At 41.1% G+C, this 141319-nt stretch overlaps 2 protein-coding genes across 2 annotated transcripts; one reads left to right on the top strand and one right to left on the bottom strand.

Moving 5' to 3' along the window:
- The first annotated feature begins 34858 nt into the window (after positions 1–34858).
- On the top strand, positions 34859–41199 carry IL12A (interleukin 12A). Its single transcript, XM_037841802.1, has 7 exons — positions 34859–35158; positions 35797–35942; positions 38539–38652; positions 38873–38914; positions 38996–39037; positions 39128–39271; positions 40854–41199. Exons 1-7 carry the CDS (start codon positions 35143–35145, stop codon positions 41007–41009), a joined length of 660 nt encoding a protein of 219 aa, XP_037697730.1. The 5' UTR covers positions 34859–35142; the 3' UTR covers positions 41010–41199.
- A 5627-nt stretch (positions 41200–46826) lies between these two features.
- LOC119538652 (NACHT, LRR and PYD domains-containing protein 1b allele 3-like) lies at positions 46827–88629 on the bottom strand. The gene is made up of 16 exons (XM_037841791.1): positions 88386–88629; positions 75972–76003; positions 73396–73440; positions 66419–66460; positions 65986–66015; positions 62966–63010; positions 62299–62345; positions 62140–62189; positions 61638–61855; positions 61274–61524; positions 58822–58956; positions 55954–56092; positions 52820–52873; positions 52470–52550; positions 49878–50150; positions 46827–48255 (listed from the first exon to the last, which is right to left on the bottom strand). The coding sequence occupies exons 1-16, from the start codon at positions 88415–88417 to the stop codon at positions 48236–48238; spliced, it is 1494 nt and encodes a 497-aa protein (XP_037697719.1). The 5' UTR covers positions 88418–88629; the 3' UTR covers positions 46827–48235.
- Between the last annotated feature and the right edge of the window lie 52690 nt (positions 88630–141319).

Genomic DNA, 141319 nt, shown 5'->3' with positions numbered 1-141319 from the left:
AAGTTGCCATTATCTCAGGCACAGATGACCGTGAAGCCTGCATCAGTTGTCTCCATTTACTGAAGGCACGGTCCCCAGGATTATCTTTAGAATTCACACTCCAAATGCTTTAGCAAGGAGAGAATTTTACTGATTAGTAATGAGATGAAACAGCTTCACTCAAGTCATTGCAGTCACAGAAGAGGGGCCTTGCCTTGTCAGTAGACAGAGAAAGTGAGTTTAAAAAAATGCAGATGGCACGCCCGGAGGACTTTCACTTCTTCCTCACTGAAGCAGCTCTCCTTGTCACCATCTGTGCTCTGATGGGCAATGGTGAAAGAGCCAGAAGTCCTGGGATCCTCTTACCTTTCTCTATGGATGTGGGAAACTGAGTCTTCCATGTTGCCTAAGGCATATCTAGGGTGGTGGCTTAGAGCCATGCGGGCCCGCCCTGTAAAGATATGTGTCTTGTGACTATGACGACAACGTTTACCATTGTCCTAAACCTAGATTGTCCCTTCTGATATGCAACAGGATGTTAACATGTTAACATAGGTGTTAACAGGATGTTAACATAGGTGACCCTCCGGCCACAGTTACTTTGAGGCCAGACCTGTATTCCTCTCTCTTAATCCCTCAAGGCCTTGCTCAGGTGGCTTCTAGACTTTGAAGCATCTAGTAATGTTGGTCATTAATTCAGAAATATCTACTGAGGACCTGCCATGGGCAAGACACTGTGCTGGGCCCTGGGGGTGAAAAGATAAATGAGATAAACGATCTGCTCTCCAGGGCACCTGCCTGCCTGATGGAGTCAGAGGCATGAGGATGAGCAACATGGTAACTTTTACTATCGCAGGGCTTTTGTATTATAGGACTCCATGCAGTGCACATGAGGATCTGCAACCATAAGCCACCACCTGATGACTATCTTGGAGCTGACCCCTGCCTGGGAGACTTGTGTCTTAATAAAAGAATGGAGAGGCAGAAAGGCTTTCAAGACTAAAAGGATTTAATCTCTGGGCAGAAACTCCTTACCACCAAGACACATTTGGAGGCAAGGATTATTCTTGTATTTTTCAATCCTCCAAATCTACCCCCCTTAGAAAGTGCCTCCAGGACCCATGATTGCCACTCAAATGCCCCAACTCTTATCCCAAGTGACTTATCTAAAGAATTGCCCAACAGAAAAAGGTTTCTCCATGAGGAGAGGAACGTTCTTCTACAATTCAGAAAAGTAAGATATTCACCACAACTTTACACTCGGGACACTACTTCTCCCTTAAAATATTGAAGACCCTTTTCAGAGGAAGAAAATGTTGGGAGTCTCTTGCTAGTGCATCATCATTTTTACTGGTAAAGAGATGGTGAGTTGGTTTCCCAGCCATGGAGGGGGACTGTCATGGGTCTGCCCAAAAGCATCAGCTAAAATTAGGTGTTATGTCAGCTGGGAAGATCTCCCTCTTTTGTGGAAAGCTATTATGGGAGATAAAAGGATCTAGTTCTTACCTTTTTACAACCAATTTCTGGATAAGAGTGACTTCACTGGATGATCTCAACCACAAGGAAAAGGGGAAGCTCCCTACACATTTTGGGCAGCCTGGAAAGAGCCCCAGCCATGAGCTCTTCCCTGCCACTGCCTCTGGCCACAGCCAAAGCTAGGACCAGAACTTCCTGGGGTCCCACCCCTGCTGGGAACACACACTGATTTTAAAACCAAACTCTTAAGTGAAAGACACTGGAGTTGGGTCTCTTGGTCAAGAGAATATCCATAGAGTAAATGCTGTGTGAAAGGTTCCAAGCTCAAATCTTAGGAGATATAAAGGGACACAGTTCCCCACGTGCCCCCAAAGAGTTAACAACCCACCTGCAAATTCACACACACAGAGCAGAGATGCGTAACTGAAATATTAAGTGCTATAAAAGGGAGGAAAAGGACAAAGAAGAGGAGGACAGCAATTCTGTGGGCCAGGTAGTCAAAGAAATCTTCGCAGAGAACATAAGATTTGTGTTGGGTCCATAGAGCACAGACCAAGCTAAGCCAAGGCTGTCACAGGACCAACAATTACAACTTAAAGTACATTCTGAGGTATCTTAGTCAGGAATTTGAACTGAGCATATAATAGGTATAGTTGACTCACAATATTAATTTTTATTGACCTATGAGTTGACCTTAACCAGGGAAGATTTATTTTTATAAAGTGACTGAATCCATTCAAATGTAAACAAACCAACATATTTTTTCTAATATGATTGATGCAAATTAAACTCAAATTCATTCATTCAGAAAACACTTAGGAGCCAGTCAATGCTCTAGGCACTAGAGATACAATGGAGGATAAGACAGAAGATTCCTGCCTTTTGGAGCTTACAGTTTGATAGGGAAGGATGGATGACACAATAGATTAAATAAACAAGGAAATATGAGGAAGTGATAAAATGAAAAGAAAACCAAGTTAAGTGCTAGAATTGCCAATTTAGATTGGGTGGTCAGGGAAGAATATTCTGGGACAGGTGACATTTAGTAAGAAATGTGAATGACAAGGAGCTGGAAAGGCATTCCAAGCCATGGGAACGAGTGCAAGGGGCCCGAGGTAGATACAGGGTTACTCTTTTCAAGGAAGAGAAAGAAGACACAGGTGGGCTGGAAATTGGTGCCCAAGTGGGAGAGTGGTACAAAATTAGTACAAAAAAGTTCAGGAAGGGCCATGTCATGGAAGGCCTTACAGGCCAGGGTAAGGAGCTGGGCTTCTATTCTAAGCATGATGAGGTTGAAGCTGCTGTGTGGGAAATGTGCTGTCAGGAGTCAGAGGGGGGCAGATAGACAAATCAGAGACCATTGCGGCAGGCTGGTGAGAGATGGCAATGCCTTGTTCCAGGCACCCAAGCCATATGAACCAAATAGCTGATTTTCCAATATCTGTCATGGGAAAGCATTGCCAACTGTTCTTAATTTTCATGTAGTTGGGGGAAAAATTGTCCCAAATAAGGATCAATCAAACCATTTAGGATGATCTTTTCCAATAGACCATGGCAGAGTTTACTTACAGTCTCAGACAAAGGGACAGAATAGACATCTCCTGTAAGATCCCCTTGAATCTTTAATAGCTTGAGGATTTGACAAGATGATTGGGTTGAACTAGTTGGAGTGAGTCTTGGACAGCTGTTCTTGGAAGGGGGTTTGGCTGTCCTGAGGAAGAGCAGTGGACACCCCTGCATGTCATCTTCCTAAACCGACAATTGTCTGTTCCTCTGATGTTTAATCAGTCCCATTAAAAACTAAGTTTTGTCCTCAAAGGCTTCCATTGAGAGTAAGTTTGGAGTCAGGAGATGGGATCTGAGTATAGTTCTCCTCTAGTTCCCTCTGAGCTCTTCAGCAAATTACAAACCAGTCTAAAACTGTCCTTCTTGGCTGACTGGTGGGGGAAGTGGTTGGATTTCATCCATTACTATGTGCACGGATTGTTATATAATGTTCTGCAAGGTGCACAGAAATTTTAAAAGGCACGTTATTATTGTTATTATTATTATTATTATTATTAGCCAGATGCAAACTGTGTTTTCAAAACTGGATCTTCTTGGTTAGTCATCTCCATTTTGTAAATTAGTTCAAATCAATAGATCGAACTTCATTTTGTGCTATCAGAGGGCTGCAGACTAGACAAGCAAGTCCTGAGTAGGGCTAGCTATAAAAGAATAAGAGGGTCAAGGTTGTGTTCTTAATGCCCATTTTATATGCATGACTTGAGCTGAGTCCCTCATGCATAATTCATACAGTCATTTACAGACTTTTACGTGACTCCTCCTCTAAGAGTTAACTAACAAAGAGGACAGACATCATTAGCCATGGCAACCACTATATTACGCAAATCTTTCTATCTCTGAGCCAACAGAGGAGGGTGGGGAGTTGATTAAATTAAAAGATAGAGGAGAAAGGAGGTGCATATTTCCTAATATATTTAACTGAAAAGAAACTTGAAGGGTAAATATGTGTTTGTACGTTACCTCTGGGTGTGAGAGCACATGCTTACTCCTGTGGGCAACCATTTACTCAGAATGAATGGAATTTTCCTTTTTGTTGCATTCATATCATTTCCTTTGCTTCCAGGGAAGAGCATCATCAGAGGGTGAACAAAGTCTTGGACTTGGGGTCAGGTGACACCAGGTTCTTGTTCCTTTTCTTCATTTTAGTAACCAAGTCACTCAACTTCCATGAATCTCAGTTTCTTTGTACGTATAATGTAAGTAAAAATACTTATCTCCGTTTACCTTGGTAGAGTGTGGGAGGGAACACATGCCTATGGATCCCAGGAGGCAGGGTAATGGTTGAGAATGTTCCAGAATTGGTGAAGGGTACTAAGTCACAGATTCAAGAATTACTATAATTCTCAAGAAATATACTATAATTCTCAAGAAATATAAACTTAAAATGTTAAGTGTATTATATCGAGAGTACAGATTTTTATCTTAAAAGCATCCAGAGAAAAAGACAGATAAACTTAAAGATGCATCAGTTAAAATGACAGACCATTGCTCCAAACAGCAATAATGGAAACCAGAAGACAATGGAATGATATCACCAAGGCACTGAAAGATTACCCAACAAATATATCCCACAAGAAATAAGGTGAAATAAAGACATTTTCAGACTAACAAAAACTGAGACACATTGCTGCCATCAGAACCACATGTAAGGAAATTCTAAAAGGAACACTTTCCACGGTAGGAGGATGATTGCAAATGGAAGGTCCGAACACCAAGAAGGAAAGAAAGGCAAAGAAAGTAGAAAATATGTGTGTAAAGCTAAATGAACACTGATGGTACAAGCCAACAACAATAATGTCTTGGGGCTTTAAAAAGATAAAGGATTAAAATACCTGTTAACAATTGCATATAGGTCAGGAGTATAGTAAATGGAATTAAAGTATTCTACGTTTTTTACTGTCTTTGAGGAGGGTGACACCACACTTTGATATATTAACAAGCAGGCTTGTCATAGCTAAAGTAATGTATAATTTCCAAAGTAGTAGAGGGGAAAAGTGGAATGAGAAAAATATTCAATAATCAAAAGGAAAAGGAAGGAAGTAATTGCCCTAGAAGTTAGATAGTGGTTAATTCTAGGGGTAAAAGAAGGGGGTATGAAAAGGAGGGGACAGACAGAATGCTTCTGGAGGGCTGGCAACGATCTATTTCTTCAACAGGTTGGTGGTTACATGGCTATTGGCTTTATTTGTTATACTGTACATTTAAGTTTTGCTGTACTTTTTTACATGTTATATTGCATAATACAAAATAAAAGAAAAAAGTAATTTCTCTATACTTGCAACCTACTTACAAAATGTTTACTCAATCTCCTTGTCCTAATGGAGCTCTGACTCTCCCTCACATCTCCCCTTTTCCTTTCAGTGACCTGTTGCTGCTTCAAGAGCTTAACTCTTATTCTCCACTGAAGTCCATGCCATCTATTTGTCACCCACTATCCTTGATGTCATCTATATCCCCTACAGCCCCACGCATTTGTTGAAGACGTTGGCACCTGACTCACAGCTTTCTCTCTGCCCCATCTCCCACCATCGCCACGAGTGATTCCAACACATATGGCCAAAACAGCTGACAACCTGGCCTTAACTTTTTTATTCCCCCCACCTTCACTTCAACACTCTTCACTCTGATTCGACAACCCATTCCCACAGCTATATCCTGAAATCCTTTTAAAAATATTTTCTTATTTTTAAAGCACACACACACAAAACAATACAGACCCACTACAGGAGAATCAATATAAATACTGATTTTTTTAAAGAAAGAGAAAAAAGAAAATTAATTGCACCCATGATCTCACCCTCTAGAAATAACAGAACATGGGTGTTCACGTCTCTCATCAGGGCTCCGGGGGCCTGAGTGCAAAGAGTAAGCCTGCCCCTCATAGCATGGGTGTGCCTCTCAACTAAATCGTGTGCTAGTCCGCAACACATGAGCATACTGACTTCTCGCCTGTAATAGATGAGTCAGCAGCCCACAGTGAGTTTTACCAGGGACGGCTTCACAGAGCATGGGTGGGCTCCAGAAGGCCGAGCTCTGCTCCCAACACTGACAAAAACCATCACTTTGATCTTAGCAAGTTGCCGCCTCTCTCAGGGCCGTACTCCATCCTCTGGAGGATGACAGGGCTGGACTTGATTCTCTCTAAGGTCCCTTCCAACATGGAGCATCCATGTCCCTAAGACTGCCACAAAAGCAAAATGTTAGAGAACATCCAGCCTCAAAAAACATCTCCTACTGGCACAGTCTCCACATCTGGGCTGTTTGTGCCATCAGAGCAAAACGCCCACTGTGACAAATGCTTTTATCATCCAGAAGATGTGCAGCGTAAATTCATGGTTCTGGCCATATTATTGTGCATTTTTAATTAGCAGCTATTATAGCAAACAGTATTTCCCTGTTTCCACTTTCTGTGCTCCCAGGACACCTTCATTTCCATTTCCAAAGGCTACAGAAACGCCTTGCTTCACTGCGATGTCAGTGTTTATTAACCCCAGGGCAGTGGCGGCGTGCATCTGAACTGAGAGAGATTAAATAACGGAGACAGACGTAAAAGCGTTATATATGTTGATGTCCTTACATATCACTTATGGACAATCCAGGCCTGTTTAATGCTTTCCAATCCCATTTTGAGGGTTCATCCAGAAGCATGCTGGGACATTTTTCTCACATCATTTTTGCTGATTCCTCGGCAAGCAAACAATCTCTTTTAAGAGTGGCAGGTCAGTGGTGGCTGTAACAGGAGAATTCAGACTGCAAATTCCCTGCGTTTGGCACAATGGGGGGGGGGGGCTGTGCTCTTATACATTGGTTCAAATGGCTCCCAGCCTCTAGGCCTGACTGCAGTGTCATCAGTGTCTTGCCCTTATGAGTCTCTCCTACTCACTCATTTTTCTTATTCATGGATTGCTTGAATGACTGGCAAAGTTCAGGACCGTGACGGAACTCTCTGTAACAAGCATGCAATGCAGACACATTCCTTGGTCTCAGGGAGCTTGCAACCAAAACCATACATCACCATAAGGGGAAGACCTGGAGACAGAATACGAAAATCCCCCAAAATATGAAAGCAGCCTTTACATAGCAATCTAGTCCCAGGGTCAAGTGCATCTATGCATAAAGGGAGATACAGAGTTCTGAAAAACGCGAGGTTGTGGGGCTTCAGCAATATGTGTACCTGCAATCAGAGAACACTTTATCCACATCAACATCCACCCTGAAATATTTAATATAGAAATCTGTTCCAAAACTGCCTAGTCAACAGTCTTCTGATTACAGGAATTCTTAGGACTTCAAATATTCACTGCAGGGGTTAGACATGGTTGAACACGGGGTGGGGGGAGGGCATGCTGCTGGCTACCCTCTCTGCTCCCCAGGGCATTAAGTGCCTCGTAGTCGCTAGTGTGGTGTCTTGGTTTCCTGGGGCTGCCACCACAAAGCTCCATAAACGGGGTGACTTAAAACAACAGAAACATATTGTCTCACAGTTCTGGAGGCCGGAAGTACAAAATCACGGTGTGGGCAGCACCATGGTCCCTTGAAACCTGTCGGGGAGAGATCTTGCTTGCCTCTTCCTGCTGGGGCTTTGCTGGCAGCCCGGGGCATTCCCGACGTACAGCCGCAGCACTTCAATTTCTGCTCCATCGTCACGCCGTGTTCTCCCCATCGTCTGTCTCTTCTCTTCTTACAGGGACACCAGTCATACTGAATTACTCCCTCATGACCTCATCTTAATTTCACTAATTCTATCTGCAACGACCCTTGTTCTACATACGTCCTCATTCTGAGGTACTGGGGGTTAGGACGTCAATGTAACCTGTTTTTTGTTGTTGTTGTTGTTGTTGTTTTTGGGCGGGGTGAGGTACAATTCAACTTCAACATAAGGTTTAAAGATAAAAAGTCACAAACATAATTAAGCTATAGTGAACTTCTAAGGGTGGTTATAATGCAGGCTAACAGGAAAATATTTTTAAACTTTTTATTCCAAAATAATTTCATACTTAAAAGTTGCAAGAATAATATATAAAAAAACATACACCCTTTATTCTGATTCACAATTGCTTTTCATTCTTTGTTCTTTCTCAGTCTCTCCCTCTCTGTCTCTCTCCCTGCATGTATATATTTTTCCCCTGAATACCTTGAGAGTAGGTTACATACTTCATGCACTTTAACTTTTAAATATCCTGTGTTTATTTCCTAAGAACAAACACATTCTCTTACATGCCCATAGAACTGTTATTGAATTCAGTAAATTTAACATTGATATAATACCTTAATTTCATCTATGGTCTATATTACAATTTTGTCCATTGTCCTTGATTGTAATTTTTTTCTAGGACAGGATCCAGGACAGGATCATATATTGCATTTAGTTGTCATGTTTCTTTAGTCCTCTTTGATTGCCTTAAAGTAGACAATTTTGACCAAAGCAGCTGGCACCACATGGCACAGACCTTAGAATCCCTCACTTTCTCTTCTTTGACATCTTATTCTTCCTCTTTTAACTCTTTCTCTTGTCATGTTTCTTTTTTCTCTTCAGTCACTTCTCTACCCTCACCCCCAGCAGTCAGTTTCCCTCTCCCTCCCCGTGGATTTAGCTCTCCATATATACTTCTGTTTTAGTTTCCTAGCTGTGAAAACAAACACATGCAATGGGTTGGCTTAAACAACGGGAATTTATTGGCTTCCAGTTTTGAAGCTTGGAGAAGTCCAGAGCCAAGACGTCATCAAAGCAAGAAGACTTGCTCCCAGAAGACTGTGGCTTTCTGGGGCTGGCTGCCCGCGGCGATCCCTGGTCCTCGGCTTTTCCCTCACACGGCAATGCAAACAAGGCAGCCTCTCCTGGCTTCTCCCTTCTCTTCCGGGTTCCACTTGCTTCCAGCTTCCGGCTGCTCCCTCCCACTTTCTCTCTCTCTGTGGCCTCCCCTGTAAGGTCTTCAGTACTAGGATTACAGATGGGCCAAACCTGAACTGAAATACCTCATCAAAAGGCCCTATTTAGAAGTGTTCACACCCACAGGAATGGATGAAGTTTAAGAACATGTTTTTTTTTTTTTGAGTACATAGCTCCAAGCCACCACAACTTCCCTTCAAATTTTCAATTTTCTCCCTCACTCTCTTTTGCCCTCCTTTTTTTTTTTTTTTTTTTTTGGCCACTTTTCTCCAAATTTTTCTTCCTTAACACACTAGCTGTGAAATTACAGGATATTTCTGGCTGAGCTTAGCCCCAGAGTAAGCAATTAGCAGATCCTATTATTACCAGAGACTGGGCAGGGACTCACCAAGCAGGCAGGTGCATGTAGTTCTGCGATGACACCTGAGGACTCTATACTCCCAACAGCCATAACCATCAACACCCCCACACACACACTTATCAGGGCAAAGGGCAGAATGAGCCTCTCTTCTTCCATACTCACACCCCAAGCTGCATGATTTCTTACCCTTCAAGGTTCTTTTTGACCTATGGTGGTACAGTAAAAACATAACTGTCATAGAGTAGAAAACAGAGTTTCAGATCCCAGTGCAATAGCTGTATGCTGTTGGATAAATTATTTCACTCCAGACTGCTCATCCTGTAAAAGAAGAATAACACTATCAACCTCATCAAGTTTTTATGGAGATCAAATGAGACAGAGCAAGTAAAAGTGACTGACTAATCTATAAAGTACTATGCTAAGCATAAAGATAATTATCGTTATTCAACTTACAGAGACAGGATTACCGAGTTTTCATCTCTATGTCTCTCAGTGCCTAGTACAAAGCCTAATACATAGTAGGCTCTCAGTAAAATTTTGTTGAATGAAAATATTTGAGTGTTTGTGCATGTGTGCATGCATGTGCATGTGTGTGTACACATGTGTGTGCATGTGAGTGTGTGTGCACGTGTGTGTGTGCATGTGAGCATGTATGTGGTGAGGAGGGACAAGGGAGGAAGAGAATAATAATACACTGATTGGTCCAAAGCCCTGATGCACCATAAAGATGGACTTTGGCCCCATAACCACCCTAACATTTGTTCCCCTTATTGAATAAAGGTATAAGACTTCTGTTCTTACTCTAAAAAGCAAACAAGTGGAATTATTTTATCTCTTTAACAAAAAAGGAAGTTAATTTGTTTTTTACTTTTGTACATCATTTAGCTTATTCTTTTTATCACAGGATCATCTCTAAAACAACAGCAGCAGCAGTGCAGCAAGAAAAGCCTCACCGCCCTTGTTTTCCAATAGTTAAAACCAATGTCCAGAATGCTTAGTAATCAGGGAATTAATGACAACATGGAAAGGAGTGGTAACTTGCAGGGTGGGGGGGACTAAACAGTTGCAATTTTAAAGCTTTGACTTTAAGGATTTCATTTAAATGCTCAAAAAGGAATTGTACTTGGCTTAACTCCAGAAAAACAATCTGTAACAATTTATTGATAATTTATGTTTATGTGGCGAATTGCTGGCAAAAAAAGGAATAATGTCAGCTTCTTGGTCTAGAAACAGAAAATTTAATACGTCCAACCAATCAACCCAGAGGGATGAGATGTGAACTGGTCAGTGAAGAGTCACCTGAGATTTTAAGAAGAGTAAGTCTTGGACAATGGCCCCCACTCTTGGGTTTCACTTAATTTTTCTTCTTCTTTTTTTTTTAAATTTTGTTCTTAATAGAAGTTATATACTCCCATAATTTAAAGAGCCAAAGAATTATTTCGGGTTTGTTAAGTAAAACAGTGAACTGATCTTTGCTGGCTAGCATTAGGGGATCTTCATTTAACATCTCCCGGATGCCTTCTGTCCCTGGGTTTCCTTCCTCTTTTCTCACTCAGTTTATATGGCACACACCCTCCAGTAGCCTTCCTAAAAAGAATGAGGAGATGAACTTATGAGATCTTGAAAATGTTGTTATTCTACCCTCATTCGGTTGATAGTTTCATGGGTATAAAATTATATACTGGATATCATTTCACTTCAGATGTTTTTGAAGATGTCTCCATTTTCCTTTAGCTTCCATTTGTTATTGAAAAATCCAGAGCTATTCCCATTCATGATCCTTCTTTACATAGGTTGTTTTCTGTTCTCTCTAGAAACTTGCAGGATGCTATCTTTGTCCCCTGTGTTATGAAATTTCATGAGGATATGCATAGGTGAATCTATTTTCATCTATGTTTGATGGCCATTCAGTGAGTTCTTTTCGTTTCTTTCAACTCTCAGAAATTTTGTTTCATTTAAGATTTCTTCACTTCCATTTTTTCGGTTCCACATTATAAATCTTTTTTAAAAATTACCAATCTAATGAGCAAACAAGGTAAATTACAAAAGGTTCAGCTTTCATTTCTTTGGTTATATGACATTGAGTATCTTTTCATGCATTTGCTATTTTCAGTTCCTACATTGTCTGTATCCTTTCCCACTCTTTTCTAGTACTGCTGTACATAAACTGACATTGAGGAAAACCTAGCCTGTTTTTAAATAAAGGAGTCCCCATCCATTATAAAAGTAAAATGAGCAGAAAAGGGCTCCCGTAGTCCTACCACCCAATGACAACCAGAATAGATATTTTGGTGTTTCCTTTCATCCTCCTTTTTTTCCTCCCTATGTTATGCTTTTGGATGGTGGTGTTAATCCAAGAGTTGTGGTCATCCTAGTTGTACATTTATGTGTCCTACAATTCTCTCTTTATTTTTAAACCTCTAAAGAAGTACCTTTGAATGTGTGAATCACTCGATTCTTTTTAAAGTTTTTTATCAAAGAGTTCTTGCCTACAAAATCCTAAATTTCAGCCCACATAACACATGCTCTAAAATCAATGCAGGGAAAGGGCTACACTCCTGGAAACATGTAATTGGAAACTTTAAAAATAGTTCTGTGAGGGAAGGAAGTGAGTTTAAGTTAAGAGCTGTGAATCTAGAAGATTCCAAGCTCAGGAATTTCCCACTGTGGTAACAGCTTTCTGATTTCCCTTTCCCTGTCTCTCTTTCTCTCAGGAGCTCCCTGTTCTCACATAAGACTTATGTCTTTGCCTCATCTTCCTGTCCTCACAGCTCATTCCAGAACGTGATGGTCCAGATGCCCTCACCACCTGACCTCCTTCCCCCAGGTATCTGTGTGGCTCACTCCCTCACCTCCTTTACATCTTTGCTGCCTGCTGTCCTCACTCCAGTCCACACCTTCAATCCCCTATACCTGTGCTATAACAGTCTCTTTTGTTCCTAAGCACACATATGTATTGTTTTTTATTATTTATTCTTTGTCCCCGCCCCAAGCCCCACAAGTTTAGCGATCTCAGCTCTGTTCACTGATATATCCCAAGGATGACTGGGGTGGTGCCTGGCACTGTCAATACCTTTTTGTTGAACGAATGAATGAATGGTTGTTCAAACAAGCATCCGGATGCCTTCACCACCCCGACTTTCTCCCCAATGTATTGTGTCAATCTCCAACCTTGAATTTGCTCAACACATTCTCTTAGCATCTGTGGATGCCGCAACTGCTTTCAGGTTGGTGAGAGTTCGGAGAAAATCACAGACATCTGCCAGGTGGAGCCACCACAAAATCACATTTCTGAACCTCACATGAGCTTTCAGTCATGCTTGCAAATCCTTTCATTTATCTCTTGCTGGGTCCCCAAAAATTCTACATCAGCATGTTCTAAAACACCTTTCATTTTGCATTTGCATGAAGTCTTATTTATGGCCCTTCCATGGTCAGTGTTCAGACTCCAGAAATGGTTTTCATTTTTGCAGTAGATTCTTTCCAACTCTTATTTTGTCCCTATTCTTGTTGTCATCTCTTTTCCTCACTTACTTCCAATTAGATGATCTTGCTGAAATCTTAAGTGTACTGATAGGTTGCCTTAAATCTTTTTTTATTTTTTATTTTTTGACAGAGAGCTATATTTCTTTTTTAATAATCTTAGGGAATTTTAAAAAGCTTTTGGTAAACTTTTGAAACTGTTTCATTTCAACGGCTACATAATATTCCAGGATACAATAATGTACTTAACTTTGCACTACTGGACATATATTTTTTCCATTTATGTATTACTATAAAAATCTTGGGACATAAATATTTATTTTGCATGTCTGCAAATTCGTTAGGGTAGATTCCTGGATTTACTGGGGTCAACGTACAAGCATTTTAAAAGTCTTGATAAATTTTGCAAAATCTCTTTCCAGAAAATTGTGCTGATTTATGTTCCTACTAACAGTCTCAGTACCATTTCATTATACTTTCATCATGACTGGGTATTCTCATTTGATAATTTTTCCGACTCGACAGATAAAGAATGGTGTTTCATTTGAACAGTATTTCTTTGATCATTATTATGAAAGACATTTTTCACATATTTATTAACTATTTATAACTTCCTTTTTGTGAATTGCCTATTTATGCCCTTTGTCCTTTCATCTTTCAAGGTATTCTTTTTCTGAAGCATTTTGTCTGTGTTCTGCATAAATTTAGTGTGGTAATTATTTATAACATTTACTGGAAATAATTTTCCAGTTTGATAATTATCTTTTTGTTCTCTTTTTACTTTTTATATGAACACAGTATTTTAAAATCTTTTTAGATCTATGCATCTTCATCATTTGCTTCATCATATCATTTGCTGATAATCATAGAGAGTCTTCTCTGATCCAAAAATGTGATAGTTTTTTGAGTTTTTGTTTTTAATAGTTTAACACTCATAAAAATTATTCTTCATACATCAACATATATTGTGATATAAAATTTCCCCCAACTAGCCAACCAATTGCTCCAGGCTGGGGGTTATAGCTGGGCCAACAAATAACACTCCTTTCCCCTGATGAGTTAGAAACCAAGTAAGAGATAAATACAACATGTGAGCAGTTGTTGCCTTCTTTATTTCTTTTAAAGCTGATTAGAACATGTCACTTTAGCTACGGAACCAAAATAGTCTGCCCCTACACCTCACCCCTGGATTAAGCTGCTTTTCCCACCCAATCCCAAGCCGTGCTGGAAGCCCTACGGTCAGGGACAGGAAGGACGTCACGAAGTGACCACAGAGCAGAGGACAAACTGCACCCAACCTCTCTGCAGACAGATCCGAAAGAGAGAGGAGGTGCTCGCCACATGAACTCTGTTTCTTCTAAACTCATCCTCCTAAACCATCCTCACCCTGGGGAGGAGAGGGTGGAGGCTCGGGAGAGAAGCTGGAAGTATGGCTCTGGTTGAAGACCCTGTACATAGCAATAAACACTCAGGAAAAAAGCTTCTCTTCATCCACTTCTCCAACCCCACCCCATCCCCACCAATATCTAGCACCATTATTGAAGAATCCCTCCCCTCCTTCCTGTTTTATGATGCTTCCTTATCAACATCATATTATACGTGCCACGGGCTATTTTTGGTCTATCTATTCTGTTCCACTAATCTATTCTAATAGAAGAAACAAATCAATAGCATTATTGTTATTTTCTGTTGTGTTTTACTTTCTGGAAAAGCTAGTCCCGCAACCCCACCCATTTTTTCCCCTCAAAATCTATTAGTTATTATGGCCTGTTTGTCCTCCAGATGCACTTTAGAATGATTTTGTCATATTCCAAAAATAACCTTATTGGGATTTTGATTGGAGTTATATTATAACTGTAAATTAATTTGGTAGGAATTGACATCTTGATAATTATCAGTTCCTCCATCCAGGAACATGGGATGGCTCTATTTATTGAAGACTTCTTTTATGTATGGTAGCACATAAAAATTCATAAAAATCTTTCATATTTCTTGTTAAGATATTCTTAGGTATTTCGTCTCTTTTGCTGCTATTGGGAAGGTAATTTGTTCTTCCATTATGTTTCCTCACTGATGATAGATAGTACACAGAAAATCCAGTAATTTACAGATATTTATCCACTGTGTGTGTGTGTGTCATTCACATACTGTCATTATTTTCACTTTTTTATCAATGCGAATACTTTCTTACATGATTCCTTAGATTTTCTAGACTGAGCTTTCCAAGGAGTGTGCTGCGATATACAGGTCTGCTGTGAGCAGGCATTCCCGATGCTCTGAAAGATACCGGCCGCCTCAGCTGTCAAGGAAGGTCTTGTGCACCCAGTTGCAGCTGGTCACCTGCAGTCGTGAGGTTCCTTGGAGGCCCACTGAGTGTGCCCTCAGCTGAGTAGTTCTCACTGTGTGGTCACCATCAGCAATGAGCACAATTCACCATTAGCAACGTGTACAATTATCCACATCCAGCACTCCCAGCTCCATGGAAACACTTTAGCCAATGGCCACAGAGACACTCACAGCTAGGACAGCTCCTTCAAGCCCTGCTGCAGAGTACATCTCTATGCATTTCTGTCATGCAGCCTACAGAGCTGCTGGAGGATTCTGGGTTCCAGTGATCCATGGTGCCTAGCTCACAGCCCAAGGGCAATTGGTTAGTGCTCCAGAAAGATATGTCACCAAGTGGCAGTTTGGTTCTGACACTTATCAGATGCTGCCACTTATTTGTGGCTAATGAATTATGTGCTGGTTTGAAAATATTATGTCCCCCACAAAAGCCATGTTCTTTAATGCAATCATGTGGGGGCAGACTTATTAGTCTTTTGAATAGGGTGGTAACTTTTGATCGAGTGTTTCCATGGAGATGTGACTCACTCAACGGTCGATGAGACCTTTAGATTAGATCATTTCCATGGAGGTGTGGCCTTCCCCATTCTGGGTGGGTCTTAATTATATCACTGGAGTCTTTTAAAGAGAGCTCCCACAGAGAGCAGAAAATACAAAATGCTGCCAGAGAAGCTGAGAGATACATTTCGAAGGAAAGCTAAGAGCCGACATAGACACTTGGAGATGCTTGGAGATACAGATAGAAAGACATTTGGAGATGCTAAGCTAAGAAACAAAGCACAGAGTTTGCCCCAGAAAAGCTAAGAGAGGACCTCCCAGACCCTTACAGGGAAACGCCCTGGGAGAACAAGCAAGAATGCATGGGAGCTGAGAGAGAAAAGCTAAGAGAGACAGCAGCCCAGAGACATTCTGGAGAAAGCCATTTTGAAACCAGAACCTGGGAGCAAAGGACCAGCAGATGCCAGCTACATGCCTTCCCAGCTGACAAAGGTGTTCCAGATGCCATTGGCCTTTCTTCAGTGAAGGTATCCTCTTGTTGGTGTCTTAATTTGGACATTTTCATAGCCTTTCAATGTAAATTTGTAACCTAATAAACCCCTTTTATAAAAGCCAACCCATTTCTGGTATTTTGCATAACAGCAGCATTAGCAAACTGGAACAGATTTTTCTTTGGTGACATTCAAGCTACCTGCTGGGTGACTGCTCCAAAAATACATGCTGTTTCTTCACATTAGAGCTTCATCTCTATTTTGAAATACATGATATGAAACAGTTTTACTGTTTGCAAAAACCTATTTGCATTATCACAACAAATTTCAATATTACATTTGTCTATGAAAGAAAGCTAGGGCTAATAGATTTTCTTGTCAACTATTGCAAATTCTAAAGATTAAAAAAAGGTATTTTAAATTGCCAACTTATATGAACAAAGTTTCTCATTCACGTTGACTAGCAAAAGATGATCATTAAAGAAACTGATATCGAGAAATGCCCAATTACTCTTCCAGACATATAATCTTATATTAAAGTTATGTCCAGTAAGCTGAACTTTCTAGTTAAACAAATTGAGAATATTTAAATTGAAAATTCTATACAAATTGAGTATTTAAATCTTACCTAATACTTTACATTTTATTTTTATTATCACAATTATATAATACAAAAACATCATGAATTTTTCCACCCACCAAAGTAAACTGCCTCCAAATCCCCCATGATTTACTCCAATATGCCTTATAAATATCACTTTCTTTACATGCCATAATGTGAAAAATGTTGGTAATAATTGTTCTAGAACAGCAATCATATTATCGGCAAACCAGCATAATCTTGCGTCCTTTTTTATAATAGACTTTTTATTTCTGCTTTAAGCCACTGTATTAGCAAGAACTGTTCCCACTCTGCCCCCACCACCCCCCCCCCCACCAAAAAAAAATCCCTGTGCATTTGATCCAATCCCTCCTGCACTCTTCAGGGTCATGTGCCCTCAGCCATCCCATTTCCATTTCTCTCCTGCATCAATCTCTTCCTCTCCACTGGCTCTTACCCTTCAACTTAGAAAAACAGGATCACATTCCCCATGTAATGGAAAAGGGTGTTCCATCAGCTCTGTATTCTCAAGCAAGTACTACTTTAACCTTCCTTTCACCACAATCTTTGTCAAAAAACATTTACACTGGCTTCCTGCCCTTCCTCTGCTCTCATTTACCCCTCAGTTCAAAAGAGTCTGGCTCCTGTTCTGATCACACTACCAAAATGATCTCAGATGATCACCTCTGCCTTGGCAAATCCTGTGCTTTCTGTCCTCGTCAACCTTTGACACCTTTACTTATTACCCTCCTTCTCTTTTTTTATTTATTGAGAACTTGCTGTGATTTAGAAATTGTGCTGAGAGCTTTAGTTAGATTATCTCATTCAATCCTCATGACAGCCTTACTTTCAGTAGTTGCTTTCCAGAAGCTCAGAATTTTCCAAACCATCAATATCTTGTATCTTTGTGCCCAGGAGCCCAGTTCTTAGCCTATCCCTTTCCTCTCACATTTTACTGTAAGTTGCAGGGGGAAGCCAGGCTGCACTTTCCACATTTAGCTTGGAAATTTGCTCCACAAAATATCCAAGCTCATCACTTTAAAGTTCTGCCTTCCATCTGACATCAGAACTCAATTTTGCCAAGTCTGCCACCACTTTAAAACAAGTATTGCCTTTCTTCCAGTTTCCAATTACACATTCATCATTTCTGTCTAAGGCCTCATTGGAAGTACATTTAGCATCCATATTTCTGTCAACAGTCTCTTCAAAGCAATTTAAGCTTTTTCTATCAAATAGCTTAAAATTTTTCAAACCTCTACCCATTAACCAAAACCAATGCCATTTCCACATTTTTGGTATTTGCAATAGCAGCACACCACTTCTGTTTAAGTTTCCTAAGCCACTTAATGCAGATACCATGAAATGTGATGACTCAAACAATGGGAATTTATTAGCTTACAGTTTGAGGCCATGAAAATGTCCAACTCAAGCATCACCAAGGCAATGCTTTCTTCCTGAAGACCAGCTGCTGGTGATCCTTGGCTCCTCTTCCACATGGCAAAGCACATAGTGAGGTCTGCTGGTCTCTTCCTTCTCTTGCAGGTTTCCATGATTTCAGCTTCTTGCTTCCATGGTATTCTCTCTCTCTCTCACCATGCCATTTATAAAGGACTCCAGAAAGAGGATTAAGATCCATCCTGAATGATGTGGGGCACACCTTAACTGAATAGCCTTGCCAAAAGGTCCTACTTACAATGGCACATTGGGGGGATTATTGACCAAGAATTCCCCTGAAATAAATAGGTTGAGTGCTGAGACAGTACACATTTCATTAGTTCCACTTGTGAGAACTTTGATTACTTAAGTAATATTTTATGTTTTCAAACTTTACTTATTGGTAATAACATCATATTTTATATTTTAAAGCAAAACAGTAGACTCTCAGCATTCTTTGATTTAACCTCATGGTTTCTAATATCTATAATAACTTGAGAAGTGCATGCATGATATGACACAATATTAAATATTACTGCATTTCATGGAGGAAATTATATCCTAGAACAATATGCATTCAACAGGTTCACAAAGGTTTAGGAATGTTAACAATCTTCCTAATCACCTCTCAGTATTATAGTTTTTTTCCTCTCTTCAGCAGGAGGCTTGCCTGGTTCAACAGATTTGTTCATATCAAGAAACCAGTGAGATTTCCTTCTATCAACTGTAGAGTTTACAGTGCCTGAAGGACCAAGCAAAGAGAGCATTTCCTTTCCAAGCCCTTCCCTTAGTCTTCATTGATAATAAAGAGAATCAAGTGTCCATTACTGACCCCTCTTCCTTGCAAATCATTCCTTGCTTAAGAGACAGGGAAAATATTGCTACAGATTTGCAGTATGGAAAGAAGACTATCAATCAACCGATCCCAAATGAACTACAGGAAAGGCCCTTCACAGTGGCTCCCCAGAGGAGACGCTCCAGTGAATTCTTTGCTCTATCCAAGGACTTGGCATAGGCTCATGTGCACAGTAGGTGTTGACAAATATTTGCTGAATATGAATAAATAAATTGGTTCTGTGGATAATGCAAGGAAGCACAAGAAATATTTCCTTCCCTCAAAAGTTTATTAATCAAAAATACACAATACATAAATAAAAAGGAACCACTTTTCTAAGAAGCAAGTAGAGCTAGTAAGTACAGTGATTCTTATGGAATGGAGGTCTCAAGTTTTGGCAAAAAGGTAGAGCATGAGATGGGCCTTAAGGAAATGGAGGGGCAGAGAGGAAGGAGTTCCAGAGAAAGAGAAAAACAGGCATTAATATGTAAGGTATGTTCACATGCACTGCAGATGAAATGGCAGGGAAAGAAGGGAGTAGTTGAGGATGAGGTTGGAAAGAGAAGCTGGGACTGTATGTGGAAGACCTGAGAGGACCGGCGGAGAGCCTGGATTCTCCTAGATTTTTCAGGTGCCACTGTAGCCTGCTCCATTGGAGGAGAGAGGCAGGAGCGGGCAGGAAGTTCAATTAGGAGGTGACTGCTAGTCCTGCAGGACCACATAAGGATCCAATTTAGGGCAGTGGAATGGACAATGGAAAAAAGGAAGCAAGAAGCACTGTGAACCAACCCTGTGGGGACCATGAGATAAATCTGCAATACCTTTGCTGGAGTCACAGGAAGCAAGATCAGATAAGAGTGGTGAACTAGAATAAATTTGAAAGTAGAAAAAAAAACTTTTTTATCTATAAAATGTATTAGTTTTGCTTAAAAGTTTTGGAAGGATACAAGCTCGTTTACTTTAAAAAAGTATGCAGGAACAAGTAAAAATTACCCCCAAATCCCACTTCTGCATACCAAAATTACTGTTATTATCTGGTGAATGCCTTCCCACACATTCCTGTATGCAGAGACACATATATAATGTGACAGAATTTTGTAAAAAAAAGATGCAATCATTCACATATGCTATTCCAGAAACACTTTTCTTCACCACCTAATATATTAACATTTTTCCATGTTGATATGGAGCCATTTGTCTGCAACATGATGTTCTATTAAAGGATATTTAAGTTCTCTTTCTGTTACTATAAACAACTCTGTGATTAACCATATCATGCACATTATTTCTCACTTGGATAATTATCTTCTTAGTGTAAGTTCTAAGACATCAAAGGTATGCATTGTTCTATATTTTGACACATATTCCCAAATTGGCCTCCAGAGAAGTACATTCATTCACTTCCTCAATAATTATTTCTTGAATACCTACTATATGCCAAGAACTGTTTTTAGATGCTGGGAATGCAATGATGAGCAAAATGGGCAAAGTCCCTGCCTTCATAGAGTGTACATTCTAGTGTAGGGAAACAGACAAGGCACAAACCCAATATATTTGTGCTAAGAAAACAAAATAAAACCAATAAAGGCTGGAAAGTTGGTGGTGGGGAGGTGGTATTTTAGACAGCAGTCGGGAGAGGACTCTGAGGAGGAGACGTGATCAGAGATCTGAAAGAACTGAAGGAGCGAGACAAGACCACCTAGAGAAACAGTGGTACAAAGAGAAGGAGCAGGAGGTGCAAAAACTCTGATTTGAGAACATGCCTGGCAGGTCTGAAGAACAGTCAGGAAGCCAGGGTCTCTGGAGAAAAGAGAACAAGAAAGGGAGCAGCAGGAAATACAGCTGGAGAGGTGGCCAGATCAGACCAGAGAAGGCACATTAGGGGCAGGCTGTGCAGCCATTGCAAAGGTGTTTGGATTTACTATGACATTGGTCAAAACTCTGGAACTCCATTCTGAGAAAATTAAAAAGAGAAGGAGAAAGATGGAGCCAGACTTGGATTTGTTGTGTTTTTGTTGTTGTTGTTCTGTTTTGTTTTGTTTTTTGTTTTGGGTTGTTCATAGGCTTTGTTTTTGTTTTATTATATTTCTCATTCTTCTACTCATTAGCCACTGCTAATGGACGTCTGCGTTCCTCCCCGCCTTTTCCCATTATTCTTGAGATCTGGCAAGAATGGATCACAGCTAATGCTACTTACCACCGTGCATGTGATTTAAGCTTTCCTTGCACCAGTCTTAATAGATATACCTACTAATCCCAATCAGATTTGAAAGCTCCTCTTGCCAGCTTCTTAACTAAATTGAGAGATTCTCTGTTCTCTTATTCGGAGACCCTGTCTTGTCATCTTAATAAAAACTCAGGCAACAAGGTGAGTTCACTGTGTCTCATTTATATAAGTTTTCACCAAGGCATCTAACACAGAATCTTAAATATGGAATGAAGTCTGCAAATATCTGTTGGCTAAACAGAAGAATGTATTCATAAATCTTCTCTAAAGGTGCTTTGCTTCGTAGGTGCTCTCTTGTATTAATTCGATTAGCATCAATTTCAGAGGACATTTTCTCACCTTGTTTTCCAATTCATAAATGCAATTACAGCTCCCCAAGCCCTGCATTTAGATGTCTTCTTACCAAGGCCCAGGGAATCAAAATGGGCCAAATGAAAGCACTCTCAAACATCAACACTCACAGAATTTAGGGTACAGGTCTCTGCCCCCAAGATATCTGTCTGACATGGTGATGTAAGTCTAAGTAGAGGTAAAAAAATAAAGAAAAAATATTAACCCCAGGATAAAAGATGATTTGCTAACAGTGGAAATTGCCATGTTGGTTACTTTACTGTTCTCAGTTTAAACAAACTTAGTAACATTTTCTTCTGATTATAATAGAAATGCATACAGATTATAGAAAATTTTGAAAATACAGAAAAGCATAAAGCAGAAAATAATAATTACCCATAATACCATTATCCTGAGATAGCTACTGTTGACATTTTGCTATGCATAGTTTTAAACATAATTAGGATTACACTGTATATGTGGTTTAAAGCCTTATTTTTCACTTAAAAACAAAATCTGAGTATGTTTCCATACTATTGTTTTTTGAAAATATGATTCTTATAGATGTACAATATTCCAACAATGCCTTTGCCACAATTTATGTTTTGTGCCTACTGTGGATAATTAGTAGTGTTTAACCTACGTTATAAATTCTTATATTAATTTTGCAGTGGACATCATCATATAATCATTGCCCAAATGGAGATAGTCATGGTATCTAGCTCACAATGCTGTTACAAGGACTAAATTAAATGATAATGTAAAATTGCCTAGCACAGTCTCTGGCACATACATGTGTTCAATAAATGTCAGCAACTGTTACCAGTAACCAGTAATACCACTCTTCCCCAAATCATTCCTGGCCAGAATAATAATTGGGTGCAAAATCCCCTAAACATAGTTGGAAAAGTACCAAGTTTCCCTAAGACTGTTTAATAGCTGAAGTCACTGAACTATTGGATCCACAAAGAAGCCTTAGTACTCTAAAAATACTTTTTGGTTACCACATGGAAGTAAAGAGGATCTTCTGAAAGGTATTATCTGCCCCCTTGACATTATTTTAACAATAGCACATTTTTCTTCATTATTCCAAGAGAAACCGATTCCTTTAAGGGGAAATGGCTCCAGTTTGGAAAATACTTTTTTCCAGAAAGAGAGGAAATCAACATAAACAGCCTTGTAATGCATCATCATAAACAGGCCTTACAGGCACAAATATGCTTCATTAAGGTCCTCCACCCCCGAAAGGGATATATTTTATGAACCTTTAAATTAGGGAAAAAAAAAAAAGTCAATTAATTTGAAAGGCTTACTGGAACTAGAATTTGGTGAATTTTTGCTTGTCTTCCCAGAATTTTTTGTTGATATGATCCCAAGATAAACAAAATCACTTGTAGAAAGCTGTTTGTCAGATGCATACCCTGAAACTACTCCATAAAATTGTTTTAGTTCTATTTAAATACAAAATAAATCATTTTCAATTGCTAAATCTTTTTACAGAGCTACATATTTATTGGGTGTGGGAAAATTAGCATTCAGCTGCCCTGTATCCATTGTCTAAAATGATATTACTACCAGTAGGATAAATATACAGAACTTGTTCTAAACTCTTTGGAGTTCCTTGACATTGGGTAAATCTATGTCATTATTTAAAATAGAAACACTAGGGCATTTCAGGTTGTAAACCAACAGAGAAAATTAAATTATAGAATATCAGAAAAAGTCCTGGATCCCACTGTCACCTGGAGTTTCTTCTCTGGGAATCTACTAAATAAAAAGATTTGATCTGACACCAAAAGAAGCATTTAGGAACTGAAAACAAATTCAATTCTTTCCTTCCTGAAGAACAAATATGCCCAGTGTCTTTCTGTCCTAATTTCCTTCCCTTTACTCTGAGATCAATGTTATCTGGTGGCAAATTTCCCACACCGTGGGTCACCAAATAAACAGAGCTACCTGACAGCAAGCTGTTAGTTTCAGGATGTCTCCCTGTCCAACCGTTTTGGCTAAGAAAGATGGGTCACTACTCCTATGAGATGAGTTAGGGAATGAGTCTAACTTAGATTTCCCCAAAACCTGAAAAAGAAAAAGGCATCCTACACTAGGGATCACAGCTCAAGCAGAGCATGAGCTAGATTTTACTTCAATCTGACTTCTTGGCCTGAATGACTGTATTAAGCAGCCCTGAATTTCATTTTCACAAATGCCATATATGTTGTTGAACACCTGCAGGAACACCAGAAAAGCAGCAGAGATAAGTGGTCAAGTGTAACTTCAGGCCCCAGCTCTGATCTAGAAACCAACACATTTTTATTGTGAGTCTGCATGTGCCCAGCTCTGTTCACAGCCTGCAGGGGCTATAAATGGAGAAGAAGGATTCTGAGTTCCTAGAGGACATCACGATACAAAGGTCTTTTTGCATATGTCTCACTGTTGATTATAGCTTTGGGAAATTGGAGAGGAGAAAGATTGCCATATTGCCTTCTCAACAATAAGAACTTGTTTGAAGGTCTATCTTTCCGTTAAGAAAGTGGCTTCAAGAGTCAGATTACTGGAAGTATATTATTGACAAAGACAGTATGTTATTGAAAAAATAAGATACAATGAAGGTTTTGTTTGTATTGTTTTGTTTGCAATCAGTTTTAAAAATCATTCTGAGTTGAAGCCTCAACTTTGAAACTTTGACCAGGCTCTGCGTTTAAAACAGCTGTTTGGTTTCTAATTCCAGCTATGACAGACAAGCTTGTAGCAGGAAATCCTCCCATGAAAACAACTAGGAGAGCCAAATAAAATACTGTCATCCCCCCCCACACAAAAAAATGTCTGAAGACATGAAAGAGCTACAAGGCAAACAAAGCTTGAAGGGTCAAGATCTCTGAAAGAAGGAAAACTCAACTGAGGTAAGTCTGACAAGCTACAATACCACCGAGGCACTTGCTGATTTTCATAAATATAATGGATATAGGTGGAGAGATTGAGAAGTTGAGCAGAAAGTAGCTGCTAAAAAGGAGAAACAGCACAGCTTTTGGCAGAATCACTGGAGAGACAAAAATTGGAATTCCAGGCCACCAAGGCAACCAGGACTTGAGAAGCCAAGATTCTGGAGGGAAAGAAAGTGCAGAGAAGTGATTCAAATAGAATGAGCTGAGTGTTTTGCCTCTATGTATTTGCCAGTTAGTAAGCAGGGCAGGCCAAGAATTAGAGAGGCAGAACAAAAAGCAGCTGCTAAGAAATGGAGAAACTAAACCAAACTAATGACAGTCTCACAGTGCTGGGTAAATAAAAAATTGAAGCTTGAGTCCACCAAATTAGAGAGCCCTGTTGTTGTTTTTTTTATTTTGAAATAAATTCAAAGTTATATGAACAGTTGCAAAAATAATACTAGCCCCATACACAGAATTCCATCATACCCTGACCCCCCCTCCCCCGATAGCTCAATCCACCAATTTTAACATGCTGTCACATCGCTATTTCTTTCCCTCCCTCCCTCCCTATCTATCATCCATCATCTATTGCTCTGTCTTCTGAACATATGAGAGTTAGCTGCACACATCCTTGAACATACACTATAATTCACATATATACTTCCCATGAACAAGAACATTCTTTCATGCAATTCCATTAAGCACAGCTAAGAAGTACAAGAGATTCAACAATGATACAAAGCTTACATTCTATATTTCCTTTTCCTTATGTCTCAACTGTGTCCCTTTGAGCCACCTGTCCTCCATCCTCCAATCCCATCCAAGTTCATCCTTAGCCTTCAATTGTCATCTAGTTAGACTGTCTTTTTTTTTTTTTTCCAGTTGTGGAAACATATATACAGCCTAAATCTTCCCATTCCACCCCCTCCCTAGCCTTCCATTAGTGGGATTAATCACATTTAGAATGTTGTAATGCTCTTTCCCACCATCCATTACTAGAAATTTCCCTTCACCTCAAACAGCAACCCTACACTCATTTCTTAACTCCCCATTGCCCCTTCCCCCATTTCTCTTAACCCAAACTCTACTTTTCATCTCTATGGTTATAGTCTCTGATAATTTCTTTGTGCTTACTGTGGGGCTTAAAATTAACCTCTTAAATCCATGTCAATCTTGTTTTTCTTTGATACCACCTTCACTTCAATAGGAGACATAAACTATGTTCCTCTGCTCCTTCATTCCCCCACCTTTATATAGTTGTCTAAAATTACATATTTTACATTAAGTTCAAAACCACTGATTTGTCCTTAGAGTGTGTGTATTTTATATCATGTAGGAAGTAAATAGTGGAGTTACAGTTCAAAAATTATTGCCTTCTATTTGTATTCCATTGTGGTTGGAGAATGTGCTTTGAGTATATTCAATTTTTTTTTTTTTAATTTCTTGAGGCTTGTTTTATGTCCCAGCTAATGGTCCCTTCTGGAGAAAGATCTGTGATCACTAGAGAAAAATGAGTGTCCCGGTGATTTGGGATGTAAGGTACTATATATGTCTGTTAAAATTGTCTATATCTCTTTCTCCTTTCTTTGTCTCTCTGTTGGTAGGGCTCCCTTTAGAATCTGAAGTAGGGCAGGTCTTTTATTGGCAAAGTCTCTCAGCATTTGTTTGTCTGTGAAAAATTTAAGCTCTCCCTCAAATTTGAAGGAGAGTTTTGCTGGCTAAAGTATTCTTGGCTGGAAATTTTTCTCTCTCAGAATTTTAAATATGTCATGCCACTGCCTCCTCGCCTCTAGTGACTGAGCAGTCACTACTTAGTCTTATGTTGTTTCCTTTGTATGTGGTGAATTGTTTTTCTCTTGCTGCTTTCAGAACTTGCTCCTTCTCTTCAGTATTTGAGAGTCTGATCAGAATATGTCTTGGGGTGGGTTTATTTGGATTTATTCTATTTGGAGTTCGCTGGGCATTTATGCTTTGTGTATTTATATTGTGTAGGTTGGGGAAGTTTTCCCCAACAATTTATTTGAATACTCTTTCTAGACCTTTACCCTTCTCTTCCCCTTCTGGGGCACCAATGAGTCTTAAATTTGGACGTTTTATTTTATCTATCATATCCCTGAGATCCATTTCGATTTTTTCAATTTTTTTCTCCATTCTTTCTTTTGTTCTTTCATTTTCTGTTCTGTGGACTTCTAGGACACTGAGATGTTGTTCAGCTTCCTCTAGTCTTGTATTGTGAATATCCAGAGTCTTTTTAATTTGGCCAACAGTTTCTTTTATTTCCATAAGATCTTCTATTTTTTTATTTACTCTTGCAGTGTCTTCTTTATGCTCTTCTAGGGTCTTCTTTATGTCACTTTTATCCTGGGCCATGGTCTTCTTGATGTCCTTTAAATCCTTTGCCATGTTTTCGTTCCTCGATTGTAGTTCTTTGATTAATTTTGCAAGGTACTGTGTTTCTTCCGATATCTTGATTTCTGAGTTTGGAGTTGGATTTCCATATCGTCTGGTTTTATCATATGCATTAAGATTTTTTGTTGTTTTTGGCCGCTTGGCATTTGTTTTGCTTGATAGGGTTCTTTCAAGTTGTAACAAAAAAAAGGATATCGATCTAATTTTTCAGAAACACAGTTTGGTGACATACACTTTCTCTAACTAACCAGCAGATGGTGTCTGTGAGTCACCTATATCCCTCAAGTCAGCTCTCAACCTTGTTCCTGCGATGTGTGGGGAAATGATTCTTGTGGGTTCAGTTGGAGAACTCAGTTTGGGTGTGTTGCTGGAGCCATCCACCCTGAATGTGGGGCATGTCTACAGGTGGCCAGGGAGGAAGAGCAGTTTTAATGTTCAAATCCCCCAGGTTCCAGGAGATTCAAGGCCACCGCAAGAGTCTAAGCCTTCATTTCAGTTCAGCCCCAGACCCTCTCTCTTGCTGATCCACAAACCACCAGACTTAGTGTAGCGTCCCTGGGTTCTCCGAGCAGGTCCCCTTCCCAGCCACGATCTTCCAGGAGCTCAGCTGAGGGAATGCCGTGCTACATCACCAGCGCACTCCTTCCCTCAAAGGAAGCCCTGGGCCACCGGGCCATGCTGCAGCATGCTCCCAGCTCATTTCAGAATGCAGAATGTCTGAGGCTGTCTTTACTGCAACACCTTGCGGGCTGAGAACAGCTGAGGTTTTCTCCACAGAGAGAGAGAGAGGGACAGAAAAACTCCCAGGTTCACCTGTCCGCCAAAGATAACACCCAATCCTCTAGGCTCCCTATCCTGAGACAGATATGTCCCCCGACTCTCCCAACGTCAGTTGTCACCAAAAGCCTCTGTCTGCTTGTTGAGGATTCACTGTCTGTATTGAGCAGTTAATATTAAAACCTCACTTGGAGCTGGGCTGAGAGAGTGCACAGCGTGGCTTCCGTGAGGGAGGGGCTCTCGGCTCTAGGCTCTCGGCTCTCAGCGTGGGTCCGCAGTTTTACTTACAGATTTTATGCTGTGATCTCGGGCATTCCTCCCAATTCAGGTTGGTGGATGATGAGTGGACAGTCATGTTTGTCTCCCCGCTGTTATTCCAGGTTATTTACTGGTTTTTTGGTCATTTATGAATTGTTCCAGAGGGGGACTAAGTCTTCCACTCCGCTCCATGCCACCATCTTCCCAGAATCCCGAGAGCCCTGTTTTTAAACCTTACACCTCCTGTTTTCAGTTGGAACTCATTGTACTATACCATAGGAATAAAGGCAAATCATTTACCTTTTATAAGGATTGAAACCCAGCCTCCAATTCCTGAGTGATTAAGGCATTCTGCTTGTATTCTGACTGGTTGCAGAAGCTAATATCATTGAGCACGTCTACAAATTTTCATATGCAATGTATAGCATTCAGTAAAAAAAATTACCAGGCAAATGAAGAGATAGGGTCATGAGAAAAAATGCATAATAGAAACAAACCAACAGGTGATCCAGATGTTCAAGAAAACAGATGATAAGATGGAGTATTTCACCAGAGAACATGAATCTATGTTTGTTTGTTTTAAAAAGTTAAGTGGAAATTCTAAAACTGTGAATACAATATCTGAAATTAAAAATTCAGTAAATAAATTCAACATCAGTTTAGACAAAGGTGAAGAAAGCATTAATGACCTGGAAGATTGGTTGATAGAAAATATCTAGACTGAAGCATCAGGACCAAGAAAAAAAAGATAACACAGAAAAAAAAAACATAAAAAGATATGTAGGACAAGGTGAAAATGTCTAATATATATAATTATAGTCTCAGAAGAATAGGAGTGAGATTGAGCGAAATTTGAAGAAATAATGGCTCAGAATTTTCCAAAACTGATTAAAAACAGCATGCTATAGATAAAAGAAGTGCTATAAACATCAAGCAGTATGGATATAAAGAAAAGCACACCTAGGAATGTCATAATCAAACTGCTGGTGAAAAAATAGACAAAGAAAATCCTAAAAGCAGCCAGACTATCTTCTCAAAAAATAAAACAAACTACCTTCAGAGAAGCAGCAATAAGACTGATGACTAACTTCTTAACAGAAACAAAAGAAACAAGAAAAAACTGGAATGACATCCTCAAAGTGCTGAAACAAATAACTTCCAAGTAAAAATATATTTCAAAAATTAAGGTGAAATAAAGACATTTTCAGATGAACAAAACCTGAGAGAATTTGTTGTCAGCAGTTCTATCTAAAATAACAATCTAAAAGGTGTTCTTCAGACAGAAGGAAAATTACCCTCAATGGAAGAGCATGTAAATCTGAAAGGAATGCAAAAGACTGGACATTAAACACAAATAAATCATAATTGCATAATACAATAGAATGGCTGTTTGGGGGACTCTAAAAAGCTAGTGCCAGCCAGCCTGCTTTTTGTGTCTCATATGTTGAGAAATTTTCATTTTTTCTTAAACAAAAAAATTTTAAAAAAAGGATGACTTTGTCTAGGAATATTCTGTTTTCTTCCACATCAAGGGGGCCCAAATAACATCAGAATACTTATCCCAACCTGTCCTATCACCCAAGAATAGGACATGTGATGGGCTTTTGAGGGACTGTTTAAAGCTCCATCAGTCACTGTTTAGAGTTCAATGTCACAAAAGGGAACCAGCAGCTTACTGAGGACAATGCTGCTTGTGTTGTAAGACTCTATCCACTGCCTTACTGTGTATACATTATCCCAATAAATATTCCCCCAAACCCTACCAGGTAGGTATTTTTTATCCCTATATTACAGAAGTTCAGGGAAGTTAAGGAAATTGCCCAAGATTGCAGTTAGATAGTGATGGAAGCTGGAATTTAACCCAAGATTGCAAAGCCCATGATCTTTCCATTGTACCATGCCATGAGCCAGAAATGTTCTAACCAATGAAATTATGTTAGTACGCATATTAAAGTTCAAAGGGCAGACTTAAATTTAAATGTGCAAGGCAAACATGCAGAATGAGCTACAAAACAGAGTGTGAAGATGTATGGATGGAAGGATGGCTGGCTGGCTGGCTGGATGGATGGATGGATGGATGGATGGAGTGAGTGAATAAGTCAGACAAAAAAAATCCTGCCTTGGCAGTGGAGAGCTAATCCACTTACAGATTTGATATTTGTATAGTAAATGCAGCTAGAATGCTGCAACCTAAAGAAATTCTCTGTTCAAAAGCCATCAGAATGGCCTAAGCAGCTGACATAGCAGTTCACATCACCTGCTTAATATGCAAATAAAACAAACCAAACATAAATGAAACTGCAATATATTTGCATATTAAATAACTCAAACAGTACAAAATTTCAATAAAAAACAGCTTTTCCTCTCACTTCAAAATCCAATGTCCTTCTCCATAGACACAAGTTATTAGTTTTCAAAGCTCATATAACTATAGATCTGTATCTCTACTACATACCTATATCTATGTATTTATATGTGTGGATATATATGAATATACTTCTTTCCCTACACAAATAGAAGCACATTATACACTGGTGTGAACCTTGATTTTTCACATAACTATATATCATGAAGACAGTCTTCATGATATATATACTTATATATATACTTATATAAGTATAAGGTGTACTTATATACCTCAATCTTTTAAATAGTTGCATGCAGTTCACTGAAAAAGAGGACTCATATTTTACTTAAAGTTCCCTATTAATGGGCATTTAGAGTATTTCAAGCCTTTTACTATTAAAAATTATACTTTTAATGAAAATACGTTTTCGTGCATATGTATAAGTAGTTTTATAAGATAAATTCCTAGAAGTGGGATTGCTGAGCAAAAGGATATGTGCATTTTAAATTTTTATAATTAAATTAAATATATGCCAACTAACCCTCCAAACAGATAGCACTAAATTATACTCCCACCAACGGAACATGGCAACCTGTTTCCACATACCCTAACATATTCTAAAACCAACAAATTTTTAGCTTTGCATGTTATAGTTTTTAAAAATCATATCTAGCAGTTTTAATTTATATTTGTTTAAAAATGAATGCAGTTGACAATTTTTCATCTGTTTATAAGCAATATGCATATCTCTTTCTTTGAACTGTCTGTTCATATCCATACTCCGTGAAGTGCATCCCTCACATTTTCCCTACCCAGTCCCCCAGTAGTGGGCAACTAGATTGCCTCCAATTCCCACCAATACAAGCAATGCCTTAATGCACATCATCTCTTTGGAATATACACCTAGGGTAGAATGGCTGGATCATGGGGTGGGCATATAGGTAATCTGACCAATTAATGCCAGATTGCTCTCCTAGATAACTGTGCTAGTCCACTTGCATTGCATGAGAGGTCCTGGAGTCCTATGTTTCCCCCAACACTTGGCAGCATCCAATGTCCTAATTTTTGCCAATCTAATAGGCATAAAATAACATCTCCTTTTTTCCATTGGCACTTTTCTAATTATAATAAATCTGAGTTTCTCATAATGCTTGTTAGCCTTTGGATTTTCTTTCTGTAGACTGCTTATTCATACACATTGCCCAATTTCATTGGGGTTTCTGTTTTTTTCTTTGCTGGTTCCCTGATTTCCTTGTATACCCTCCTATTGGTATTAGACATTGCAAAATATCTTCTCCCAACCTGTCAATCTCTGTTAACTTCGTCCATCATTAACAGGAATTCATACAACAGGAATCCTTAATATTTATATAAAATTTATCAATATTTTGTCTTATGACCTGATGTTTTAAGAAGTCCTTCCACTCCTGAGTGAGAAAATAGTCTCCTAGATTTTCTTATACCACTTACAATAGTTTTACTTTTCACATTTAGTCTTTAACCCACTTTCAGGTAGATTCACTTCTATATGTTGTTTTAGGTAAGAGTCCATCTTTATTTTTCACCATATAGTGATCATATTCTATTAAATAATCCATGCTTTCCTCATTGATCTGGATGCCATCTTTATCTTATACTAAGTACCCATATATAAGTCTATCTCTTCCTTCTCTATTTGTTTCAATGGTCCATTTGTCTGTTCTTTTACCAATACCACTATTTTTCTTATAATTCTTTGAACTATGTCCTTATATATGATTGGGCCAGTCCCCCTCGTTATTGTTCCTCTACAAGTTTAACTTAGCTATTCATAGACTTTTATTCTTCCATATACACTTTAGAGTAGGTTTATCATTAAGTTCCTGAAAAAATTTATTTGTAATTTTTATTGTGACTGCACTGAATACATGAATTTATAAGAAACTTGAGCTCTCTATAATAATAAGACCTTCCATCCAAGGGCACAGAATGTGTTTCCATATAATAAGTCATCTTCTATGTTCTTAATTAGAGTTCAATATTTTTCTCCAAATACTATTGCATAGTTATGCAAACTCATGTAATAAACACAACCCTGTGATGTAGGTACTTTCATTATCATTGTTTTTCAGATGAAGAACCTGAAGCCCAGACTGATAAGAAATTTGCTCAAGAACACACAGCAAGTAAGCAGCAGAGCCAGGGGTTTAGAGTCTACACTTTTAATGTTGTATTCTACCTATAGTCAGTTACGTTATAGTTTGGCTGCTACTGTGAATGGTTCTTTATTTTTATTATATTTTCTAATTGGTTGTAGCAGATGTAGGGTAATGTGACTGATTTTTGTAAGTTGATAATTTGTATATGGTAAAATTGCTGGATCATCCTATTAATTCTAATAGTTGATCTGTTGATTCTGTTGCATTTGTGGGTAAAAACTCTAAATAATGACAGTTTTACATTTCCTTTCCAATTTTTAAATCTCTCATATCCTTTTCTTTCCTTACAGCATTGGCTAAGACCCCCAGTACTATCATAGACGATGTGGTAGAGATCATGGGCAGAGGAAGACTCTTAGAGAAAAATAATGTTATCTCAGAAGAAGGTTTTCATTTTATCTGGGCTACAACATGTGCCACACTTTGGGGGACTTTTTCACAAAAGTATAGGTTGAAAACTGTCTGGTGGCCAAGAATCCATTCTGAGCAGAGGCCCTGAGATCATCTATGCAGCAGCAATTACTTTTCTATGGGAGATGGCCCTTCCAAGGGAGAAACAGCTCAGTTATGATAAATTGACTTCATTGTGATTTTAAGTACATTTAACTCCATCCCAAACCCCTGTGGCAACAACACAGCTCTGCACCTCTCATGTGCTTCATACGCTCTATAGACACGATTTTTTTGGACAATGGATTGATTCATCTCCAAGGGGGAATTCACAGACAGCAACATTGGAGGGGCCTTAGAGATCAACCACTCTCTCATTTTACATACATCTAAAGTCTCTATGGTAGGTGCTTATCACTCAGGAGCAGATGATCCTCTGGGACAAGGGGACCGAGGGTGATGCCAACAACCAAGGAAGGCCTGAATCAGCCCACTGGCTAACAAGGCTTCTTTCTCATTGGCCTGGCCAGCTTATCTCCAGCAGAGGGTGGCCCCGCTGAGTGTTCATGGATGGCATCTCATGCCGTACCGTGACTTCATCCCTCCATATTTTAATGGGAATCCAAAGGAGAAAAGAAGGAAGTACACACTCTTCTCTCCTGTATCCCAAAGTCTTCCATGTCCAAGATGCATGCATCTGCCCAGAGCTGGGCCCTGGCAGCTCTAGTTGGGAGGCCCTGGCGCCTGAGTGCAGTGAGGCCCATTGCAAGCTCCAAGTTGGTGACCCAGTACACCCCTCCCCCTACACACACAGGGTGATTAACACTTGTGGTAGAAATGAGTGAACCAAAAAGTCCCCACAGGAATCTCAAACCCAGCACATCCAAAATGGAACTTCTCAATGCCTCCTCCAAACTCACTCCACTCTTACAGTAACCCCTGCTCCATTCAGCCATTCTCAGTGCCTTCTTCTCCCTTACACGTGAGGCATCACCAAGTCAGGTTCCCTCTCTGCCCTGAGAACCCCTTCTGCCCACCCTTGGCTCTCCATCCTGAATGGGGCCTTAGTCAGGCCCTCTCAACTGCTGACACCTGAGATCCATCCCCCATGCTGCTGCAGGAGGAATCCTCCCATCATGCAAACCATGTCTCCCGGAATAAAAACCCACTGGGATCCCCACCGCCCTCAGAAGGGGCATGCAAACCTTAGTGTGGCAACACATCACAGCACAGCTCCATCATCCTCTCTAACCCACATCTTGCCAGCCTCCCACACTCCCACCTCCCTCTACCCTTACTGACTTCTGACCCCTCTGCCTGCCCCCTGGCTAGAGCTTGCATGGGATTCCACCTCAAGTGATCTAATGCAGACTCATCCTTCAACACTGAGGTCAGGGGCCTCCTGCTCCTGAGAGCTGTTTCTGACTCTTTGTCCCCATTGCTCCTGCTGAGGTACCTCTCTCTGGGATCATCCTAAGACCCTGTGCGCCATCCCTCTAAGTCTTAACTCTTCTCTCCTGGACACTGTAAGAAACTGGATTATATAGTTATTGCACAACCAGCCTGGTTTCATGTCTTTCCATGTTTAAGTTAAGACTCATGAACAAAACACATCAAGTCAAGAGTTAGTACGGAAGTGCCACAAAGGGTCCTGGTTTTGTTCACTGCCAGGTGCCCCCCCACGTGGCACAATGTCTGCCCGGCACACAGTGGGCCATGTGGATGGGTGGATGGATGGATGGATGGATGGATGGATGGCTTGCCTTCCCCCATCCAGAACTAGGCGGGAGGTTCCGATCAGATCCGAGTGCATCCAGGAGCTATGGGATGAAAAGTTGGTGGCACTCGTGCGCTCCCTTGGGAGGGGGCGCTGTACTGCGATGGGGCAGGCGCCAGGCTGCTGGGGATGTGCAGCCGAGGCTAAGGACTGGGATTTGCGGGCGAGGCGGAGCAGGTGGCGGGGGGGGGGGGGGGTCGGGTCAGCCAGGGGACCCTGCTCCGGGTTGCGCGAATTTCGCTTTCGCTTTGGGCAGGGCCGGAGGCGGCGGGGCCGTCCCGAAAAGACTGCGGCCGGGCACCGGGGAGTTAATCCGAAAGCGCCGCAAGCCCCGCGGGCCGGACTCCGCGTGTCACCGAGAAGCTGATGTAGGGAGATTCAGAAAGAAAGAAAGCAATAGACAGAGTCCTGGGAAAGTCCTGCCGCGGCCTTTAGGCAATTATAAAAATGTGACCCCCTCGGTCCGCCTTCCAGCCACCACCCTCACCTGCTGTGTCCACCCGTCGGCGCTCAGCTGCTGCCCAGCTCCTGCGCGGCGTCCGCTCAGCATGTGCCCGATGCGCAGTGAGTACCCAACCCGCGCCCGAGACTCTGGCCCTGCAGTGGGGAGGGGCGGCAGCCCGGGAAGAGCAGGCAGAAACTTGGGACCGGCTAAGGAGAGACAGGAAGACAATCTGTAATCTCGTCCAGGGCAAAGAAAGGCGGAAAGAACTAGTATTGTGCCCGTAACGTATGCTAACTAGGACATTGTTTCCTTTCATCTTGAAATAGTCCCACAAGCCAAGTGTCATTATCCCCACTTCACAGATGAGAAACTGAGGCACAGCGCGGTAGGTGCCTTTCCCAGGGTCCTTCAGTTTCAGCTCTAAAAGGGCAGAACTCTAAAGACTCCAAAGAGAGGCCTTGTCACCCCGCCGTTTCCAAGACACTGGGTCGTGAGCCTGGGTGAGTCACTTCACCACCTGGCCTCAGTTTCCGATTCATGAAATGGGGGCTTCCTCTGAGTGAACTCTGAGGGGCCCTAGAGTAAAGCCCTGCCTTCCAAAAACTTGGTTTATCTCTCAGGTGTTGGAGGAAGATTGGTGGTAAATGGATCAGGATTGGTGCAGAGAACACATGGATGAGTGAAGAAAGCCAGATGGGTGGAAGGTGAAGGCAGGGCAAACCTGGGGAAAAGCTCAGCCTGTCCTTCCTTCTTCCAGGCCTCCTCCTTGTGGTCACCCTTGTCCTCCTGGACCGCCTCAGCTTGGCCAGGAATCTCCCTACAGCCATACCAGGCCCTGGAATGTTCCGGTGCCTTGACCACTCCCAAAACCTCCTGAAAGCCATCAGTGACATGCTTCAAAAGGTGAGCTTTTCAGTGTCCTTGTTCCCACATTGCAACCTGTCTATGGAAGGGGTTTCTGGGAGCCTCTGGTCACCTATAGGAAATGCAGGAGTTAATCAGCAGCTGTCAAGAGAGGGAGAGGGAACTTTACAAATGGCCCAACTATTAGCTGAAGAGTCTCAATGAAATTGTGTCTCCAGAGAAAGCAAGTGTGGTAATAAATTATAATGGCATTCATTTTGGCTGTGTCTACACAGAGGGAAGTAGATATTTACAGTGTTCCCTGTAGCCCGCCAACAAAGATGAAATTGTGTCAGGTCCACACTGCTTCTCTGACACCACTTGTCAATCCAGGAAACAGTTATTAGATGCATACTCTCTGCTCCCAGGGCTACAAAAATGAATAAAACTTGCCCTGCACATGGCTCACCAGCTTCCAGTCTGATGATGCAGGACGTTGTCAGAGCAGCTATATTTCAGGGAGGCCTGTTAACTTTACATGTCCAGTCTTCTAGGGGAAGAGTTATCTAATTTTATTTATAGTCTCACTCATTTTTTTAATCTCATGTTTTAATGAAAAAAAAATTTTTTTCATTTTTAACCTTGTTCTAATAGCTATTGCTTTTGCTGCAAAGACCAAAGTCTGATGTTCTAAACAGATGATCTTTTGCCTTTCTGGTGTACAGTAAATCTTTCTTGAGTATTTTCTAGCTTGTTGCTTTATGAATATCTTGAGGTCAGCTTAATGCCCAAGACTTCCTTAAAAAACTCTTTTTTTCCCTTCTAATCTTTCGTAATGTGCTCTCAATTGCTCCCCACCGTTCAATCAGTCTTAATTATGAAGGCAGTCACCAAGTGAAAAGGGCAGAGATAGGTGTTTTGATTCCTGAAGAAAAGTTCAATATGGATAAAATTTAGGGGCACCAATAAAGATAGATGCTTTATGTGAAAAAAGCTGACTCTTTTACTCCTAGATGCAGTATTGAAGGTCAAAAGATTACAGAATTCAGTTTTATACTTTTTGTACTATTCCTTTGTCAAATTTGCCAGAACAACTCAAGTGGCTGCTGCAGAGAACCTAGGTGGCCAATGTGCAGTTCGCAGGCCACATCTTTTCCACAGATTTATAGAATTTGGCCCATGTGTTGTTGTTGTTTTTTAAATTTCCAGCTTCTCTTGAAAAAATATCTGAAGAATTGCAACTCTGAGTCCACACTTTCAAATCTAACTCTTTACAACCTACCCAGAATAGTGGTTTCCCAATTCTGCTTAAACATTTCCAGGGACAATGCTTTGGTTTCCTTTTGCTGCTGTAACAAATTAACACAAACGCAGAGGCTTAGAACAGTGTATATTTATTATCTTATAGTTCTGGAGGTCAGAAATCTGAAATGGTTTTCACTGGGCTAAAATCAGGTGTCGACAGGGCTGTGTTCCCACTGGAGGCTCTAGGGGAGACATCATTTTCTTACCTTTTCCACCTTATAGAGGCTGCCCTCATTCCTTGGCTCACAACCTCCTTCCATCTTCAAAGCCAGTAATGGACAATTGACTCTTTCTTGTGCTGCATCAGTCTGACACTGACTCACCTGCCTGCCTCTTCCACTTTTAAGTATCCTGTGATTACACTGGGTCCACCCAGATAATCCAGGATAATCTCCCCATTCAAGATCAGCTGACTAGCAACCTTCATTCCTCCTGCAACCTTAATTCCCCCTCGCCATGTGATATAACATATTCACATATTCTAGGGATTAGGACATGGACTTCTTTGCGGGACCATTATTCTGCATACCGACGACAGGGATCTTACTCTTTGTTCCCAAACACTCCCTGCACTTTCAGGCCTTGAGTCACAGCTCCTACAATTCTTTCTGCCTGAAATTGCCCCTCCTTCTCCACCTGCCGACAGCACTTTCCAACTGCTGACGTCTTCTAGTCAGTTGGGGATTTGCCTGTCTCCATTGCTAAGCTTCAAATTCCGAATTCCAAGAAAGCATAATACAGTCCTCTTTATCACACCCTTTAGTGCCTAAGGCAGTGCCTGGGACACATCAGGCTCGTCGAATGGAAAAACAATCCCAATCTTCCATCAGCAAGTTGTTGACTTCTTAAGATAAATTTCATAATTATATTCAATATTGCTTTCCAGTATGCTGGTAAGAAGACATCTCTGTCCGTGTGTGTGTGTGTTTGCAAATTAGATTTCCACTTGTCTTTAGGGTTGGCATGTTTGTTGTACCCATCAAGCTCACTGTGACCTTAACAGTTCCTCCTTTAGAAGTTATACTTGAAAAGGATATTCATAAAACACAGTCTCTTTGACAAAAGAGAAAAAACAACTGTTTTCACCAGAAGCAAGTGTCACAGTGTGGTGTAGATGCTGATTAGCATGGCCTGTTGAAATGATTTATAGTGTTTACATAATGGAAAAACCTGTCATCCAGAGAAACATGTCCTAAGCAAAGGGAGAGGAGAGAGGGAGAAAGAATATGTGACCTATTTCCTCTTGTCTTATGAAGAGCCAGAATTTCCTACTGGTCCCCTGGGGTGCCAGCCTCACAGAAGCCAGGTTCCCCCTTAATTTTACAAAGTTTTTCCTTCTGTTTTTTTACAGGTCACACAAACCTTAGAATTTTACTCTTGCACTTCTGAAGAGATTGATCATGAAGACATCACAAAAAATACAACCAGCACACTGAAGGCCTGTTTACCACTGGAATTAACCACGGTATAAAAAAATGCAATACAGCTAAGAGCTGTGTATCACACCTCACCTCCTTGCAAGACTTTGCATGGTTCTGGAGTTCATCATCTTGGGACTTTAACAAGTCCCACTTCAGAAGTTAGATGTGAAAAAGATTTATGAAAACAGATATGTTTGAAAAGAAAAATCAGAAAAGCTCATATTATGAAGGAATATAATCAATGTCTGATTTTTCTTTCTCTAGAATGAAAGTTGCCTGGCTTCCAGAGAGACATCTTTCATAACTGTAAGTCAGAAAATTTTATAATATGGATTTCGGCCCATATTATGAATTTATGTCATTGATGTCTAATATATTTCCTTCTAGAATGGGAGTTGCCTAGCCTCCAGGAAGACCTCTTTTATGATGGTAAGCCAATAATTCTTTCCTCAAATGTGATGGGGCAAAAGTTTTTAGCCCATTTCAGTGGTTCCATCCCTGTTTCATCATGTCTCCCAGACCCTGTGCCTTAGTAGTATCTATGAGGACCTGAAGATGTACCAGGTGGAGTTCAAGACCATGAATGCAACGCTCCTGATGGACCCTAAGAGGCAGATCTTTCTGGATCAAAACATGCTGGCAGCTATTGACAACCTAATGCAGGTGCGGTCTCCACCCTATCTATGAGATTGCCCTCTTAATACCGAAGAAAGCAGGCCAGGGTCCCTGATGAAGAGGTTGAAAATCAGCCCTTCCAGGATTGGGAGAAGTCTGATATTTGCCTTTGAAAACCCATGCATTTGCATCATTTGTGGGAGACAGCCTGGAGAGTGCCCTCTTCAGGGAGAACAAACATGAGCAGACCACATTAAGAAAAGCAGCCTCCCATTTGTTGGCCACCCGGTATGCACTGGGCTCTCTTCAAGTGCTTTGCATACATTTTCTTATTCTGGCCCCACAACAACCATATAGGGTCTGTACTATTATGCCTTCACCTTAAAAAGGAGGAAACCAAATCTTAGAGAGTTAAAGCACTTGTCTAAAGTCACACAACTTTTAAATGGCAGAGCCAGGATATGAACCCCCATTAAAGGGATTCCACTACACTGATCTCACTCACCCTTAAAGGCTCCAGAATGTACATCCCAGGGGCCAGCATCTTTATCTGCAAATCTTCCTAGAGAAAACAGATAGGGCTGGTGCCTGGTTTTGATCTATTTTGAATCAAAGTGTGAATCAAATGAAGTAATGATCTATCATCTGGAAACATCTACAATGTTACTTGTAGACAAGAACTTGCTTTGAAATTTTCTGAATCACCGTAGCACATGATACTAAAATAAAACATAGAAATATTCACATGAGAGCAGGTGAGTGCCTTGGTGAATAGAGCATAGAATAAAAACACGGTGACAGAACTCATTGCCTGAAAAGGGATTGATTGATTGATTGACTTCCAAATTACTTTTTTGGAAGACAGTGAACTTCATGCAAGTATCAAAGACTGTTGCTACCCTCCTGAGAGGCTGTAGTTGATATTTCATTTTTAAAAACCCTCTCAGGACCAAGAGTGGGGTAATTTGGGCTCTGGAATCTATTCTACCAGTAACTAGATAACTGTGCCCAAACTCATTAACCCCCGAGCCTCAATTTCTTCCTCTGTAAAATGGGATGCCTTTCTTTTAGGTCTGAGTGTGTGTGTGTGTGTGTGTGAAACAAGTGACAGTATTGATCATTGTGCAAGTATAAAGTCTTATGTCATCAAATCAAAGGCTAAAATTGGGAAATCCACTGTTGGGTATATTTATCTTCTGACACAAATGGAATGTCTTTAGTAAACAGGTCCACAACTGATACAGAGTTCTGATCAATAGCAATCAATCACCTCCCCATTCTAAAAAGAACTTGGCTTCTTAATATAGCATATATAAAAATTAATTAGATATTGCAGCAGATGTCCTCCTAACAAAATTGATCCTAAAACAAGACGACTCCCACTGATGATTTTCTAAATAGCTTTAAGGGTCTTTCAGAGCTCACTGAAGATATCTGTGCTTGGATAATGACTATTTCTTCTCTCAGGGTTGCCTGGCCATCTGGCTGGGAGTAAGAGTGGGTTGGGTTTAGGAAATGTAATAAGGGGAGTGTGTTGCAGGCTCTGAGACATGTATTGGCATCACTCATTTTTACGGATGTTTTAATTTTGGAATATCATCTATATCATGCTCAATATATATTCTCTTAGGCCCTGAATTTCAGCAGTGAGACCGTGTCACCAAAACCCTCCCTTGAAGAGCCGGATTTTTATAAAACTAAAATGAAGCTCTGCATACTTCTTCATGCTTTCAGAATTCGTGCAGTGACTATCAACAGAATGATGAGCTATCTGAATTCTTCCTAAAGAGCTAAGGAAATGCTTTAATAGAAAAAAGCAGGAATTTATAAGCTATTTCCATACCAAAGTGTTTGTAGAAACAAATTATCAAGCATAATTTATTTTAAAGTATTTATTTATATAATTTTGTGTTCATGAAAGCATGTGGACTAACTTATATTTATTTATGTTATATTTATTGAAATATTTATTATCAAGTGACTTTGAAAAATATCTTATAAATGTTCTAAAAATAAAATGATATTGAATAAAAATAATTCTTGTATTTTTGTAATGTAATTGGAATTCTTTAAGTGAAACTATACATTGGGGGAAAACTAAACTTTGATGAAATATGAACTAAATTACCTTAGAAAGGATACCACAGTGTTTTCGTGTTTCCTTTACTCTCATTAATGGGAGCTTAGTAAGCCTAAATATGCTTTAATATTGTGGCAATCAAGTGAGTTATGCTTTTTGAAAGTACACTTGATTTTTGTTCAACATCTGGATCTAAAAGTAAAATACATAAAAATGTTTTCCTTAGTAATCACAGCCCCATTACACACTGTACTTTAGAAAAATACATAATAATATTCTTCAACTGTGAAGAATACCATTAAAAGACCTCCTAGTTAAATTCTTCTAATGTTTCTTCAGGCTCTCAAGAGGGATGTTCCAGTTTGCTAATGCTGCCAGGATGCAAAACACCAGAAATGGACTGACTTTTATAAAAGGGGGGTTATTTGGTTACACAGTTACAGTCTTAAGGCCATAAAGTGTCCAGGGTAACACATCAACAATCGGGTACCTTCACTGGAGGATGGTCAATGGCTCCAGAAAACCTCTGTTAGCTGGGAAGTCACATGGCTGGCGTCTGCTCGAGTTCTGGTTTCAAAATGGCTTTCTTTCAGGATGTTCCTTCCTAGGCTGCACCTTCTCTTCAAAATGTCACTCTTAGTTGCTCTTGGGGTGTTTGTCCTTTCTTAGTTTCTCCAGAGCAAAAGTCTGCATTCAAAAGCTGCGGTCGGGGTTACTGCTTCTAGGGGGAGTGGCGGCCGGTAGCCGAGCCCTCAGCTCTCGGGGCTGCTTAAAGGGTACCGGCGGCGGGGGCTCTTTCCCGGAGGCGAGGGCGAGGCGGAGGACGTGGCCAGGGTCCTCGGCGAGAGGCGTGCAAGGTATGGAGGGCGGCGATAAGGACAAAAACACTCTTCATCCAGTAGGAGTATGCGCCAAAGAGATTTATTCAGGGGTGATTACAGGTTATATAGGCTGGTAAGAGGGGCAGGGCTGGAAAGGAGGTGAAGTAGCCTAAAATGGCAATACTGAAGGGAGAGGGGCTAGGATTGGTTCTGAGAGGACGCAGGAGCCGTTGCAGCGGGCGGGGGTTGTTCTGGCCACGGTGCATGCGCGCTGGCGGTGGCAGGAGTGGCCTTGGCACAAGGGAGTATGTGGGTAAGATAAGGAAGTGGGGAAAGGGCAGTTGGGAGAAAGGCGGTTTCCTCCGGCAAGCCTCCCCTGCCAGTGGCATTTTGGGTGAGGAAAAGGGAGCTGCCTTGACCTCGCTCCTCAGGCTCGGGGGGGCTGCAGAGGGCACTCACGCCCGTACCTACTACCCTCCCCAGGGGGTGATCAGGTCCCCTGGCCCAGGCCTGGTAAGTCGAGGCACAAGCTCAGTCCCCGCAAAAAGCCATCTCCAAAATGTCTCTGTAAGTTGCAGCAACTCTCGCAGCTCCTGTGCATTCTTCAAAGTGTCCCTCTTGGCTGTAGCAAGCTCACTCCTCCTGTCTGAGCTCATATAGTGCTCTAGCAAACTAATCAAGGCCCATGCTGAATGGGCGGGGCCACACCTCCATGGAAATTATCCAGAGTTATCACCCGTAGTTGGGTGGGGTGCTTCTCCATGGAAACAACCTAATCCAAATGTTCCAACTTAAACACCAATACGTCTGCCCCCACAAGACTGCACCAAAGAACATGGCTTTTTGTGGGGGACACAATACATACAAACCGGCACAAGGGAGTTGTTTCTAAATTACAACCAGAAAAACTCAAATTATACACAACTTAAAATTATGTAACTTTTGCCTGAACCACATGGTTAACTGCCTCGCTTTGGCTTTACAGATGGGCTCTTAATGACCTAAATATTAAGTTCAATTATTTTTTACTCTCTAAACCATGTGAATTTTAAAAGAGTTACCTGATAGAATACCAAATAATTTTAGTACTTGGATCATCATAGTCTTCCTTGTTAAGAAAAAGCTATAAAAACCAAAATATTTGGAGTAACCCCCTTTCTTCATGTCAATCCTCCCCATCAAATCCCAATCTTTATCCCTGTGAAATGTGAGATTATGTTTCCGAGGGCGAATATGCACGACCAGCCCAGGTCCACTTTAGTGGCTTCTCCACCAGCCTGAGTGATTTGCAAGTGGTTGACAGGAGTTTCTTGCATTTCAAATCTCAGGTTCCAGGTTTCAGCAGCTTTGATTGTGGGAGGAAGCTAACGGCTGGATGGAGCAGAGGCTGCAGAGAGGCTGCCCCTCCTTACACGGGGTGACAGCTACAGGTTACTCGGAAAAAAGAGGCAGGCAGTTTGTGTGCTGCATGGACTGGGCTTATACAGAGAAGCACTGGTGTTCCTTTGGTCCTAGAAATTACCATGATATGCTCCGAAAACATGACTGGCCCGAGAAACATCTTCATGACTATTTCGTTCTTTATTCCATGGCCGGCTTTCTACTTCTTTTACCTTTTAAGCCTGAGTCTACAATTTATAAGTGGTGTAACATGACCAAGTTGTTTAACCTCGTCCTACCTGTTTCCTCTTCAAAGAAATGGAGATAATATTAGAATCTTCCTCAAAGGATCAGAGCGTGGGTCACATGAAACCACTCCTGCAAAGCATAAGTGCAGCATCTTGTACAATATTGTGCAATGTGCACAATAAGTGTTAATGATTTTTTAAAATTATTATTTCTCTTTTATTCTTTACTGGACCTATTTGGTTAAACCCTTTATGCTACCATTTCCTTATCTGTGAAATTCAGAAAACTGTGGTGCATACTTCACAGTGCCATTGTGAGGATTAAATGACACAGTACAGAGCTGGCACCTAGACAGTGCTCAACATTAATTTTTAAAAGTTCTTAGATTGTTTGTTTAAAGACCTTAACACCTGCCCAATCCCTCCAGAGCACTCAGCATAAGGGGGGTGTTCAGCAGAGAAGACCCCTGGGTGCAAGATAAAAAGAGCAAAAAAGAGAGTCCCTGCCTTCAAAGAACAAAGGGTGGGGAGCAAAGTAACTTAGTAGGACCAAGCACCCCCCCCCCATTGTAGCCTATTCATTTGATTAACAAACCACTTCGTTAAAAAGGAAATAAACTATCAAAGTCTTTCTCACACCAAAGAATGACTTAATCAGAGAATTAACTTCAGAAACATTTAGCTGACAGCTGCCCCACCCAGAGGCCAGAGCTTTGGGGAAAGGGCAGACAAGCAAAGATGTTTACTGGATAACTCAAGAGATGCAAAAGGGTCTTAGACACCCTAAGGAAGAAAGAAAACAAAGGGAAAAAAGGGAAGACAACCAGCCCCGTTCTGGCCCAGACAGTTGGCCTTGTTTGAAGACTAAACATTTGGTTCCAGCTAGCAATGATTTTGACTTCCGATTATAAGACAAAATGCATTATAATATTTTAAGTAAGAAAAAATTCAGTCACATTTTTCAAAACTTAATTTGTGTCCCTGAAAGATTTTATAATAAAAAATTTTAATTTAACTAGATATTTATCAACTTTTGGGCTGAAAGTTATTTGGTAAGTTCAAGTATAAAATTTTCAGTTAAATATATGTATCTTTGAGTATGATATTAAAAATATATACTATTGAAGACAATATATTCATGTAATTTTTTAGAAGTAATAATAGTTAATGCTTCTGTGTGCTTACTAAATGCCAGCGCTGATCAATATCTTTACCACAACTCATATAATCCTCCCAAAAACCCTATGAAAAGGGACTATGTCCTCTTTTTGTGGACAGAAGAACCATGCTCCCACCTTAAGTGGCAGATACCATGATTTGAACCCAGGCAGCCTGGTTCCAGTCCGTGTCCACACCCACTGCACTCTTTTGCCTCTAGAATTACGGTCACCCTGTCAAAGGAAGACTTTCACCATAACCCTGCAAACATTGTCACAATTATTTATGTCTCCTATCTCCCTCACTACTTAAGTGTAGGGAGTGTCATATTATTATATATTTGTTCCCAGCTCCTGCCATTCAAAATAATGGTAAAAAGAGAAAGGGGAATCTTCAGGGGCTTCCATATGTTTCTTGTATCTTTCTTTTCTAATCTAGGAATAAACAAGAAAGCCTTGCATTTTTAAAAGGAAAAATATTTCCATTTAGAAGAAAAAGTTAAAAATGTTTAAATGTACCTGTTTGGTTCAAAATAGTATACATGCTTGTAATGGGGGAGGGGGCGGAATCCAGAATTCACAAGCTTATGATTTAATTAAAATAAAATAAATACTATGGTTTGGGATTACATGGTTTTTGTCCTTCCGAACAACATCCCCCACCAAAAAAAACCACCACACTGGTGAACAAGAGAGCGGTTTACTTCTCTGTTATTTAGATAGCTTAGAAACAAACTCCTGGATAAGAGGTTCAAGAGCATTCCTGTTATCTGCTGGTTTTCACGTTGACAATAGCTCCCGGCTCCCTGCTGGAGCTCTCCCCTCAACGTTCTCCCCTCCAAGCAGCTCCACTTCTTAATGCTTTACCAACGCCAGCTCCAGGCAAGATTTCTTTTGACAAACGGCTTCCATGGCTATGGGCAAGTTCAAAACCCACTGATCTAGTTCAAGCCCCTCTTGTTAAGATTTTATAAGTAACAAAATCATCTTTTAGATTTCCAAACTTGCTTGAAAATAAAGGTTTTAAAAATATAGAGCATACCCCTGTCTAAAAATGAAACTCATGCCGGAGGTTGCAGCAAACATCAAGAATGGGCTTCTGCAGAACAAAGATGGCTGACTGCCTCAAGGCTTCCTAACTGTCCATTTATGTTATGATTGGGACATCTTTTAAGCCTGAGTCTACACTGGGTGGCACTGGAGGCCCCAGAACAGAAGCAGGACGAACCACAGAGCTCCTGTCTGGAATCCAGCCCCAGGGTCTCTAGCGTCAGCAGCTACAGAACCAACAGAAGTTCTGAAGCCATGGGGTATGGGCCAGTTCTGCAAACTCCTGTCATTAGGAACACAATCCCAGGAGTAAATCCCCAGTAACCCGGCTGGGATCAGGCCCTTGAGCAAGCAGTGCGCTGCTTCACCCCAAGAAGAATTTCCAGGCTAAGCTAACTGCTGAAAACCACCACCACCATAAGAACACATTTAACAATCAGCAAACACAGTGGCCTCCTGAGAGAATGGAGTGAAAACCTGCTTCCACCGAAAAAAGCAGGGGAGGAAGCTTTTACCCTAAAGCGGTACAACAAAATAACAGAGAGTCCCTAGATATTCAGAAAAATCCCCGTTAGAGAGATGCACAGTTAAGCAACTAATATGAATCTGTCTGGTTTTAAATAAAAACACATCCTCCCATCACTATAGGGGCGGAAACAAAATCATTCCTGTAGTGAAAGGGTTAGGGCTTCTCCTGAACCTGTGCACAACTGGGTGAGCAAGTCTACACTGACCTGATCTCAGTCCAAGAATCCGAGAGCTGGGATCAAAACCAACTAATGCCCAAAACAGTCAAGATAAAAATAATCAAGGACAACAGTGCTTTAAATACATACATGTAAATAATAATACAAAGAAAACATAAGCTCTGTACAGATGCAGATTTATTTTTCTTTCCTTCATCCATAGTTTGAAAAAGGTTGAAATCAGCTTATATATACAGTACTTCTGAAATTACACTTTTCTTTTGATAACAACTTAACAAAACAAAATAATAAAAATTAAAAATTCGAGTTAAGTATTTTATGTTTCTGGATGTTAAAATTGCATGTGTTTCTTAAAATATTGTACAGTTTTTAAAAAAATCTCATAAAGTCACACTGATCTGGATTCCACAGGATCCCTGACAATTCAAATATGTTCTTTCCTATAAAGTGAATTTGTTCTTCACAGGCAAAACAACACTTAAAATGTGTTTCTCTGATTAATTCATTGAGATTTATTTTATTCCCCAGCCAATGTCTCCAGAAGACTAATGGTAATGTATGATTTCTTCAAATAAGTTAACAAAACATTAATCACCACATGCATGATTCTGGGATAGTGACAATATCTATACATATAAAAAATGTTTCACCAATTAACAAGAGCCAATGTGGCCCAGTTTTCCCTGGGGCAAGTCTTCTTCAAGAAGAGATGACAGTTTTCCCTTGGTCCTGCTAAAGCTATTTCTGAGGAGCATTTCTCCCACAGAAAGTAAATGATCCCAGAGTGAAAGTCAAGAAATACAGTGTTTGACCTGGTGATTTCAGAAGGTTGTTGAAATCTGAAAGGACTCTCTAAAGATCCAACTAATCTTATCTCCCTGTGAGATAAGGAGATCCCTTTGAAAGTGCATACCACCATACATTCCTTTCTAATCATCCTAGGACCTGATAATATGATCTGGTAACAGTTTAACAGACTGTTAACCAGACAGGTTAGTAATCTAAGATATAGAAATCATATCCCACACAAAAAGATACACTGTACCAGGGGCATGTGTGCCTGTCTGTGCGGGAGCTAAAAGAACTCAAACCTCTTTTCATTATTAATGCCAATATGAAAGAAGCAGAACTAGATTGGAACAAATTTAAATACACCATGCCTTAACTGCTAAAATGTTTCAAACACTTGATACGAATTTCATAGTTCACAGACTCCCAAAGGAAAATCCCCATAGTTCTCACCTGACTGAGTTGACAACGTCATTTTAAGCACCCGTTGTGAGTGTACTTGTTTTGGTGGGGGAACAGGAAGGGATGGTGTGAGCAGGAGATGCACACAGAAAAATCTCTATATTATAGAGTGTTTCTCCTCTGAAAGTTTTGCAACTATTTTACATTCCTCTTGTCCCTGAATAATGTGAATTGTGGAAGGGCTGACTATAAAAGAAGCTGTTTCCCCTGTCTGGTGAAGTTCAAGGTCTAATCAAGTCTTTAACCAATTACTAGTTGAAACGGCCTTTTGCAGATGAAAGTTCCTGAGGCTTCCTTTTTCAGTTCATCTTCCAAACCTCACGTTTCCTGTAAAAAACCTAACAAAAGAGAAAAATTCAGGACTTCATTATTGAAAAAAAATGAGGTAGTGGGGTTGATTTTAAAGAAAATCACTTGTCCATCCATTTCAAAAAACTTTTGGAATTGACAGGTTTTTCCTGAGCTGAAGATAAGCCACTATAACTTAAAAGTTGTGGTTAACAAGATGCTAAAACATTCTGATAAAAATACAAAATGCAGCCAATTAACTAGACATTTTGGCTAAATCATTACAAGGGCATAAAACAATAATGGTGGATTTTGGGTTTTTATTTTCATTTTTATTTTTTTCCCCTTCAGTGAAGGGATTGTACTAAAAAACTTTCATGATCCTTTTCAATGCTTAGAAATGTCACAAACTCATTTATGGCTCTAATGTTTCAGCAAGTCTCCAGTGAAGTCAGGAGCAGGGAAAAACACAAAACAATTACCAGTTACAAAGGGCTGGTGAGATAGCTGGGTTTCCAGAATCTCCCTTTGTTGGATGAGGCTGTTTATTTGGATATCAGAGAAAAATGGCCATTGTTGTGAACAGGCAGAAATGCCTATATGCAAATAAGCAGATTTCCACATGCGAGCCTCAGTAATTTGCATAATTTCAACATATCCAAGAATAAGAATGAAAAACTTGTTATTGCAACTATTTGCTGGAGGCTTCTGCATCCCAGGACGACAGGGTAACAGACGTCAGAAGTCCTCCCCCAAAGTGGGGCTGGGGGAGTTCCAAAAACTTGCCTACCATGTGTGAAAAACCTCCAGAGAGATGACCTCACGAATTACCTTCCATCGGGCCTTCTGAAGTGTTTTCCACATTTATGTCCTTTACAAAATAAAAAGCCTAAAGAGAATTCCAAATAAAAACCTCTTTCTGACTTCTTGAGGCACTGAGAAGCGACACTACATTCGTTAGCCATGGAAAGGATATAAAATAAAGTTTTGAATTGGTTTGAACTCAGGCATAACATTGTGCCAAGACAAGCCGCACAGGCGCACACAGACACACACACACGCGTGCGCACATGCTTGCACACACATTCACACACACACACACACACAAAGCGCTTAGAAACAGCTGAAGGAACTGTGTGGCTTTCTGGACGGAGACCAGAAATGACCTTTCAGCCCTCCCTGGTCCCTTTCTTCCCTGCTTTAGACTCACTGGTGCCACCCAGTGGCCTCCCTGAGCACTGCTTCAACAACACAGAAGGCCGTGAAGTCTCCCAGTTTCATCTCAAGCACCATGCTGACTTTAATCTGTCCCTTACTGGGTGTGCCTCATTATCTGCTAGAGCTTTATATGCATATCTCCCTCATTCTCACAACAAACCCAGGACATAAGGGTTTTTGCATCCATTTGACAGATGAGAAAAGAGAGGCTTAAAATTTGGTTAAGAATTTGCCTATAGTCACTAAACTAGCCAGCTCTTTAGCTGGGATTTGAACTCGTTTTGACTCCACTGCACAAAACATCTTTACTTTTGTTAGGGAAATTCACATGGTTACTGCCGCCTTGGCATAAATTCTCTGAACCCAAGCTTCTAACCAACAAAGCAACACATTCTATAGTAGAGATCTGCTGTTCCCAGGGTCCAAGTAAACGACCAGTTAAGTTCCTGCTCACCTTCCAGCACACCTTGAATTTCAATGGAAACAACGTTTTTCAAGCAGTTATATAAATTCTGGGCTGTGGCATTACAATGCTCCTTTTCTTGCCACTTCTTCAGCATCTTAAACTTATAGATTGTAACATCATCTTTCTTCTCCCGGATATCATCAATATCGCTAATCTCCAACTCCAGGTTGGCAATAGCAATTTGTATCCACTCCTCCCCCAACTTCCCAGCCAGGGTGATCAACTGAGCATCTGTTAACAGCGTTCTACTCTTCGCTCCATCTAAAAGCAAATGAGGAATTTAGTAATTCAACACTTCCACCATTTTAAGCAATTTACAATGAGAATATACTCTCCTTATTAAAAAAATAATAGTGCACCGTGACTTGAAGACTTTAACTGCTTTAAAAACACATTTAAATGCCCCGAATCCCTGCTTTCCAAGCTATTTTAAGGACTAAAGGGAACTATTTCATATAAAATAACATTCTGGGGTATTATGTTCATGACAGTTCAGGGAAATGAGACTATTTTACACAAATCAGGTTGGAATAAAATAAAATACGCACCAGAAATAATGTGTCTAACAAAAGAAAAACACACACTCTTTCCCTTGCCCACCTCCGTGTCTTTATCTAAATGTTAGCACCACACACATGAACACTACCTTACAGCCATTAAGCGGGGCAACAAAAGATCTGAATTCTAGTCTTCATTATGTCATTTTTCAGAATTTGGGGGAAAAGCACATTCCGCACAAAAGTCATGAAATGGTTTTTGCAATATTTGTTCTCTTAGAAACAAGTGTCACAAACTTGGAAGGGCATATATTTGCCAATGCAAACCACAGGCTCCATGAAAAATATTAGCCCTCTCATAAAGCTACTTTTTCTGCCTTCATGGTTTTTAACATGTGATATAGTGCAGTGCAGCTCACTAGTTACAAAGTTTCTGTGAAGGATCCTCCAGGCATTGCAAATATGGAGGCGGCACTGGAAGGGAGTGAGAAGTAACAGAGAACCTCCTTGCGCCTTCACCTAGACCCCCAATACTTATGCTCACATGTAGCCAATAATTTATTAATGTAAATCTAACACCTGTTCTTGGCCCCTTCCCCACGTCACAGGGTCTTTTCTCTGTCAACCGTCTAGCTCGAAGAATGGGCTAAAAAAGATGGGAGACGCCCTCTAGTGGTCTCCTAATACATGGTAGCTTGCTCCTGGCTCCCAAGCTTGTACTGGAAGGAAAATTGCATGGAGAATCCATTAAAACTGCAGGTTCTCAGGACCATCCCCAAACCTACTGTATCAGATTCTGAACCTAAATTTTTAACATGATTTCAAAGTGATTCTGTTAAGGTTGAAACCAGACCATACTTTAAGATCCACTACAGTGATATCCTGAGCCTGTTTTTATACTACTAGAACAGTGACTTGATAACTCAAAGAATGTTGTGAAAATACCAAACAAAAGTTAATCTTTATTAATCTGTTTATTTCAGTACCATGCTGTCTAAATAACAATGCCTTAATCTTTCTAAGTAGTATTAGAGTGAGAATTAATTCTATTTTCTAGCTGCTTGTTATGGGAGCTAATTTCAAATAGCCTAATAACTGTATGAAATAAGAAAAACTTTTCCTATATATTAATCTAATATAGAATTACGTCTGAATTTAGTTAATTTAAAAAATAATTTTAGAACCTCATTTTTTTGATGTCCATAAACAATTAACATTTCTATAATGACATATGTTAAATCACACACATCTCTTCCTCCCAACTTCCTGTTCTAGAAAGCAGAGAACATCTCATTTCACTTTAAAAAGAAAGAAGTTATCTGCTTTTAGATTCACACTCCCTTACAACAATGCTAAAAGAAAAGTTGTTTTGATGAAAGAGTTAATTTGGGGAATTACATAAGGCCCCTAGAGCCTATAGATCTTGTCTCATACAATCTGTAAGTGGGGTTTTTAAACTTAGGTTTGTGAATTCTAAATGGACTTGAATTTTGAGCTATACAGCCCATCTTGCAGCTCCTTGGAGTACTGTTGCTAAATGTTTTAAATCTCTATTGTATTTTCACAGCTATTGGCTCAAACGATATCAAACCTAGGTCTTCTGCCATTTAACGTGAAAGATATTTAAGTCGCAACTCATCACCTGTACTTGAGTTAGAGGTTTTCCACCTGGGACACAGCTGATAACTGCAGCCAATGAATGCTTACACAGGCACTCACACTCGTTACTCATTGAATGAACACCCATTGTCTTCTTATAAGGCTCCATGCTCAGTGCTATGGGAGATGTAAAGATGGACAGGCCATCCTCCAACCTTAGGGCTTGTAAGGGGGCCTTCCCATTCTGCTTAGGCTGAGTGAAGGGAAGCAGTGGGAGGTCAAGCTAAAAAGTAGCCCAGGGCAGAGCGAGGAGGGGCCCTTCCTCCAGGCCTAAGGGGTGGGGACACAGGGAGAAGGGTCTGAACCGTGGCAGGCAGGGAGGACACACACAACCAGGCTGCGGCTCCGGAAAGAGCACCCCTGCAATGTGTGGGTGGAAGACCAGGGGAAATAATTTATAGCCACAAGTGACATTCATACAAACCTGAGGCATCAACCTGCTTCATTCTTTTGTCATAGACCCCCTCGTCAGCTAAGCTGCTACTCATTTTTCGTCGTCTGTTACCTATAAAAAAAAAAAAATCAACAAATTTGCCTATCCTTATGTTTCTTATTTTCTACCCGCCTTTAGTCTGGAAAGAAGAAAAAAGTCAACATTCAGGTAGAAACACATTGGAAAATGATTCAAAGGTTGTTTAGATGATTAAGAAATTTACGGAATACTTAAAAGATCTTCGATATAATACATTTGTGCAGCAAAATAAAAGCGCTAGTCGATGGAAAGAATGGAAGAGTGGGTTAAAGATCGTTTAATGTCCAATTGCTGGCACTTACCACTTATGCTGGTTTTTGGAATCTTCTGATTCTGATCATGCTGAACCCAGTCACCTGTAAAAGTACAATAAACATCAATTGGAAAAAGTGGTATGAAATTTGAATTAAAGAAATTCAATTTGTAAAAATGTGTGAGGCTCCAGGGTCTTGGGAATCTGTCTCTAAACTTCAAACCTGAGTTTGGGGTTTTAACTTGATGTGTACATAAGTGCACTGGGCTTGCATTTTGGGGATAATTGACAAGTGCTCCTTCCAACATGTCTTCTAGGGCAAGTGTTTCCCAAACTTCTATTCTTTGAATACCACCAGTTGAAGTGTTATTTACTGAATATTTCCTTAAATCGATAATATTACTACTGTAAATGCAACACCAGTATCATTTGACATAAGAAGGGAGCCATAAAAATAAACATTTGCTTATTATAAATAAACATACTCATATTTATAAATATCAACAATGTATTTATCTATATGAACCCCACCTAAAATAATCTTGTCCATAATCATTCTATACTTTGGAAAATACTATACTTGGGGGTTTCTTTCCTGACACTTCATTGCAATTCAATACCCCTTCCCTGTGGGGAATTCAGCCTCAGCTCTAACAGGTGTCTGCAGCTCATGCAGGGCTTGTATAGGCTCCTTTAATGAAGATGCCTTAATAGTAATGAATAATCTCAATTAACCATTGGCTTAAGCCTGAAAACAATAATGGAGACCAGAAATATCTCACAATGAATAGAGTATTATTAAAGAAGTTTTTTTAAAAAACTTAAACATAACAAGAGGCCTTATAAAATAGTATTTAAAACTATCAAGAGAATTATCCTTAGTCTAGGATATGTGTTATTCAGGTTGCTACATGTTAAATACTTCCATCACTGTAGCATTTACATGAATTAAAAGGTAACATCTTTCAGATTCATTTATTTGAGCAAATCAATGAATAGCAAGGAAAAACAAAGCAATCACTAATACAGAAAGTTCCAACTAGGATTCTTCATGTGTAGGCAATTTTATCTTGGATAAAGGCCTATTTTGAACTGGCTTTAAGGGTCTATTATTGAGAATAAGAAGTAATCACTTGTACAGAAGGAGATCAACCTTAAACTAGAAGAACTGAGAGTTCCAAAACTATTAGATCAGTTCTCATTTCTACAGTATAAAGATATGACAGGAAATATACTTGATTGAACATAGAACTGAATCTTGGAAAGAAAGACATAAATATATGGCTGTCTCACACAGCGCTCATTCCCTCCATCATCAGTATTTACCGAACTTATTTGTCCATGGACAACCCAACTGGAACAGATTCAAATATTGTTCAGATAACTATGAGATTTACAAAATAATTAAGAGATTCTTGATTTTACTACATTTGTGCAGCAAAATAAAAATTCTAGGACACAATTAGCAAAATAATAAAATTAAAATAGAAAAAAGGCAAAGAAGAGAATAAATAAAATTCAATCAATTCAACAGATAGAAAAGAAGGGGGAAAAAAGAGCAAAAAAAAAAAAAGAACATGGTAAATAGAAACACAAAATATGGCTGAAATAAATCTAAATATGATATAAAATAAATATAAATAAATATTATTAACAAATCTGTATAATAATATATATAATATATGTATAATAAAAAAATTCTAGAGGACAGAAGGAATAGAAGAGTGGGTAAAATCTGTTTAATGTTTAACTATCAGCACTTACCACTTGTACTAGTTTAGAATGATATTATAGGCAACAATGGATTATGTGTGATATCAGGTAAGAGCTAAAGGATCATAATCCAAAATGCAAGTGATGCAAAAACAATTTCCACTATGAACCTCTGGCACTGGGAGGAGGGAGGTGGTACCATCTGCAGGTGAGGGCCCTGCAGCACCAAGCAGGTTGAGGGACCAGCCCTTGGTCCCACAAGGAGACAGCTGATTCCAGGGCTGTAACAAGACCCCAGGAGACCTTACCCTCAACCCACTGTTGCTGCATCCCTTTTGATTTCAAAATGTGTTCTCTATACTCATGTCTGTTGTTCTAACAACTTCCTTCAACTAGAATCTAGAGGTCAAGCTCAGATGGGCCTTAGGAGGCCGGAGCAGCCATCTGGTATCCCCACCATTCTCCCCCATCCCAGAGGAGGTCCTTATGAGCTCCAGCCTCCTCCAGCTTCTCCCAGAGCTGGGGAGGATGTTAAAAGGTATAGTTGCCAGGGGGCTTCCCAGCACCAAAATACTAACTAAGGGAAATGCAGTCACACACCAAAGCTTTAATCATACAGAGCAGGTGCTATCAGTTGAAATCCAAGCAGGTAGGGACAGACAAATTAGAGATGTAATTAGCCAAAATGCAGAACTACTCCCAAGCCATGAGAGAGACCTTGTCAGAAGAACACTAATCCACCATTGTGGGTTGAATTGTGTCCCCCAAAGAGCTACGTTGGCAGTTCTAACCCCCAGGACCTCAGAATGTGGCCTTGTTGGGAAGTAGGATAATTGCAGATGAAGTTAGTTAAGATGAGGTCAAACTGGATTGGGGTGGGACCTAATCCAATGTGACTGGTGCCCTGATAAGAAGAGGGAAATCTGGAGACACACAGACACAGGGGAGAATGCCACATTACGACTGAGTCAGAGACTGGTTGGCAAACCCACAAAAGCTAGGGAGAGGCAAGTAAGGATTATCCCCTGAAGATTTCAGAGTGATCATGGCCTTTCCAACAACTTGATTAAGGACTTGTGGCCTCCAGAACTATGAGACAATACATTTCTGTTGCTCTAAGCCACATGGTTGTTATGGCAGCCCTAGGAACTGATACATTCTCACTGAAATATCTAAGATCACAAACTCTCAGCAGTTGAAAAAGTAACAAATGCCGTTCTGCTGGTGGCTGAGCCCGCCCACTGTCTGAAGCCACCCCACACTCACGGCATGACCTCCAGGGAGCTGGGCTGGGGGACCTAGAGAGCCAGAGCCAGCATTTCTGTTCTAGCAGCTGGGACTTTTTATTTTTCCTAATCAAATCTTTAATAAATGTTACAGTGATAAATCAGACAATCACGATATATATTTCCTTTCCCACTCCTCTCCCTCCCCAAATCAGAGTTTTTATTCAAGATACAAAACACTTACATTCTCTCAGTTTTGCTTTCCATACAATTTCCTCGGAATCCATTTCAACTAAAAGTAATTTAAACTCCACTGGTTGCTCCAAATACACTTCAATGTAACTTTTCAACTTTAAGAGTGAACCATCAACGAATTCAATTTCCTTTAAAAGAAGGGATTTTTTAAAATTACAAAGTTGCATTAGTTGACAACATAAAATGTCAAGATAAAGCACAATGACAATTAAAAGAGATTAATGCTTCCTTGAAGGCTAACTGAAATTTTGACCGTAGAAATCCCACACTTTAATCACACTTTCTTTTTCTTTTGCTTCTAAACCTCCTTATCCAGCCTGTTTTTCTACTTCATTAAGGCTTCCAGTCTCTTGACTATTTTTCTAAAGCCTGATTTTTCAGCTCTTTCCTGATATCAATGTATCACATTCCCAAACTGGAACACATGTTCACCCATCAGTCACCATTTCCTAAATACTTTTAAATTTCCTCACCATCTTTTGCTTACATCATGCCCAACCTGTAATTGATCCAACATTTATAGAACTATTCTTAGTAGTTTAGCTGCATTCCCTCATTGAGTACCACCTTCTCCAACAAATCCTTTATCACCATTTTCTGGATTATGAATCTCAAAGAAGCTTATTAACTTGCCCAAGTCAACATCTAAGAAGAGATGGAACTGGGATTTGAATCCATCCTACTGCCCCCTACCTTCTACCTCCTTTTTTCCTTTCTAGACTAGCTACCAACTCTGAGAGAAAAAAATACATTTAAAAAAAAAAAAAATCACTTAACTGTACTGGGCATCATTGTTATAAACTGATGGTCTTAACCAGTCCCTGCTGGCTCTCCTTCCCTTTCTGTTCCAAATCTCCACCACTATCCTCACAACCTTCAGAGGACCACCAAAGCCTATAAAGTCAACTCAACACCCTGCCTCAGTCTCACTCTTTCCAAAGCCTACACGTTCCCACCCCCCCACCCCTGAACTACCCCAGTGCTGAGCCCCAGCTGCACAGTCCCTTTGCCACATCTATGCATTTGAGCTTCCCTCCTTGCTCAGTGAGTTCCTTCACCCTTCAAGCCCAAAGCAAATGTCACCCACTAGTGAAGCCTTCCCGGAAACCCACTGTACTTTGTGTCTGTGTACTGTTTCTCCCACTAATGTGGAATCTTTCAAGGAAAAAGTGTGACCTACTAATATTTGAATTCTTAGCTTATTCCCAGGGCTGACTTGTAATCGGCACTTTCAATAAAAGCCTGTTAAATCATTAATGATATAAAACTAACAAGAATCCAATATTTGCAGTTTTACAACTTTCAAAGCACCCCAAAACCATTTCTGTATTTGATCCTTAAGCAATTCTGCGAAACTATTCCCTTTTCTTAAGTCAGAAATATGGTTAAGAGATTTGCCTGAAAGCACACAACCAGGGGCAGAACTGGGGCTATTTAAAATCCTCCAGTCATCTTTGTAAGAAAGGACTCCTGGGGAGAGACCATTGCAATCCCCTTCCTGGGTAGATTCACCCATTCAACACCTACTATTCCTTCTCCTCATGGTTCTTAATGTAGGCAGCACATTACAATCACCTTGGGAGCTTTTGACAACCCCAATGCCCAGGACATCCCCAGGCCAATTAAGTCAGTATCTCTGGAGGAAAGACCCAGGCTACGGTATTTTTTAAAGCTTCCCAGGTCATTCCACTGTGCAGCAAATGCTGAGAATCACTGCTGGAAGCAAACCCATTAATTTTGATGCCACCTTCCAAGCCAGGCTGCAGTTTGCCTCTTCTGTTTCTCTCAATGTAGGAACTGCCAGGGCTTGACCACCTTGGTAGGACTGAGAATCAACCTCTCAGATCCCAATGGCTGTTTCTTTCATACAAAGAGAACATTCCCTTTGCCACATTTAAGCATTTGAGATTCCCTCTTCGAGGAGAGTGTGCCCATGGCAGCAGGAGCCCAGGGAAGATGGGACTCCGGGGTCAGACTAACTTAGATCAGGTATGTGAACTGGGCAAATCACACACCTTTGTACATTAGTTTCTTTAGCCCATTGCTGTGAGCCTCAAATGACAAAATGACACTGGGTGTGAAGAGACTCTTTGGAACAGGAAAGACCTGTCTACATTCTAAGATTAGAGAAGACAACCTGACTGCTTCTACAGGGGACTCGGCAACAATGCAACATAGACCATCACAATTAGTTCTTGCTTGCTTCACATTTTAATTTAATGGAATCAAAACACACTTTCAACTTTTCAAAAATGAGAAAAAAATAACTAAGCAAAAAGAGTTGTACAAAAGGAATTTCCACAGAGAATTCTAGATAAGCCATGACACACACCAGAGTGCATGTTAAAAGTACGTTTCAAAAATAACTTAGTCATTGAAAGAAATTAAAATCACTTAAAAATGTCATGGAGTATACACTGAATAAGAATAAACCTAAAGACAATTTGTTGCCATAAACTATCTTTCAAATGCCTTTCTGGTAAGAAAAGCCCAATATCCCTCACTAGTAACTCCATCCCGTTAACCTTTAATGTTTGTGTGATTTAAATAAAACTTAAGTTTTCTTATTCCTTTGAAGCTAAAATTGTTTGGAGAAATTAAATTCAAGAAAATTTAAAACTTTTCTTAAAGGGAAAAAGACTGGATAGTCTACTTTTGCAGTGGTAATAGATTAATTCTAAAATTCAACACCAACTTTAGAATAAGCTACAAATTAAGCAAAACAATTGCCTTCTTTTAAAGAGGGAACTGAAAAATGAGAATGAAATGCATTATTTCAAAACCTAAAAATAACACGCTATCTAACAAATATACATCCCAGCTGCTGATCCAAAGTTGTTTTTTTCAAAATATATACCTCTGGGGTAATTTCAGCTTCTGGTTCACTGATCAGTCTGTATTTCTTCCCATTCTGCAATAACTTCTGGCAAACAGGAGGCTTGTCGATTTTCATGAATCTCTTAGAGGAGTGCTTTACAGACTTGGAAATATCCTAAAGGTTGAATGAAATTAAAAGGTTTTGAAATTCATCAGCAACAACTGTGAAAACTGTATGACTCCAAGCAGTGCATGTGCCAGACTGCATCATCTTCACTCCCTTCTACAAAATGCCAGCACTGGAGGAACTTGTGCAGTAAAGTCACAGAGGCTGAAGCACTTGTGAACTGCACTTCAGGCTCCTGGCTCTCTGGACAGCCTTCTGCAAAAACCCCACAGCCAAAAGCAAAACAGGTATCCTGTGTGGTACCAACAACTCTCTCGTAAAGGATGTGAGACAATTAAATTGGCACTAGCATTTTGCCCTGATACTAATCATATGCCTTTCATGTAAACAGGATGGAGCTAGCTTACCAGACACAGCTCCAGTCTACGCAGGGTTTCTCTACCCAGTGCTTTATATAATTTTCATCTTATTCTCACAACTACCCCTCTGACTTGGCCCGAGAGGGGACAGTGGCATTATGTGTATTGTTCAAATGCCACCGTGAGGTTACAGTACTTGTTGGCCTGAGCACACCTCAGGCAGCTGTGGAGCTGAATTTGAAAGTTAGGTTTCCTGGAGGCAAAGTTCAAGGAGAGCTTTTCCTACATAGAAAAATCCATCCAAGAAGGATGGTGTAAAAATAAAACATCAGCAGGAAATCCTGCCTTAACCATGCTAGTCTCCCTATTGTTCTCAGTCATATCCCCCACTGGGTTTCCTGATACAATCAGCTCTTTACCCCACTTACCAGGAAGTATGCGTAAGGTCCTTTTAATCAACTTATTTTTTAAAATATAAATCTCATTGAAGAACAAGACTTATTCCGAATATGTGCTAATAATACTGTAGAAGGGACTATTATCTGTGGTAGATTGAATCATGTCCCCCACAAAGACATGTCCAAGCCGAAGCCTTGTCCTGTAAATAGCCATTTATAAAAAGAACCTTCGAAGATCCTATTTGGATAAGGCCACACTGAATCAGGGTGGGCCCTAACCCAAAATGGCTGAAGTTTCAAAAGCATATAGGAACTCCAGGCTAGGTAGTCAGGAGGGACGAGAGAAGAGGACAGGAAGAGAGAGCTCTCCAGGTGATGGAGGGCTGCTGGAAAGCCACCACAGAACGCTGCCGGCTCCAGAAGAAAGCGTGGCCCGGCCATACCTTTTGGACCCCTAAGCCTCCACAACTGCGAGACAATAAATTCTTGTTGTTTAAGCCAACCAGTGTGTGGCATTTGTCTCAGCGGCCCTAGCAAACTCAAGCACCACCTTTGAAAACAGAGTTTCCCAACTAAAATTATTCTCTTCAATGAGAATGCAGGAAGCATATTTTATCTTCTTAGAAAGAAACTAAAAACCTATTATTCAAGAATTGTTTTTAATTTAAGAAATACTGCTAATGATAACCAGTATAATTTATTTTTAAAGCAATACAAAACTGCATCCTAAAAACATTGGGAGTAGATAGTTTGATGAAAATTCTGTAATTCAAACTACAACTTACCAACTAGTACAAATTATTAGGGGTCTAATGCTTATTTTTTAAACTCATATCAAACCCTCATTTTCCAACCTGAAAGTATAACCACTGTTTTTTTCTGTCCACTTTGCTTATTTCAGTTCTCCATCCACCTCTACACCCATTACAAAATGTACTAACAGCTGGCAAAGGTAAAGATAACAATAAAAAACGAGATGCAACTTCCACTATTCTAATTTATGTGGAAATTTTAAAGATGGGCCAAACATTACAGCTTTATTCTATTTCTAGAAAATCAGTTCTGAAAACTACTATGAAAATCTAAACCACCTTCTCTCAAGTCACATTGCCTTGCATACATTAGGTGCTTAATAAACATTTGCTGCTATGAAATCCAGAATGTTAAATCAATGAACCATTGGTCAATTTTTACTTAAAAAGAAAAAAAAAAAATTGTCCTAAAATAAGTTATCCTGTGCTATGCATCTTATATGAGGAGCTTTGGACTAAAGAGAAATTTCAAGTCACACTACGCTTAACCATGTAGAAAATACATGGCCTAAGCTGGATGATTAGGCAATGCTCTCCAAGGCCAGGTCTGTATTCTACCCACCCCCACCTCTGAATAGTATGTCTCATCTGTTATCTTCTCAAAACCATCTACATGAATAAGCAACCATCACGGTCTGATGACTCCACACACACTTAGGCACTGATCTTACAACTTTTGGGGGTAAGCTACAGATCAGATCCACAATGGGGGAACTTACATCAGTAAGGACAGGATCCACCTAAAAGGGGGAACACAAAGTCTTCAGCATTTATTATTCATTTTCATCAGCCTTACCTTGATGAAGGACTCATTATTGGTTGCTATGTAGACACGAAAAGACAAGGAGGGATTATGGTCGATGGTTTTGTACAGAATCACAGCCCCATGGTGGTATACTGCTTCTTCGCTTTGAATAACGGGTCCCACGGGAGAGAGAGAGCTCACATGCCACTTGACATGGGTTGCAGAATGATCCACCGTATATTCTAATGTGGCCCCAGAACTTTTAACATGGAAGACTTTGAACATCATGTTGGCATCACGGTCTATTAAAATATGAAGGTGAGTTAGTGTGCCAGGCTTTGTATCGGTTGCACACACACTCTGGTACATACACACATGCACACACTAATTACACTTTTAGCAAACAAGTACTTACGACCCAAGCAGAGGGAATGTGGAAACTGAATGGAGGTAAGAGAGGCTGGGTCACATTTAACATCAAACAAGGGTCCACCAACAATCCAGGGCTTAACAATGAGGTCTGCATATTTGCTCCAGGACAAAACGCAATACTTGATGTCCACTTTCTTGTTAACCTCAAATATCAGGCCAGTTTCTGTGCACTGATAAACTCCCTCCGTGTCCACCTTCAGTCTGCATTGGACAATAAAGCAAACCTGTTTATTTGTGAATGGAGTCTCCATTGTTTGGTTAAAAGAGGGCTTCTTAAAACCATTTATGTTTTCAATTTAATTCAAAAGCACCAACAGGACTCTATAACACTTTGAAGGAGCATCAAATAAAAAATAAAAAATCCAAGTAATTATGTAAAATGTGTGACAATTATGCTATTTTTATGTTTTTCCTATGTAGGGTTATTTTCATATAGAAAGTTAAACTACTGTGATATTAAGTCTTCTGTAGTCACAACCACTTACAGAAACTGTCCCCGGGAAAGGAGCCTGGGGGTCACTTGTTCATTGTGTTTCTGGAGGAAGAAAAAGTACATATATAAGCCATAAGTAAGTATGGTTGTGTTCGTAAATAAAGCAAATTATAGAAAGCAAATTAGAGAATCATAATTAAAAGATACTTACATTTTCAGCATTACAGTGTTCACAGTGAGACTGGATTTTATTAAATTCTAAATGATGGAGAAAAAGGTTCATTTATATGAATGCTACTGGCATTTTCAACTAAAATTACTTGAGTAAATATGTATGATATGCCCAGGTTACAAAATTCAAGACCCACATGCTCCTCAGCAACACTGGCATTTAAAAGAACATTTTGTAAAAGTGTAAGTTTATACCTGAATCAAAATGGCGTGTGGGCAATTGTTTTTCCTCCCAATCCTCAGTCATAAAAGATACCATCACACATACACTAGCACAAATTCATCAGTGGGTAACTCATGAGCTCCTAAAAGACCCATCTCTAGCTTCACAATCATCAGCAACTTTAGACACATATTGCAACATCTCAGTGAGTTATTTCAATGACATGTCATCATGTTGTGGATCCTACTACATGTGTGACTGAGGACGGGAAGTCTGAGTGTGCCTCTTAAATGTTTCAGTGTACCCCATTTCACACGTAAGGCTTCACCCGATCTTTTTACAAAGCAGCAAAGCAATGGTGACTCTGTCCTCTGCTCTCTCATCCTCCTTTGACCTAATCCTCACACCTTCCTTTCACGCACCAGCATGCAGACAACCAGATGAAAGAGAAGACAAGAGGGCAAGCACGTTGCCTCTCTCTTACCCTGAGCGTAAGACTCCTCGGCGGAAGGCTCTCCTGGCTCTCCATCTGTGGAGAAAATGAGGGTTTAAGGCACAATCATCTCTTGTTAGTGTTATGCATCATGTGGGTCAGCAGCTTGCTGGGGAGCTGCAGCCCCCACTCAAGGGTCATTACGGTGACAGGAAGGCCCAGAACCAAGCTGGAGTCTCGTTATCCCCAAGACCCACCGCACAGCGGGCACGAGCCCTCCAAGCCCTCACCCAGCTAAAGAGAAATTAGCTTGAAGCTAAGAAAGGAATTAACATCTGATTCCAGGCATAGTTAAATGGGAACTACTGTAAGCACCTCTTATCTAGCTGTCACTCAAGGCCCTATATGACCTAACAACCTCCCCTCCCTCACTGCCTCCAAGGCCCTCCTTGCCATTTCTCCCCACAGAAAGCACAGGTCTGACTCAGGGCCTTTGCACGTACTGCCTCCTCCCACAAATGGTCATGCTGCTCCCCTCACTTCGTTCTGGACTCTGCTCCAAAGCTGCCTTTTCAGAGGCTTTCCTGCCACCCCCACTGTCACCCCTCCACCCCTGCTTTACCGGCCTGCAGAGCACTGACTCCCCCCGACAGTCCATGCATTTTACTGTCTCTGCTTCCTGTCTCTCTCCCCACCAGTATGTAAACTTCAGGAGAACTGGGCCCCAGGGCCTGGTCAGTGCTACATGAAGATTTTTGAATGATTTGATTTCCGCAGTATAAAAATGGAATATGAAAGGAAAATAGCAACGAACTTTCCTATTCTCTACACAGGCCACCAGTTGTGTGAGCTTGAGCTCTCTAGCTCTGTAACGAAGCCTCTGGCCTCACTTTGCTCATCTGTTAAATGGGGATGAGAATAATACCACCCCTACGAAGTTGTTGAGAAGATTAAATGAGTTAATACATGAAGGGTCTGTGTGCTCGATGAGTGTTAGGTTAACTGTTATTAATGACTGTTTTGCTGTGGCAATGAGCAGGATCATAAAAAAAAAATTGCAAGAGCTCTAAAACAGACTCTCTTGAAGTAAGACCTCTGTGTCCAATACTTGGTTTTACATCTTAAAGGTGTGAAGTACCAGGAGGGTCACCCATGGGTAATACATCTTGGAAGCCCCCCACAGCTGCTATCACCAAAGCCCCGAAATTCAAACACCCCACTAGGATTTGTTCCAGCCCATGCCACACAAGCCACCTGACAGCTCAGTATATGGGGATGGTGCTCAGGGATCAGGGGCTGCAAGAGACAGCCAGTTTTAAAAGAACAGCATCCAAGATGAAATGATGAATTAAGACAAAAAGTATTCAAAGTCTCGGGCTCAGACACCATAGATCCGAACATCCTAATATCCTGGCACAAGCTCTACCCAAGACAATTCCTCTAATCATATTTCTTTGGCCACTTTCCTATATAGGACGATAAAGTTGTAAATTATGTAATGGCTCTACATCCACATTATATCTTATCCACACTTCATGCTTTTTTCTTGCCATTTGCCTTGAGAGCAGAGAAAGGAAAAGAGGTTAAAAAAATCCTAACTGGCTGGCAAATGCATGTTCCTTGACCAGATCTTTCCAGCCAAAGCAGAAAAATTAATGCAATTATCCCCAACATTTAAACCGTTGCCTCTCCTCAAGTCAAATGACTCGGGAGACCTGAGAGCTCATGCCTGGCCTCAGAGACAAGGCTTCCAGAGGAAGGAACACATAATCACAAGGAAGAAGGGTGGACCTGCCCCCACCCACCTGGCAGCCTATGAAGGCACAAGCATCCCGGAGTGGCTCTGCCAGGCTGGGGTATGTGGAAGCGTAACTCTCAGATCTCATCCCCTGGGTGTCTAATTCGGCAAAGGACCAGAGCCAGCTGGCTCCCTGCCCCATGGGTGTCCTGCCTGACTGCACTAACGTGGGTCTCCAGCCCCATCTTGGGCCTTGCTGACTCCAAGGCACCTGGGTTTCCTGCCCCAGCAAGGCCCTGGCCCAGGCCTGGCTTCTGGACCATGATGTTTCTGCCACTGGACTTTGCATCCCAAGGGCAATCTACCTGTCACCAGCCAGGGACCGCATCAAAAACCTGATTTCAATACACAGCTTTGTAATCTCGTTTCTATCATAAGGCAATCTATGGAGGCTGTGGTTCTGACTCCATAATGTATAAAGAGGCTGTGGCCGGGGGAGACTGGCACACGTTTTTTCCTTAAGGGTATCAGAATGTGGTATCTATACTATGCATGTGATACAGAGATAATTACAGGTTCTTACCAACACATAAAATGATCACAAGGAGCTTAAATTACCTCCACAGGCTCCCCCTTGGGAAACTGCAGACAGAATGAGATTACATACAGAAGGGCTTCTGAGTGGAGATACTTCACTTCTTTGAAAGTATTACAAAGGAGCCTGACTGCCTTGCTACAGTATTTACGCTCATGGGCAGAACAGGTTAGAAGAACTGGAAAAATCATACAGTAAAATGAAATCCATTAAAATACAAGCATTAGTCACTCATAAAACTTTACACGGAAGCTGTGTTTTATATTTAGAATCTGTGTCTTTAAATTGATTGCATACTCAAGTTGTTCTGAGTATGTTACAAACAACCAAAACAGAAAGTCAGAAACTTGAAACCACAAATGGGGCAACATTTTCAGCAGCAAAATAATTTACTCTGTAATAATCTGTGAGCAGTGACCACCACGGAAGGAAGCCAACGCTGCCTGTGGCAACTGCGCAGATTACGTTCCTTGGGTCAATCTTTTCTCTGTAGGGAAGCTATAAAACCAGAATCGTACACACGTAGACTCTTAGTTTCAAGGCAGACCAAGGACATGCTTCTCACATTCCAAGGGTAGTGAGCTCAGAATTTCAAAACACTTAGTCTCCTATGTTTAACTCGATTTTGTATAGCAAAATAAAATGAACAAGCAACTTGAAACTTAAAAATCCAAAGGCTAGCCTTCTCTTTTCCCCTTTCAGCAACAACAAAAAAAATCAGAGGAAGGATATACTCACTTGTTTTTTCTATTTCTGGCTCCTCATTATCTGCAAAAAGAAAACTATCTCAATCAGATTTGTATGACAAATAAGACAAAACACAGGCTAAATGGGAGAATGGGTAAAATGTTTGCCTTTCGCCAATAGCAACCACTTCCTGTTTTTCTTCTTCAGTTCATCCTGTTCTGACACTTTGCTTGCCAATTAGAAATTACTTACCATGTAAGCCCTTTTTCAGGACTCTTCAAAACCATACTAATGATTATTATGTCCTCAAGCAATTAATAAATGATGTGTGCATTGTTTTAGAATAAAAATAAAGGTTCGTAGCAGCGGATAAGAGCTCTGGGATTTTTTAAAAAAAAAAAAACAAAAAAAAATTTTAAAAATAAAGGTTCGTATGTTTGATTACAATTCTATAATTAAAGAAATACATATGTATATTGCTTACCAGATTCACTTTCAGAACTGCTCTCTGAACTGCTGTCTTCTCCTAAATAAAAACATATGCCAGAAGATGAATAAAAAGAACTCTTTAAAAAAAAATCATGCATGTTATAAAATAGAACCAAACCAAACTCAATCAATTTCTTCTTTTCCTCAATTCTTGCTCAGTCTAAAATGTGTCTAGCTTACCTAAAAGAAGCATATTCTTCTTTGGAAATGGATAAAATACATTTTAATTGCTTACGAACTCAAATGACAACTTTGGCTGCAATAATAATTTATTTGGGTACCACTCAAGCTCCACCCACACTTGACCTGTCCCTGTTTCTCCCATCTTGCCCCTGCACTTACACATCCAGAAGGTTCCCATACACAGGTCCAGTGTCACAACAGTGCAGGCAAATCCTGCAGTGTAAACTCCATTTCATAGGACAAAGAGTACAGATTATTCAACTGCTTCTTGGTCCCCAGGACTGCTCTCTCCACTTCCTCACCCCCAGCTCAGTGCCTCAGCCCACTGCAATCAGACTTCTGTTCCCCAAATTCATTCAAAATGGCTCTCTCTATAGAGTTACCATTCGATCCAGCGATTGCACTTCTCGGTATATACCCGGAAGATCGGAAAGCAGTGACACGGACAGATATCTGCACTCCAATGTTCATAGCAGCATTATTCACAATTGCCAAGAGATGGAAACAACCCAAATGTCCTTCAACAGATGAGTGGATAAATAAAATGTGGTATATACACACGATGGAATACTACGCGGCAGTAAGAAGGAACGATCTGGTGAAACATATGACAACATGGATGAACCTTGAAGACATAATGCTGAGCGAAATAAGCCAGGCACAAAAAGAGAAATATTATATGCTACCACTAATGTGAACTTTGAAAAATGTAAAACAAATGGTTTATAATGTAGAATGTAGGGGAACTAGCAGTAGAGAGCAATTAAGGAAGGGGGAACAATAATCCAAGAAGAACAGATAAGCTATTTAACGTTCTGGGGATGCCCAGAAATGACTATGGTCTGTTAATTTCTGATGGATGTAGTAGGAACAAGTTCACTGAAATGTTGCTATATTATGTAACTTTCTTGGGGTAAAGTAGGAACATGTTGGAAGTTAAGCAGTTATCTTAGGTTAGTTGTCTTTTTCTTACTCCCTTGTTATGGTCTCTTTGAAATGTTCTTTTATTGTATGTTTGTTTTCTTTTTAACTTTTTTTTTCATACAGTTGATTTAAAAAAGAAGGGAAAGTTAAAAAAAAAAAAAAAAGAAAAAAGACAAACAAGGAAAAAAAAAAAAAAAAAGATGTAGTGCCCCCTTGAGGAGCCTGTGGAGAATGCAGGGATATTCGCCTACCCCACCTCCATGGTTGCTAACATGACCGCAGACATAGGGGACTGGTGGTTTGATGGGTTGAGCCCTCTACCATAAGTTTTACCCTTGGGAAGACGGTTGCTGCAAAGGAGAGGCTAGGCCTCCCTGTATTTGTGCCTAAGAGTCTCCTCCTGAATGCCTCTTTGTTGCTCAGATGTGGCCCTCTCTCTCTGGCTAAGCCAACTTGAAAGGTGAAATCACTGCCCTCCCCCCTACGTGGGATCAGACACCCAGGGGAGTGAATCTCCCTGGCAACATGGAATATGACTCCCGGGGAGGAATGTAGACCCGGCATCGTGGGACGGAGAACATCTTCTTGACCAAAAGGGGGATGTGAAAGGAAATGAAATAAGCTTCAGTGGCAGAGAGATTCCAAAAGGAGCCGAGAGGTCACTCTGGTGGGCACTCTTATGCACACTTTAGACAACCCTTTTTAGGTTCTAAAGAATTGGGGTAGCTGGTGGTGGATACCTGAAACTATCAAACTACAACCCAGAACCCATGAATCTCGAAGACAGTTGTATAAAAATGTGGCTTATGAGGGGTGACAATGGGATTGGGAAAGCCATAAGGACCACACTCCACTTTGTCTAGTTTAGGGATAGATGAGTAGAAAAATAGGGGAAGGAAACAAACAGACAAAGGTACCCAGTGTTCTTTTTTACTTCAATTGCTCTTTTTCACCCTAATTATTATTCTTGTTATTTTTGTGTGTGTGCTAATGAAGGTGTCAGGGATTGATTTGGGTGATGAATGTACCACTATGTAATGGTACTGTAAACAATCGAAAGTACGATTTGTTTTGTATGACTGCGTGGTATGTGAATATATCTCAATAAAATGAAGATTAAAAAAAAAAAAAAAGTTATGCTCTTAAATCAAAAAAAAAAAAAAAAAAAAAAATGGCTCTCTCCAGTATCCCCACAGGACCGCTAATCCCCAGATCCCGTAGCCCCTGTAGGAAATGGCACTGACAGCTCCATCCTGCCCACTTGTACCTCCACGGTGTCTCTCCTGGTTCTCCCCCAGCTCTCTGAGTGCCCCACACCTGTCTTTCTGCTCCTTTGTGCCATCCCACCCCAATTACCACTCCCCAGGTCCCACTCCCAGCCTACTTTCACACCCCTAAGCCTCAGAAAACACTTCACCTGCTCCCAAATCTGATTCCAACCCCCACCTCCAGAGGCACCCTGGACTGCTCGTAGCAAAGCTGGCTGAGGTGCCCCCTGCACAGTGCTGCCCGGCCAAGTTCACCTCCCCCCCCCACCACTGCTGCCCCTCAGTGGCTCCTCTCCTGCGTTCCCTGGCTCAGTCTCAGGCCTAAGTGAGTAAATACGCGGAAAGTTATTAGCATTATTCTCCCTTCCTCCATATTACTACTGCCCACCAGAACCAAGGATTGGCAACAATTACATGAGAAAGGAAAGATTTGATAATGATGACAACAATAACAGCTTTTTTTTTGTTTTTTTGAGTGCTCCCCATGGTAGACACTGTTTTAACTTCTCTACAGATGTTTACTCATTTAATCCTCATAGTCATGAATGCAGTAAGCAGAGGAAAGTTAAGTCATTTATGCAAGATCACACACACACACACCTCCAGTAAGTCTGGGACTATGATTTGAACCGGGCAGCCTGGGCCTGAGTCTACACTCTTTGGGGCTATTACGCTTTCAAATGGGCTCAATATTACTTGGGTGGTTCCATCAGCAGGAGGTGATGACTGATCAAATGGTGGCAGGAGGCATTTAGTGAGCACCTGTGTAGGGACAGGTGCAGGGGAATCGAGGTGATGAGAAGGGGCCTCAGTCATCCCAGGCTGGCAGCACAGAGCAGTGGTTCTCAACCTTGCCCGAACATTAGAACCACCCAGTGAGCTTGTAAACAACGCTCAGGACAAAGATCCCGTCCTCCCATAGAGGTTCTGATTTAATTGATCTGGGAAGTGGGCCCTGGACATTGGGTTGTTTTGTTTTTTTTTTTAAGTCCCCAGATGATTCTAATGTGCAGCCAGGGCTGAGAACCACTGGACCAGAATCAGCCTGTCTTGATCTGAATTCCCCAAACCTGCACTGCAGGATTACTGTCATCCCACTTTCCTGCCTGCCTTTATAAACACCCAGACTCCATCAGAAGAGCTCCTAAGTACCCTCTAAGACCCAGTTCAAATGTCACTTCTTCTGAAAGACTCACTCCACCCCACTGAGTTAGTTATGCCTCTTCTGTGATCCATCCTACAGTAGTTATCCCACTGCTAAATAGTAGCTACTTGCTTAGCAGTTGTCTTCCCTACTGGTCTGTGAGCCCTGGAGGACCTATTGCTACACAGATGCTCAATAAATGGATGAATGGGTGAACGAATGAGTGAACAAATGGACGCTTTGCACAGCTTTAGCTTACTGAGCGGTCCCAGCAGAAGCAGCCCCTCTTCACTCTGCCAGTTCTCCCCAGCAGGCTGGGACCTCTGCAGGACAATAATTCCACCTGAGCCAGCCCCAGGTGAGGACTTACCTTCTGCCTCTGGTCTCTGGTCCTTCCAGCGTGAGCCCAGGGGGTGGAGAGCAACTCCCCTGACTTCTAGAGAGATCTCACCGGCTCCAGGGCCACCCCTTCAGTTCACCTTCCTGCTGGCTCTGGCACTAGGACTCATAGATGATTCTATATCTCCACCCCCTGCACTATGAGCCCCCTGAAGTCCCCGGGACATTTTTCTGCCTCACAGAATGAATCTTAGGAGTAAATAATGTTATCTGTGCAGAGTAACCAGCCCGGGGCCTGGTACATAGAAAGCACTTGGTAAGTGGTAGTTATTATTACTATTGGGTCAGAATACATTTATTATTAGTATTGGGTCAGAATACACTTATTATTAGTATTAGTATTAGGACTGGCCAACCCTTCTCACATTGGTGCAACTGAGAGCTCTGGCAGCAGAATCTTTGTTTGGGGGAGTTGATGGACAAACAATCCCCAACCCTGAGTCTCTCCTCTTCCATTTTCTCATTCTGACTGCCACCTTCACCACAGTGAGACAGATGTCCTTTAAAATCCCACCCTAAATATGGACAAAATCCATATATCCTTCCTTAGCTCCCTTTAGTCAACCTTAAAAAGGGTAAACATTTCAAAACAAATCTTACTTTTAAAAACTTAAAATGAGAAAGAGAACAGAGGGAATCTGAAAGCAGGCAAGTGGAAATGGAAGGTCTCACTCTATCACCTGGCTCCTAAAGACTATTTCTTTTCCATCCTCTGTGCAGACCCCTTCTGGAGTAGACAGAGGGGGAAATGCAGGTCCCACACACCCCTCCAGGCCCACTCCCCCCACCCACCAGGCGGTTGGAGTCAGAGGTTACACTGTAGGGTCTGCGCCGAGGCTCCTGCCTGGGCCTGCTCTGGACCTCTCCTTGCCACAACAGCTCTGCCCTCAGTTTACAAAAACCACCTCACTTCTTGACAGGTCCTGCCCCCACTTAACTCAGCTTCAAGTTCCACCCACCAGCCTGGACTTTTTCTCCTCTTACATTACCACCACAGGATGATTATGTTATATACTTGCTGACCCATGCTCAGGGTTCAGAACACTTCAACCATTACATTTTGACACTGACGTCCCCTGTTGGCAGCAGGATTTTTCCTCCTTTCACAGATAACTTGGAGGAGAGCCATCCTTGCCCAATTCCAGGCTAACCTGCCATTACGTTGCATGTTACAAAACCGTAGTCCAACTTCCTTTTCTCAACTTTAACATTAAAGCTGAAGGGTGTCTGCCACAACTTTGCATATCCTCAGTGGAGTCTGTTGGTTCCCCTTTTGTCGCTAGGAGCCTGGCAACCCCAGAACGATGGCCTATGCTATCATCAAACTCGGGCAAAATTACCTTGAGGAAAAAGAGAAAATATATTCAACTTTCCAGATGAAGATTAAAACGCTTCCAATCTGTGACCAACTGCCAACTAACCCTTCTCTCAGAAACTACATGGTCAAGAAAACTAAGTTAGAGCAAAAAATTTTGCTCCTGCTTGTCTCTTGTCCTAGAATATTCTATGCACAAGACTACAGGCAGGAACAAATCGAGTATGCAAAAACCTGTAGTGCTGGCAAACCTGGAAAGAATTTTTTAAGAAGACACAAATATTTTCCTGGATATAAGTTTTTTAGAAGTCCAATCAATAGGTGGATACTTTTTTCCCCTGACATAACTTTTCTTTTTTCCATTAGCAGCTTTGAGATATAATTCACATACCATACAATTCACCCACTTTAAAATTTATAATGCAATGGTTTTTAGTATATTCAGAGTTGTGCAACCATCACCATAATTAATTTTAGAAGTATTTTCATTGCCCCAAAAACAAACCCAGTATCCTTTAACTGTCACCCACCCCTCTCAATTCCCTGATCCCCACAGCCCTAGGCAACCACTAATCTATGTTCTGCCTCAATAGATTTCCTATTCTGGAAATCTCATATAAATGGAACCATATAACATGTGGCCTTCTGTGGCTGGCTTCTTTCAACTTAGCATGTTTTCAAGGACCATCCATGTTGTAGCATATATCAGAACTCCATTACTTTTTACAGTTTATTCTAAAATATGGGCATTTACCCATTCATCATTTGAGGGACATCTGGGTTGTTTACACCTTTTACCTATTTTGAATTTATGTACAAATTTTTGTGTGGACATGTTTTCATTTCTTTTAGGTAGAATTGCTGAGTCAAACGGTAACTATTTTAATCATTTGAGGAACAGCTAAACTGTTTTCTAAAGTGGCTACCCTATTTTACATTCCCACCAGCAGTGTATAAAGGCTCCAATTTCTCCACAGTCTTACAAATACTTGTTATTATCTGTCTTTATTATTTTATCACCATCCTAGTGTGTGTGAAGTGGTATCTCGCTGTGTGAAGTGGTTTTGATTTGCATGTTCCTGAAATGAGGTTGAGCATCTTTTCATGTGCTTATCGGCCATTTGTATATCTTCTTTGGAGAATGGATTTTTACTCCAAAGGCCCTATGTGATAGGGGCCCCTGCCTATCTCTGCAGACACATTATGACCTGCCACTCTTTCCCACCCACTCTGATTCCCATTACCTGAACTTCAATCACCGGACATAAGAACTGTGTACTTTCTGGGCCTTTACACCTGCAAGGCCCTTGCCCTGAGATAACTCTTTTCCCCACCTTTGCCTGTTAACCCCAACTCATCTTTCATAGTTTAACTCAACCATCAGCTCCTCAAGGAAGCTTCCCCTGAGTGTCTCAGCCAAAGTCTCCATCGCCTGCCTGGGCTTGGGAAGGACCCTATGTTAGTTCTAGAAAATGGCCTAATCACCCTTCCAGATAAATTCTCAGTTTCACTAGGTACAGTTTTATCACCAAACTTTAAAGTCATTCATTTCTCTAGGTTAGGTCATCATAAAACTTCAGAATTTATTCAACTCTTTCAAGTAGAAAGATCAAAGTCCTTACCGTCACTCGGGTTTTCTCAAGTAACAGAGAAAAATAAACTATAATTTATCTCACTATCAATTGGTTCTTTTGTAAAATTTTATTTGGGCATTTACCAACATTAGTCATATCCCTTACCTGATTTAGAGTCCTTTGAAGTATCCAGGTTGGGGCTAGGGCAATCTAAATTTTGAGAAAGAAACAAAGTTTAATAGTGCAGACATAAGAATTAAACAAAACATTACATTCATTTTTAAGCCACTAAACCAATCAAAACAGAAGAATCACCTGCTTATGAAAAGAATCACCTCTCTAGACTCAAAGCAGCCTTGCATGTCAAATGGCCCGGTTACCGACAGCAAATGATGCCATATTTTCGGGGGTAAAAAATTAGGCCAAGAAACCTTACACCTTTCCCTCTAGAGAGAGAACAGAAAGCCAACTTTATGATTGCATTGGTTTTGGTTCCCTGGTAATCCCTCAATTTTGTGCCAACAGAGCGGTATGTTTCTTTGTTTGATCAGCTCAGCAGCACCCTAAAAACATCCACGGCAATTCAGTAATTTGATAACAGGAGCTCAGTGAAGGAAAGGAAAAGAGCACCTGGATGTAGATTCATTTTGAAACCAAAGGGCAGACAATGGTGCTACTGTGTGGAGGAATCATTGTGCTTCCCCAGTTAACAGTCAATTGAGGCAAACGATCCTCAACTGATTTATTTAGTGAAATGACTCCAACGGGTTAAAGATAAGGCTCTGAGGTTGGCCAGATAAGGTGGGACTGGACCAAGGAAGGCCTTGGATGCAATCAGCAAGGGCTGACATCAGGCAATGTTTCTCTGTAGGGAAAGAGAGCCTCACAGGAGTGCCCGTGGAGCTTCAGGGGGACTGGGCTTTGGTGTTTCCCCAGGGTGCTGATGTTCGGGATAGATCAGGCCCCAGACTGCCTGACACTAAAAAGGTGCTGCAGAGATCCAGAAATGAAATGATGAGAGTGTTGGCACTGGGGATGGCCATGGGAAGGAAGAAGGGAAGGCAGATTGGAAAAATATGAGGAAGGCTCAACAAAGTTGGTTATTATAGACAAAAGAGGAGTGGTTTCAGAAGTTACCAACAATGTTAAATAAAGCAAGAGTAAGCAATTCTGTGTCGGGAAAGAATGCTCCTTAATTTTTCATGTCCCCTTGTTTTATTTATATCATGTATTTCCAATTAGACTGACCCAGAGAACAGGACTGAGCTATCTTCCGTTTCATTTGTACAGTATCTGGAACATCCACCACCAGGCTGGGGAACAACAGGGGCTCAACTGCTGCTTGACTAGCTCCCCTCAGCTTGGGCAGAGGCTACTGTCCCTTCAATTTGTGAACATTTAGTGTCCACTGTGTGATGGGTCCTCTGCAGAAATCAAGAAGAAGCCATGGGGCTAATGCAATTGTGAGAGCGAGAAATAGCTATGAATCAGACAAGGAAATCACTACAATACAAAATTAAATCTAGAGCTTTGCTGGTCCAAGAGAGAAACTGAGACCAATGAAAGTAAAGGATTCTCCATGAGTTCATAGATTTGGCTGAGTTGAAACAAGTCTTGGAGATACATGTGGAGGTAGGGGGAGTCATCTCAGGAAGACAGAACACCAAGGCAAATGCAACAAAGAGCTATGTTCAGTGCACGTGAAACGTTCAGGTGAGCACCATGAAGCAGGAAAGCCACCAGACACAGCCATATCCATGGCGGTTACCTTACATTGCCAAACACTGCACCTTCCAGCCAAATGTTATAGAAACCTTTATTAGATTTTAATCATGATATTTCTACTAGGCAGGTTAGCGTTGTTAAAAATATTCTGTGCTGGAAAAATGAACTACAGAAGGGATAAAGAACTTGCAAAAGCAGGACAGTGGCCCAACCATAAGCTAAGGAGTTTCTAGGCCATTCTGCAGTCAAGCACAAGAGGTTAATGCCTCAGGTGGCCTCGGAACCGTTCTCCAGAGGACTCCAGGCCGTGGACAGTGGGACGGAGAGCAAGAGATTGAAGCAAGAAGTACATATATACTCATGTTTTATATACTTTAATAAGAAGCAACACAGGCCAAAAGGGGGACTTTACCCTTGGCAGTAACCACACGAAGTAGGCCAAGACCTAATTTATTCCTTTAAAAAAAAGTTTTTATTTCATTTGACCCAGTTTTGGGGGTAGAATTATGTGTTGCTATTTTTATTAACTACATAAAATCGATGATAATATTGAATTATTAAAGAAAATATCTAGCTATTGTGCACAGAAAATTTATAGAATTCATGGATAATGTTTTCTCTAATCTTACTTCATTGAATTTAAAATCAGACTAAAAAAACCACATTAGACCCAAAATTTTAAAAGAGTGAGACATAAGAACAATTTATTTTCTATTCTCAAGTTGTAAAAAGCTGCAAAAGCCAGCAATTATTTATATTTCACTTTTTTAAATTATCTGTTGAAAAAACAGTCTTAAAGAAAATTCTGAAAAAATAAAAGACAATCATTATCCCATCATCCTAACCTAATGACTATTTTAATACATTCCTATTTTAAATTCTGTGAATGCATGAATATAAAAAGTAAGTGTATCCAATTAAGTAAAATTCAGTTAACAGACATCATCTTCTAAAAATGCAAATGTTTCACATAATGATTTAATTTTTTTATTTAACATTTATTTAAATTACCATACCTTTTTCTTCCAAAGAGGCATTGTGATCATCACTAGAAGAGCAAAAAGAAAAGCAGTTTTATAAACTGATACTTTTTTGTACCAAATGAGTACGGAAATCTTTAAAATGAGCATTATATTGTTTTATTTTTCAGATTAAAGAACTCTCTCCCTCCCCAATGCTCTTCCTGTCCCCCTCACTCTCCACCTTTGGCAATGGGGCTTGCTGAGTGTGAACTTGAACTCCCTCCCTCTTGTCCATCACCCGCACAGGTGCACAGCACCGTCCTCTCCGTGGCCAGCCAGCCTCCTGCTTCCTCGGCGAGACACCCCCCATATCCCAGCCCCCTCCCGCGCTGGTCACCAGCCCTCCACCCGGTGCCCTCTGAGAGGCGCTCCATGAATCACCCCGCCCTCTCCCAGGTCTTCTCACTCTGCATCTCTGGACTCCCCCCTCAGACACAACATGCCTGAGAAATGAACGGCTCAGAGGGCCCCCATTTAGAGTTCCCTCCTGACTCATATTCCACCCTTGCTACTGCCTCAACGTGCCTTCCCTTCTCATGCAAGTCTCTCAAAAGAACTCAGGGCCTCAACTTTCCCACTTCCCATTCTCTCCTAAACTAAAAGTGGCCAGGCTTTTGCCCTCCTTGTGGTGGTCTGAAGCTATATGTACCCCAGACAAACATGCTCTTAAACCTGATCCATCCCTGTGCATGTGAACCCACTGTAAGTGGGACCTTTTGATGAGGCTGCTTCAGTTAGGGTGTGGCCCACCTCAGTCAGGACGGATCTTGACCCTATTACTGGAGTCCTTTACGAGCAGAACGAAATTCAGAGAGAGAGAGAAAGGCACAGAGGGAGCAGCCAGAAGCTGAACATGAACAGAACCCAGAAGAGAAGGGAGAGACCAGGAGATGCCGCTGTGTGCCTTGCAGGACAGAAAAGCTAACAATCAAGGATTGCCAACAGCCAGCCCCAGAATGCCAGTCTGCAGGGAACATGCATCGCTTTGAAAATGCCTTGATTTAGACTTTTTCCTAAACTCAAAACCAAGAAAAAAAATTAAAAACAACAAAAAAAATCCATGAGGAAATAAATTCCCATTTTTTAACCCTATCCATTTCATGGTATTTGTTTGAGCAGCGTAGGAAACTAAAACACTCCCCGTCCTAACAAAACCACTCTTGATGAAGCCAACACACCCTTCATCCTCTCTCTGGTCCTCAGTGCCCTGAAGTCTCTCCCTTTCCACGCAGCAGGTGATGGTTTCCACGATCCCTCTTACCTGGCCTTTCCTCTCTCTCCCCACATGCACCATCTCCCACTTCCATCTGGCTGCAGCCTCCTGGAGGGTGACGTTACCCTCCTCTTCCTGCAACTCACTCTGGCTCAGTGGTTGCCCTCAGGCCAAGGCTCAAATCCTACATCTTTACCTCCTTCCCAGGCCTCTTTCCTGAGTTTCAGAGGAGAAATTTGGTGTGAAATTAAATTAAATATGGTCAGCACTTGACTGATCACTTAACCTTCCCTTTCTAAGAAAACTTGCTCCTCTTGACCTGCCTTTGCAGGGAATCGCATCACAGGTCACCTCACTGGAGCCGGGGGTCATCACAGCTCCTGCTCCCTCTTCCTCACCAAGCATCCAATCCAAGTCCTCCTCAGCCTCCTCCGATACAGCTCTCAAACCCGTGCCCCCCTCAACATACTCTGTCTCTATCTCAGTTCAGTCTCTCTCATTGGCTCTCATCTGGTTGGTTTCTTACAGCTTCCTCGTGAGTATTATACCTGCCTGCAGTCTCGCCCTCTTGGCTCATCCTCCACGTGGCCATCAGGGTGGTCTGATCATTCCTTTGCTTATACCCTTCTGTGGCTTCTCACTGCTTCCAGAATGAAGCCTCAGTTCCCCAGCATGGCATACAAGAGCCTCCAGCCCTGCTCCCTCGTCTTCTGCACTGTGTGCTCCCGCTGCCAGTACTTCTCCCAGAGTAAATATTTGAAGTGTCCAAGCACATCCGGCATTACCCACACACGCACACTATTCACTGCCTCAAATGTCTTCCCCTCAGCATTCTCCCCCAAGGCCTGTGGCCACCCAGATCATGCACTGCCCAACTCTGGGGTGCACCACGAACATGTACTATGATGTGGGGGCACCCTCTCAAGCTGTGTCTACAGGAGCTAGAAAATTACATGTGACAGTTCTGCCCTTCCATTTATTTGCCCAAACTCCTATTCATCCTTCAAGAACAGCATTTCTCAAGGTGTGGTCTGAGGACCACAGGCATTAGAACTATCTAGGATGCTTTCTAAAAAAACAGTTTTCCTGGGCCCATTGAATCAGAATCTTAGGTGAATGAACAGAAAGGCAGGAAGAGGACAGTGGTGATGTTTGCACTTATGTGTGCTTAAAATCTTCATTTTCTCATTTAATTATTCCAACAAGTCTACTATGAAGCCATTTTACAAATACAGAGTGTGAGGTCCAGAAAGGTTAGTAATTTACTCAAGGTCACACAGCTAGCAAGTAGGAAAAGGGGAATTTGACCCCAGGACATTAAGACTTTAAAGCCCAAGTGACTTCACACATACACCCCAACTCTACCCCTAAACTCCAACCCTGGTAGTAAACTGAGGAAGAAAACAGCAAAAGCAGTGGGCATCAACTGCTTGCCCTTTCCCTTCTCCTCTTCTGCCAGGTTAGTCGGGGACCCCTAGATTCCGTAAAGCTCCTTGCCTTAAGATATTATAATGTTAATTTTTCAAAATATCTGGCACTTTCCAGGCTCCTCACTCTGCAACTCACTCTGGCTCACCCTCTCTCCCCATTGCTCTGGGGAATAAGTATATCCTCATTTTCATACCTATATCCTCTTGTCTTTTAATCCTAAATTCCTGCTCAAAAGAGCACGAAGGGGAGCCGAGAGGTCACTCTGGTGGGCACTCTTATGCACACTTTAGACAACCCTTTTTAGGTTCTAAAGAATTGGGGTAGCTGGTGGTGGATACCTGAAACTATCAAACTACAACCCAGAACCCATGATATCTCGAAGACAGTTGTATGAAAATGTGGCTTATGAGGGGTGACAATGGGATTGGGAAAGCCATAAGGACCACACTCCACTTTGTCTAGTTTATGGATGGATGAGTAGAAAAATAGGGGAAGGAAACAAACAGACAAAGGTACCCAGTGTTCTTTTTTACTTCAATTGCTCTTTTTCACTGTAATTATTATTCTTGTTATTTTTGTGTGTGTGCTAATGAAGGTGTCAGGGATTGATTTAGGTGATGAATGTACAACTATGTAATGGTACTGTAAACAATCGAAAGTACGATTTGTTTTGTATGACTGCGTGGTATGTGAATATATCTCAATAAAATGATGATTAAAAAAAAAAAATAGCACGAAGGGGAGGTGAGTCTGAACTGGGGCAATGCTTCAAGAAATTAAGAAGGTCCAAAATATGGTTGTCAATGAAGGACCAAAAAAAAAAAAAAAAAAAATCCAACCACCACCCCTTTTCTCTATACTTCTACCTCTTACAATAAATAGAGCTACCATGTCTTTTAATTTTAAAATAATTATGCGAACATATATTGAGAGTTAGCCTTTTAAAATTTTTTTTCAATTAGAGAAGTTGTAGGCTTACAGAAAAATCATGAAGAAAATACAGAGTTCCAATATACCTCCCTCACACACTCAGTTTTCCCTATTATTAACACTTTGTATTGGTGTGGCACTTTTGTTACGATTGATGAAACAATATTATAATTATACTATTAACTATAATCCATAGTTTGCATTAAGTTTCACTGTTTGTTTTGCACAGTCCTATGGGTTTAAAATTTTTATTCTAGTAACATGTATACAATTAAAATTTCCCCCTTTTAACTACATTTAACTTTCTATTTCAGTGCTATTAATAACATTCATAATACTGTGCTACCATCACCACCACCCTTTACCAAAGCTTTTCCATCACCTCAAACAGAAATTTTGTCATAATTAAGCTTTAACTCCCCATTCCCTACCCCCACCCCAGTCCCTGGTAACATGTATTCTAGTTTCTGACTCCATGAATTTGCTTATTTTAATTATTTCATATCAGTGAGATCATACGGTATTCGTCCTTTTGTGTCAGGCTTGTTTCACTCAACATATCTTCAAGGTTCACCAGAACTTCTATCCTTTGAGTTAGTCATTTTTATTGTATAAATCATGTCTAAGACCTACTTACTACTTACTAATAACTACTCACTAATAACAAAAATGCATTTATTTTTCTCTTAACTAGTACTTTCATGTTCCCCTTTCTACAGTTGCTTATCTCTATTTCCAGACATATATACGTCTGCTTAGATATTAGAACTTCTGATACAGCCCAGAAAACCTTTGTGTGAAATCTTTATTTGCTCCATGAAAGAGTTGAGAGTGAGTGGTGTTAAAAAGAAGATATTAAGAGGCTGTGGGGACAGACCTAAGTTTATTTTTTTATTCAATTTTACTGAGATATATTTACATACCATATAATCATCCAAGGTATACAATCAATTGTTCATAGCACCAACATATAGCTGTACATTCATCACCACAATTTTTGAACATTTTCATTACTCCAAAAAATAAAAGAATAAAAAAGAAAAAGAAAAGAAAAAAAGAACACCCAAAACATCCCATCCCCCTATTATTCGTTCATTTTTTGTTCCCATTTTTCTACTCATCTGTCCATACACTGCATAGAGAGAGGATGAGCCACAGGGTTTCAGGGTTTCACAATCACACAGTCACACCATGTAAGCTATACAGTTATATACTCGTCTTCAAGAATCAAGGCTACTGGGTTGCAGTTCAACAGTTTCAGGTATTTCCTTCTAGCTATTCCATTACACTAAAAACTAAAAAGGGATATCTATAAATTGCCTAAGAATAATCTCCAGAATGACCTCTCAACTCCATTTGAAATCTCTTAGCCCCTGAAACTTTGTTTAATTTCTCTTCCTTCCTTTGGTCCAAGAAGGCTTTCTCAATCCCACAATGCCAGGTCCAGGCTCATCCCCATGAGCCATGTCCCACGTTGCCAGAGAGATTTACACCCCTGGGAGTCATGTCCCATGTTGGGGAGAGAACAGTGAGTTCACCTGTCAAGCTGGCTTAGAGAGAGGCCACATCTGGTAGCTCCTTAAATTTTAATCTGGATTAAATCATCATGACTAGATATAACTTCAGGGCAGTTCTAACATCAACATCAAATATAAATGCTCAATAACAAAACTGCATTTAAACCTATCATATACATACACCTATCAACTTTCATACCTATAAACTTTCAGCAACACCTTATTACAGTCTTAGCGGAAGGGGGGGAATCTCCATACTCTTGGCACAGTAAAATCTTTGAGCTACTATAGAACTGAAAGAACAAGCTAAGACCTCTAAGGGGTAATATTTAATGATGATTTTTACTGCACATTTGCTGGGAAAATGTGGATTATATTAAAATCATGTGCAAATGAAAATGGTCCTGGACTAGATATAACAATGGGGGAGAAAGAAAATGCCCAAAAGGACACTAAGGGAAAATTGAAAACATCAGGAAATGGACCGTGGGCTTTATATCAATGTTAAATTTCTCGAACTTGATTAACTGTACCTATGGTGGTTACAATAGTGAGTATTCTTGTTCTCAGGAAAGGTACATGAAAGTGTTAATTGTAAAAAGGGCATAATATATGCAACCTACTCTCAAATGTTTAGAAAACAAGTGACAGATACATAGATAGATAATAGATTAGCTTAGATAGATAAAAATGGCAAAATGCTAATAGTTGGTAAATCTGGATATCTGGATGGGGTAGAGGGGGTGGGTATGCTGGAGTTCTATGTATTGTTTCTGTATTATTTTTGTAACTTTCTCATGGAGTTAAGTCTTGGCTGCAGTCAAATGAAACATAAACAGAAGTGAATACATAGGAAGGTCTACACAGGCACTGAACTGGTTCGATCTTAGAGATGAGCACAGTACCAAATGCCTGCATATGGACAGTACTTTAGAGCTTTCAAACCCTCCCAAGACCCTGGCTCCTCCCCACAGTAACTCAGCCAGGAACGCAGGAAAAATATTACCATCCCTATTCGCAGCTCGGAGAAAACTGCAGCTCAGAGCCATTAAATCACTTGGCCAAACCTTCACAGGCTGTAAATGAGGGAGCTGGATCTAGAACTCAGAAATTACGACTTCTAAGGCAGCCCCTTCTCCCACCTTGGCATTCTCACTTGACTTTATAACAACCTGGGCAGGTTGACATTAGACACTGAATGATACAGCTCTAATCTGGCTCAACAAGTAACTCTCAGGTTAGATTTTTGACAATCCTTAAAATAAAAATGATAATAGCCAATATTTATTATATGCTTACTGTCTGCTGGTAACTAACCTAAAAACTTTACATTAGCTCATTTAATCTTTACAACAACCCTCTAATAACTGCCTAACTTATCCCCATTTTACAGATAAGGAAATAAGGTTTAAGATATTGAGTAACTTATCTAAGAACACAGTTTACTGCAGAAAGCCTAAAATTCTGGCAAAAAGATAATGACAAACTATTTATTTACCAGTCTTTCTTCCTAAGGTTCCCATGGCCTGCCAAGGTAATTCTTAATTACAGGTAAACAAACTTATCAGGCATGGATAAATCCATGAGCTTTGAATTCTCCTTTAACTAACTTTTTGCCGGAATTTAACCAAATAGTTTTGCTTCTTTCAGCCCCAATCCACCTTCTAAGAAATAGGCCATAAGAAGTAAATGGGATAAAGAACATGAAAAAAGGGCTTATATTAGTCACAAACTACTGAGTTAATCTGAATAATCAAGAAATAGCTATACTTCTCAGAACATAAACCAAACGAAAATAATATCCTGTATAATACAGCTCTCTTTTCATTCAGCTCAAATGAACAAATATCTGAGTATTTACCATACAGCAGGTGCTATGCTAGGCAGAAGGGATATAAATGTAAACAGCATGTGACCCTTGCCCCCACGAAGCAAGCTAACAGAGCCTGCAAATAGATCAGAAATAAATATATAATTGTGGGAAGAGCAACATAAAAACAAATACATGCTATAGTATTAGCCCAGAGGAGGCTGTGATTAACTGGGGAAAACTAAACTCTTATTCTAAGAACAAAGGCATGTTATCTGTGAGGCCAGTTAATCCATGAAGTTAATGCCATTTGCACTTTCAGAGAATCCTTCATAAAACTCCAAACAAGATCCTCTGTTAAACTCAGGAAAAGTTAAAACCGAAAGGAACTTAAGATCCTCCAGTCTGATGCATTATTTTGCCAAGAGAGCTTAAGATCACATAGCAAGTTAGAAGCAGAGACAATGCCACAACTCATGTCTCAGGGCTCTTGGTTCATTCAACAATTCATTCATTTAACAAATATTAATGGATTATGTGCTAAGCACTAGTGAACAAAGCATGTGGGTCGTGCCTTCGCGAAACCTTCAGCCTCAAGGGGAAGCCCATCTTCCTGTATCTGAGGCAGGAAGTGCTATGAGAGACTGACAAAAGAGCCTGTCTAAGATTGAAAAGTTGGGGAGGGCTCAACTCAGCTGAAGCTCAGCCACAAAGGACGAGCACAAATGAGCCCAGTGAGGAGAAAGAGAATCAGGAGGCGGCTTCGGTTTAAGGCAGGAAGAAGCTGATTCTGGTCCAGGAAGTAGAAGAAAGCAAGTGTGACCAGATGGGGAGAGGGGCAGGAGATAAGGAGGGACAGGGAACTGGAGTCACCCCAGCTCTGTAACCCAAGTGATAATAACCACCAGGACACTGAATGGCGATCATTCAGTCTGCTGAGTAATCTCTGTATTTCCACCCTGGGAGGATTTGGAACTTGAGAGGAAATGAGCAACACTGCAGTATCTGAGAATCTGCTGTCCTCATCATCTTATCTGGGGACTGCCAGATCCTGTGTCACCTCCTGACAGCCTGCAGGTGCAGACACTGCCTGCGGTGAGTCCAAAAGGCCCCAGCATTTCCCCAAAGAAAATCTTTTGTCTGCCAGGTCACAAAATCCAGTTTACTCTGCCCCACAAAGTCTAGTACCATATGAGAAATACAAAGTATGCTTGAAAGCATACTCCCAAGGAAACTGTCTTCATTCAGAAAGCAAGCTCTGGAAGCCAACCAACAGCCCCCTCCAGCCTACCCGTGACAGCAGAACTTCCTCTGTGACCCCGGGTGGAAGAGGAACAGGAGAGGTAAAGCAGGGACCCAAGCACTCAGAAGGGAGGAGGTGGAGGAGAGAGGGGGACACCCTGAGCCAAACAGCTGTAGATCCCCCTTGGGTCACTTCCCAAGCTAGGCAATTTTCCCTTTATCATTTGGTTTCTTTTCTTCTGAGGTCTCCAAGGATCACCATTTCCAATCATTTCAGCCATGACAGAAGCTGTCCCAGGGCTCTTTTTTCCTACTGTGCTCTGGTTCCTGAACTGAGAGCAGAGTCTTCAGTGTTTTCTAAGGGCTTAGTGCTGGTAAAGATGGGAAATCCACAGGGCCAACTCACCAGGCTAGCTCCTTCACCCATCTTCTCTCCCTTTCTTTCCCCCCCTCCCCCAGTTACACCTCTAGGGAAAATAAAACGGTATGTCTCTGGGTATCAAAAGGCTAGGAGATTCATTGCAGCATTATTGGTAACAGGCAAAAACTGTGATACAGTCATACAACAGAACACTGTAAGCAATGAGAATGAAAGAACTGCTCACACGCAACCACACGGATGACTCTCCCAAATGTTGTACAAAAGAAGCCACATACGAAACGGGATATGCTATATGATTCTGTTTTTATAAAGTTTTAAAACAACAAAAGTAATCTCTTTCTTTGAGGAGGAGGCACAGTGAAGGGGAAGAGTGGATAACAAAGTCTTCCAGGGTGCCATGTTCTATATCTTGACCTGGGTGGTGGTTACATAGATACGTTCACTTTGTGATAATTCACCAAGCTGCACTATTAAGATGCTGCATACATACTCACAAAGCATGGGTTTTCAGCAATTCAGGAATGAAAAAAATTATTTGAGGCTTCAGCTTTGCAGGTCAGGGGTGTGACTCACAAATGACCCTGGGTAGTAGAGGAGCGAGGTGAAGAGGCTACATTGGATTGGGGATATGGCCGAAAGGGCAGGTGTGGGGCGGCAGGAATTAGGCAGAGCACCTTCAGGAGTTACTCCCTTCTTCCTTCCAGTAACTGCCAGGGAGATCCCTGCATACTGTACTCTAAAGGCAGGTGGGGCCAGGAGGGAAAGGGGCTGGAACTTGGATAGTAGGCAGGAGGGAGGCAGCAGGAACATTTCCAGCAGTGAGGGTGTAGGGAAGGAAAAGAAAACTTGTAAGTGGCCTGGGTAGGCAAGAAGGAGGACTCCCTAGGGCTGGGGATGTATGGGAGGGGGAGGGACTGCTATGACTCAGCACAGCAGAAGGGATGGATCCCTTCTCAACCACCGCCTCTGAGCCAACATCAGTCTGGTACAAACCTGGATTACTGAATATTGCACTGCTCTGCTACCTTTAAAAGTCTGTCTTGCCTGAGAACTAAAGGAGAAGGACTGTGTGAATGTGTGTGGGGATGACCATATGTGCAAGGATCCCCACATCCCCAGCACCCAACACATTGCTTGACATATAGTTTACAATGAAAAATGTGTTCACTGGGCAAGCAAATGACAGATTATGGTGGTCAGACATAAGACAGAGACTCTATTCCTTAGTTCTTTAAGAAAAAAAAATCTGTAATAAACAGATTAAATGTCCAAAAATAGAGGAATAGCTAAGTAACAGAGTGGAACACTGTGCAGCTATTAGAAATTAAATGTGCTAGCAGCAAACACCAGTAGAATGCCTTAACAGTTTACCAAGCATTTGCATCTTACCCTTATCTAATACAGAACTATACAGACTTTGTTGCCAGTTGAAATGTATAAATGACACAATGTTAAATATGAAAAAAAGCAGAAGACAATCTAGTATGTATTCCTGATCACAGCTATGCAATCAAGTGTGATAAACTAACACACACCAAAAATAAATTAGGAGGGATCTACACAGTCCTGTTTATAATTTGGTTAATGAGATGCTCATCAATCAAGGAACACCACTGTAGAACTCAATGGAAGACTCAAGACAGAATTAGTGGTGTCTTCAGTTGCACTAATTATAGAACTCATTTGATTTTTTCCATTTACTCTATGAGCACACTGATTCCCCAACTTACTAAAGCATTTGCAAAATAGGTGTTCTTCAGTTAACAATGGATGTTAGAAAACATTCTTGGGCAAAAAAAAATCAAAACAAAGTTTAGTTAAGAGGTATAAATTCTATAAATTTTTTTAAACCTAAAAGGAATAGTTGTAAAGCTGACTTCCTTTAAAATCAAGTTGTCAGTAAATTCTTCTCTAACATTTAGGTAGAGAAAATAAGGTTACAATGATCTGAAGCAAAAACAAAAAACAAAAAAGGCAGAGCAGCCCTCAAAACAGTTGAATCTAGCATTTGGTTGTAAACCACTACCTGTCATTAATACATTAACAACAATCTCCCTCAAGAGACTGGAAAGCTCAGAGAAGCCAGATTAACAAATTTTGATGGGGGTGGGAGGCCGCACATATGGCAGTAATACCGGGAAGGGCTGGTAGTTCTAAGGGCAGCCAGGGGAGAAATTTAGTTAGCCCTGCTTGTGTATATTAAACTGTTCTGATTTCACACAACATATTTGAATTCACTTCTTCTCTTTATTGTTTTGGGAGAAAAAAAAACTTGACTTTTAGCCACAATTTGACGCAAAATTCTCTCTAACAAAATCACTCAGTATTGCAGTTGTGTGAATGTTCACAGTTGACTCAGTTCGTTTCCTACTATGGTTTCATGTTCCTAACGGCAAGAAATCAAATAACAAACACTATACACGCAGACTTTTCTAGGCTGTCTTCCTGACTGCAATAGTGTTACTTAAAAAACAAAAACAAAACACTTTTTAACAGAAGCAATACCTAATGTATACTGATCCATAAAAAACTGAAGTTGTGGACACTTTAAACCTTGGCATTCTCTTCTTCCTCTAGTTGTTGTACCAGAAACTTTTGTTTTGCAGCAATGACTATCCCAAAAATAAATTTCCGCAGAGTCTGAATCTTTGCTGAGCGTTTCTGCGGTACTTTGGCTGAACTTACAGCTAGGAGATGAACTTACCTAAAAGATACATTTCGCAAACCACCCATCACGTGCCTGGTGCTGAAACACTACACCCCTATGCTAAAAGCCTCCTTCGGCAGAAGACAACAGCAACCTCTGGAGAAGGAGACTGCCTCACCGTTAGAGCATTCCAAAATCGGCTAATAAACGTCCTCATGTAAAAAGCTGCTGCTCTTAAGGGTCTGTGGGGCGCTGGTGACAGAAGGTCTTGAATATCTTTACCTTCAAGCAATGTTGATTTCACGCCTGCTGTACGCAAGACATTGTATTGGTGCCACAAGGGAGATGAGGGACTGGCAGGGCCGCTCCACCCACAGGCAAGAACGGTGTTAAGGAAACTAATCCCAATCTCGGCTAGTAAATTTGGAAACCAGGTGGCCAAAGAGCAGACAGTGTGCAGAAAGACCGAGGTACCCGCCTATGGTGATCCCCCCACCCCCACCCCGGATCTTCCCAGGTCCTCCCCAAGCACTGAGGCGGTGCGGGATTCAGGAAGGCTAAAGCTCGAGAGCTGGGGGCAGATGAGGACAGCAGAAGCCGGGCCTTGGGGATGGGGGGGGAGGCGTCTGCGAAGGCGGGAAAGACGCGTATCCACCAGTGAAGAGCAGGGTGCCGGAGCGGCCTCCCCTCCTCTGCACCCGCCACCTGGGAAGATGTGAACAAATCGGAACCACCTGCAGCTGCCGCCGCGGCCTGGCGGGCAGGAAAGCGGAGAGAAAGCCGCTTGCCGCGGAGGGGGGCCGCACCACCGCCTGCAGGCTCCGCCTCCGGGCCGATCGCGCAGGGCCCCGTAATCTGCGCGCCGCCGCCGCCGCTCGCGCGGGCACCTGCGCGCGGCCCCGACACCACCAGCCCTACCCAGGTGCGGCCGCCGGGAGCCCCCGTCTGGGAGGAATGGTGGGGAGCGAATCGCCTCCCCACTCACTGTCCCCACAAGGAGCGAGAACCGCCCCTCGGAGGGTGTTTTGTTTGCGCCGCCGGAGCGGAGATGCCGCGGCGGGAGTGAAGCCCCGGCCCATGCCCGGGAAAGGGCAGGGGCACGGCCGGGGGTGGGGGTACTGAAGACAGCAAAGCCTCTTTCTGCACGCGGCTAGGTTGGGCCCGCCGGCCCCCACCTTCGCGCGGTCTTTTTTCCTCCATTGGCCCCCCCACTCCCAACCGGGCGGCTTCACCCACCTGCTCTCCACGACCCCCGCACCACGGCTCATCGTCGCTCGGCGGCGGGGAGGGGGTGCCACGAGCGCTCCGGTATCTGCGCTCGCGCTGAGGGCTCCTGCAGGAGGGGATCGGACGCCGAGCGCTGCTCTGCACACCCGCAGGCAGCCCAAGCTGCCGGGGGAGGGGATAGGGTGAGCGAAAGCCACCGGGGGAGGGGACTGGAACAGGAGGGGGTGCCGGGCGCGCTTCTACAGCCTCTGGCTGAGGCGGCCCGGACTCCCGTAACGGAAACGCACGCTCGCCCGCGGCTCCGCGCGTGCACACTAGCGTGCACACCGACAAGCACACTTGCCCACGTGCACACATCGGCCGCGCCGCGGCTACACCTCCGCGCCCTGCGGAAACCCGACTGGCGATACGAACTCCCGGGCTTCTCCGAAGGAAAAGAGCCAGCGCCATTCTGGAGGAGACAGAGAGCTCACCTAACTGAGGTTGGGTACTTAGAAATAGATCAGGGACTTTTGTCCTGAGAAACAGAATACACTGCCTCCCCCTCCGGCCCCCGGGCCTGATTTGCTTCTTGCATCTCACAACCCCCGGGAATTCTGTGCCAGTTTTCATCTAAATGCAAGTGTCTGGATTGAGAGACTGCAGCTTTCAGTTAAATAGCTGTGTGACCCCCCCCCCCCAGAACATAAGAATCGATAAACTAGATCAGTGGTTCCCGAATTTTGCTGCACATTAAAGTCACCCAGGGAGTTTTTAAAAGCCCTGGACTTAGACCAATTGGGGTGACAGCCAGGTATCCGCATTTTCAAAGATCCCCAGGTGTTTCCAATTGCAGCAAAATTTAGGAATCACTGCCTGCTGAGACTGTTTGTGCCCTTGACGCCCCAGTTTTCTTTTATCCCACTTCTCAGCATGTTTGTTTGCTTGTCATCTTTTCCATGAGGTGGTGTGTGTAACCACATCTAGCCCAGGCCCAGGACACAGTAGGTGTTCACATTTATTGCGAAAAGAATGTGGCAAAGGCAGACTCCAGGTAGGATCTTCTAACCTGCAGCACCCCCACCCACTTTGCTATCTGTGAAATTCTCCCTGGGCTGAAATATCCCTGACTTAATGGAAATTGCTTCAGGTGGAGGCCTGAAACTGGGGGAGAAAATGAGTCATTGGAAGACTGAAGGGGCATCTGTCTTTGATTCCTTCTCATTAAATACTTCCTCCCCTGCCCCACCAAGTTTCTTGGCCCCAGAATTCCCAGAGTCTCCTGAGTCTTCTACCTGTCTCACTGTCCAGCACTGGCAGTGTGGGGTGAGTACAGTAAAACTCATAACCACTATGCATTCAACACCCATGAGCCCAACACTGTGCTAGATATTTTATATTCTGAGAAAGAGAAAAACAGGCCCTGACGTCCAGGAGCAGGACTGGCACTATCAGCTGGATCTTGGTGTTTTCCTGTTGGACATAAACAGTTTCTTAGCACATCAACATTGGACAAGGCCTTTCTGTGACTGTAATGAATAAAGACAAAAACAAGACCACTCTGTATTCATGTCTGAACACGAACACGAACGTTGTCCAAGCCACAAAATGCCAAACACATAGCTATTCTGGCAAATGTTAAGTGACTGCTGCTGCTTTACAACTTAGAGCTTTAGCCTTACTCTAGCCTGCTCTCCCTGTGGGTAAGATTTATTAAAATCCTGGCTTCCTGACTCCATCCAATCCAGAGGAAACCCCTGCGGAAATTCCTTAAGCCCTTCCCCAAATCACCTAACCAAAGCCCAAATCCTTTAATATGTCTTTCCTAGCACCCTATGAGATGCCCCCAGGGCTCCCAATGATGCATGTTCTCCCTCTTCATCAGAGTAGCAAACCCAACTTGTTTACCTACAGGTGTGTTCCTAATGGTCTTTGGCTAGAGGGCATTGACAATACATTATCTTATTTAATCATCATGACAGCACAATGTAAATATCATTATACCCTCTTCATACATGAGCTAACAGGGGTTCTGTTAGATCTTATAACTCACTCAGGGCCACGGGCTTCGTGTTCACGTCAGTTTGTGGGAGGCCAGCCTAGCATGTTGCTTACTTGCACAAACAATGACTGCCGAAAGGTCTGAAGTTCTAAACCCAGCTCTGTCCTTTTCTAGCTATAGGAGCTTGAGCAAACCATTTAATGTTTCTTAACTTCAACTTCCTTGGCAAAAAATAAAAGGGGGGGGGGGGGTTGCCAGAGGGAATAATCATTCTAATCTCAGTAATCTCAGTGTAGCGATTTTGAGGGAAAAAAAAAAAACACAAAGCCTTTTAGTCATAGTGCTGTGCTCACACTCCTTCCCCCTGTATAAATGTAAAATGTAAGCCTCAGAGCTACCATGCTTTGCCCCAAGCCTGTTCTACAGTACACCACGCTGGCTGGGCCTTGCTGATTTATATTTATCTGGGTGGTTTTGTTTCTCGGCCCACAGCAGATGGCAGAGGGGAAGAGGGTGCGGCCCTGAGCTGTTGGGAGTCGGCATGGTGATGGTAGGGACCTGACATCCCAGGTATGAGAACCAGAAAAAGTACAGTTACCACTGCAGATAGGCACCAGCCTGCGTCACCTCATCATTCAAAAGCTGGCACTTATATTAAATTATGTTCATCATCTTCTCATTAAGTGAATGAAACGTTTTCATCCAAATGGTTCAAATTTCTGATTCCAGAAAAGTAATTTATCTGGGCAGTGGCTTAGATTACAGTGTTTGTGAATCCACTTAGTTCCTGGCTTTCATATGAAATGGGGGTTTACTGATAGAGATATCATAAACTGTATTTCCCTCCCATTCGCTTCTCAACCATTCATATTATGGTTCCCCACCCACCACCTACTCTTGATAAGGTTACCAGTTACCTCCCAACTGCTGAATCTGATGCACCTTATTCCATGTGCCACTGACTCACTTGACTCTTCTCTCCTCCCTGAAATTGTCCTCCTTTTCCAGGAGCCCACTCTCTCTGGGCTCTTTTTAAAAAACCTGTGGTCACCACTGCTCAGACTCCTCCATGCATACCTCTTCCTGTGCCTTTCTCCCCCATTGGTCCCCCCAGTTCAGGGACTTTACTGTCCACATGGACACTGCCCATTCCTAGCCTGGATCTCCTTCCCAGGCTCCACATCCCTCACACATTACACCCGATGTTCCCCCAGGATGCTCAAACCCAACCTCCACAAGGCTGAAGTCACTATCCCCCTGCCCCGCCCATACCCTCTCTTCCTCCTAAAGGGACCATCACATACCCACCCCCTGAAATAGAAACCTGAAAATCAGCCCAGACACCTCCCTTCCTGAACACACTAAATCCTGTTGCCAAGTCCTAGTGATTCTTCCTCCTGCTCCCTGCTCAGAAAAGACCGTGCTCTCCAGGGGAGGACAGAGGCCATTTCTTTATTATTGACTACAGTACACAGTGCCTAGCAATTGCCTGGCATTTAGGAAGAGCCCAATAAATATTTGCTCAGGGCCTCATCACATCTTACTTGGATCATTACAGTCACCCCCTAATTAGTCTCTTTTCTCCAATCCTTGCTGAAGAATCTTTCTAAGATAGAAATCAGATCATTTCCTTAATCAAATAACTTTTTTTATCCCAGTCATCTTTAAATGAAGTCCAAACTTCTTAGAATGGCTATGAAGCCCCTTATCATTTGCTTCTTGATTAGTGTGCAGCCTCATCTGCCACAACCTAAATTCAACCTTTCCTCTAGCCATCAAGGAATGGCAAGAACTTTTTTGCACAACCCAGTTACACCACACTCCCTCAGGCCTCTGGGCCTTTGCAGGTGCTGTCCTCTCTGCCTGGAACTCTCTTCTCCACTTTCCCACCTGACACCTTAAGCATCACCTCCTTCAAGAAGCGTTTGCGTCTTCTAAGGTCCCAACTCTGAGGGGTTTGTACTTGAAAATCTCTGGGGGTAAAGCCCAGGCTTGGATTTTGAGTCTTGTTGTTGTTTTTAAATTCTTTGCCCAGGGGTAAATACTGATCTCGATTGAATGTGCCCTTCCAGACCATTTTATCCACATCTTCATTATATATTCTCAAAAACATTGTTTTGTATGTGTATATGTTAGCCTCAAAAATGGTGTATAATGTATGGAGTGTTCTGCAGTTCGTTTTACTTTGCAATATATCTTAAAGCTCTATCCATATTAATAATACATTTGCTATTTATTTAGCACCATTCCATTTATAAAGCCCTTAACTTAAATTATCTCATTTTGATATTAAATGTACTTTATGGAATTTGCGAGTCATACATGTTTTCAGTTTAAAAATGTGAGTTTATATACCTTGATTTGGGGGAATATTTTGGGATATTAATGGAGAGGAATTTGAGGAGAGAGGATTTCCCAAAGGCGTCTTGCAGCACTTGGAGAATTCCTGAAATGCTTCAATATGAGAGTGAGAATTGCATATATAAACTGTCAGCAAGAGAAGACCCACCATTTCCCTATTCTAGTATGGCAAAGCCTACTAAGTTTTCTCTCCACTTCTGTTTTCTTTGTCTTATTATCTCTTCTATATCCCAGGCCAGGAAAAGCAGGTGCAGCCACGAAATCAACACTATTTTCTATGGATGCTAACATTAGCCAGAGGAAATCTTTGTGTTCAAACAAGTCTTGATTTCTTTCTAAAGGTCATTTGATATATTCTCATGGGTTCTGAGCCACCTTGGAGCCTGTAGTGTTTGTTTTCTATAGAGGGCATCCAAGTTTTCTGTTTTGGTACTTTCTTGGCATTTTAGGGCTTACTAGGCATCTGCTTCTCTACCTGACAGAACATGCAATCCTCCAGATTCCACAGAGAAGTGGGGAGTGTCGACCACCACACTTACAAGGTGAACATTCACACAGCCAGACACATCGCCACTGGCAACAGCAAACTGGGCCAGAACTGGCAGACTCCCAGGCTTGAAGCCAGATCATTTATCTAGAAGAAACTTTAGCTAGTTGTTCCGGTTTGCTAATACTGTCCTGCGGGTTTTCGGAACTGTTTTGGTCCCGTGAAACCTGTTTTCCTTGCAGTTTCTCCCTATGGCAATTGGAACATTTATCCTGTGACTGTCCCTGTTTTGTATATTGGCAGCAGATAACTTGTTCTGAGTTTCACAGGTCCATAGCCAGAGGGGAATTTTGCTTTGGGACAAACCACGCCTGTAACTGATTTTAATAAGACCTTGTACTTCTCTGTTGTTACTGAAATGATTTAGGTTTCTGTGATATTTTTGATGGAATGAATGTATTTTGTATATGGAAAGAACATGTCTGTTATGGGTCCAGGGGGTGGAATATGCCAGTTTGAATATATTATGTCCCCCCAAAAGTCCTGTTTTAATCCAATCTTGTGGGATATTTGGATTAGGTTGTTTCCATGGAGATGTGACTCACCCAACTGTAAGTGATACTTTTGATTAGATTATTTCCATGGAATGTGGACTCTGCCCATTCAGGGTTGGTCTTAATTAAATCACTGGAGTCCTATAAGAGAGCTCACAGACAGAAGGAACTTAGAGCAGCTGAGAGGGACATTTTGGAGAAAGCCATTTTGAAACACAACCCAGAAGTAAAGGACAAACAGACGCCGGTCATGTGCCTTCCCAGCTGACAGAGATGTTCCCAACACCATCAGCCATTCCTCTTGTTGATGCCTTAGTTTGGAAACTTCTATGGCCTTAGAACTGTAAATTTGTAACTTAATAAAACCCCTTTATAAAAGCCAGTCTACTTCTGGTATTTTGTATAACGGCAGCATTAGCAAACCAGAATACTAGGCTTCAGGCTTCTGCTCTTAACAGATTTTATCAATCTTGTTGGCAGAGCTGGGGAGGGGTGTGGTGAGGTTGCTACTCTGCTTCTGCCTTTCATCCAGCCCAGCTTTGTCTCATTCCTTAAAGAGATGGGGAGAGTGTGAGAAAGGGATTCCAGGGACGTAAATTTATCCAGGAAGTTACATTCCCGTCTCCTGTATCCTTGTACCCTCACTCTAATCATGCTCCTGAAGACACAACTACCTCATAGAGTGATTTCTAAACCTAGCTTTATGATTAGCACTGTCTCCAATTAACTCTAGGATTGTCACAGAATAAATAAAACATCTTTCAATACAACTTTAATTCACCTTAATTTTTTAAAGTGAAGTATCACATCTGGATTTCTTCCCAGAGGACAACAGCATATTATCATGCCAGAAAAGTTAGAAAAATTCATTTTGGTATGTTTTGGTATAGTTTTTTGTATAAACCCTAACTTCCCAGGCTTTACGTTTTTGTGATAACAGAACTTGTATGTATCAATCAGAGCTTTAGTTTAAGCTAAAAACATATTTTGTAGTCTTGCTACACAAAGTGTGGTCCACAAATCAGCATCACTCGGGAACTTGTTAGAAATGCACAATCTAAGACCTACTGAATCAGAATCTGCATTTTAACACAGTCTCTGTGATTTGTTTGAGGAGCACTGATGTTAAAGACACTGCATAATTCACAGACTCCGCTGGGCAGCCAGAGAGCCAGTTTGGGAATGTTGCCTCTAGGAACAAAATAGAAATCTCTCCACAGTGCTGACCCCCGTGCATGGATGGCAGCCTGCAGTGCTAACGCTGGGCTGCGGACTTCACCACTAGAGCCACAGCCACCCTCTCCCCGACTCAGGCCATATGGGCCTGACCTCTCCTCTCCTAGCTTCCAGTCCAACACAGGGGACAGATGCAGCTGATGTGGGGCCCCAGGTCTCAGCCCACACCTCAACTTCAGAGAGGCAGTGACTTTCAGCCAAAATAATGAAAGGAGGGTGCGGCTCCAAAGGGCAGAGAGCTTCACAACATAGCAGGGGGTTCAGCGGCTGGGTGGCCAAGAAAGAATGATGGATGCCCACGCCATACATATTTCTTTTTCGAGGAATGGTGAAGTCCAGCTCTGCCATCTAGCTGCCCCATCACCTTTAGCAAATCCAGGAATAGTTCACAGCCATTGTCTCCTCATCTTTAATATTACTTTAATATGATGGTTTCTGTTGACACAGAGCTTCCCGGTTTACAAAGCATTCCCATTCACATGTTCTCATTTGAGCCACAGGACAAAATCGTGTAATAGATAAAGTAATATTATCTCCATTTTACAGATTTGAAAAGAAACACATGGAGTGACCTACCTGAGGCAACTGAAAAGCCAACCCTTCAGTCTCCTCCTCCTGTAACCACCATGAAATGAGTTAATGTATGTGAAAGTAAATTGAAAATTATAACATGTTATGCCAATGAACATTATTACTTATTACTCTAGTAACACCCCAAATACCTGCCTACCTGAGCTGAATCACCAACCAAGATGTTAGCCATAGAATCAGCATCAGCAACCCCTTTTCTCTCCTTGTAGTCTGGTGAAACTATTAACAGAAATTAATAATTAATGTCAGTTGTGAGCTACATATTAATGAGCAATAAAGGAGTATCACAGAATCCCAGATGGAAGGAAGTTACTAACCAAAATTACTTCACTGTTTTCTGCAAAAAGTAACAGAGAAAATCGTAAATGTTTCTTTTGAGCTATTTTGAAGAACTAAAATGACTATCATTTCAATTATTATTGTTTGTCATGATACTTTGTAAGTTCTTCTACAAGGCCCTACATCTAACACTAGGAGGTGAAAAGGCAGCTAAAGGACCAAGACACTAAGACCAGAACTCAAGTCTTCTCTTCTCAAAATCAATGTTTATTTTTGGGTTTCTCAAACAATGAGTCCCTTCTATTTTTTTCCTCTAAAAAGGCACAATAGTTTGCTTTTATCTCCTTTTTCAACAGTAGGTCACACCCTAGAGTTCTTCTATTATCTGTTATGAATTCCACTGACTCTGGTCTTTCTTTGTTATTGATGTTACATGAAATAAAAGGTTTTTCAACATGGTTTTAAATTGAGCAAGATCTCAGGTCATATGTCTTTGGCAAAAGCCTGTCTGAGGAAATAAGTTTTCAGCTGAAACAGTGGTTAAAGGATTTTGACATTTTTTCACTGTTATGAAGTCCCTGCTCTTCAAATGTATGATGACAAATATTACTACCAACCCATGTAAGCTGAAATATCTTTATTCTCATTAATCCACTTGACTTTTTTTTTTTGGAGAGAAGTTTCTTTTCTATTTTGAATATGTATATTTCCATAATAGTGCCTTATATGAGAAGACTCGGCATTTTAAATATATTATCACAAATCCCCTTTGGCATTATTAACATATGACAGTTGATGAATAATCATAGTAATAATGGGCATTAATTTTTACTGCTCTTTACAATGTGATGGGCAAAAGTGCTAAGTGTTAATCCTCACATCCCCCCTATGAAGTAGATGCTATTATCATTCCCATTTTACAGACAAGGAATAAATATTGGAGCTGATATTCAGCCTCAACTAGGAATATTACCAAAGCCTATTTGCTTCCCAAGAGCAGGTTACCTCTAAGATTTGCTAAATTCCTCAAATGGATGCTGTTGCCTTTGAAAGAGAAGAAAAGCATGGGCTGTAGCTTCTGACAGACCTGGCTTCAAATCCTAGTGAGTTAGTCAGGCAATAAAAATCAAGACCATTTTTTCCCCTTCTACCACCAAGTCTACTTTCCAGTCAGTAGGAAGAGGAGAAAGAGAAAGAAAAAACATACCTTTTCCTTTTTAGATCATGAATCTGCTGCCATCCCATGGGTTGGAACTTGGTCACATGGCTAGATACAAGGGAGCCTGAAGAATGTAGACTTTATATTGGACAGCCATGTGCTCAGCTAAAATTCATAGATTTTACTGATAAAGAAAGAAGGGGGAGTGCATATTAGGACTACTTGGAGTCTTTTTCTTCTTGAACCTCACCACTTTTGCAAAATTAGGATGATAGTATCCTTGTGGTATTGTTAGGATTTAGCCAGTGCATGTAAAGTAACTAGCTCAGTACCTGGCAATAGCAAGTACTCAATAAATGTCAACTATTGTTAATATTGAAAAAGGATCATGTAATTGAAGTAGTATATTGGAAGTGTAATGAAGTAAATGGTATGATGAATATAAAACTGGAATTATATTAGTAGTATACAACAGGGTTTTTTGCTGGGCACTGTATAGTTAATGAGCTTCGTCCTATCTGTATTTCAAGGAATTCCAGAAGCCAAATGGTGTAGTAATAAGAGATATTTTCAGAATCTTGGACAACTGATGTTTAATTAGTTTCCCCAGGTAGAAATGGTAACCCTTGCTAGAGCAAACTGGGAGGGCTTATTAGGAAAACAAAACTATATACATATAGTATTATGCTAGAGCAATGACACCCAGCCTTAGTTTTGCAGTCATTTAGGGTGTCTCCAATTATTTCTAAGAATACAACAAATTCTTTAAAATAAGAAGCTAAACCAAGATTGTATGAATGCAGTATGTACAATATTCTTATTTTTTGCAACAAATGTTTATTGAGCTCTAACTCTTTCAAGTACCTATAGGCACTGAGGATACAGTGACAAGTGAATGTAGACATTATCCTGCCTTCATGGAGTGGACAGTCTCTTAGGGGAGATGGACTTTTATTACATAACTAGGCAAGTCTATGTCAAAATTTGCAACTCTGGTATTATGAATAAGAGGTACATCATGCTATGAAAATGTACAATGGGAAAATACAGCTAAACAGGGGGGTCAGGGAAGGCTTTCCTAAGGAAAACCATGTTTATTTGCCATCTAAAGCACAAGGAGGAGTTGACTAGGAGCAGGCATGACATAAGGTTACACTTTGATGTGATCTGAAGTTCTTCCAGCTTTGATGGGGCCTGAACCATATGTAATTTGGGAAGCCCTCTTACAGAAAAAGAAAGCAAAAATATCTTACCTTTGAAAATTTCACCAAAGCTCATGACCATGGAACACAGTAAGGGGCTTGTGCAAGTGAGGCACTCTTCAGGTTCAAACTTCATCTCAGCTGGGTGGGACATACTCATTTCCTGATGTAGAACCAGTACGGCAGAGTGTTTGATTTCGAGACTTAAGAAGCAGTCCTACTCCCAGGGGTATAAATCTCCCTGGCAATGTGGAACATGACTCCTGGGATTGAGCCTGGACCCTGCATCGTGGGATTGAGAAAGCCTCTTGGACCAAAAAGGGGAGGAGAATTGAAACAAAATAAGGTTTCAGTGGCTGAAAGATTTCAAATGGAGTTGAGAGGTCATTCTGGCGGTAACTCTTATGTGTTATATAGATATCCCTTTTTAGGTTTTAGTTTATTAGAATAGTTAGAAGCAAATATCTGAAATTGTTAAATTGCAATCCAGTATCCTTGATTCTTGAAGGTGATCATATAACTATATAGCTTATATGGTGTGACGTGTGATTGTGAAAACCTTATGGCTCACACTCCCGGAACCCAGTGTATGAATAAATGAGTAGAAAAAATGGGGACAAGAAGTAAATGAATAATATGGAGGAGGGGAATGTGGGACGTTTTGAATGTTCTTCCTACTTTTACTTTATTCTTCTTTTCTTTTTTTTTTTTTTTTTGGAGTAATGAAAATGTTCAAAAATTGATCGTGGTGTTGAATGCACAACCATATGACAAAACTGTGAACAATTGTTGTACATTTTGGATGATTGTATGGTATGTGAATATATTTCAATAAAATTCCATTAAAAATAAAAATAAATTTAAAAAAAAAAAAAAAAAAAAGAAGCAGTGCCAGACTGGAACTCTTCTCTGCTACTTCCTACTCTTGAACTTGGGAAGTTGCTCTCCAGGCTGGTTTTCCTTATTTATCATATAAGGTTTATGTGAGCTTTAAATAAAATAACATATGTGAGCATCTGTAACAATGTACGATAGCTGGTAGCATTGTTATTAAAGCATTTGGAAGGACCACTTTGTCCTTTTGTGAGGCTGATTTACTCCAAGGCGAGAGGCTGCCCTTTGGGTGATAACCAAAGGACCCCCTATTCAGCACCTAGTTTGAGGTGACTGTCCCTGGAGTGAAAGATAGGCTCTCACTGAGTGAAGCTCCAGGCAAGTGGTACAGGTCAAAGCTGTGATGGCTTTTGAATGAGCAGAAGTTTCTAAGCCTTGCCAGGGGAGACGAATACTGTAGTTCCCTCTCAGGGTTGGGGCCAACAGAAAACTCTGAGTGATCTCTATGACATCCTCAGTTTTGAATCAAAAGTCCCAGAAGACCCTGGGGCAGTTTACTGACAGGCGTATTGGTGGGCAGAGTGACCCCTCCATCTTTCATCCCTGAGACATGCAACCCAAGGCAGAATGCAGCTAGGAGGACCAACCATCTCAATTTTCCTGGAACTCTACCAGTTTCAGCACTAAAAGTCCCATCTCCTGGAGAAACTCCTAAATGCCAAGCAAAGCAGCATGGATGGTCACCCTAACCCAGCTGAGGGCAGATGGGGAGTCCTTACCTCTATAGTGTCTCTTCTGCTGAAACGGGGTGAAGCAGGCATTATTAGTGTCCATCCACTCTGTGTTCCCCTGGACTGCTCCACATAAGCAAGAATTATACTTCTCTGTCCCTTTAAAGTTAGAAGATGTCATGTGACTTACTCTGCTAATATATCCTAAGCGGGAAAGGCATATACGGGCTGGATAGAGGCATGTAAGACCAGTGTGTGTTTACCAAAAAGCATGAGCAACAAAGAAAAAATAGGTAAATGGGATTTCATCAAAATTAAAACTTTTGTGCATCAAAGAACATGACCAAGAAAGTAAAAAGACAACTAACAGAATGGGAGAAAACATTTGGGAACCATATATCTAATAAGCATTTAACATCCAGAATATATAAAACTCCTACAACTCAACAACAAAAAGACAAACAACCCTGTTTAAAAATGTGCAATTTGAACAGGGATTTCTCCAAAGCAGATAAAGAAATGACTAATAAGCACATGAATTATTATGCTGAATACCATTAACCATTAGGGAAATGCAAATCAAAACCACAATTAGATAACATTTCACACCCACGAGAAGGGCTACTATTAAAAAAATGGAAAACAAAAAGTGTTGGCCAAGGATGTGAAGAAATGGGAATCCTCATACGTTGTTGGTGGGAATATAAGGTTGTGTATCTACTGTGGAAAACAGTTCGGTGGTGTTTTAGTTTTCTAGGCTGCTCAAGAAAATACCATGATATGGGTCAGGTTAAACAATGGTAATTTATGTGATCACAGTTTCGAGGCTAAAAGAAAGTCCAAATAAGGCGTCATCAAAGTAATGCTTTCTGGCTGTCAGATCCTTGGCTCCTCCGTCACGTGGCAAGGCACATGGTGGCATCTCCTGGTCTCTCCCTTCTCTTTTGAGTTCCATCCATGTCCAGCCTCTTTCCTCCTGGACTTATAAAGGACTTCAGTAATAAGAGTAAGACCCATTCTGATTGAGGTGGGCCACGCCTTAACTGAAGTAACCTCATCTAAAGGTCCTACTTACAATGGATTCACACACCCACAGAAATGAACTTAAAAACAACGTGTTTTTCTGGGGTACATACAGCTTCAAACCACCACAGGCAGTAACTCAGAAAATTAAGTATAGACTTTCCATACAACCCAGCATCCTACTTCTAGGCATATACCCAAAAGAATTGAAAGCAAGGACTTAAAAAGTTATTTGCACACCAATGTTCATAGCAGTATTATTCACAATTGCCTAAAGGTACAGGTAACCCAAGTGTCCATCAATAGTTGGATGGAGAAACAAAATGAGGTATATAGCAAGAATGGAATATTATTTAGCCATAAAAGGGAATGAAGTTCTGATATATGCAGCAACATGGACAAAGCTTGAAGACATCATATAGAGTGAAATAAGTCAGACACAAAAGGTATGGTCTCACTGACATGAATTAGTTAGAATAAGCAAATTCAGAGTCAGAAACAAGAATACAGGTTGCCAGAGCATCAGGTAACTCCCCAGGGAGTTAATGCTTAAAATTTCTGTTTGGGGTAATGGAAACATTTTGATAATGGATGGTGGTGATGGTAGCACAATATTGTGAATGTAATTAACATTGCTGAATTATATTCTTGAAAGTGGTTAAAATGGGGAATTTTAGGTTGTGTATGTGTTACCAGAATAAATTAAAAAAAAAAAAATCCATAGAACTGTACAACACAAAGAGTGAAACCTGATGTAAACTATGAAGTATAGTTAATGGTATAATTATTATAATATTGGTTCATAGACTGTAACAAAGATACCACACTAACGCAAAATGTTAATAATAGGGAAAACTGGAAGGGGAGGGGAATTTATGGGAACTCTGTACTTTCTGCTTGGTGTTTCTGTAAACCTAAAACTGCTTGAATAAAATGAATAAAAAAATAAAACAAAGCAAAACAAAAAGCCAATCTGCAATTCTCCATCTTGCCTTCCTTCTCCATCTTTCCTGTAGCAGTAGCAATGTTTCAGATGGGGAAGTCTTTGTCAGTCTAAGCCCCGGAGTAAGGATGCACAGAGCAGTGCCCCTCACTAACTCTAGAGTGAAGGTATGTAATAAACTTTTGATGTTTTAAGCCAAAGACGTGAAGGTCATTTGTTACTGCAGCATAACCAACTCTATTCTGACTGATAGCAGAGATGAAACAGAGAGCCTGCTTGGAGACTGTAGTAGGGGTATGTCTTTATAATCTCCTTATTGAGGATCATAATAAAGCCATTGTACATGTCCCTGTACAGTACAGACTGCAGAGAAACTCAGTGTCATTTTTGGAATCTATCCTTCAGGAGAAAGGCCCTGGATTAACCTGCAGACCTAGTGAGGTAAACTCCCTGAGCCTCAGTTTACTTTAAGAGATGTTGCCCTGTTGACTTCACAGGATTAGACAGGTGCAGAGGTGTCCCAACCACTTCAGAGGGAAGGAGGCTCTGCCAGATGTGTATGAAACTAAAAATTTAAAAAATTAACACAGAGTCTGATAGTAACAGAGTTAAATTAGGTAATATTATATGTATTTTTAAGAACTGTATTGATGTGCAATTTATATACCATAAGAGTCATCTATTTTAGGTGTAGAATTCTATGATTTTTAGTAAATTTACTGAGCTATGCAACCATCACATTTTCATCCATCAGAACATTTTCATCACCCCAGTAAGAGCCTTTCTGCCTACTCACAGTCAATCCGCATGCCCACCTCCAGCCCCAGGCAACTGCTAATCTAGTCTCTATCACTATAGATTTGCTTTTTCTGGACATTTCATCCAAATGGAATTACAAAATACGTGCTCTTTTATGTCTGACTTCTTTCACTTAGCATAATGTTTTAGAGTCATCCATATATGAGTATATTATATATTTATTTTTGATTATATTTTTATTTATACTATATTTTTATATTCTTAAAAATATTTTAATAAATATAAGTATTTTATTTATTTTATATAATATATAATACATACATATATATTTTTTGAAGAGGCTTCAGAGACAATCAGGCTGAAGTTGAATTCCCGCTCACTGGAAATTCTCAGTAAATGTCAGCCAGTTACTCCCTACTCCTTTAAAAGAAAGAGTTACAAAGTCTTTCTGACTGGAATACAGACATCAGCTTAACATTCTCCTACATCTTCTTCCACAGGTTTTGTACTGAAAATACATGAATCTCACTGTTCAGAAATAAAGATTCTTAAGTTAATTACATGTGCAAAGACCCTTTTCCCAAATAAAGTCACATTGACACAGCTTTTGGGATGTGTCACATGGGCATATCTCTTGGGGACAGGCCATCCAAAACCTCCAGGGTGGCAGGTCTCCTCGCCCACTCAATGTTCCATCGGCCCTGCTGACAGAGCAGCCCCAGCCTGTGCCCCCGGGCTGGGCGCTTTTCCTTCCTCAGGTCAGTCTTTCCAGAGGTACTAATGAACCCTGGAGTAAACTGCCCGGAAACAGGCAGCAGGAGGGGGGTGGGAAAGGCAGGAGAGGAAAGGGGCAGGATAACTCATAGTGAGACAAAGTAGCAAACAACAATGCAGTCAAAGCCGGAACAGCCTTAGAAAGAAGAAGTGCTGCTTGTGTACATAAGATAAGATACGGATACACGTGTATGGAAAGCTTTTACTTCCCTACCATAAACTTTATGTTCCCTGGCTGCACCCATCATGTATCAAATATTTACACTGCTGAGAAAGAGTAAAAGTACAATTAAGAGGCCATTGTGATATTGCAAAAAGCGTTTAGTTTCTGACATGAGGAAAACTTCCCACAGGGAGATGCCTCCGAGATGTCCTCCTTCTGTGGTCCCCAACCCTGGTTGCACATAAAATCACCTAGGGATCCTTTAAAAATACACAAATGCCCTGCTGCACCCAAACTATGTTAGTTTCCTGTGGCTGCTGCAACAAATTACCACAACTTGGTGTTTAAAACAACAGAAATGTACTTGCTCACAGTTCTAGAGGCAAAAAGTCTGAAATCCAGGTGTCGGCGGGGACGTGCTCTCTTGAAGGCTCTAGAGCAGATCCTTATCCTTACCTGCCTCTCCCAGCTCCTGGTGGTGATAGGCTTTCCTTGGCTTGTGCCTGTGTAACTCCATGCTCCTCTTCTTCATGTTTCTCCCCACCGTGTATCTCCCATAAGGACTCTGGGTTTAGGGCCCACTTGACCAATCCAGGATGATCTGAACTCAAGATTCTGAACTTAAGTACATCTGCAAAGACCATTTTTCCACACAAAGTCACATTCACAGGTTTTGGGATATGTCCAGATAATCTGGATGAGGATTGACGAAGGGGCCAGGGTCCCTTAACCAGACCCCCAGCCAGGGATTCCGAAGGTCATACACACATGTGTGGATAAAGTGTCCAGGGAGTGGGGGAAAATTTTCCTGGGATTTCTTGACACAGGAGCCCAATGCTCTGTGATTCTAAAAATCTGTTGGTGAGGACCTAATGGGGATGCAGCTAGGTTAGGAGGATATAGTGATGTAACAGTTGATGGGCTTAAGGTAGGGTTTGGATGAAAGTTGTTATGTTTGAACAGATTTTATGTGAACTTGTTGCATCTCCTTTATCTGAATGTACAATTGAGATGGATGTTGTATCTGACTGGGGAACACATCCCATACCAGATATTGTAAAACAGAAGGCATGTGGGTTCATCCTTAGGCCACAGGATTAGTTGGACTTGCTCCATGGGAAGCTACAGAATTGCCCAAGCCCACATGTTGTCAATTTGAAACACTATTAGATATTTAGTGGTCAAAAATGACTACCACTTTAATTAATATGTTAGAAGTTGGAGTGATGATACCAACAAATTCTCTGTACACAGTCCTGTGTGGCCTGTGAAAAAGGCAGCTGGGTCATGGAGACTGTGCCGGTTTGAATGTATTAGGTCCCCCAGAAAAAGCCATATTCTTTGATGCAGTCTTGTGGGGCAGACATAATAGTGGGGATTAAGTTGGAATGTTTGGATTAGGTTGTTTGCATGGAGATGTGCCCCACCCAGCTGTGGGTGGTGACTCTGGTGGGATACTCCCATGGAGGTGTGGCCCCGCCCATTCAGAGTGGGCCTTGATCAGTGGAGCCATATAAATGAGCTGACTCAAAGAGAAGAAACTCAGTGCAGCTGTGAGTGATGTTTTGAAGAGGAGCAAGCTTGCTAGAGAGGAATGTCCTGGGAGAAAGCCATTTTGAAACCAGAACTTTGGAGCAGACGCCAGCCACGTGCCTTCCCAGCTAACAGAGGTTTTCCAGACGCCATTGGCCATCTTCCAGTGAAGGTACCCGATAGCTGATGTGTTACCTTGGATGTTTTGTGGCCTTAAGACTGTAACTGTGTAGCAAAATAAACCCCCATTTTATAAAAGCCTATCCATCTCTGGTGTTTTGCATTCCACAGCATTAGCAAACTAGGACAGAGACTAACAGTAGATTTTCAAAGTAGCACTGCCTGCAGCATCAGCAGACCCTGGCGTGGTTTCAACAGTGCAAAAAATACAAGATAAGGGAGACTGGTACTCAATGACTGATCTTGCAAATACGTTTTTTCTCCATCAAGATCTCAAAAAAGAGCCAACCACAGGTTGCCTTCATATGGGAAAGATCCCAATTTACATTTACTCTATTGCCACAGGGTTATTTGAATTGACCAACTTACTGTTATAATTTGTTTAGAAGGAATTTGGGTTTGGTCCTAAACATGACAATACACTGCACTGATATCATGATAATATCAGAAACAGAAGAGCAAACTGGGACTGACTTAAATGCAGTGATGACGCATGTAACTAGGAAATAACCTGAGGAGGAGCCATCCATGACATTCCACAGGCAACTAAAAATAAACTGCTGTGGTTGCCTACCCCTGGAACTAAGCAAGAAACATAGTGTTTAGTTGGGCTGTTTGGATTTTGAGGGGTCACATCTTCCACATCTGGGATTATTGCTAGTTCCATAAAACTACCTGAACAAAGGCTATATCTGAATGGAGGCCTGGACAACAGCAGGTCTGTTTGTCTGAACAGCAAAAAGCAGTGGTTCAGTCAATGCCTTTTGACCCTTATGAACCACATTCAGAGATGATTTTGGAAGTATCTGCAGTCTGCACTTTTGCAAACTGGAGCTTATGGCAAAAGTCTGTGGATGGCACAGTGGTGACCACTAGGGTTTTGCACCAGAAAATTTGCAGACACAGCAGTACAGCACACATTGTTTGAGAGACAAGTATTGGTTTGCTACTGGGCTTTACTTGAAACTGCCTCTATGCATGAAGGGCATAAAATAATCTTGAAATCTGAAATACTCGTAATGTCTTGGGTAATGTAGAAATGCTCTACAAAGGAAGTCAGAGTCCAAAATAGTTCCATAATAAAATGGAAATAAAACCATATAAAGGAGTATGCCACTGAGGAATACAAGGAGGTACTCACTGTATTCAGGAACTGGTAACCTCATTTCCCCTATGGCCAACTTTGGAATCACCTGAAGAGGTACTGGATCCTGTTGCTACATGGGTGATATGCTACGAGTGGCTCTCAATTGATCAACAAAAAGCTTCTTGGTTTACGGATGGAAATTCCAAGGTGAACTGACAACATGCTGTTTGGAAGGCTGCTGCACTAGGACCAAATGATGGATAAACTCTAATCAAAGGAAATAAGAATAAATCAGCTCAGTGGGCTGAAGTGCATGCTGTTTTCCTTACACTGATTGAGGAATTAAACAACAAGAAAAACCCTGAAGTCTGGGTGTATTCCAACTCAAGGGCAGTGGCCAATGGCCTGGATATATGCTCGGGCAGATGGGCAATGAAAAGCTGGAATATTATAGGAATGCCCATATGAGACCCAGTCCTATGGAAATCCAGGCATACATTGATGGGAATTTAAGACATGCTTTAAAGTAGGATACATTGATGCCCATCAGAAGAATGCTCTTCCCAGATCAGAAGGTGATTGGTCCCAGAAAGTAGATATCTTGGTGCACTCACTTGAGGTGGCTGCCTGGGTACATGAAATGAGTGGACAGGGGCAGCTGTGACAATGCAGAGATGGACTGACCATCAACATATTCCTCTTGTACCCTCTGAGGCACAAAATGCCAACAAGAACTGTCTCATCTGTTAGCAAGAAAGAGACCTCAGATTCCCAGGGAGGGAGGCCCTGTACTAGCTGGCAAGTAGACTACAACACAACACTGCCAGTAGCCCCAGGAGGCTATAAATGGATCCTGACAGGAATAAACACTTACTCTGGACAGTGCTTTACATACCAGGTGGTAGACGCAAATGCTCAAAACCTTATAAAAGGTCTGAACAAAAGATACCATACTATTTAGGACTGCTGAGTTAATGTTTCTTCAGATCAGGGAACACAATTTACAGCCCATAGTGTTCAATGGTGGGCAAATAGATATCACATCAAATGGACATACTGTGTTTCATATTGTCTTAGTTTGCCAGGCTTGTGTAATAAAGCACTGTAGAGTAGTTGGTTTAAACAACAGGAATTTATTGTTTCACAGTTTATGAGGCTGGAAGTCAGAAATCAAGGTGTTGGCAGGGCCAGTTTCCTCTGAGTTCTGTGGGATTCTGTCATGGCTTGCCAGCAATCCACAGCATGATTCAATCTGCTTCTGCCACCAACCCCCCTCTCTTTTTTTTTCTCTCTCTCCCTCAGTCATCTGTATTTCTGTCCAAATTTCCTCTCTTTATAAGGACTTTAGTCACACTGGATTAAGGCCCACCCTACTCCACTTTGGCCTCACCTTAACTAATAACATCTTAAAAAGATCCTATTTACAAATGAATTCTCATTCACAGGACTACGGGTCAGGGCTTGAACGTAACTTCTTGGGGGACGTGATTCTATCCGTAACACATAGCCTCGTCAGAGTAGTGGTCTTATAGAGACCTGGAACGGGCAGTTGAAACAAGAGGAGATAACAGCATGAAGGGCTAGTTGACACACCTCCATAAGTGTGTGCTCAAAATGAGGGGATCAAGGGAGAGTCCTCGCTCTATAGATTCCTCCACTTTTCCGAGGAGTCTGGGGAAGAATGGGTGGGAAGGATACTGGTATGATTGTGTAATTATTCCCCACATCACCTGAACTTTCTTTTTCTCTCATGGATGCAGTGGTCCTGGACCAGGGCTGCAACTCCACAGTTGCCAGAAGTAGGGATGATTCCTAAGCAAGAAGCTGTGACTATACCTTTAAACCTTTATGCTGGAATTCCTAAGAGCCCAATAGGTGGATTGTCCCTTCACCCCATGTGGCAAAATTGAGCTGATGGTAACTGCAGCTGTATTGCCTAATGGTTGAGATAGCCCACTAGCTCTGTACCCATGCAACCCTACCCTGTATGAAGTGGCTGAACCTAACATCCCTTCCCAAAGAGGGAAAGCTTAAGTAAAAATTAAGACAAATGGGGAGGAGGAGAAATGGTAGCTGAGGGTAAAAGAAAGAAAAAAAATGAGTTACGCAGCAAGGGAAATCTAATATTATTACATTGATGCCTCTAGAGAAGCTCAGAGCAAGATAATGATGTCTTTTAGCACAGTTATACCAGATGCCCAAAAGGATGAGGCCATGTGTTTGCCAAGACTATGCCTGCTTTTGGAACTTGAAAAGATCAAATGGAAGACTGCAAACCTCAGTAGCACGACTGAGAGCACGACTCTGGGAGACGTTTTGGCAGTATGATAAGATTGACAAACTGGACCAATTGTAAATAACTGAGTGGAACGCTAGTAATGTGCCAGTATCTTTGACTCTTAAAAAGAATATAATTGGGAAACGAATTTCCAGGAATTATTCCCTACTAGGCCACAGGACTGTGCAATGTACAGTTCCTTGCAGACTGATTACCGTGTGATTATAAACCTTGATAATCAAATGCTTATAAAGGTACCTGGTTATAATAGACAAACTATAGTAGTGGCATGCCTGACATGCCACAGTGCGCTGTGTACAAAAGCATATCAACCTTGATTTTGTGGATGGAAAGCTACCAAACAGAATAGAAAAAGACAATGGGTTCTAGATGGAAATACAGCATGGTGGGTACAAATTCCCCTGAGGAACTGCCCCACCCTGAGATGAGGAAGTCTATGGGAGGCCATATAGCATACTCAGACTATACTACATCTAGGTGTGACTACAGCTCATTTCACCCTAATATGGGGGACCCAACATTTTTGGGTTCAAAACACGTCTCCTAACTCACTCATGGTGATCGTACGCAACAGCAACAACATGTATGGTGCATTAAACAATATTGACCCACAAGACAGAAAAGGGCTTTAGGAGAGGCAAGCGCCAATCTAGGCATTGAGGGAGAGCTGAATTTTCTTTTAATGAGGAATGGCATTCAGAAGAAGAAGATGTATTAACCAGACTCAGACTAGAGAGAATTCTCTTCCAGTAGCAAAGCAAGGGATGAGAGTTAGCCTGGAAAAATGATGAAACTTCTGTAAGATAGGTCAAGCAAACTCAAAAAATAATGATGGATAATGCTAGGATCCAGTGTAGGGAAAGTGAGTGTACCTTCACCCAACAGGACCTCTTGGTTATTTTAACACACATGGAAGCTACAGCAGTCGTGGGGCAATGGCCCTCCCTCCTAGCTGCTGAGGCTCAAAGGGCACACTTATGGGAATCTATGTACCTTCAAATTTATGGAAGTTCTCTGGAGCACTTGTAATTTACACTGATGCACCATGACTACCCTCACTCCAAGAATGGACCAGAATGAGACATATCCTGTAGTACACCTAGCAGGGACTGTTAGTACAGTTACCCTTTTTACAGGACTGGTCTTTGGCCAGCTAAGCTCTTGGAATATTCTGCCAAATAAGTGTGTTTTTGTATACCTGACATCTTGGGCCATGCTATACCAGTTTGACCAGATAAGTATAATCACATAACAATGTGATTATGGTGAATATCTGTTTTTGCTGGGGGAATGGGGGAGAGGCTGGAGTCTGAGTACCTGTCAGTCACAAGGAGGCTGTATGCCCACGGATCAATAAAAGCCCAGGACACCAAGGCCTGGGTGAGCTTTCCTGGCTGTCAAAACACCACTGCTGGGAAAATTAAGCACATTCCCATACGACTCCACTGGGAGGGCACATCTGGAAGCTTGTGCCCATTTTCTCCTGGATTTTACCCCATGCCTTTTCTTTTTTGCTGATTTTAATCTATATTCTGCTGTACTAAACCATAATCATGAAAATAACAAATTTTCCAAGTCCTGTGAGTCCTTCTAGCAAATCATCCAGTCTGAAGGTGGGCTTGGGGACCCTGACTCTGTCACATCAATAAAAGGATTTCTAGTTTTAAGACAAACTGATGTAGGACGATGGGGTGGGAGGGACTGCATGTTCTTACTCTCACAGACCTCTGCCATCCTCCTGACTATATATGTCACCCCACAGCATCATTCATGGTTTCCACCCACCCCACCCCACTGCTTCCCCCAGAATACCTTGGACTCTTTGAGGACAGGAGCTGTCTCTTACCTTATTTTCATAGTATCTGGGGCAGTGCCTGACACACGGTAGGTGTTCTAAAAATGTTTATCGTGTGGCTGCTTTACAAAAATAGTCTTTGCTCTTAAATAAAGTAGTTCCTTTCTCTTATATGTTTAAAATAAATGTCAATCACAACGAAGTAGTTAAAACAAATTTTCAGACAATTGTAAACACCAAGCTACACCACACTAGTTTTTTTTCTTAATCAAAGAGACTGATAGGTAACTTTATAAAATATTATTATTTTTTCCTAAAGAAAGCCACTAGTCATAAATCTGAAGTGAAATAAATACAGGATATGCATGGCAATAGCATTTTCCTTTACTAGCCTCAAAGGCACTACAAAGGCCTGTTGTATAGGGCACAGCAACAAAAAACATCAAAATCACTGGTAACTAAAGATATTTCTACTGGATGCTAAGGACAATTTCACAATTTCAAAATAAAAATTGCACATTTTATTGGGTAAGCCACCAAGAAAACACACCCTGTCAATTTATAAAACCAGTATTCAATTAATCTCTTACTGTTTTTAAAAGTCTGAGCCCAGAATATTCTTATAAATTCTTAAACATATTTGTTTGCAGTTTGACTTTCTGAGAGGCATAGTTTTATGTCACTGAAGTCCCACATGAATCAGAGAACATTCCTCTCATAAAACTTATAGCCTCCTGTGTTACAGCTCCAGCTTCCGAAGTTCTCCATCATGGATGCAGGAGACAAAACAGCTCATCTTAAACTAGGCTTTAAATTCCTGTTCCTGTCCCCTGTTTCAGAAAACCCCAAAAAACCCTGTCTCCCTTATTCCCTGAAGCTTCTGTTTAAACAACAGAATTTTATCAGGTGGGAATGGAGAGACAGGATGGGAAGTTTTCCATGAAGTAAACAGGAAGTAAATGGTAAACAGGGCGCCAAAAAGAACCTGAGGGATTCACAGCAGGCTCACATTACTCAAAAGCCCTGCAGGTTTTATGAAGTTCCTTAGCCATACGTTTAAGGTAAATAAAACACAAATAAACTGCACACACTCCAATAATGAGGCGTAATAAGTCTTTCAAATAATCAAGAGAATTTAAATTCTGAATTTTAAAATCTTTATTGCTACTCTCATCTTCCAGGACCTCCAGACAGATGAAGAAATATTTAAATTTGAAAATAAATGCCTAAAATACTCCAAATTCAGAGCTGCACACTACAAGACAAAGCTTCCAATATGTGATCATTGTTTAGAATCTCATGAGCTTCTGATAAAGGGGAAGAAGGTAGACTTGACAGAAACTTTTGGAAAACACGTTATGTTGAAAGAATTTTAAAATGTATTCTTTGGAGATTTTTAAGTAGCTTGGTTGAGAGTAAAACACGGTCACATTTTGCTTCTGGTAGCAAATGTTTGAAAAATGCTTTGATTTCTTTAAATAGTCTCAAACCAAATTATTTGAAGGTAATTGTTTAAGCATCTGCAAACACCAGCCCTTTCATTATTTTGGTCTGATCTCAGAGAAACACAAAGGTGCAGCAGAGAGTCACATCAACTTTTCCATTGTTTATGCACACATGCTTTCACAGACAGAAAAAAAAAATCACCGGAAAAATGAAAGCAGTTTGATTTATTGATGTGGAAGGAGGGGTTTGTGGGTATTTTTTCCTTTCTTTTGATTATTTTAATGTTGCTACTATCATCATGATTTCACAAGCACACTTTCACAAATGTTTTCTGCACAGTGCTTCCTGTAGGGCCAAAAAGACCCAGTATTGTATATAAACAGCTGTAACACAAGTAGTTTCTTGACTACATTTTGTGGTTTCCCCATAGAGACCAAAATGAGAGTCCAGAATTTTAAAGGATCTTAGGGTAAAGATAAAGACTCCCAGAAAAAACCAAGTAACTAATAACCTCATGAATGAGAAATAAATTAAAGGAGCATACAAACCAAAGGATCTCAGATCTAGCTGCACATTGGAATCAACTGCAACATTTTTAAAACTATAGCTGCTCAGATTCCATCCCTAAGTATTGTGGTTCAGCAGGTCTGGGGAAGGGGCCAGACATCTGTATTTTTCCGTTTCTCCATAGATTGCTGTTAGGAATGGAGAGAACAGGCAGGTTCCTAAAGGCAATTTGACTATGGGGGTGCTGGGGAAATTACTTTTCATTTTACATTGATCTGTATCTTTGATTGTTACATGTGAGTATTATTATTATTTTACAGTTTAATTTGCAATGATATATACATAAAAACAATTGAGATTTGTCCTTATTACATGTCCCACAAATATCCCCTTTCTCTTATCTCTCCCAGACCAGCTGGTAGAAGCCCTCTCAGCTTTATCTCCTTGGCATCCAAATACAATATCCCTTGAGACAATGGTCCTGAAACCAGGCTTGCATCAGAATCACCCGAGATGCTTTTCAAATTACAAATTCCCAGACCCCACTCCAGGGAGATCAAATACATCAGGAATCTATATTTTCAAAAGTCTACCCAAGGAAGAAAAATAAGGCTACTCAAGGAGTTCTGACAGATTTGGGATCTGTGGCCTCAGAAGGGGAGACAAATTAAGCAGCAACTTATCAATCCTTGACACCGTAGAGTATGGGGATATGAGGACAGGTTTGGCTGTGTTTGGAAAGGGGAAGGAGAAGGCACTCCACGTCTTGTGGAGAGGCACAGAAGCAAAAGGATGACTACAGATCAACTCTCCCACCCCACAGTTTTGCCAGCTTCTCACCAAAGTCTTGGATTAAGCAAATTCTGACTACATCTTCTATGCTTTCACAGATTCCCAAGTTACAAAAAGAGAACAAACTCGTTGTCTTTCAACAGTTTGGCCTTCGGGACTCTTTCCAAATAAATAGCATATGTGAAAGTCATTACATTAAAATGAGAGGCAGAGCATACTAAACTGTACATTCCCCAGAGCAAAGTGCAGGGCATGAGCTCTAATTTCCCAGTTCCAATGGTGCCCTCTGGAAGCTGGCTAATGCCCAGCTACACACTATAAGTCCAAACTAACCACTTGGTTTTTATTTCTAGCTCGTCTCCTGAGTGCCCTGGAGCAAATCATTCACTCAGAGCCTCAGTTTTTTACTTGCAAATCAATAAGAACATTTTGGGGAAACTTTGAAGATAGGCCCACTGAATGAAAATTGCTAGAAAGTGGAAAACTTTGTTGAGTATAAGTAGTATCAATCTAGGCTTTATCATGGTAGAGTCAGATAAATCCAGATTATAATGAAAGTAGGGAAAAAATCAAGATCAATTTTCCAAAATCCCAAGGAATTGATGGAAATTGGGCATGTACAGCATTTAATCATTTAATGAGTTAGTGAATCTATTCACAATTGTAATATGATATAAACATAAACAACATGACAGTATAAAAACTTGGAAGAATTTATTTTAGCCAATATTCTAAAGGCAAATTTACTTATCCAGACAATACATCTGTGTTGTTGCACTCAAAGTAGATCCATGAATAATGTGTGAAAGTAACACACAAATGCCGTTAACATTGGCTTTTGGAATGAAAATCTCTCCCTCCTCTTTAAACCATATAACTTGGTTCCCAGTAATATCCTTTCTTCCAAATCCACTCTTTGGTTTAATTTTTTAAGTGCTTTGCTCCACTAGCTTTCAAATAAATTATTCACCCTTCTGAAAGTGTTTTAAACATAAACCCAGCCAAAGCTGATGTAAGTAAACCCAAAGGAATTGACAGCACACAAAATGAAAGCTGTTTTCTTTAACCAGGGCTACAGAAAACAAGGAAAAACTTGATAAAAGAATAACCTCAATTTTCATTTCTAAGGAGGAGAAATGAGTGCAAGACAAATTGGGGCATGATAATACACTTCCAGATTTTTCCTTTTCCACCCAGAGCAATAGTTAACATATTCAGTGCCTATTATAAGCGGGCAAGTTGCTAACTTGCAAAAGTTAATTGTTATATAGACCATAGTAAAGGGTACTTTGTCAAAAAAGGAAATATTGCAACAAGTTAAAGTAAATGTTCAGTGTGATTGAGTTAATGAAAGTATTTAATTAAAGCAACTTTAAAAACCAAAGGGTATCAGCAAGCATACATTTCACAAAGAAGTCTTATTTTGTGTCAAATGACTAAGGATACAAACAATGAACTGCAATTTTCTCAAGTTCACAAAGCAAGAATGAAAATTTTCAGACTTTGACTTTCACCTTAAAATAAATGCAGAAGTTAGGACAGCTTTGGCCTAAAGGAGGATTGTGAATCTGAGTGAGCTCCCCCACCTGGATTTACAAAACACTCCCAAAGGATAAACAATAAGCTGCTTTGAGTCTGTCTCACTGCAGTTGCATCCAAAGGGGCAAGGAATGTGGTAGGAAATGCAGCAGAGACAAGACGAAACAGAAACGAGCTTCAAGGAAGCAAGGGAGGGTGAAGAAGCGAACAGGATTTGTTCCCACAAGAACTGTTTATATCTCCAATGAATCAGAGACTGTCCAAAAATATGCCTCCAGGGACTAGGAATCAGGGTTCTTTAATACTGTAGCTTGTAATGAGCTATTACAGAAATAACAGTGATGCAGAAAGAGCACCAGCCTTTTCTCCCACCTGGGGACCCCAGATCCCTGGTTTCAGAGTGGGAAAGGACATTTGAAGTCACAGAATCCAACTCCTCCACTTTATTCATTTACCATTAAGAAAACCTAGGCCCAAAAATTTTTTTCCAAACTTCCAGTCTCCCTTTAACACCTCAGTCTGGTTACCTGCTCACACTCAGCCCAGTAGCCCTCTCAGTTGCAACACTTTAGGTCAGCAGAGCCCTCTGACAGGGTTAAAGAAATTCCCAGCAATCTGCCTACTCCATTTTGCATGCATGTGTGCACACACACAGACAGGCACATACACACATTCACACCATAAAGTGCAAAAAAAGCAAACCCCACCCCTAACGAGTAGATAACAAGCAGCCACCACACTATATGTTAACACAATGGGATGATGATGTGGAGTTGCCATACAAGTACAGGTACTGCGACTGTGCTATTCAGAAATGTAGGAATGAAATAATACCAAGAGTAAAAAAAAGGGCAGATTAGAAAATTCTGTTTATTTACTGTGAATTCACCTGATAAATACCACATCAGCCAGATGATCAAGTTTAACAGCAATCCTTCTGTCATGTTGATAGTATGTACCCTTGAGATGACATAATGAAAATGGCACTTTAACCCTGTGGTCTTCCTCCCCCAAACCCATAATCCCAGTCTAACCACGAGAAAAACATCATACAAATCTTAATTGGGGGGCATTCTACAAATATTTGACCAATATTCTTCAGAACAATCAAGGTCATCGAAAACAGGGAAAGTCACCACCTAGAGCTTAAGAAGACAGACAACTAAATATAATGTGATATCCTCCATGGGATCCTGGAAAAAAAAAAGATGGTAGGGAGAAACTAAGGAAATCTGAACAAAGTATAGTCTTCAGTTAATAATAATGCACCAATATCAGTTCATTAATTGTAACAAATGTATCCTACTAATGTAAGATGTTAATTATAGGGGAAAACTGCATGTTGGGTATATGGGAACTGTGTACTATCTTCATGATTTTTCTGTAAATTTAAAACTGTTTTAAAATAAAACCTTTAGTTTAAAAAATTCTATTTACACAGTGCAAATACTAGTGGCTTTTAACTCAGAGAGACTAGTTGATAATCTGGTCTCTGCTCATTAACCTTGCATCCCTGGCAACCTTGGCTTCATTTTCCTCAGCGCCACACTGGGGCTAATCAGACCTGTCTCAAAGTGTTATAGAAGCCAAGTGAGATCACATAAACAGTACATGACATTGTAGTTAAAAGCACAGGAAGCTTCGAATTGTTTCCTATTTCTATGACCATGCCAACTACCTTCTTTAGGATTCAGTCGCCTCATCTAGAAACTAGAGGCCATAATAGTACATTTACCTAGAAGAGATGTTATAAGGAAAGGATGAGATGATGCTGATGTAGAGCGTCCAGTCCTAGTGCAGCCTGCCGCCTTTCCCTGGGTCCCACCAGTACATTCTGTGCTCAGGATCAGGGTGCGTCAGCCTGGCAGGATAAAACACAAATCTCTGGTGGATAAGGGGACGGCCAGTACTTTCCCCCCTTGTAGTCCTGGGCAAATACAAACATTCACAGTGTGACAGTCTGACTCTCGTGGACATGTTTCATGACATCCAGCTCACACCCTAGTTGTATATCAGTCCCTGGTGGGGAGGGAGTGGAGTTCCTCCACTATGGCACACAAACACAAGAGGGGTACTGCCCATAGAACATCTTCCTGCTTGGCCACGGATTGAGACTTGCTGGCTATAGGGAACCAAAGTCCACTAGCAAAGCTGACCTTGCTCTGTCTCTTTTCTAAGTGAATAAAACATCTTTCCATGAGAGCCTGTGTGAGTCATGCTTTTGCTGGCAACCTAACACCTATGCTGGGGTGGGTTGACATCTCTTTAGGTGTCTCTCCTTCTGACTGACAGAAACATTATTATACATAGTCCCTGTTGTATAGTTGACCCTTAATCAGAGATAATTCCTTTCCCTTTGGCTCCCCTGGTAGAAACACCACAGGGGTAATATCTGGTTCCCAGCTTTTTCATTTGTCCAGTTATGTGTGATCAGGGCCAGGGAGACTGAGTCACTTTAGCCAAACATTCAAGAGATTAGTTCACAAACCAGGAGACAGATGCTTTAATTGTCTTGGAGAAACATATATGGTCAAATAGACAGGTTGCTCTGTGTGGCTATGAGGCTGGTTCCTACCAGCTGTAACTTCCACTTGGGAAACATCTCAGGCTGGGATGCCTGCTCAGGAAGGGCTGGGATGTTCTCTATGGAAGGTGCAGCCAACTTTTGGTAACTTATCCATAGTCCACTATAAAGAAACACCTGGGGAGCCTGGGACAAATTCTTTCTTCTATCCAGCTCTCCTTTTCAGTGTTCCTTCTCAGACTGTAATGCACATAGTGATACTTGTCACAATTCACCTGTATAAATAAAAATAAACAGATATCTTGAAGACCATTGTATAACAATGTAGCTTATAAGAGGTGACAGTGTGATTGTGAAAACCCTGTGGATAGCACTTCTGTTATCCAGTGTATGGATGGATGAGTAGAAAAATGGGACAAAAACTAAATGAAAAATAGAGTGGGACAGGGGGGATGATTTGAGTGTTCTTTTTTATTTTTATTTTTTATTCTTATTCTGATTCTTTCTGGTATAAGGAAAACGTTCAAAAATAGATTGGGGTGATGAATACACAACTATATGATGGTACTGTGAACAGCTGATTGTACACCATGGATGATTGTCTGGTATGTGAATATATCTCAATGCAACTGAATTTAATTAAAAAAATAAATAGATAAAATGAATCCCTTAACAAAATTAAGAAAACAGACTAGAATGGAGTCTGCTGGAATAGGTTTCTCTACACAAAATGATTCCATGGTCAAATGTATTTGGAAAATGCTGCACTCTTACAGCTTCTCTTAGAAGTACATTAGCATAGTTAAGGTTCTGAGAGGTCCTGCAATGAAGAAAAGTGTTGAAATTTGATTTAATCAAGTATTTGCAGAAATGATTTGGCCATGTAACTCTTCTTTACAGAAGGTTTCAATTTACAATTCACTTTGAGCAATGTTGCTCTGGTGAAAGCGGCTTCGCTCTTACCAATCATCACTTAAATGTGCTATTTCCTCAAAAGTCAGTTAATGTCATCCTTTTTATTCTGATGGTTTTTGTTTTTCAGAGAATGACATTTCTTGGCTGTCTTCCGGGATTCTCTAACTTCTAGTCTTTTATTCACAAACTATAGAAAAGTAAAAGTCTCTTAGATAAGCAAGGCAAAAGGTAAAATGGAAACGATTTGAGTTAGTATTATTACCTTGTCACACCAGTTAACTCTAACAGTTTCTATGGGGGGCTGGAGAATACAAAAAGTTCCCCCTTGATGAAATGCACTTTTTAAAGGGCCACCTTTCTTTGAGGCTTTCTTAGGATCTTCAGTTGCAGCTGGCAAACAAAATAATTAACTGGAAAACTATCAGTTCCCCAATAATGACCGAAGGGGCCCTTCTGGAAATCAAATTTTCTTCTTTCTCCAGCCATCTTCAGTTTTACTTTTTATCTCGATCATAAAAGAAAAGTTAACTCAATGAGTTATTTATAATTAATTTTTGCATTGCCACTTGGCCAACTGACCCAATAGAACTTTAACTCCTTTTCTGGTCCCTCACTCACCTGCATCCCTCTTAAGGTTCTGTCATATCAGATTCTGTACCATGGGAGTCAGCAGCTTCTGAAAAATCAGTGTACAGCTGGAGTGTGAATATAAAAGCCCATTTTCTAAGATGAATGAGCTAGAATGCAACTTATAAACTTATAAACCTGCTAAATTCCTCTGTGGGATTGCAAATAGAATTACAGAAGCTGCCACAAGCATTTTCTGTTAACAGAAGAGATGACTTGGGACCAGATTCTAAAGAGGGCCTTGTGGTACCTAGCAAGAGGTAAGAGTGGCTTCCAACCCGGCTTAGGAGCCTTACCAGCTGTGTGGCCCAGGGTGATTCATTCAACCCCTTTACAAGTAATAATTGCTGTTTTGCCCTCCTTACGGGGTTGTTGCAGCAGTTCAGTGAGATCAAAGGAATTTGTAATTTGGAAACCTCTAGATTCGAGGTTGCAGACTGGTGGCCTGTCATTTTCCTGATGTGTTTTCCTAAAAATTGTTTTAGCTTCAATTTTTTTTTAATCAGGAGACTTTACTTAAAAACCTGATTTTTCATCTCCGCTAATAAAATAGAAGCCCCTTCCACCTTGGATCCACTTTCCCAGACGTTTTGAGGAGCATTTTCCCCCTTTCAACGGGACACATGCTTTCCAGGGTGTTGTGCTTCCTACCACTACCCAGTCATCAAAGGGACCTGCCTGGTGCAGACAGGCATTTGATTTCTTAACTTCCACGAAGGTGTGAGTTGCAATACTGGGGGGTAGGGATAACTGCACTCCAACTTCTTCCTGAACATGCTGTATCCTTCATTACACTTGGGTCAGGCCATCAATTTATCCATAAATCCATAATCCCTGGCAATGTTGAACTTTACCTGAGTCTCATGTGCCAGGCAAATGGGGACTATTAATCTCCCGACCCTGTTGTCTGAAATCCCCTACCTTTTTGTGTTACTGGAAATGGCTTACAGTAAGGAACCACCCTTCCTCATATAATTTAGATAAGACTCCCAGGTAACCCCCTTGTTTACATATGACAAGGCCAGACTCACACCCCCCAAATTCCGGTTCTTTGTCTCATAAATGGTTAGCTGAACTGTTTGTCCCTCCCCAAACTAGCTAGACACAGACAAGTGGTTCTTTTTCAGCTGACTGACCCCAATGCCCCCTGAAAACAATCCCTATTGTAAAATCACCCACTTGTCTACTCCTTCCTATAAAAGTCTAATGTGAAACCACCCTGCCAAGATACTCTGGCATTTGGATCTGGGATGTTCTCCCTATTGCATTAGCCTGAATAAATCAATGTCCTTGCTTTTTGGGAATTACTCTCCCTGAAAACTGTATGGGGTCTTCACACAAAGCATGAATCCTTTTAAACATTTCAGGCAGGGACAGCATTGGACAGAAGATGGTAGCTGAATGTTCTCCTTGCTTTGGGGCATTGGGTAGAAGCCCCAAGGAGACAGGTATGGATAGAGGGAAGCAAACCTAGAGAAATTTTGAAGAGAATGGCGAAAAGTGTGTATTTGGGATGGCAGAAAATTCTCTAAAAGTCATTTCCGTTTACTCAAGACAATTCCATGAGCCAACATCTTGTTCTCTCTCCATTTCACCTTACCCCCCCCCACCATCTCCTGAAACATATTCAGTGTTTCCCTCCTGTGGTGTGTCCTTCTCGAGTTATCTAATTAAAACCCAGCCCTGATTGCTTCACTGACCTATTCAAAAGCTTCTGGTTGCTACCAGTTGCCTTTGGGGTCAAGCTCAAACTCCGTGGCATGGAAGATGTTTTACAACTTGGCCCCTGCCTTTCCTGTAGCTTCCTCCTACCAATACATGAGTTTGCCCTCCTCTAATCCAATAATACAATTTTAAGGGCCATTCCTTAAAATTGGCTGTGCAATCAAACTAGTATTTTTTCCCTCCACCATATCCACATAGAATTCCACTGCCTCTGGGAACTTTCCCTCAATTCTCCAAAACCAATTTGGTTACTCTTGCTGCTGTGTGTCCATTACCCTTTGGAGATGCTTCAGGCAAAGCATCTATTGCTATAGCAGGAGTCCCACAGGGGGCCTGACCTCCATTCCCTGTTCCAGAACTCTGGCTGGCCGTGGCAGCCCACTAGGAGCCGATTTTACCTGAAGACCAAATGACTCTGAGAAAAACAAGGAAAAAAGAATTTTGGAGCTAAAGGTAATCCCAGGAGCTCTAGCATGAAAGCTATCTTAATGTGAATGGTGCCCCTAAGGAAAGGGACGTCATGAGTTTGTAAAAAAAATTTGTGCTTCCAAAGAAAACTAAACATGGCCCAGAGACCAGCCCTCCAGGTTTTCTGAGTCCAGTCTTTCCTTGTCTTTGAGTTATTTTACAATTCTTTTAGGCTGTAAGTAATTGATAACAATGTAAAATGATCCTTATAGACATGCAAATTGTGTTCTGTCTGATAGAGGTCACATTGATTTCCTTACTCCCTATGGGAAAACCAGTTTTGCCTACATTTGCACACTCATTTCAATATTCCTGATCCACAGATATGTCTGTTCTTCTATTATAATGCCTGCCTGGCTTCCTTATTGATTAATGAGAATAAAATCTTTAAGACTATTCATTTCTATATCTGTATAAGAGTCCTGATTTCAGTTTCAATTATCTTGAAGGAAGATGCTGTCTGGTCCCATGCAATTTCTTTCCAGACCAAACCCGGGAATTGATTCAGCATCTTCTGGAGTTGCTGGAGACTGTTAAGTGAGGAGACCATCTTACCAGGATGCCTTAAAAAAAAAAAAAGTTGCTCAATGTTGGTGGAGGAGATCTTCTTCCATCTAAAGAAAGCAGCACCAGCAACTCAACAAACACTGCTGCTCACCATCAATAGGGACAAGGCTGTCCAGGTGTGTCAAAAGTGAGGCTGCAGCAGCAGTCAGGTTCTGGGGACTGCTACAAGGGAGACTGAAGCAGCAGCGGAGGGTTAAGGAGCACTGTGGCCGTAGCCGACACTGAAGAACTTTGATGACCACCAGACCCACAATGGGCAGAGGGGAAGCTTGGGGGACTGAGGAACAGTGAGCACGTGAGCCCAGTGGGACCTCAGATGCAGATTTTTCTTGATGTCATTGTTAATATCATCCACATTCATTGAATATCCTCCTTAAGGCCGATGTGGGGTTAAGGAGAGAATAAAGGATTAGGTTAATTGCACTATATTCAGGGAGCTCTTATTTTGTTAATATTCATTATACAAGGAACTGTGACATGAAGGAAAGCAAATATCTTATAATATAAAAAAATCCTCCTGAGCTGCCCCTTTATAAAAATCATCCCCGACTCAAAAACATGCCCCCCCTCCCCCGCAAGCACGCTGTTATCTATACCAGCCATCAGTCAGAGAGGTGTGGTCAGCCTCTCATGAGCTGTCACATTCTGGAAATGTATCTGCCCTTTTCAGATGATATCTGTAGCTGTGAAGATTACAATGAAATCAATTGCAAAATGAAATTACAAATCTTGTAAAAGGTGTAGATTCATGAAGCAGTGAGAGTGATGCTGGAGAACTGTTTGAATCATACACAAAACCACGACTGTCAGGAGTAGACCAGTTAATAACAGAAGAGAAAACTGACCAGACAGATTTGGCAGGCATCATGCATGACTCATTTCAACATCTCCCAATCCCCTCCTCCCTTGCCTGCCTCTACACTAGAGGCTGGAAAAGCTCAAATAACCTCTTTCCTCGTCTTCTTTGCATTCAGCAAGAACCAGATTCCCCAGGTTCAAACCCTGGGTTTGCCTCTTACTAGCTGTGTGAACTTGGGCAAGTCATTTAACTGCTCTGTATCTCAATTTGTTTATCTGTAAAATATACCTACCTTATATAGTTGTTGGGAGAATTAAAATATGTAAAAAGCCTTTAGAGCGGGAGTTTAATTGATCTAAAAGTTGGGGTGAACACATATACATCTCTTGGAGTGGTAATGGAGAGACATGACTGACAACTTATTTTGCTTATTTTGGAGGAGAGGTGTTTCCTTGACAGGACTAAACACTAGAGGTCCACTAGAGCCATGCAGAATCACCAGGAGCATTCCAGGACAATTGCAATACATCACTCGCTTGCTAGTGACCCAAGGAGAGGCATACATCTCTTGGGTTATTGAATTCTAGAGTCATAACTACTGCTACCCTTGAAAGCCTGGACCAAAGCCAAACAAGTTTAGAAAGTTCTTTGTTTCCTCCCCTGATATTCCTCTAACATTTTCTTTTTTTTTTTTTTTTTTTGAAGTTTTATTTATTTATTTTTTTTAATTCAGTTTTATTGAAATATATTCACAAACCATACAGTCATCCATGGTATACAATCAACTGTTCACAGTATGATCATATAGTTATGCGTTCATCACCACAATCTATCTCTGAACATTTTCCTTACATCAGAAAGAATCAGAATAAGAATAAAAAATAAAAGTGAAAAAAGAATACCCAAACCATCCCCCCATCCCACCCTATTTGTCATTTAGTTTTTATTCCCATTTTTCTACTGATTTTTTTTCAATTTTTTAACTTTGTTTATCAAAAAATTAAAAACAAACAGGCAAACAACAACCAAAAAAACCCCACAACATTTCAAACAAAGCAATGGATTAAGGAAAACAAATAACCTAAAATAACTACTTTGCTTCCAATATGTTCCTACCATACCCCAAGAAAATTAATAAACCATGTCCAAACAGAGGAGTAAGAAAAACAAATAATCTAAAATAACTACATTGCTTCCAACATGTTCCTTCCATACCCCAAGAAAATTAACAACCCCTAAAAAAACAAAGGAATAAGAGAAAAAAAAAACCTAAAATAACTCTATTGCTTCCAACTTGATCTTACTATATCCAAGAAAGTTTACAAACCATAATCATTCCTGAGCATTCCCATAACATTGAGATTACCCTCCATAGTTTATCTGTTCTTATTAGATTATCATTCCCCCTCCACTAATTGGTATCTCTAGGTCCCCTACATTCTACAGTATAAAACATTGTACATTTTTCACAGAATTCACATTAGTGGTAACATACAATATCTCTCTTTTTGTGCCTGGCTTATTCTGCTCAGCATTATGTCTCTTTTTTTTTTTTTAATCTTCATTTTATTGAGATATATTCGTATACCACGCAGTCATACAAAACAAATCGTACTTTCGATTGTTCACAGTACCATTACATAGTTGTACATTCATCACCCAAATCAATCCCTGACACCTTCATTAGCACACACACAAGAATAACAAGAATAATAATTAGAGTGAAAAAGAGCAATTGAAGTAAAAAAGAACACTGGGTACCTTTGTCTGTTTGTTTCCTTCCCCTATTTTTCTACTCATCCATCCATAAACTAGACAAAGTGGAGTGTGGTCCTTATGGCTTTCCCAATCCCCTTGTCACCCCTCATAAGCTACATTTTTATACAACTGTCTTCGAGATTCATAGGTTCTGGGTTGTAGTTTGATAGTTTCAGGTATCCACCACCAGCTACCCCAATTCTTTAGAACCTAAAAAGGGTTGTCTAAAGTGTGTGTAAGAGTGCCCACCAGAGTGACCTCTCGGCTCCTTTTGGATTCTCTCTGCCACTGAAGCTTATTTCATTTCTTTTCACATCCCCCTTTTGGTCAAGAAGATGTTCTCCGTCCCACGATGCCGGGTCTACATTCCTCCCCGGGAGTCATATTCCACGTTGCCAGGGAGATTCACTCCCCTGGGTGTCTGATCCCACGTAGGGGGGAGGGCAGTGATTTCACCTTTCAAGTTGGCTTAGCTAGAGAGACAGGGCCACATCTGAGCAACAAAGAGGCATTAGGGAGGAGGCTCTTAGGCACAACCATAGGGAGGCCTAGCCTCTCCTTTGCAGCAACCGTCTTCCCAATGGTAAAACCTGTGGTAGAGGGCTGAACCCATCAAACCACCAGTCCCCTATGTCTGTGGTCATGTTAGCAACCATGGAGGTGGGGTAGGCGAATACCCCTGCATTCTCCACAGGCTCCTCAAGGGGGCACTACATCTTTTTTTTTTTTTTATTCCTTTTTATTTTTTTTTTTAACTTTCCCTTCTTTTTTAAATCAACTGTATGAAAAAAAAGTTAAAAAGAAAACAAACATACAATAAAAGAACATTTCAAAGAGACCATAACAAGGGAGTAAGAAAAAGACAACTAACCTAAGATAACTGCTTAACTTCCAACATGTTCCTACTTTACCCCAAGAAAGTTACCTAATATAGCAACATTTCTGTGAACTTGCTCCTACTATATCCATCAGAAATTCACAGACCATAGTCATTCCTGGGCATCCCCAGAACGTTAAATAGCTTATCTGTTCCTCTTGGATTATTGTTCCCCCTTCCTTAATTGCTCTCTATTGCTAGTTCCCCTACATTCTACATTATAAGCCATTTGTTTTACATTTTTCAAAGTTCACATTAGTGGTAGCATATAATATTTCTCTTTTTGTGCCTGGCTTATTTCACTTAGCATTATGTCTTCAAGGTTCATCCATGTCGTCATATGTTTCACGAGATCGTTCCTTCTTACTGCTGCGTAGTATTCCATCGTATGTATATACCACATTTTATTTATCCACTCATCTGTTGAAGGACATTTGGGTTGTTTCCATCTTTTGGCAATTGTGAATAATGCTGCTATGAACATTGGCGTGCAGATATCTGTTCGTGTCACTGCTTTCCGATCTTCCGGGTATATACCGAGAAGTGCAATCGCTGGATCGAATGGTAGCTCTATATCTAGTTTTCTAAGGAACTGCCAGACTGACTTCCAGAGTGGCTGAACCATTATACAGTCCCACCAACAGTGAATAAGAGTCCCAATTTCTCCACATCCCCTCCAGCATTTGTAGTTTCCTGTTTGTTAAATGGCAGCCTTCTAACCGGTGTTAGGTGGTATCTCATTGTGGTCTTAATTTGCATCTCTCTAATAGCTAGTGAAGCTGAACATTTTTTCATGTGTTTCTTGGCCATTTGTATTTCCTCTTCAGAGAACTGTCTTTTCATAACTTTTGCCCATTTTATAATTGGGCTGACTGTACTATTGTCATTGAGTTGTAGGATTTCTTTATATATGCAAGATATCAGTCTTTTGTCAGATACATGGTTTCCAAAAATTTTTTCCCATTGAGTTGGCTGCCTCTTTACCTTTTTGAGAAATTCCTTTGAGGTGCAGAAACTTCTAAGCTTGAGGAGTTCCCATTTATCTATTTTCTCTTTTGTTGCTTGTGCTTTGGGTGTAAAGTCTAGGAAGTGGCCGCCTAATACAAGGTCTTGAAGATGTTTTCCTACATTATCTTCTAGGAGTTTTATGGTACTTTCTTTTATATTGAGATCTTTGGTCCATTTTGAGTTAATTTTTGTGTAGGGGGTGAGGTAGGGGTCCTCTTTCATTCTTTTGGATATGGATATCCAACTCTCCCAGCCCCATTTGTTGAAAAGACCATTATGACTCAGTTCAGTGACTTTGGGGGCCTTATCAAAGATCAGTCGGCCATAGATCTGAGGGTCTATCTCCGAATTCTCAATTCGATTCCATTGATCTATATGTCCATCTTTGTGCCAGTACCATGCTGTTTTGGCAACTGTGGCTTTATAATAAGCTTCAAAGTCAGGGAGGGTAAGTCCTCCCACTTCGTTTTTCTTTTTTAGAGTGGCTTTAGCAATTTGAGGCATCTTCCCTTTCCAAATAAATTTGATAACTAGCTTTTCCAAGTCTGCAAAGTAGGTTGTTGGAATTTTGATTGGGATTGCATTGAATCTGTAGATGAGTTTGGGTAGAATTGACATCTTAATGACATTTAGTCTTCCTATCCATGAACATGGAATATTTTTCCATCTTTTAAGGTCCCATTCTATTTCTTTTAGTAGAGTTATGTAGTTTTCTTTGTATAGGTCTTTTACATCTTTGGTTAAGTTTATTCCTAGGTACTTGATTTTTTTAGTTGCTATTGAAAATGGTATCTTTTTCCTGAGTGTCTCTTCAGTTTGTTCATTTCTAGCATATAGAAACATTACTGACTTATGTGCATTAACCTTGTATCCCGCTACTTTGCTAAATTTGTTTATTAGCTCTAGTAGCTGTATCGTCGATTTCTCAGGGTTTTCTAGATATAAGATCATATCATCTGCAAACAATGACAGTTTTACTTCTTCTTTTCCAATTTGGATGCCTTTTATTTCTTTGTCTTGCCGGATTGCCCTGGCTAGCACTTCCAGCACAATGTTGAATAACAGTGGTGACAGTGGGCATCCTTGTCTTGTTCCTGATCTTAGAGGGAAGGCTTTCAGTCTCTCACCATTGAGTACTATGCTGGCTGTGGGTTTTTCATATATGCTCTTTATCATGTTGAGGAAGTTTCCCTCAATTCCTACCTTTTGAAGTGTTTTTATCAAAAACGGATGTTGGATTTTGTCAAATGCTTTTTCAGCATCTATTGAGATGATCAATTGATTTTTCCCTTTTGACTTGTTAATGTGTTGTAATACATTGATTGATTTTCTTATGTTGAACCATCCTTGCATGCCTGGAATAAACCCCACTTGGTCATGGTGTATGATTTTTTTAATGTGTCTTTGGATTCGATTTGCAAGTATTTTGTTGAGGATTTTTGCATCTATATTCATTAGGGAGATTGGCCAGTAGTTTTCCTTTTTTGTAACATCTTTGCCTGGTTTTGGTATTAGATTGCTGTTAGCTTCATAAAATGAGTTAGGTAGAGTTCCATTTTCTTCAATGTTTTGAAAGAGTTTGAGTAAGATTGGTGTCAGTTCTTTCTGGAAAGTTTGGTAGAATTCCCCTGTGAAGCCATCTGGCCCTGAGCATTTATTTGTGGGAAGATTTTTGATGACTGATTGGATCTGTTTGCTTGTGATGGGTTGGTTGAGGTCTTCTATTTCTTCTCTGGTCAGTCTAGGTTGTTCATATGTTTCCAGGAAATTGTCCATTTCCTCTACATTATCCAGTTTGTTGCCATACAGTTGTTCATAGTATCCTCTTATAATTTTTTAATTTCTTCAGGATCTGCAGTTATGTCACCTTTTTCATTCATTATTTTGTTTATATGGGTCTTCTCTCTTTTTGATTTTGTCAGTCTAGCTAGGGGCTTGTCAATCTTGTTGATCTTCTCAAAGAACCAACTTTTGGTGATATTTATCCTCTCTATTGTTTTTTTGTTCTCTGTCATTTATTTCTGCTTTAATCCTTGTTATTTCTTTTCTTGTACTTGGTTTAGGATTGGTTTGCTGTTCATTTTCTAGCTTCTTCAGCTGATCCATTAGTTCTTTGATTTTGGCTCTTTCTTCCTTTTTAATATATGCATTTAGTGCTATAAATTTCCCCCTTAGCACTGCTTTTGCTGCATCCCATAGGTTTTGGTATGTTGTGTTCTCATTTTCATTCGTCTCTATATATTTAGCAATTTCTCTTGCTATTTCTTCTTTAACCCACTGATTGTTTAGGAGTGTGTTGTTTAACCTCCAGGTATTTGTGAATTTTCTAAGTCTCTGATGGTTATTGACTTCTAATTGTATTCCATTGTGGTCAGAGAATGTGCTTTGAATAATTTCAATCTTTTTAAATTTATTGAGGCTTGTTTTATGTCCCAGCATATGATCTATTCTGGAGAAAGTTCCATGAGCACTAGAAAAGTATGTGTATCCTGGTGATTTGGGATGTAATGTCCTGTATATGTCTGTTAAATCTAATTCATTTATCAGATTGTTTAGGTTTTCAATTTCCTTATTGGTCTTCTGTCTGGTTGATCTATCTATAGGAGAGAGTGATGTGTTGAAGTCTCCCACAATTATTGTGGAAACATCAATTGCTTCCTTTAGTTTTGCCAGTGTTTCTCTCATGTATTTTGTGGCACCTTGGTTGGGTGCATAGACATTTACGATTGTTATTTCTTCTTGCTGAATTGCCCCTTTTATTAGTACGTAGTGGCCTTCTTTGTCTCTCAAAACATCCCTGCATTTGAAGTCTATTTTATCTGAGATTAATATTGCTACACCTGCTTTCTTTTGGCTGTAGCTTGCATGAAATATTTTTTCCCATCCTTTCACTTTCAGTTTCTTTGTGTCCCTGTGACTAAGATGAGTCTCTTGTATGCAACATATTGATGGTTCATTTTTTTTGATCCATTCTGTGAATCTATATCTTTTAATTGGGGAGTTTAATCCACTGACATTCAACGTTATAACCGTGAAGGCATTTCTTGAATCAGCCATCTTATCCTTTGGTTTATGTTTGTCATAATTTTTCCCCTCTGTCTATTAATATCCTTTATTGTACCCATACCGAATCTCTTTAGTACTGAACCTTTCTCCAAGTCTCTCTGTCCTTTCTTTGTTTCTCTGTCTGTAGGGCTCCCTTTAGTATCTCCAGTAGGGCAGGTCTCTTGTTAGCAAATTCTCTCAGCATTTGTTTGTCTGTGAAAAATTTAAGCTCTCCCTCAAATTTGAAGGGGAGCTTTGCTGGATAAAGTATTCTTGGCTGGAAATTTTTCTCACTCAGAATTTTAAATATATCGTGCCACTGCCTTCTTGCCTCCATGGTGGCTGCTGAGTAGTCACTACTTAGTCTTATGCTGTTTCCTTTGTATGTGGTGAATTGCTTTTCTCTTGCTGCTTTCAGAACTTGCTCCTTCTCTTCTGTGTTTGATAGTGTGATCAGTATATGTCTCGGAGTGTGTTTATTTGGATTTATTCTATTTGGAGTTCGCTGAGCATTTATGATTTGTGTATTTATGTTGTTTAGAAGATTTGGGAAGTTTTCCCCAACAATTTCTTTGAATACTCTTCCTAGACCTTTACCCTTTTCTTCCCCTTCTGGGACACCAATGAGTCTTATATTTGGACGTTTCATATTATCTATCATATCCCTGAGGTCCATTTCGATTTTTTCAATTTTTTTCCCCATTCTTTCTTTTATGTTTTCATTTTCCATTCTGTCATCTTCGAGGTCACTGATTCGTTGTTCAACTTCCTCTAGTCTTGTACTATGAGTGTCCAGAATCTTTTTACTTTGGTCAACAGTTTCTTTAATTTCCATAAGATCATTCATTTTTTTATTTAGTCTTGCAATGTCTTCTTTATGCTCTTCTAGGGTCTTCTTGATTTCCTTTATCTCCCGTACTATGGTCTCATTGTTCATCTTTAGTTCTTTGAGTAGCTGCTCTAGGTGCTGTGTCTCTTCTGGTCTTTTGGTTTGGGTGCTTGGGCTTGGGTTATCCATATTGTCTGGTTTTTTCATATGCTTTATAATTTTCTGTTGTTTTTGGCCTCGTGGCATTTGCTGAACTTGATAGGGTTCTTTTAGGATTTGTAGACCAATTGAAGTCCTTATCTCTAATTTATCAGATCTACAGCTTCGTGGAGTACACTTTCTCTAACTAACCAGCAGGTGGCATCCACGAGCCACTTGTTCTCCACAAGCCAGTTCTCCCCTGCTTAGCCTTTTTGGTGAGTGGGGGAGTGAGTCTTGTGGGGTCCAATTGGTGTACCAAGCTTGCCTGGTAGTTGGTGTTGCCTGCCCTGTATATGGGGCGTGTTTCTGGGCAGTCAGGGAGGGGGGGGTGGCTCTAACAATCAAATCTCCCTGGTGATCCTAGAGTTTTAAAGCTGCTGCAATAGTCTAATCCTTCAGTTCAGTCCTGCCACAGTTTGTCTCTGCCACTGACCCACAAGTCCTTGGTATTGGCGTATGGCTCCTGAGAGTTGCAAGTGGGCCCCTCTTCCAGGCCGTGCACCCCGGGTCCTCTGTTGAGGGATGACTGTGCTATGTCACAGGTGAGTGCCGTCCCCCCAGGGCAGTTCTGGGCTGCTGGGCTGTGTAGGGAGGCTCCCAGTCTGCTCAAATGATGGCTGAATGGGGCTTTGTTAATTCACACTGCTCTACCTTCCCAACTCTGGGACTATCAGCTGAGGTTGCAGGGAAGGCTAATATCCACACCCAGTTTTGTGGTGTGTGCCTGTTATTTGAAGCACTTCCGTCACACTGGGTTGTCTGGGGCAGTTCTGGGCTATGGGGCTGGCGATGGGCAGGAGTGTTTCCTGTCCACCAGGATGATGGCTGTGGGTGGACACCCCCCTTTTCTTGGGAAGTTGTGGTGTTTAGTGAATTTTCTCAGCCACTGGATTATTGCGTTTTGTCTCAGAGCTCTCCTAGTTCTGCTCTTGACTTGACCTGCCCAAATAGTAAGTCTTTGAAGCTTTCTGTATTGGGCTTCTTAGAGTAATTGTTTTAGAAAAAGAAAAAAGGATTAAAAAAAAAAAAAAAAAAAACGGGCCCTCCTCAGAGATCTAATGGGTTATTGAAATGCTAAGAGACAAAGCAACCAGGGCCATTAAGGAAAGGTCCACAGGGCAGAGAGATCAGCTTTTCTTCTTGATTTGCATATGCGCCTCAGGGCCCTTCCCCTTTCTATGTTCACCAGAACTCCAAAAATCCTCCGCTTTTATTTTGGAGTTTTTCATGTTGTTTTTTTTCTATGCCTGTCTCCTTTCTACTGGGCTGGCTGCTCTCAGATTCTCTGGTGTCTGGTCTCAGTCTATCTGTGGTTGGAGTCTGTATCAGTAGAATGAGTTTCCGATAAGAGCAGCCACTGCAGTTCTCCCTTCTCCTTCCCGGAGCTGACAGCCCCTCCTCCCCCGGGACTGAGCCTGGCAGGGATGGGCGCGGGTCCCCTGGCCGCAAAAACTTACAGATTTCGCTGATCTCAGCAGTTCCACGTTTTCATGAGTGTTGTATGAAGTATGCCCAAAGTCAGATTGCTCTGTGGTGTCCAGTCCACGCAGTTCCTGGCTTTCTACCTACTTTCCTGGAGGAGTAACTGAAACATACAGCTCACCAGTCTGCCATCTTGCCCCGCCTCCTCTCTAACATTTTCTTAAAATTAATTTTCTCAGCTCTGTATCTGGTCACATAAAACTATGATAGACATTCCTTTCCCTTCTGTAATGTTAATCTGTAACTATTTGGAAAGTATTATCTTTCCAGCTCTAGCCTGGCTATACATCATCATCATCATCCAAACAATTTAGCCACATGAGCCATATTTGTCAAGTTCCTACTATTTGCATAGCTCACACTTTTCTCCCTTAATAATTCTTGGTAAGTCCCTTAATTTCTTCTAGCTTGCTGGTTCCTCAATTCTTTAGTCCTTCAATTTTCCTGCCCCCTACCCCAAACTCTTCAGGAATTCAGTCTGGCTGCTCACTAATGGTTCACTAACATCCCTTTTCTTGGCCACTCTTGATCCCTTGGCTGTTTAGCTTTCCTCTTGAGCAGGGTGAAGGGTAACTAAACTCAAAAGTAGTGCCGAGAACTAACAGGAGCCCCCTGAGCATAAAATTATGATTTCAAACTGAGGAAATGTTTCTGTAATCATTTCCTGCCTTTAGCAATGCCTTCCATCCTGTCTATAATCATCCTCCCTACCGCAAAAATGAATCTGGTTATAGAATCCCTGAACGAGCAGATTCTTAGGAAAATGGGTTTGCAAAGCTTCTGTTTTGTGCAAATGTGAATAGGTGTGCAATCCATGTATTTTTAATACAACACAGTATTATTTCATTAATAAGGAGCCAATTCAGTAGAGATATGGAAAGGATTATGAGGAATATTAGTGAAAGATATGGAAATTGATATGATGACATAGTGGCAGCAATATTGTAAAGTGGAGTCTCTAAAAACAGCATGACCAGAAAAGGCAAGTTGGTGATTCAGAGAAGGGATTTCTTAGTTGTTTTGTGTGGTCATTGATATTTTGATAATTCTGTTCAGTTTGTATTATTTGAACAATTTAATTTTAAAATTTAAAATATTAAGGACAATCAAGCACTACACAAAAGAAGATATGCAAATAGCCAAAAAGTACATGAAAAAATATGGAATATCATTAGTTAGCAGACGAATGTTGATAAAAACCACAATGATACAGATACTACTCTATACCCACTGGAATAGCTAAAATTAAAAAGAATGGCAATACGAAGTGTTGGCAAAAATGTGGAGCAATTGGAACTCTCATAAATTGCTGTAAAACAGAATAGCCTCTTTGGAAAACAGTTGGGCATGTCTTAAAAGGTTACTGTTGCCAGATGACCTAGCCATCAACTTCTAGGTATTTATGCAAGAGAAATGAAAACAGATATTCATATAAAGACATGCTCAAATGTTCTTAGCAGTTTTATCCATAATAGTCAAAAATCAGAAACAACTGAAATGTCCGTCAACAGATAAGTGAATAAACAAAATCTGGCATACCCACTGTTATTTAGAAGGGAAAAAAAAAAAGATAGAAGTATTAAAAGCATTAAAAACTATGACCAAGTGGAATTTATCCCAGGAATGGGAGGATTGTTCAACATGAGAAACTCAATATATTAAACTACATTAATAGGACAAAAGGAAATAACCCACACAATCATCTAAATTGATACGGAAAAGGCATTTAACAAAATCCAACACCTTTGCATGATAAAAATTCTCAGAAAACTAAGAGGATTTATGAAAAACTAAGGGGACTTATGAAAAACCCACAGTTAAAATCATACTCAATGGTAAAATCATACTCAGTGGTAAAAGATAGAAACCTCTCCCCCTAAGCTGACACGTGAACCTAACCATCACAATTAGGAACAAGGCAAGGGTGTCTGCTTTCACCATTACTAATTCAACATTATACTGGAAGTTCTAGCCAGAGCAATTAAACAAGAATAAGAAAAGGCATCCATATAGGAAAGGAAGAAGATAAACTGTCTTTATTTGCAGATAACATGATCCTATACATATATTAAAAAAAAAAAAAATCCTAAAGAATCCACAAGAAAGCTACTAGAGCTAATAAATGAATTCAACAAAGTTGCAGGATACGAGGTTAACTCAAAAAAGCAGTTATGTTTCTATACAACAGAAATGAAGAATCCAAAAAGGAAATTAAGAAAACCATTCCATTACAATAGCATCTAAAATAATACACTACCTAGGAGTAAATTTGACCAAGAAGGTGACCTAGTAAGGAATTTGGACTCCAAAAAGAGGTCTGGCCTTTGTCCCAGCTCCTGGGGACAGTAACCTCTTAATCCTTTGTATTTCCTGAGTTGTCTTTGTTATTCATGATAGTTTATGCTTGGGAGATGACTGAGGGTGGGGTTATGTTGGAAATAATGCTGTAATAAATGCTTACATGATTGTGGAGGAGAAAGAATTTATTCACCATCTTGCGAGAATGGACGCACAGCCAGAAACGTGGCAGCCTCACGGAACAAAAAAACACGGCACTATTTAATCCTAAACCTAACACGCAAGTCCCTCCCCTGTTTCTCCATTGGCTGGATACTCCAGAGGGTACAGCCTATCCGAGAGAGCTAACTAGTTTAAATTTCCCACCAAGAGTTCCCGCCTTTGATTATACCCCACATCTCTTTACATTCCAGCAACCCTGGTTGTTTTTCCCACATAAGGAGCTGGCACTGATTCTAGGGTTACGTCATGGCTCTCTCTCTCTCTCCTTCCCCTTACCACAGGGCCAGTTTAGTTCAGTTCTGCAGCAGAGTCTCCATTTTCCCTATTCCATGTTGCCTTTTTGTGAAAGCTAAACTTAACCCTTTCTTACAGATTCCCTCCTCTTTCTTTTTAAACTCTTTTCAGTTTTCACATTTTAGTTTTTCAAATTTGATAACAGCTTTTTTCACATTCCTTATTGTAGGGATCTTTCTCTTTGAGCAGGGTCTAAATTGTTCTGCTGATATTCTTGGTTAGGGCAGTTTCAATGAGTCTCTGAACGAACCCCTGGGCACACAGGATAATGCAACACCCAACCTCTGTGAGCACTCTGGCTGAAATGATAAGGGAAGTTAAAACAGACGTTGCAATTCCTTTCCATTTCCCAAACCAATTTTCCAACCACCCCCATGAATGGGTTGTTAATGCTAGAATTTTCTGCTAGTTCCTGAGATAAAGCTATTAAGCCTTGAAAAGCCTTGGTGATCGTTCCATTGGGTGCCATATTATTGGGGATGAACATGCAACAACTTTCCCCAGTCATAGCACAGACATCTCCCGTTTCAGCTAACATCATGTCCAGGGCCATTCTGTTTTCCCGTGCCATTCAGCTAGTGGCATCTAACTGTACTGCTGTTCCCTTAATGGCATCCCTGGTATAGTTGATCCAGCAGCCACTTGATTTTTAGCTTTAAACTTATTTGGAACCTCCCGGGGAGCCCCATACTATCTAAATAGATTTGTTTATCAAAGGAACCACGTACATTTTGTTATCTCTTTTGCCTTGGGTTGGTGCTTTTTCTTTACTTTTAAATGCCAGGGTGAATGGGATAGCCAATTGAACCAGAGCGCAGGTTTCTCCCCACTTTTTAGGTAGTGTTGGCTAGAGGATGCTCTTCCTGCAGTACCACCAGAGGTCTGCTTGGGGCATAGCTAAGCTGGAGAAAGTGCCAGTACTATCCTTATGTTTCACACTCATGTACACAAGGCCATGGTTCCAAGATCCTGGAGCCCTTCTTCACATCTGGAGAGACAGACGCAGTGCTTTCTGGGACCAAGGCGAGAAGCTGGTATGGCTTTGACACTTCCCTTCTGGACTGGAGGGAAAAGGGAGGACAACGTACTACAACTTTTACCAGGAGTAGCATTTTGAAAGAGGAGTATCATACACTTAAACTCCTTTTCATGCTTTTCCATATCCAAGGGGAAGGGCACAATCTGAGCAGTGGGTCGCCCTGTTGCACAAGCATAACAGTCACTTTTGTTTAGATTCTGGATAGTATATTTGACCCATTCTACCCAGGCATTTGTATCTCCATAACATGTCTATATTTCTATGGTCTGCTTTAAGTCTCTGGCCTCAAGTACTCTAATGACCTTGGGGTTATTTTGAACTGGAGAGTTGGATACCAGCCAAGTTTCCTGTTGGCCAGATCTTTGCAATTTGGTGGAGCATTGCCTTTGTAAAAGGTTATTTTATCCCTTAATGGTTTCCCCTCTGACATGGGTATGACCCATCCCTTATACTGTGTTGTCCACCAGACGGTGTTCCAGGAGTAACAAGGGTTAGCTGATTCATAAGTTACACCCTGAAAAGTTCACTGCCCCCCATGACCCACAGTTTGGCTTTTTAACTGAAAAGTTCCTCCCTCAGCTGTTACTGATGTTCTAAGTCCCCACAGTTAATTACTTGACAAGCATCAAACTGCATGGTTTGGGACTCCAAGCCCTTGTTTACATTTACAGCCAGTTTGATGGAACTTGTTACATTTTGAATGTGGAACATTATAATTAGTATAAGTAATTTCATGTTTAGGAAGGCACTATGCAAACACACAGGATTTGATCCACCCCCTCTTTCTTCCCAATATGCTTTTTCAATTACTGTTTTTTTTTTAGAGTGATCCTTAGGGGATCCGAGGTGGGAGTCACTCTCCAGGATTTGGGTTGAGTTGCTGGGTACTTGTTATTAGGCTCAGGCACTGGTCCCTTTATTCCATGTGTAATGAGTACAGCTTCTTTCTGCTGTTAGGACTGCTGTCTCAGTCGTCAGCAAGACTTGATAGGATCCCTCCCAGATTGGTTGAAGTTTGGATTCTCTCCATGACTTGATTAGGACCCAGCTGCCGGGCTGATGTTGAATTTGTTTACAGCAAATTCAAGAGGCGGGGTCTGGGCCAGCAATCCACAGTGCATGAGAGATGATAAAGTAGAAGACAAGGCCAGTATACAATTTTTAAGGAAAAGATCCTTTGTGTCTAGGGAGGGGGGTTTTCCAGTTCTCCAGGGAAAAGGCAAACCAAAAACATTTCATAAGGGGAAATTCCCAGTTCTTTTCTAGGGGCAGTTCTGATCCTTAATAGGACTACAGGTAAGCACTTGATCCAGGGTAACTTTTTTTAAGGTTTGATTCATTCTCTCCACTCTCCCAGAGAATGGTGGATGCCAGGGAGTGTGGAAGCCCCAAGTGACACCCAGGCTTCCCATAACATTCTGCAACACATGAGAGGTAAAGTGGCTACCATTGTCAGAATCTATATTCTGCACTAACCCATAACAGGGAATGATTGGTTTAAGGATAATTTTAGAAGTTCCTAATGCTGTAGCTGAGGCTAGAGAACAGGCTCCCACCCATCTAGTTAGATGGTCTACAATAACTAGAATATACTTCAGCTGACCTATTGAGGGGCATTTTAGTGTAATCAACATGAATGTTTTGGAATGGTATGAGGCCCAGCTCTCTTCCCCCTTGTACCTGCTTTTTAAAGAACTTTTTATTAATCTTTTGACAAATTATGCACTGTTCACATATTTATTTAGCAACTGTATAAAGGCCTACACATCTAAATTGCCTAAGTATTAAATCACACATGGCTTGTACACCCCAATGACTCCCCTGCGGGACACTGATTACGTGCTTCAACTTGGCGGGCCTGGGCTGGGGGACCGGATCCACCCCTGGGGAGGGTAGTGGGTACGGGTGACTGCGCCCTCCACAGCCCCCCGGGCCTGGGAAAGTGAGGCCGGAGGCAGGCCCCATTTCCTCACCCAAAATACCAATGTTAGGGGAGGCTTGCCGGAGGGAACCGCCTTTTCCCCACCCCCTTATCTTGCCCGGACACTCCCCGTTGCCAGTGCAACTCCCCCACCGCCAGTGCGCATGCACCGTTGCCAGAGCAACTCCTGCCCGTGACAAACAGCTTCCGCATCCTCTCAGAACCAATCCAAGCCTTTAACCCTTACAGCTACCCCGCCCTCTAAACCGCCCGATATAAACTTGTACTCTCCCCTAATAAAGTCTCTCTCTCTTGGTTTTCATCACCCAAAAAGAAACGTGTCCCGCCTGTTCCTTTCTCGCCGCCCTCCAAACTTTGCACGCCTCCCGCCGGGGACCTGGCCAAGTCCCCCGCCTCGCCCTCGCCTCCGGGAAGGAGCCCCCGCCGCCGGTGCCCTCGGAGCAATCCTGAGAGCCTAGGATTTGGCAACCGGCCACCACCCTCCCCCAGACGAGTCAACTGCGACCGCACTCCCCTGGTATAAAACCGCTATTACCTCCTTCAGGTACACACTCCTGAACTCATTTGCATGAAGAGCAGCAAGAATTTACTAACATTTAAGGCTGGAACAATTAGACTAAAGGACAACAATAATTTAGAATAACCCAAGATTAATGAACACAAAAAGGCTTACCATTCTTAAGCACCCACTCAAAATCCAGTCTTTAGTACACCTAATTTAGTGATGTCTGAATATACTTGATTCACATATATGTACACCTTAAACACACACACAAGGTTTGCTATCAGATGAGTAATAACCCACTCTCCAGGGAGAGGAGGACAAGCCTTGGTGTGTGGCATTTGACAATATATGTGGTGTCTCTATTCCCACGAAAGCCAATTTCAAGCTAGCAACCTGGCATCACCAAACACAGAGCTGGGAAGAGATATGCACCACTCACTGTCCCAAGTTTGTTTGATTCAGCTTCACTGAACCTCAACCCCTTTTACAGGAACATGTGCACATAATCCACTTGTACTTTGAGTATGAACCTTTTGCTTTTGCCCAAAAAATATTAGCAAAACCATACCACAAATCACAAAAACCACATGGCCCCTTATATATTTGGAACATAGACAGACACATATAACTTATATACACACCCATAACCATACAAAACATGCACACATTATGCCCATTTACAAGCAAATACAATTAACACACTACTGTTATGTATACACAGAAAACCTCTAAACAAACACTGTCTTTCCTACACTTTTAAGTAAACGGTTGTCTCATTTTCCATACTGTCATGAACCTGCACACAATCACCCAGCTCTAGAGTACACACAAACTAGCATACACTACAAAGACACAAATAAATATCCCCAGTCTACTATAGATGAGTACACAGGAAATTTCTGCCAAGTCCTTAATCATACACTGACAAACTTCCACAGCTCCAAAGACTCGTACATAATCATATCATATGCTTTCATTACATTCAAATACAATTATCCCACATCCCTGTATAAACACACAACCCAAACTTCCATTAGATACATGAATTCTTAACTCCCAGAATGCATAAACACAACTTCCACGTGCCTTAAATAGACTCAATTACACAACACACTAAAATATGCAAATGTATCCACCAATACCTATTCAGCCCCACATCACTTAAGTATATGAATAGAAAATCACACCAATCCCATGCTACAAATCCACTCCTCTTTCTTTCTAACTGGCCTCGACTATCTCACTTCTGTCTGTCTCCTCCCTGCCTTGTAGACTCTCTTAATAACTCCTCCAATGTCTTGTCCAGTCATTCACCCATTTTCTGGATCTTTTCTGAATGTTAGGCCAAGACTCCTTTATATAGCATTCCCTGGGTCTCAGGATCATTAGGAGCCATTCTTGAGTATTTTCTCACCTGATCTCTTAACATTCGCAGGTAGGCTGAGAAGGTCTCATCTTTTTCCTGATTTACCTCAAAGGCCTTACTTAGATTCTGGAATTTTGGTACAGCCAATTTTATTCCAGGCAGGTGCTGCCTCTCCCATTCTCTCATAGCCACCCTTCTCACCATTCCCCTTTCTTCTCCCATAAAGAGGATTTAGTATGGACATAAGTTCAGACCAGTTATATAAACTGGGGCCTAAGAATTGATTTAATTGTTCGGCTGGCCCCGTTGGGTTTTCCATTAATGATTTCATTTCCCTTTTGAAATTCCTTACTTCTGTACTCGCCACTGGGATATTTACATAACCAGTTTCTCCTGGTTCAAAAGGTACTGCTCTTACTCTGTGGGTTTATGTACTCTCACCCTCCTTTCCTCAGGAGCCTCCAGAAATGGAAACTTCTGGATATCCCCCTTACATTATTCCAATTCTTTTGGAATTTGGTGGGGTGTAACCGGTGGAGCAGTTGGCACCGATTGGCTCTCTGATTCCCAGGGACGTGGACTGGTTCCATTGGATTTTTAGGTTTCAACAGTTCCTGCCCCAGTGGGGGAGGGGAAACATAAGGTGGGGGAGTAATTAAAAATAGGATCCCAGATTTTAGTTTCTAAAGATTCAGTCTCTGGGTCTGGGGTTTTAACTTTCATGGGAGAAAAACTGGTCTCCTTTCCCTGCAGCAAGCACATGGCATAGTCAGATTCCTCCTTGGAGAAAGGTTTCTTTTCATTAACATAATGCATGAGGTTGGCACAGAGCCAATCCTCATCTGCCCTGTATTTTGACCAGAAAACATCAGGTGGAAAAATGCTTTCTCTTGTTCAAACATAACAACATTTGATTATTTTCCTTTTATCATTTTCCTTGGTCTGATCACTTTTGGCCCAAGGTTTCAACATTGTCCCCAATGGACTACTCAGAGGAGTGTTCCCAGGGGACCCTACAGGTACCCCCTTCCTTTTATCTCCGGCCAGCCGACTGCCTCTATTCCCCATTCTGAGTCTTGTTTGGGCATCTTTCCCTTAGGGTCAGCCTCAGACTCATCAGAATGTCCCGACCACCAAGGCAATACTTAACAGTCCTTTTTTTTCTTTTTCCTTACCTTGGTCTATGCATACAGTTACCTGGTTGCTGTGAGGCACGTTTTCACTTCCCCTTTTCTTGTCCACAATCTGCAGACCTAAGCTTCTAATCGTGGGTCTCACCAGCAGTCAGAGGCGGGCCCCCAATGACAGAGTCCAAGACCGCTCAAACGGCAGGGCACACCTTCCCTTTTCCCATCTCAGGGGTCCTCCTCGATGCTTCGGATCCTGGACGAGCCCCCAAGTTATTGGAAATAATGCTGCAGTAAGTGCTCACACAATTGTGGAGGAGAAAGAATTTATTCACAATCTTGCAAGAACAGATGCACAGCCAGAAACATGGCAGGCATGCAGAACAAAAAAAAACATGGCACTATTTATCCTAAGCCTAACACTCAAGTCCCTCCCCTGTTTCTCCATTGGCTGGATACTCCAGAGGGTGCAGCCTATCCGAGAGAGCTAACTAGTTTAAATTTCTCGCGGAGAGTTCCCACCTTTGATTATACCCCACATCCCTTTACATTCCAGTAACCCTGGTTATTTTTCCCATATAAGGAGCTGCCACTGGTTCTAGGCTTACTTCATGGCTCTCTCTCTCCCTCCTTGCCTTTACCATGGAGCCAATTTAGGCCAGTTCTGCCGCCGAGTCTCCATTTTCCCTATTCCATGTTGCCTTTGTGTGAAAGCTAGACTTAACCCTTTCTTACAGGTTAGCCACAAGGGTTGCCATAGGGTGGTGACTGGCCACACCGGAATGTCCAACCATGTGATTTTGAGCCACATTATAATAGCCTGACCTCCAGGAAGGGGAGGGGCGCTGGAGATCTGGTTCAACCACATGGGCACGGGCTCAATCAAATATGCCTACATAGTGAAATCCCAGTAAAAACTCTGGGGCCTCAAAGCTCAGATTTAAAAATTTTGTTCTTCAGGAGCATCTGTCTCTCACTGTTTGTAGAAGACCACAGCTTTTCTGGATGGAGACTTGTTGAAGAGACACCTTCTAGAAACCTTTAAGCCTGTAAAGAGAAGTAGCTGCTCC

The sequence above is a fragment of the Choloepus didactylus genome, chromosome 1 (genome assembly GCF_015220235.1).
Source record: "Choloepus didactylus isolate mChoDid1 chromosome 1, mChoDid1.pri, whole genome shotgun sequence".
In the NCBI taxonomy this organism is placed as follows: Eukaryota; Metazoa; Chordata; class Mammalia; order Pilosa; family Megalonychidae; genus Choloepus; species Choloepus didactylus.
This window is presented reverse-complemented; position numbering and strand designations above follow the sequence as displayed.

Bases quoted from the DNA above. Each gene is read 5' to 3' on its own strand.
- IL12A (XM_037841802.1), top strand. The intron at 38,653-38,872 runs GTATAAAAAAAT...TTCTTTCTCTAG, and splicing joins TACCACTGGAATTAACCACG to AATGAAAGTTGCCTGGCTTC. The intron at 39,038-39,127 runs GTAAGCCAATAA...CATGTCTCCCAG, and splicing joins GGAAGACCTCTTTTATGATG to ACCCTGTGCCTTAGTAGTAT.
- LOC119538652 (XM_037841791.1), bottom strand. From the start codon at position 88,417: ATGAGCCGTGGTGCGGGGGTCGTGGAGAGCAG. The intron at 61,525-61,637 runs GTAAGTACTTGT...ATATTTTAATAG, and splicing joins ACATTCCCTCTGCTTGGGTC to ACCGTGATGCCAACATGATG. The intron at 56,093-58,821 runs GTATATATTTTG...CTTCTTTTAAAG, and splicing joins AAGCTGAAATTACCCCAGAG to GAAATTGAATTCGTTGATGG.